At 43.4% G+C, this 144,179-nt stretch overlaps 1 protein-coding gene across 3 annotated transcripts; it reads right to left on the bottom strand.

The window, feature by feature from the left end:
- Positions 1-42,561: 42,561 nt before the first annotated feature.
- Positions 42,562-139,272, bottom strand: MASP2 (MBL associated serine protease 2). 3 transcript variants are annotated; one of them, XM_077457979.1, is made up of 11 exons: positions 139,126-139,272; positions 126,288-126,513; positions 117,712-117,889; positions 109,995-110,129; positions 76,678-76,871; positions 71,830-71,977; positions 64,987-65,105; positions 52,995-53,073; positions 50,898-51,029; positions 47,965-48,042; positions 42,562-43,358 (listed from the first exon to the last, which is right to left on the bottom strand). In XM_077457979.1, the coding sequence occupies exons 1-11, from the start codon at positions 139,128-139,130 to the stop codon at positions 42,592-42,594; spliced, it is 2,061 nt and encodes a 686-aa protein (XP_077314105.1). In that variant the 5' UTR covers positions 139,131-139,272; the 3' UTR covers positions 42,562-42,591. The 3 variants fall into 3 exon arrangements, with proteins under 3 accessions (XP_077314105.1, XP_077314106.1, XP_077314107.1); XM_077457980.1 differs by lacking the exon at positions 139,126-139,272 and adding an exon at positions 139,004-139,022; XM_077457981.1 differs by lacking the exons at positions 42,562-43,358; positions 47,965-48,042; positions 50,898-51,029; ... (2 more) ...; positions 71,830-71,977; positions 76,678-76,871 and adding an exon at positions 84,607-84,755.
- Positions 139,273-144,179: the final 4,907 nt, after the last annotated feature.

Raw genomic sequence — 144,179 nt, 5'->3', positions numbered from 1 at the left:
GCATTGAGCGCTGTGGTGTAAAGCACACCACCACTGGACTCTAGAGCGATGGAGAGACCAATCATGCTTCTCTGTCTGGCAATCTGATGGACGTGTCTGCGTTTGGTGGTTGTCAGGAGAATGGTACTTGCCTGACTGCATCGTGCCAAGTGTAAAGTTTGGTGGAGGGTGAATATAGTGTGAGGTTGTTTTTCAGGGGTTGGGCTTGGCCCCTTAGTTCCAGTTATGGAAACTCTTAAGGCATCAGCATCCCAAGACATTTTGGACAATTTCATGCTCCCAACTTTGTGAGAACAGTTGTTGGGATGGCCCCTTCCTGTTCCAACATGACTGCACACCAATGCACAAAGCAAGGTCCATAAAGACATGGATGAGCGAGTTTGGGGTGGAGGAACTTGACTGGCCTGCACAGAGTCCTGACATCAATGCAACAGAACACCTTTGGGATGAATTAGAGTGGAGACTGTGAGTCAGGCCTTCTCGTCCAACATCAGTGCCCGACCTCACAAATGCTCTTCTGGAAGAATGGTCAAACATTCTCATAGACACACTCCTAAACCTTGTGGACGGCCTTCCCAGAAGAGTTGAAGCTGTTATACCTACAAAGGGTGGGCCAACTCAATATTGAACCCTATGGACTAAGACTGGGATGCCATTAAAGTTCATATGTGTGTAGTGTGTAAAGGCAGGCGTCCCAATACTTGGTAATATAGTGTATATTTATATACCAGAGAGGGATCACTTTCACGCAGCTGGCCAACGTCAACATGCATTACAATATATGCAAACTATGATCCCCATTTTATAGGCAAGCGTTTGTTATATGTAAGGGTTAATAAGGTTACACCTTTATGTTTTTACTCTTATTATTTAGGGTCAGATCTTGCAACATTTCTTTCCAACTATAAGAAATTCTGGAATTTACCCAACCTCCTCCATATTGCTTTCCCGTGTAGAGCATGCATTCAGTCTGTATGACTAAAGAACCTTTTCTTCGATAATGAGAATTTGGTATCTTTAATGGAAACTGCATGAGCCATCACTATCTGGGGGTTTATCATCTTCCTACCTGGGTCTGCACATTGCAGGCTGAGTAATGAACTCTGAAGATATAGTTGGCATTATTATCCATATCCAGGGCATATCTGCAGCGAGAGAGGAGATGATTGGAGCGGTCCAGCGAGCTGAGGCTTACTGCAACACAAGACAAGCAGCTTTATTTAAACATAATCCAAATCAATAAAGAAGAATTCCACGCATAGATATTTTATACATAGTTACTTTGGTCCAACTAATGTAACAGAGTCACGATAAAAATCACTGGCCGCCGCCATTACTAGTAAAAAAAAAATTATTACTAAAAATGCCATAAAACCAATCAATAAACGCTTATTGCAATTTTTTTTTTACGAAAAATATGTAGAAGAATACGTATCGACCTAAACTGAGGAAACAAAATGTTTTTTTAATATATTTTTTGGGGATATTTATTATAACAAAAAGTAAAAAATATTGCATTTTTTTAGAAAATTGTTGCTCTTTTTTTGTTTATAGTGCAAAAAATAAAAACCGCAGAGGTGATCAAATACCACCAAAAGGACGCTCTATTTGTGGGAAAAAATTGTCAGTTAAAGCGACGCAGTGCCGAATCGCAAAAAGTGCTCTGGTCTTTGGCCAGCCAAATGGTCCGGGGCTGAAGTGCCATTTAAGTTTTAGTTCTATTTTAGTCATCTGAATTGTTTTTGTTTTAGTCATATTTTAGTAGACTAAAGTAATGTTAATTTAGTCAACGAAAATATTTTCGTTGACGAAATTAACTCTGCTATTGAGCAAAGTACCATCTATTTACTATCTGCCAAAAAATGAGGAAATTAATTGTGTCATAGCAAACAGAATTACATTTGAATTATAACGGGTGTCTATAGGTAGCATTAAAAGTTTATTAACATACATCCCATTATGAACTGCACATAATTTCTACTAATCTATGTGTACCTGGAAATCGCATGACTCGGGATAGCCAGAGAAGCAAGCCATTCATCATTTTCTTGGGCACCCATAGTTCCATGTAGTCCAGGAAACATTCGACATTATCTGCAGAACAGAAGAAAGAACATAAGCCCAAGGGGTACAAATTGACTTTCCAACTTAGTTATGTGTGCAGCTTTGTGTGATGTTCTGTGTCAGTGAAAAACTGTCCTATGTAGATTGAAAGCTACAAATAGAAGAATAATTTGGCAAGATAGATGTCCAGTCCTTCCCAAACCTGAAGTGGAACCTGGATGACCCGCATCACAAAGACCCCTGACCACTGGACCATCAAAGATCCAGAGATCAAGACACCTCGCATATGGTCTAGTGCAGTGATTCTCAACCAGGGTTCTGTGAAACCTAGGGTTCCTCCCTAGGGGTTCCTAGGGAGGTTGCTAGGGGTTCCTTCAGCATTGGGCCATTTCTGCCTCTCAGATAAGTTCCCACTCACACCATTGATCGTTTTAGCTATCTGTAAGGAGGTAATTCTTCCCAATGACCACAAGTGTAAGGACCATTCTTCCCACTGACCATCACATTAATGTATCATGAGTTGTAGAATTCTAATTTTTAGCAGGGGTTCCCCCGAGACCGGAGAACTATTTCAAGGGTTCCTCTGTGTTAAAAAGGTTGAGAAAGGCTGGTCTAGTTGCTTGGACTCCAGGCAGCCTGAGTTTGTCTCCCGATATGGAAAGGACATCCTTCTTTGCAAAATACTTTAGCAACAATTACAAAACAGGATCCACAAGCCCATGAAGTCAAATGATTTGGATTTAGCATTGAACAGTACCTGAGGAGGATTCTGGGATTGGGGCCAGACCACTGCTTTGGAATGGGAAGCCATCAGAGGGAACAGGACACAGGACACTTAGAAGAACACTGGAAAGAAATTAGGAGCTGTTAGAGTAATGATAAACATAGATACCAGACTAAACAAACAAGAGCAGACAGACTTTCTGTAATGGCAACAAAAAGCACAATTCCGTGGCACTAATTAGCGGGAACTTCAGTTTCTATATGCAAGGAATAAATGCAGCTTATGTGCATTATATATTTATATATTATAACCAGTGCCCTGATTCCTGTGGCAACAAGCATAACCAACCCTGTGGAAGTATGAGACATCTCCTGTGATGCCCCAAACTCAAAAAGTATTGTTCTGGGGTTATCATGACCCTCAAAAGTATAATGGCTACTTTGCTAAATATTGACCCCAAAACTTGCATTCTGGGTAGCATAGTATATACTGTATATTTATAAATTATAACCAGCTACCTGATCCCTGCTGCAGGGAATGTAACCGACCCTAGGAGAATCCGATACATCTCCTAGGTCAGGGGCAGGCAAGTGGCACGCCAAGCCTCTTTGCCGGCACTCCACTCTCTCCCCATCAGCGGAGCAGCACAGGGAAGTGTCAGTGAGACACTAATGCATTCCAATTTCAGAACTCCCAATGCTGTACCTGCACTGAGGGGGAGGCATTGTGCCCCCCGCACATTGTAAAAGATGGGAAACATTGTTTAGTTCTCTAACTTTGCTTTAGCTGCAATCATCAGCTTTTGTGATGGGGAAGAGATTGGGTGCAGTTCTGCTAGTGGGGGGGGGGGGGGGGCAGTCCCTGTTTCCAGAAAATTATTCCAGAAAATTATTCCTGAACCTTTGCATCACTTACTAATGAACCCTGGCACTCTGTGCCCCTTTAAGCCACAACCAGTATTCAATGCAATGAAAATCACACCCAGCCACATTTTCTTAGCTGCGGGGGGCCTAACTTATGATCCTGCACACAGGCCCACTGCTTTCAGAAAATGCCCCTGACCTGAGCTCATCATTTCGCATCCATTCCAAATGTTTACATGTGACATCACATACATTACATACATCACATACATCACATACAAGCATGTGGGCTAGATGTGAGAGGTGGATCAGGAGGATGAGTGTGTCAGGACAGGTAAATGTGTCTCATCAATGAGAAGAGGGTACAGCAGTGGAGGAGATGAGCAGGAGCAGGGGGGTACAGTGGTGGGAATAATGAGCAAGAGGGGTTCAGAGGTGGAACAGAAGAGTAGGAGGGTACAGCGGTGGGGCAGATGTGCAGGGAGGTACAGTGGGGGAAGAGATGAGAAGGGGGTTCAGCAGTGGGACAGAAGAGCAGGGGGGTAAAGTGATGGGCCAGATGAGCAGGGGGGTTCAGTGTTGGGCCAGATGAGCAGGGGGGTAGAGCAGTGGGGCAGATGCGAAATGAGGTATATTGGTGGGGCAGATGAGCAGGGGGTTACAGTGATGGGGCAGGAGAGCAGGGGGTTACAGAGGTGAGACAGATGTGCAGGAGGTACATTGGTGGGGCAGATGAGAAAGCGGGTTACAGTGGTGCGGCAGATGAGCAGATGGGTTCAGTGTTAGGACCGATAAGAAGGTGATTCAGTAGTGAGACAAAAGAGTATGGGGATACGGTGGTGGAGCAGATGTTCAGGGAGGTACAGTGGTTGGGCAGATGAGAAAAGGGGTACATTGATGGGGCAGATGAGCAGCGGGTTACAGCGGCGGGGCAGGGGAGCAGGGGGTACAGAGGTGGGGTAGATGTGCAGAGAGATGGTAGGTACATTGGTGGAACACATGAGCAGGGGTCACACTCAATTTCTTTGAAAACATTTTTCAGAACACTATGCTCAAAAGCACCCCTGTCCTCGGTCATGACGTCACTTCTGATCTAGAGTGGAAGTAACAATTTTTTTGTTTTTTTTAAAGCAAAAGATATACAACAAAAATGTTTTTTTGATCTTTTGCCATTAATGGTAAAGGAGAGATTTGAGACTTTTTGACCCCAGACCTCTCCATAAAGAGGACCTGTCATCCTTATTTTTATTACAAGGGATGTTTACATTCCTGATAATAGGAATAAAAGTGAGAGAAAAAAATAAAGGAACAGTGTAAAAATATAAAATAAAATAAATAGGAAAACATTTTTTAAAGTGCCACCTTCCCTCTTTGTTCGTTTGCAGAAGTGAATGCTTATGTAAATTGCGCTCACGATAATGACATTTTGGGATTTTGGGATTAATAAAGTATTCTTTTATGTAAATGGTGTTTGCACCACACATGTGAGGTACCGCCACGAACGTTAGAGAGAGAGCAATAGTTCAAATACTAGATCTCCTCTGTAACTCTAAACAGGTAACCAGTAACATTTTTAAATGCATCGCCGATGGAGATTTTTAAGTACCGTAATTTGACGCTATTCCACGAGTGTGCGCAATTTTAAAACGTGACATGTTAGGTATTTATTTATTTAGATGACTGTTTTGACTGCATAGTTTGTATAACATTATAATACAAATTTTATGATTATGCAATCTTTTTCCTGTTCATATGTATGTATATATGTATGTGTGTGTATATATATATATATATATATATATATATATATATATATATATATATATATATATATATATTAATTAATTAAATTGCTTAAAAAAAACAAAAAAAAACCTTGTGAGCCGCCATGTGTACTAAATTAACCACTTGCCTCCCGCCCTATAGCAAATGGACGGCGGCAAAGTGGTTTCATAATCCTGACCAGACGTCATATGACGTGATCAGGATTATGAGCCGCTGCGCGCCCCCGGGGGCGCGCTTTGCGGCGATCGTTGTTGCGGGGTGTCAGTCTGACACCCGGCAACTACGATCTCGGTAAAGAGTCTCCGACGGAGACTCTTTACCACGTGATTAGCCGTGTCCAATCACGGCTGATCACAGTGTAAATAGGAAAAGCCGGTGATCAGCTTTTCCTCACTCGCGTCTGTCAGACGCGAGTAGAGGAGAGCCGATCGGCTGCTCCTCTGACAGGGGGGGTCTGTGCTGATCGATTATCAGCACAGCCCCCCCGAGGATGCCCACACTGGACCACCAGGGACTCCACCAGACCACCAGGGATGCCAAGGACAAGGTATGCCACCCTAGACCACCAGGGATTCTAGTCAGTGCCACAATGGATGCCAATCAGTGCCCATAATGAATGCCAATCAGTGTCCACAATGGGCATCACTGATTGGCATGCATTATTGATTGGCACTGATTGGCATCCATTAGTGCAATATATTATAATACAATGCCGCCTATCAGTTCCCATCTGTGCCGCCTATCAGTGCCTACCCATGCCCACCTGTGCCGCCTACCCATGCCCACCTGTGCCACCTACCCATGCCCACCTGTGCCGCCTAACCCATGCCCACCTGTGCCACTTATCCATGCCCATCCATGCCAATCCGTGCCAATTTGTGCCACCTATCAGTGCCCATCTGTGTCGCCCATCAGTGCCACCCATCAGTGCCGCCTATCAGTGCCACATATCGGTGTCCATCAATGCCACCTCATCAGTGCCACTTCATTGGTGCCACCTCATTGGTGCCCATCAGTGCCGCCTTATCATTGCCCATCAGTGCCCATCAGTGAAGGAGAAAACTTACTTATTTGCAAAGTTTTGAAACTGAAACAAAAAAAAAACATTATTTTTTTCAAAATGTTCAGTATTTTTTTATTTGTTTAGCAAAAAATAAAAACCGTAGAGGTGATCAAATACCACCAAAAGAAAGCTCTATTTGTGGGAAAAAAATGATACAAATTTCATTTGGGTACAGTGTAGCATGACCGCGCAATTGTCATTCAAAGTGCGACAGCGCTGAAAGCTCAGAATTGGTCTGGGCAGGAAGGTGTTTAAGTGCCCTGTATTGAAGTGGTTAATACCATAAGCTGTAACACAATCCCATATATTTATGTGTAGTAGACAATTAAATTATATTATATTAAATACAATTCAATTATATATCTGTATGTGACTGTACCTTTCTTGTATACCAAACATTTGGGAAAAATAAAATCTGATTAAAAAAAAAAGTATAATCAGAAACATAGCACAATATAACCATGCAATAATTAAAGATCACATACCCTAATATCATCAAGAAAGGCCTCATCCTCATCCTCATCCTCCTGTGTCTTCTGCTTCTGAAACACCTATTATAAAGGAGCTGGCATCCAAAGCTCCCTGCCCCTGTTAAATACTGTAAGCTGCCCATAAACAGAAAGAGGGCGTCAATAATGCCAAATATCCTCATGGGATACAACTCAGAAGTTGGTGTCATAGGTCTCCATAGAGAATCAAAGCTAAGATATATACAAATAGCAGCTGAACCTCAGGACTACAAAAGGTCAATCATTGGACAAATAAGAAAGTTAACATAGGGCAGCTAACAGAAACTGGAGGATGAGCTCTAAGTAGACTGCTGCCAGCTCCTCGTTTTACATGTCAAAGGAGACATGCTGAATGGTGGTCCACCTGAGGCAGGCCAAGACCTTCACACAGGATCTGAACTGTCAGATTAAACAACGCAGCATGTATTCCTGTGAAGATCAACGTACATGAAATCTCTAATAGAAGTCACCATGGTTTCTGTCTGCAAGCCCTTCCTCAAACAGTTGCATCATCTGATTTACAATTAGGAATAAGCTAAGTGGACATTTTTACTTTTTCAACCATGCAATTAAAAACTTAGATGATTAAACTTTATCTATACCAGTGGTCTCCAAACGGATGCCACCTCTTTCCCAGGCCTGAACGAATCGGTCTCTTTTGCTCCCTTCCTAAAGGGGTTCTCCTCAGGGAGGACACAGTAGATACCGGATGTACCTGCCCCCTTTCTTTGTGAGCCCGTTCTCCTTTATGTTTCCTCTTTTTCTGCTCTGTAACTCTTTAGTAAGTGTCTAGGAACACCCCCTGACCATGCCCCTCTCATAAATTATTGATAATCTCTAATTATTATGATTACAACCAAACAGGGTACCATGGTATAGTGTTCGCAATTGAACACCATATTTTTCTGTGATTTATTGTATAATTATGTCATCACTTCATTTTTGCTGTTTGTATATATTCTCTTAGCTATATATTTACTCTGTCTGTCCTTGAATAAAGACGTGCGTTTGCACGTCGGGACATGCATGCTATATGTGTATATGTAATAATCTGAAAAAGATGTTATTTTATTCTTGTCTTTGGTTAAGCAAATGGCTTCTTTTAGCTAATGGTGTGCTGGGATCGGTCGCCTGTCCCTTTCCCCCCCCCCCCTTTTTTTTTTTTTTTCCTCCCTCCCCGCCTTCTACCCACACACCTTCACCCCATCCCCTTTTTGGGGGTTAGGGGAGGTATTGGACAGTAGCGACATATCCCCACATTGACCTGACCCGGGTTTATGCTTGTCCCCCACTTTTATGGTCCCTCCGCACATTGCTTCCAATGCCCTTCCGCTTTTATGTGGAGGAGGTGGTGTGTGGGGGGCTGTTTGCCTCTTTTGCGCGACTCCCCGACAAGGGTAGGAGGGACCCCTGTCTGTGCACATGCAGGGCTCTCTCCACAGATGTCTCCCTATATGACTGGTGCGGGCTGGTCCCGCCCAGCCATTGGAGACACGTATTTCCTTGTCGGTGGCGTCCCTGAACACTTCCGGACGTGCCTCACGTTCGTCTGACCCTTCGTACGGACGGACGTGACGCAATCACGTCGTGCATTTGCGTCGGAAGTGACGTCGTTTCGGGGTCGCTTTACGACCTTCCGGGACGCCGGGGCATTCACACGAGGTCGACCTGTTTAGGCGGCCAAGCAATAATAGGCGGTTCCAGCCAATGGGTGGGCGGCCATGCCTGTGATGCAATCCCTGGGCACTATATAACACAGTACACTTGGCAGCAAACATCAGCTCCTGTACACAAACAAGGACTCTCGTACCTTTGAATCCCTGGTTGGTAAGTTTGACTATTTGCTAACCTGGCTGATATGCCCCCACTTTACTTAAATAAACCTCTGAAAAACTAGCTTTTCTAACAGCTAGCTCGCTTTATCATTCTATTTATTCTTAGATGGGGGTGCCCCTATGGACTAGGAGTCATCGACCGTATCTGGCATTCTTCCCGGGATAGTTTCCCAGCTACTGTCTCTCCTTTTCCATTTTGGGAATTTTTTGTTCAGCCCAGCTATCCAGGTAACTGTTATCACTTTCAGTATAAACATGGTCCATCACATCTGAATGGTTTTTTTTTTTTTTTTTTTTTTTCCTTTTTTTCTGTCACCTTTCACCAGTTCAACATCAGCATTTCCACGCATTTTCATTCTTACCTCTATCCGTCACTAGCACCCCTATGCACTCCTCCCATTGTCACTCTGATTTCCTAACATGTTCATCCCTCTAAAAAATTTTTTCATCACACCAACACCCACACTTCTCACCTTATTATTCACTTCACCTGCACATCATTCACTCACTCATTCACTACAGTCACCCAATATCGGGTTGTCATCACACACACTGTTCCTACCACATGTCATTGCACGTTTGTTTTCTCTTGATTTCAACCACGTTTGCTGTTTCTGTTCCTTTTTTTTTAATACGTGTTTGCCTTTTGAGTTTTGTTTTTCTTTCCCCCCCTTCCCTCTTGCTCCCCCCCCCCCCCCCCCTCTCCCTTTTTTTTTTTTTTTTTTTTTTTTTTTTTTTTGGATGTGAACACAGATATCTGGGGATATTCCCCTTATATGCACACAAATCATATATAAGATATCTCCATACCCCATATGTGGGTCTATATATATATAATATAGAATATAAAAAACAAACACATAAATATATATGTCTAATTGCGACTATGTTGGGATTTTCATCACAGGCGTGACTTACCATACAGGCAGGCTGCCTACGCTTGCACCTATTCCCTACAATCTTTGTGGGGCATAGGGTTTTGTCGTGTGACCGCTCGTGAGCCGCGCCTCTGGGCCTCCGACCCTCACCCCACTGCTGGATTCTGTGGCGAGATGTATGGACCATATATCTTTTGTAACCTGTGAAGGACGTCTAAGCATGAACCTGGGTAAACTCCACCATTAAGCACTATAATTTGTATGAACCTCTCGGCAATACGATACTGGGTAATTACACTGACAAATCTAGAATATGTTTAATACTAATCCTATTCGATAGATTTATTAAGTTGTATCTTGTCTCTTTATCAACAGACTTTCTCTGAAGAAGACCCTAGTGGTTGAAACGCGTTAGAACTATAAATTTATTTTTGCTGTTACTAATTTTATACAGTATATTTATAGTTAGGTCTGCTTAGTGTATGCCCAATTGTCATTGCAATTTTTGTATGTACAAGCTTGGTTCTATTTATATCTGTTTATTTTAAATACCTGGGTGAAGCTCATGTTTTTACCACATAATAAACTAATCTTTTTTATATAGTATGCTACGCTTACTGTTTATTGCTGCCTAAAAATCCCGTTGGTGGGGGAATTCGTTTTATTGTTCTGATTCATAGGGGTGAGCAGCACCCTTTTTGCTCTTGTTAGCAGTGTGTTCCTTCCAATACGGTGGCCCTTTGCTTGCCTTTACCTGGCCCTTAGGACACTATTCCCCCCATTGAAACCAACAATGGGGCAATATTCTTGCTACTGACATAAACAATGGGGCACTATTCCTCCCATTGATGCCAACAATGGGGCACTATTCCTCAAGTTGGCACCAATGATAGGGCACTATTTCAACCATTGACACCAACAATGGGGTACTATTCCTCCCACTCACACCAATGATGAGGCACTCTTCCTCCCACTGACACCAACGATGGGACACTCTTCTTCTCACTGACATCAGCAATGGGGCACTCTTCTGCCCACAGACACCATTGATGGGGTACTTTTCCTTCCACTAACACTAGCGATGGGGCACTCTTCTTCCCACTGACACTAATGATGGAGTACTCTTATTACTGGCACCAGTGATGGCGCACTCTTCCGCCCACAGACACCAATGATAGGGTACTCTTCCTTCCATTGATACCATTGATGGGGCACTCTTCCTCTCACTAACACCAACGATGCGGCACTCTTCCTCTCACTGATAAAAGTGATGGGGCACTATTTCTTCTCCTAATACCAAAGATGCATTGTTTACTCCCACTGACGCTAGCAAAATTTCTACTCCCAATGGTCACAGTCCGGCCCCCCTAAAGTCTGGAGGACAGTAAACTGGCCCTTTATTTAGAAAGTTTGGAGATCCCTGATCTATACCCAAATTTTTGTTAGTTTTTATTGATCATAGGAAAATAAGTCAGCATAATCATATCCCAATGTGGACATTTTCAGAGATGCCATGTCAAACAAAACTGATATTTTAGGGACACAATGACATACAGGATATGACATGATTTTATTGTTGTGTGTGTGTCCTTGCTAGGGAGATTCACCCTCTCTTTCTCCTGGTGACCATTGTCATTTGGACTTAAAGTGTAAGTTCATCTTCAGCAACATTTTCCACAAATAACCTCATGCAATTCTTTCTTCTAAATCAGGGGTGTCCAACCTTTTCACCTGCCTGGGCCACATTGGGAGAAGAGGGATTGTCTTGGGCCACACCAACGATAAGGATATCTTACGAGTGGAAAAAGTCAGGCAGATCACAAGTTAACAAACACTGATGTAGATAATGTGCCTATCCGAGTAACAAAAAAAACAAAACAGTGCGATATCTGACACTGTTTTTGATAAACTAACGCATCAATTTGATAAACTAACACCTCAATATCCGTTGGGATGGATGTAGTAGCAATTCTCACTAAATTCTCAAGGTGCTCATCAGATATTTTAGTTCTAATTTTGCCCTTTGTGTGCTTCATCCTTTGAATAAATTTGCTCCCAAATATAGGTGATGCCGAAAACTGGTGACGTGAATAAGGTGTGATTGTGAAGAGTGAGAGATTTTCTTTGGGAATAAAACGTATAAAAGTCCAGTAAAGAAGCACTGTAAAATTTTTCTTGAGCCACATGTGTAAGTGCATTTTTACCAAAAAATCTATATTTTATGTTGGGCTGCATTCATAGCCGCCTTGGGGCGCAGGTTGGACACCTCTGTTCTAAATAGTACATAGCGGCTATCCACCCGTTTCAAATGCTGCACCTTCTCCCTCAATACAGTCAGCAGTAGTGGGCTCTTCACAAAGCCCCTAGCCCCTTCATCCCACTGTGTCCTGCCATTTGCAAGACAGGCTGAACCCTACAACTGAGAACCCCCAAGCAAGCTGTTCTGGGCCTTTCAAACCATGCATGGGTGTTCACTCCTTCTGAAGCTGAGCTCAGTATTGGCTGCTAGGGGCCACACAATTACAGTGTCCAAGCCATCCTACAAACAACAGAGGACAGAGGGGGATCAAGGGGCCAGCATTTTTTGTGGTGAGGCCCCCATAGCTGTACGTGTAATGAGAGGAGGAGCACTGGTGGATACTATTCAGAAGATATGCAACTGCATAGGTGGGATTTTGGGAAATGTTGCTAAGGGTGTATTTACACCTTAAAGTTAGAGAAAATCCAAAATATGAGTTGTTGCCGGAACAGTAAAAGAGGGCTCTTTGAAGTGAGAACTATCCCTACAAGACATCTGCACAATGAATATTTTCGTTTCACATGCATTGGTTCATTGTAGAATTTATTTTCATCATATTAGTTATGTTGAAATAATTCATGTTCGAAATTAGTTTTGTATCTTCTGCCAGGGGCGGACTGACCATTGGGCCACTCGGGCACTGCCCGAGGGCCCCGAGCCACTAGGGGGCCCCATCAGGGTTTCCAGCCTCAGTAAAACCAGGAACAGTATGTAAAAATCTGTGTTTTTTTTACATCTGTCTCTGAAATGTCCCTTGACGACATCCTTTTGGTCTAAAAATCCTGAGATTATAGCTGCCCCACCTCTCCAGTACCTTCTCAGCCAATAGAAACATGTCTATGTATACTATGTGTACATGTATGTGTATACTGTGTGATTATATACTGTGTGTGTATACTGTGTGGCCCCATAATCTCGGATTGCCTGGGGGCCCCATAATCTTCTATTGCCAGGTGGCCCCATGAGTTGTCAGTCCACCCCTGTCTTCTGCATTTCTTTCGTATATTCTTTGGTCCGAGTGGATTTGAAAAAGTTTGCAGTTTTTTCCGGAAGATTGCTATATATTAGATATATTATCGAATTGGAAGGTTTCAATGTTTTCGGGGCCAGTCCAACCTACCAAGAGAAATAGAATGAGCTGATTGGACAATATGGACTGGCGTCATGTGCATCCGAATTAACGAATGGGACGAAATCTGAATTAACTTGATGTCCAAATCTGTTTTTGAAAATTAAATAAATTTCCCTATGGGCCCGAACTATTATCACATCATGTGATCATCCAGAATGAAAATCAAATGTTTTGATATACTTTATATTACAACTCCAGCTCAAACTTTGTGTAGTATAGTAAGACATATTGTTGTCACTGTCCCCCTTAGGGAGCACCCCTTGATTTCCTGTTCCAGTGACTCAAAAGAAAGTTAGAGGCAATTTATCCCAAATTAAGGGAAAATCTCACGTATCCCAGTTGTAGGCCCAATGTTCCCCCTGGGAGCTTTCTCCTTTGCTCGTGTTCCAGTAACAGTTGTCAAATTTGAGTGTGTGTGATGGAGAGCTCGGTAACAGATGGTAGTCTCTTTGGAGGTTGAATTAAAAAATTGTATCAAAGATTCAAGGAGAACAGGTAGAGCCAATGCGTTTTTAATACAGGCAATTACTCTACATCAGTAGTCTCGAAACTGTGACCTGTGGCCTGAATGTGGCCTTTTGCTTGCCTTTATCCAGCCCCTGAGGCGCTATTTCTTCCACTAACACCAGTGTTGGGGCACCATTTCTCCCACAGACACCAAAACTGGGGCATCTTTCCTCCCCTGAATACCAACATTGGGGCACCATTCCAACCACTGATACCACTAATGGGGCAACATTTCTCCAACTGAATCCAATGACAGAGCATTGTTTACTCCCACCGACACCAGGATGTTTTCTTGTACCACTGGCCACAGTCTGGCCCACCTAAAGCCCAAAGGACAATTAACTGGCCTGGCCCTTTGCTTAGAAAGTTTGGAGACCCCATGCTCTACATTGAATAGAAGGTAAAATAAAATTCTAAATCGTATCTTTAAAAAAAAGAGTGGGAAAATCTATGTCCAGTAGATTGTCCATGACAGAAGAATATACATGACAAGAATATATAAGCAGCTAGACAAAGGTAAAAATAGACCTGAAAAATAAATAATGCTAAAATGCTAAAAACAGTAATTATGGCAATAATAAGATGTAAAAACTGGTGGATTCATACAAAATACATAAGGAGCAATAAAAGATAAGCCATAAATAATTGATAAATTATAAATAGAAAACTTCCCCCATTGCATGCTGATGGGTGTTTGTACAGGAGTCGAAGAATCTCCCAGGTGCAGATATAACTCTGTGGAAATCATTTGATACCCTGCATGTGCAGCGTGTTCTCCAACCGTCCCACTCTTTTGGACTCCAAATACATTTGACTTGTCTTGCAATGTCAACCCACCTATATGTTGATAATCTTGGTTTCCGTTCCTTACATCCCTTCACCAATGTCTACCTTTCAATCTATGATCTACCAGAAAACCCAGACCCTTCTCCACCATTTACTCCTCCTACTATGTATGTTGCATGCAAGTTTTTAGCCCCCAGGTCCATAGCTCTACATTTATCAACATTAAACCTAATTTTTCACATAGGTGTCTAATTAAACATTGCATTGAGGTTGTCTTGTAAATTGGAGACATCCTGTAAGGACTTTATTCCACTCCATAGCTTGGTGTCATCTGCCAAGACTGATATGGTACTTTAATCACAGAACCCATATCCTTTATAAAGATATTAAAAAGTAAGGGTCCCAACACTGAACCTTGGGGTACACCACTGATACATGTTGCAAATAATTGAAGAACTCTGGATGGCTGCACTCCATGATAAATTCAAATACCTTTTATTCGTGAAGCAGAATCACACAAAAGTGGGTCACAGCAAAGCACAATAACTAACACGTTTCACACTACCAACAGTGCTTACTCATAGCTATAGCTCTTGGAGTGCGGCCGTCCAGAGTACTTCAATTGTTTGCAACAAGTATATGCCGTGCCTGCACCTGGGTTTCTCCATTCCTGGAGGGGCTGTTTTCTTGGATTTGTGGACTAACCTGGAGCGGTGGTTCTCTCACATTTGGTACACCACTGATAACCGTAGACCATTCAGAGTATTAGCCACTACTCTCTAAAATGACTATCTTTTAGCCAGTTTTCTATCCATTTACAAATTGATCTTTCCAAGCCTGTAGACTTTACTTTACACATGAGCCGTGTGTAGGGAACTGTGTCAAATGATTTTGCAAAATCCAAGTATTCCACGTCCACAGCCACCCCTCTGTCCAAGTATACCTCGTCCACAGCCACCCCTCTCTCCAAGTATACCTTATCCACAGCCACCCCTCTGTCCACGTATACCATGTCCACAGCCACCCCTCTGTCCAAGTATACCTCGTCCACAGCCACCCCTCTGTCCAAGTATACCTCGTCCACAGCCACCCCTCTGTCCAAGTATACCTCGTCCACAGCCACCCCTCTGTCCAAGTATACCTCGTCCACAGCCACCCCTCTGTCCAAGTATACCTTATCCACAGCCACCCCTCTGTCCAAGGTTTTATTTACCTCCTCATAAAAATAAATCAGGTTTATCTGACAACTTCTGTCTTTCATGAATCCATGCTGTCTGTTGCTTAAAATCGTCCACTTGTTGAGGACACTTGGATAACATTTTACAGAGATTTCCTCCCATTCCCTGCTATGTTTACAAGACAAAAAGTTAAGGAAATTTGCAAAAAACAACAGGACAGGGGCTGTAACTTCCCTACTGTACAGGTTTAATAAGACATGTATCATAGGCCCTTGAGTTACACACAAACAATGCAGGAATAAAATACACAAGTAAATAGACCACTACTTGGTGTTTCAATGTAGGTCTATGGACTACTCTAATGCCCTGTACACACAGTCAGACTTTCCGACAGAAAATGTGCGATCGCATTGTGTTGTCGGAAATTCCGATCGTGTGTGGGCTCCATTTGACTTTTTCCGTCGGAATTTCCGACACACAAAGTTTGAGATTTCGATCTAAAATTTTCCGACAATAAAATCCGATCGTTTAAATTCTGATCGTGTGTAGACAATTCCGATGCACAAAGTGCCACGCATGCTCAGAATAAATTACGAGAAGAAAGCTATTGGCTACTGGCCTCTTTAAAGTCATGTTTTATGTACAGGGCATTATTTGATCCAACCATGGCCTTCCATACCACATACCCATACCTCCCCCATACTTCCTCTCCTTCCTCTTCTTCTTTAAGGCCCGGTTCACACTGGTGCAGTGCAGAAACCACAAGTGATTTGGACAAGAATAGCACGGAGTTCCCATTTAAATCAAATGCAAATCTGCAGCAGTGCTATTTGAGACATTCATCTTTTATGGCTCAAACTGCGCGGCATCTGCACCAAAATCGCGCAGGACCCTTTTTTTCCCCGCATCAGAATCGGATTGCATAGGTGTTCACACCCATGTGATCCAATTCTGAAACTCGCACTGCATTTTTCAAACCAATTTTAGAGTGATGTTAACTTAACATACACACCCGCAGCGTACATGAACGCGCTGCGATTTTGATGCAGTACGGGAAACACACCAGTGTGAACAGGGTCTAACTCTTCTGGCGCTCCTGCCTCTTCACTGATTTACATTTCAGACAGGACTGTGCTGTCTGACAACTTCCCATGCTGCCACTACCACCAGGACTGGTTCAAATGTTTTTTAACCGATTGACCTCCGGAAAATTTACCCACATTGTTGACCAGGCCATTTTTTGCGATTCAGCACTCACTGCATTACTTTAACTTATGATTGCGTGATCATGCAATGCTGTATCCAAATAAAATGTTGTCCTTTTTTTTTCACAAATAGAGCTTTCTTAAGGGGGTATTCGATCAGCACTGCGTTTTTTATTTTTTGCGCTATTAATAAAAAAAAAAACATAATTTTTTTACTTTCTGCTTTAAAACACATCCAATGATAAAATTTAAAAAAAGCATATTTCTTCATAAATTTAGGCCAATATGTATACATATTTTTGTTAAAAAAAATCCCAATAAGCGTATATTGGTTGGTTTGCGCAAAAGTTATAGCGTCTACAAAATATGGGATATATACTGGATTTTTTCGTTTTGTTTATACTAGTAATGGTGGCGATCAAGGACTGCGATATTGCGGTGGACAGTCAAAGACTAGCTGACACTTTCCATTACTTTATCATTACTTTCTTCCCCCCCTGTCAAAACAGAAATCACACTTGTTTACATAGACAGAGCTCCGTTCTGTGTCTCTGCTCAATGATCGGGTGGTGACGGCAGACATCTAGGGCCTGGAACCTGGAGATTGGCTTCTGCTGTGAGATATATATATATATATATATATATATATATATATATATATATATATATATATATATATATATATATATATTTATTTATTTATTTTTTTTTCAAATGATTTTATTATGAAAGTACAGGAAATTTGGTACAGAGAATACCAAAAATAGCATTTATGGATACAAAGCCAATAGCAATAATGTAGTTGGTGTCAAAACAGGATAGACAAAAAACACCCAAGTTTACATATCCAACAAACAAGAAAGTGTAATTTCAAAAATAATACAGGCCAGATATGGTACAGAGGTGTCACCAAAGGGACCTCCATGAGGCATCTCCGGGAACAAATAGGATAACCAACATTAAAATAAATATATACATTTTTTTGAACACTTCCTGAGATGTAACTTTACAAATCTTTGAATGAATAAACAAAGTTTTTAAGTTTTTAAGTGCACCAATCCTTTTGACTTTTTTGACATTCATCAGGGAAGCAGCCAAGAGGCCCATGGTAACTCTGGAGGAGCTGCAGAGATCCACAGCTCAGGTGGGAGAATCTGTCCACAGGACAACTATTATGCTGTCTACACACGAGCGGACTTTCTGGCAGACTAGGTCCGGACGGATCAGTCTGTCGGACAATCCGATCGTGTGTGGGCTAATCTGATCGTTTTTTGAAAAATAAATCAGACGGACCTAGGAATAAAATATGTTTAAAATCTATCCGACGGACTCAATTCCGATGGACTAAAATCGGGAAAACCGCTTGTCTGCGTGCTGGTCCGATGGACCAAATACGGCGCAAGGGAAGCTATTGGCTACTGGCTATTGAACTTCCCTGTTTAGTCCCGTTTATGTCATCACGTTCAAAACTAACAGACTTTCAAGCAGACTTAGTCTGTTCGTGTGTGTTCATGGTTCGTTCAGAAAGTTCATCGGAACTCCGCCGAAAGTCCGTCAGGAAGACTGTTGGACCTAGTCTGCCAGAAAGTCTGGTCGTGTGTATGCGGCATTAGTCGTGCACTTCACTCAACAAATCTGCCCTTCATGGAAGAGTGACAAGAAGAAAACCATTGTTAAAAGAAAGCCATAAGTAGTCCGGTTTGCAGTTTGTGAGAAGCCATGTGGGGGACACAGCAAACATGTGGAAGAAGGTGCTCTGGTCAGATGAGACCAACATTTTACTTTTTGGCCTAAAAGCAAAACGCTATGTGTGGCGGAAATCTAACATTGCACATCACCCTGAACACTTATAATATTTTTTTCAGCAGGGACAGGAAAGCTGGTCAGAGTTGATGGGAAGATGGATGGAGCCAAATACAGGGCAATCTTAGAGGAAAACCTGTTAGAGTCTGCAAAAGACTTGAGACTGGGGTGAAGGTTCACCTTTAGCAGGACAACGACAGTAAACATACAGCCAGAGCTACAATGGAATAGTTTAGATCAAAGAATATTCATGTGTTAGAATGGCCCAGCAACAGTCCAGACCTAAGACCCGGGCGCTATAGCATTAAAAATAAAGCCTGCAAAGCATCCTGAAACAGTGGCAGGGCGGCAGAAGAAGTTCTGCCAGCAGCTTCTTTGGAGCGCATTAGGAGCGGTGAACTCAATGGCCGGTTCTTGGTGAGATAAAAGTGGCTCAGTGGGCAGATTTGCCACAGGACCACTTTTAGAAGTGGTAGGAAGGGTTCCCCCCCTCCTGTGTTCCTGGGCTTACCTGATTCAATGTGGCCATTATCTGGGCAGGAAGACAAGTGAGGCCAAGATGGCCACACTCATATCTATGCCCTTGGAAGACCTGAGCGACGTCTGGTGTCACTTCCAGTTCCTGGGCCATAATAGACAAAACAATTTTCCCTCTTGCTTTTAACTACTTCTCATCCGGCCAATGTATATATATATGGCCGGGTGGGAGCCCTCTCCTTCTGACTAGATGTTCAGGAACATCCTTCAGAAGGAGAGGGATCGCGCGCGCGCGTGCGCGTGCGCGTGTATTGGCTCTCCTCTCCTCACACGGAAGTCGGCGCTGAGGAGAGGAGAGCAGATCTCTGCAGCTGGCTGGTGATCAGTGAGTATGAGCTGCTTTTTACTCACTGATCACCAGTCTAGTGTAAAACACACATATCCCCAAAACACGCATGTCCCCAAATAATAAAAACACATGTCCCCCACATATGTCCCACTAAAATCACATGTCCCAATGATTATCTGCACACATATGTCCGTGATCACCTGCGCACATCTGTACATGATCATTTGCGTACATATGTCCGTGATCACACAAACCAATTATTATACACTTAACTGAATTTTTGTTTTACCAAAAACATGTAGCAGAATACATTTTGCCTTAAATGTATGACAAAATTCAATTTCATTGGATTCCTTTTAAAATAGAAAGAAGAAAATATTGTTTTTTTTCCAAATTTCTGCTCTTTTTTCGCTTTTATCGCAAAAAATAAAAAACAGAGTCGTGAATAAATACCACCAAAATAAAGCTCTATTTGTGCAAACAAAATGATAAAAATTTCATTTGGGTACAGTGTAGCATGACCGTGCAATTGTCATTGAAATTGCGAGAGCGCTGAAAGCTGAAAATTGGGCTGGGAAGCCAGGGGGCGAAAGTGCCCTGTATTGATGTGGTTAAAGATAAATGAGCGATCTGTGGTCTTTTGGTCGTGACATGTTAGATATCTATTTACTTGGTGTAACATCATATTTCACATTATAAAAAAAAATTGGGGTAACTATTGTGTTTTTCTTTTAAAGAGGAAGTAAACCCTTCCAAACAACTTGGACCTATAGGTAAGCCTAGATTAAGGCTTACCTGTAGGTCCAAGCAATATCTCCTAAACCTATATGGTTTAGGAGATATTTGCCCGAAAATGGGCACCGCTGTCTACGGCGCATGCGCCGTAGACAGCGGCGCGCAGGCGCACTAAATGCGGCAAATCCAAGAATGGATTTGCCAAATTTGTCGACTCCCGTGCGCATGCGCGGGAGTGACGTCATCGCGGCTTCGCCGTATGACAGCGGCGGAGCTGCGAGGCGCGACTCCCGTGCGCATGCGCGGGAGTGACGTCATCGCGGTTGCGCCGCTGTCATTGGTCGGAGCTGCGAGACGCCACCAGCAAGATGGACGCGGCGGACTACAGGGATCAGCGGCGACTTCGCTGGCTCCTGTGTCAGGTAAGTGACACATAATGAGCTACTATGCGATGCATAGTAGTCCATTATGCTTTACCTTTGCAGGGAAAAAAAGAGGAAGTAAACCCATCAGGGTTTACTTCCTCTTTAAATTCATTCAAGTGTGTTGTTTTTTTCCAAAAAATTGCATTTAATAGACTGCTGCACAAATACTGTGTGACATAAAATATTGCAACGATAATATTTAGGGGTTCCAAGTAATTTTCTAGCAACAAATACTAATTTAAACTTGTAAACAAAATGTTCCAGAAAAGTTCTGGTCAGCAAGTGGTTAAAAAAAAAAGCGCCCTACACTGAGCTGCATTAATTAATTAATTAACTGGTGTTCTCAGAATCTTTTGCAGCTGTGCGCGATAGCCAATTAGCATCTAACTTCAGCTTGTTCAATTACGTTTTGGCAGAAACCTGGAAGCTAATTGGTTTCTTTGCAAAGCTGCACTAGATTTTACATGCTTCAGCTTTAGTAAATAACCCGCAATGTGATTTCCATTGTTGTGTACGCTAGAGTGACAGCAAACGCAGGAGAACATGCACTAACATATAGTAAATATGGGGTCAACGCATACGTAAACTGTTCAAACCACACATGTGATATTCTAGTGCAAGATCTCCTCTGTAACTCTAAACTGGTAACCTGTAAAAAATTTTAAAGAGTCGCCTATGGAGATTTTTAAGTACTGTAATTTGTCGCCATTCCACGAGCGTTCGCAATTTTAACCACTTCCCGACCGCCGCACGACGATGTACGTCGACAGAATGGCACGGGCAGGCATATGGGCGTACCTGTACGTCCCTGCCTTCCCGCGGGTCGGGGGCCAGATCGGGCCCCCGCCCGGTGCCTGCGGTATTCGTTCGCAAGCGATCCGGGATGAGGGGGCGGCCATTCATTCATGGCCACCCCCTCGCGATAGCTCCCGACGAATAGAAATCCTTCGTGACATCACTTCCTCTCCTGTAATGTAAACACAGGAGAGGAAGTGATGTAATCTCTCCTCCGTGTCGGTATTTTTCGTTCCGACACCGAGGAGAGAGGATCGGTGAGTTGCACCAACACGACACTTCACAGTAGAACATGCCAGGCACACTCACACCCCCCCGATCACCCCCCCAATTACCCCTGCCCCCCAGTCACAGTGACACCAATGTCATTTTTTATTTTTTTTTGCATTGGTGTCATTTGTGACTGTAATAACTGTTAGGGCAGTTAGGGTTAGCCCCCTTTAGTTCTAATGTACCCCCCTAACCCCCCCAATAAAGGTTTAACCCCGTGATCACCCCCCGTCGCCAGTGTCACTAAGGCTGGGTTCACATTGCAGCGGTTTATGAGAACGAATGTGATTCGCACCGCACTGCAGTGCAAATCACATCCGATCTCTGTGCGATTCGAGTTCAGCCATACAGATAGTATGGCTGAATTCGCATCGCACCCGCCGCACCCGCCGCAAATTCGCACGGGACCCTTTTTTTGGCCCGCAGCAGAATCGGATCGCATGGGTGTTCACACCATGCGATCCGAGTTTGCAGATCGCACTGCGATATGCGAACTGATCTGGGGGTGTCATTAACATTTCACTGACACTCCCAGCAGTTCGCATAGGGCAGTGTGAACTGCCGCCGGGAGGCATGCGATGCGGGAACCCGCCGCGGATTCGTGGCGTTCCCGCATCGCTCCAGTGTGAATCCAGCCTAATAAGCGCTCATTTTTCTGATCGCTGTATTAGTGTCACAGGTGACGCTAGTTAGGCAGGTAGGTATTTAGGTTCGCCGCAGCTTTTTATAGCGCCAGGGACCCCCATATACTACCGCATAAAGCCCCCTGATTGCCCCCTAGTTAACCCTTTCACCAGTGATCACCATATAACTGTTACAGGTGACGCTGGTTGGTTAGTTATTTTTTTATAGTTTCAGGGCACCCGCCATTTATTACCTAATAAAGGTTTAACCCCCTGATCACCCGGCGGGTGTCATTTGTGACTGTAATAACTGTTAGGGCAGTTAGGGTTAGCCCCCTTTAGTTCTAAGGTACCCCCCTAACCCCCCCAATAAAGGTTTAACCCCGTGATCACCCCCCGTCGCCAGTGTCACTAAGGCTGGGTTCACATTGCAGCGGTTTATGAGAACGGATGTGATTCGCACCGCACTGCAGTGCAAATCACATCCGATCTCTGTGCGATTCGAGTTCAGCCATACAGATAGTATACAGATAGTATGGCTGAATTCGTGTCGCACCCGCCGCAAACTCGCACGGGACCCTTTTTTTGGTCCGCAGCAGAATCGGATCGCATGGGTGTTCACACCATGCGATCCGAGTTTGCAGATCGCACTGCGATATGCGAACTGATCTGGGGGTGTCATTAACATTTCACTGACACTCCCAGCAGTTCGCATAGGGCAGTGTGAACTGCCGCCGGGAGGCATGTGATGCGGGAACCCGCCGCGGATTCGTGACGTTCCCGCATCGCTCCAGTGTGAACCCAGCCTAATAAGCGATCGTTTTTCTGATCGCTGTATTAGTGTCACAGGTGACGCTAGTTAGGCAGGTAGGTATTTAGGTTCGCCGCAGCTTTTTATAGCGCCAGGGACCCCCATATACTACCGCATAAAGCCCCCTGATTGCCCCCTAGTTTACCCTTTCACCAGTGATCACCATATAACTGTTACAGGTGACGCTGTACCCCTAAATTTAGGGGTGTCTACCTTCCAAAATGGGGTCATTTGGGGGGGGGTTTGTGCCATCTTGGCATTTTATGGCCTTCAAAACTGTAACGCCCTTAGAAAGCCTGAAGGCGGTGCTTGGTTTTCGGGGCCCCGTACGCGGCTAGGCTCCCAAAAAGTCCCACATATGTGGTATCCCCGTACTCAGGAGAAGCAGCAGAATTTATTTTGGGGTGTCATTTCACATATGCCCATGGCATGCGTGAGCAATATATCATTTAGTGACAACTTTGTGAAAAAAAAAGTTTGTAATTTTCCCGCAACTTGTGGCAAAATATAAAATATTCCATGGACTCAACATGCCTCTCAGCAAATAGCTTGGGGTGTCTACTTTCTAAAATGGGGTCATTTGTGGGGGTTTTGTGCCATCTTGGCATTTTATGGCCTTCAAAACTGTAATAGGTAGTGAGGAGTGAAGTCAAATATTTACGCCCTTAGAAAGCCTGAAGGCGGTGCTTGGTTTTCGGGGCCCCGTACGCGGCTAGGCTCCCAAAAAATCCCACACATGTGGTATCCCCGTACTCAGGAGAAGCAGCAGAATTTATTTTGGGGTGTCATTTCACATATGCCCATGGCATGCGTGAGCAATATATCATTTAGTGACAACTTTGTGAAAAAAAAAATAAAAAAAAGTTTGTAATTTTCCCGCAACTTGTGGCAAAATATAAAATATTCCATGGACTCAACATGCCTCTCAGCAAATAGCTTGGGGTGTCTACTTTCTAAAATGGGGTCATTTGTGGGGGTTTTGTGCCATCTTGGCATTTTATGGCCTTCAAAACTGTAATAGGTAGTGAGAAGTGAAATCAAAAATTTACGCCCTTAGAAAGCCTGAAGGCGGTGCTTGGTTTTCGGGGCCCCGTACGCGGCTAGGCTCCCAAAAAGTCCCTCATATGTGGTATCCCCGTACTCAGGAGAAGCAGCAGAATTTATTTTGGGGTGTCATTTCACATATGCCCATAGCATGTGTGAGCAATATATCATTTAGTGACAACTTTGTGTAAAAAACAAAAAAAAATTTTTTTTTTTGTCATTATTCAATCGCTTGAGGCAAAAAAATAAAATATTCAATGGGCTCAACATGCCACTTATCAATTTCCTTAGGGGGTCTACTTTCCAAAATGGGGTCATTTGGGGGGGTTTTGTACTGCCCTGCCATTTTAGCACCTCAAGAAATGAGATAGGCAGTCGTAAACTAAAAGCTGCGTAAATTCCAGAAAACGTACCTTAGTTTGTAGATGTGACAACTTTTGCGCAAACCAATAAATATACAATTATTGACTTTTTTTTTACCAAAGACATGTGGCTGAATACATTTTGGCCTAAATGTATGACTAAAATTGAGTTTATTGGATTTTTCTAATAACAAAAAGTAGAAAATATAATTTTTTTTCAAAATTTGTGGTCTTTTTACGTTTATATCGCAAAAAATAAAAATCGCAGAGGCAATCAAATACCATCAAAAGAAAGCTCTATTTGTGGGAAGAAAAGGACGCAAATTTTGTTTGGGTACAACATTGCATGACCGTGCAATTACCAGTTAAAGCAGCGCAGTGCCAAATTGTAAAAAGACCTCTGGTCATTTACCAGCAAAATGGTCCGGTCTGAAAGTGGTTAAAGCATGACATGTTAGGTATCTATTTACTTGGTGTAACATCATCCAGCACATTATACAATTGCGGTCGCACAAAGTTGTCGGGAAAAACCGATCGTTCGGAACGAGGTGACATACAAAACGTACAACAGGACTACGTAGTAGCCAGTAGCCAATAGCTTTCGGCTCCAAATTTTTTCTGAGCATGCGTGACACTTTGCGCGTCGGAATTCTCTACACACGATCGGAAAAAGTCAGATCAGATTTTGTTGTTGCAAAATTTTAGATCCAGCTCTCAAACTTTTCCCGTCTGAAAAAGTCCGATAGAGCCCACACACGATCGGATTTTCCGACAACATAATCCGATCTGAATTTCCAACTGTATGTATGGGGCATTAAAAGTTAAAGTGTATTTTTCCTTAAGACAGGCTAATCCCCTTTTCCCCCCATGGGATTGTAGGCAGGAATGCCTGGACATCAAAGAAAAAACAACTTAATAGACCAACTTCTTGTAAAATAAAATATTTTATTGGATAAAACTTGGCCGCGGCATATATTATTGGATTATAAGCATATTCTATAAATAATAAAATACCATACCTATTTTATTTCAACATAGAAATAACTCAATACCAAATATTACCGAAAATACACCTCAGCCACTAAGACTTAAGCTGAAAAACAATTTGTCTTTAATATCATTTTACAAAACTGTCCCCAAAAGTCAGGACGGGGTTGTCTCAACCCCGCCTGTCACCAACCCCCCAGCACGCGGCCCTTTAAATACACGACTGGAAAGCAAGGTTCATTATGTCCAGGCCAATATCTGATAGGTGTACCCCATCAAACCTATAAAAACCTGCAATTCCTCCTTCAAGGTCTACATGACGGTAGGAAAAACCAAATTCCGGGGCCATAGATTTAGCAATAACTCTATTAATCCTTTTTGTAACCTTCTCAAAAGGTTTTAAAACCGCAGAATCCAACCATCTTAACCACTTCCAGACCTGACCATTTTGCTGTCTTAAGACCAGACTACTTTTTGTGATTCGGCACTGCGTCGCTTTAACTGACAATTGCGCGGTCGTGCAACGTGGCTCCCAAACAAAATTGACGTCCTTTTTTTCCCACAAATAGAGCTTTCTTTTCGTGGTATTTGATCACCCCTGCGTTTTTTATTTTTTGCGCTATAAACAAAAATAGAGCGACAATTTTGGAAAAAATGCATAATTTTTTACTTTTTGTTATAATAAATATCCCCCAAAAATATATAAAAAAAACATTTTTTTCCCTCAGTTTAGGCCGATACGCATTCTTCTACATATTTTTGGTAAAAAAATCGCAATAAGCGATTATTGATTGGTTTGCGCAAAAGTTATAACGTTTACAAAATAGGGGATAGTTTTATGGCATTTTTATAAAAAAAAATGTTTACTAGTAATGGCGGCGATCAGCGATTTTTATTGTGACTGCGACATTATGGCAGACACATCGGACATTTTTGACACATTTTGGGGACTATTGTCATTTATACAGCAATCACTGCTATACAAATGCAGTGATTCCTGTGTAAATGACACTGGCAGTGAAAGGAGTTAACCAGCGGATGGCAGTGTAGGGGTTAAGTGTTCCTAGGGGTGTGTTACTAACCGTGGGGGGCTGGGCTTTGTTTTAGTGAACACTGAGCTCTGCTCCAATCACATGGAGCAGAGATCAGCATCACTTGTTGCTAGGCAGAACGGGGAGATGCTGTTTACAAAGGAATACCCTCGTTCAGCCGCCCCGTGAGATGATTGCGGGTAAGCCCATGGCGATCGACTCCGCGGGACCCGCGACCGGACTCACAGGGGTCCCGACCGGCACGTGAGCAGGGCGGCATTTAAAACTGGACGTACCTGTACACCAATATGCCTGCCCGTGCCATTCTGCCGACGTACCTCAGCGTGCGCTGGTCGGAAAGTGGTTAATCTTGGGATAATTTCCAAGAAAATTATGACTAACTGTGAGGATGACATTTTAAGAAGATGGATCGTATTTTTAATACTAAAAATAAGATCCAACGTACGAATCTGACCCACATCATTCTCTCCCAAATGTAAAATAAGAATTCGAGGAGCAGGCCAAGAAAGATGCACCTCCTCCCACCGCATACCTCTACGGCCAAACCAAAAAATGTGGAACTTTTCTGGATCCAGACCCAAATTTGAAGTATAAGAATGATCATTCGCACAATGATGTGCCCAAAATACGGTCTAATAATCCAGACCACTCCAGGCCCACCTATAATAATTAGATAACAGAATTAGGACTTACATATAATTTAAAAGAATTTGATCTCCACCTTCCTAAACCCTTAATGCAGTCAGAACCAAAACCTAATTTAGCTGCTTCCGTGGCAGCACCAATCCTGAAAGAGTGTGACGAAATACGTATTTTTTTTGTTTTGACAACTTCAATGATTTGCAACATCTGGACAAAACACTATTAAATCAGAACTTCGTGAGAGGAGACGAATCTTTGTGAATAAAAAGAACTCCAACTCTATTAGGATGAATAGCCAAATAGGATGACATCCTCGCCACTGGGCAAATCTGAGAACCAGGACAGGATAACAAATGTAACCAAATTCCTTTCCCTGCTTGATCAATCTTACTAGACCGAATAAAAACTTTTAAAGTAGTATTGTCCAGAATAATATGTTGCAATTGTAGACCAGAAAGGTTTTTTTTGCTAATCGACACAATTTCAGAAATCCGTAATGCCGCGAAGAAAGAATGCATTAAAAAAGAATTGCTTCAAACGAATTGTAACCTTTAAGAGCTTATTGAACAGAAAAATAGGATAAACAAGAAGTCAGGTTGTTAAATTTTTGAAAAAATGAAATGCCTGCTAAAGTCTTATAAACATGAGACCAGGAATAATCTTTAGACATTAATGATTCCAGAAATGCTAAAACCATTCCTTCTGAACAATCTGATACCTGAGCTTTCTGAGTAGTCTAAAATTGCAACCAACACAACCATGAGGACCAGTAGCCGGACCATGAGGCTGCAGCTAAGGATTTCTTAACATTGTCAGATATTAGACGATGTCCCATAAAAGAGACGGGCAAGGGGTTCCGATACAATCCGCTGTTGGTAAAAGGAAGAAAAAATGCTCCATCTGTAAATGAGAAAGAGCGTCAGCTGTCTCATTCAATTTACCTGGAATGTATTTAGCCCTAACCCATATGTTCAGTCAAAGGCATTTATAAACCAGGTAACGCAGAAGGGAAATCACAGGTGGAGACTTGAAAGCTAACTGCAAACAAAACACCTCTGTTGTCAGTGCTAAAAAGGATCCTTTTGTTTGCAAAATTGCTACCCCAAAACTCCAGGGCTACAATTATAGGGAATAGCTCAAGAAGCACAATACTCCTGCAGAGGCCCCTGCCTACCCAACTCGGCAGCCACGAAGAAGCGCACCAATGATCTTCCCAAATTGCTGCGAAACCAACAGAGCCCGCCCAGTCAGAAGATAAGCAGAAATCCCTGTCCAGGATGAAATCAACCTGCCAGAAAGCTCTCCCATTAAAGTGCATTAAAAAATTGAGCCAAACTAGCAAATCCTCCTTTAATTCAGCAGTCAACCAAATATGAGACCCGAAATCGCCAAATAAAGCCGTAGAGAATTCTACTTACTGGTAATATATATACGAGAGGCAAAGGCTAATAGCCCAATAAAGACTGAAATTCTTTTAATAAAATCTTCTTCCTAATAAAAGATAAAAGAAGATTTCTTATCTTTTCAATTTTTTCTAACTCGATCGAAATTCTCTTTCCACGGTGCCAATGGTGATACCCAAAAATTCAATGCAAGTGGTTGGTAGAACTGTTTTCTCAGATGCCAACGGAATACCAAATTCCTTGCAAGTATCCTTGAAAATTTGTAACAAAGAAAAACATTGGGAAGTATCAGAAGGTCCTATAATTAAAAAATCAACGAGATAATGGATCAAGAATGGGGATCCAGATCTATAGGATACAACCCATTCCAAAAAGGTGGAATATTCTTCAAAATAAAAACATGACAGGGAACAGGCAGCAGTCAAAATAACATTTTCCTTGGAATTGAAAACCCAATGAATTAAAGCAACTAGGATGGATTGGAAGAAGTCTAAAAGCAGATTTAATAATGCAGAACCACCTAATAATTTAATCTTCTGTACTGCCTGTTCAAAAGACGCGTAAGACACCGGCGATAGATCCTCATTTATTTGATCGTTTAGATCGTTTAGAGATGATCCTGCAGGAAAAGATAAGTGATGTATCAAACGATAAGTATGAGGTTCTTTTTTTAGGCACTAAACCTAAACGAGATAAACGAAAATTGCTAAAAGGAGGATAATTAAAAGGACCAGAAATTCTGCCTAGCGCAAGTTCGGCATCCAATTTTTTACTGACTAACAATGGTAAGTCAGAAACTGATTTTAAATTATCCACAATAGTGCATCCTGAACCTTAAAATTGTGGAATTAAAAAAACCCTCATCAAAACCTTTAATGAGAAGGTCCGCTGTCTGCCGATTTGGATATCGCTGAAGCCATGGGAGCATGCTTACTAAATTCACTGGAGTGATTGCCTTTAAGAAAAAGTTCTCTTTGAGGCTGTTGCTGATTTACTGCTGACATTTTTCAAAAACTTGGTTTTTAAAGAAGTGTACTGCCTAATGCTGCGTACACACGAGTGGAATGTCAGACAGAAAAAGTCAGACGGGGGCTTTCCATCATATATTTCGATCGTGTGTATGCCCCATCGGACTTTTTGCACCGAAAATTCTGACAGACCTAGAAATGGAACATGTTCTAAATATTTCCGACGGAACCAATTCCTATCGGGAAAACCGCTCGTCTGTATGCTGTTCCGACTGACAAAAAACGGTGCATGCTCTGAAGCAAGTACGAGACGGAAACTATTGGCTACTGGCTATTGAACTTCGTTTTTCTAGTCCCGCCATACGTGTTGTATGTCACCACGTTCTTGATGGTCGGACTTTGGTGTGATCGTGAATACGCAAGACAGTTTCAGCAGAATTCCATCGGAAAAACCTTCAGAGTTTATTCTGACGGGAAAACTGGTCGTGTGTACAGGGCAATAGGCGGCCATTATGAAAGACGAATAAACTCCAAACTGTCTGCAATACAGCTGAACTCCAGGAAGGATCTTTTTAAACTTGCATTTGTTCAGCTTGCTTGCATCTAATTCTTCATATCTCTCATCTGGAAGACCATCAGGGACTTATCCTGTGCTAAACACAGCTAGTACTGGCTTCTCTGTATATGGAAGACAGGGGGGAGGCTTTCTGGGCACCTCTGCCATTCAGAGAAGGTTTTGTATTTTTGTCAGTAAATATAGCGCATGCTCTATAGGTGGAGATTTTGACTCTTTCTCCCCTGCTTCTTCTTCCACTTTTCTTCTTTCTTCTGTCTTCTTTCTCCGGTGTTCTTCGCCGATGTCAAGCATGTCTTAAATAACGATGGGGGTGTGGCAATCGGATTATGCCATCCAGAGGCCACACCCCCTTGTGATATCAAGGACCCATCATGCCCCGGGCGGGGATGTCACGCGGGGGAGTGGCCTCCGGGTTAACGCAATCCGATTGCCACGCTCCCATCATTATTTAAGAAATGCAGGACATCAGCGCTGACAGATCAGCAGGACGCAGCATTGGAGGAGGGTCGTAGGCAGGAGAGGAAGAACACCATACAAAGAAGACATAAAAAAGAAGAAGAGCGGAAGAAGAAGCAGGGGGAGCAGAAGAAGACCGGAGGATGAAGATGTGGGAGAAAATGGAGGAAGATTTTTTTAATAAAAGACTTGTCAAAAACTGTCTACTGTATTTTTTAACACTACACTACTTTTTTTTTTAGTGAATGGGTAGGGGTACAATGTACCCCATACTCATTCACATGGGATCTGGGGGCCCCCTGATAAGCCCCCCCACCCGCAGACCCCAACAACCCTTGCCCGGTGGTTGTTGGGGTCTGCGGGTGGGGGGGCTTGTCCCGATCAACATGGGGGAAAGGTGCTTTGGTGTGGGGGGCGCAGAGCCCCCCTTCCCCAAAGCACCCATCCCCCCATATTGAGGGCATGTGGCCTGGTATGGTTCGGGGGGGCGCTCACCCCCTCCCTTTCCTGATCTGCCGGGCTGCATGCTGCATGCTCAGATAAGGGTCTGGTATGGATTTTGGGGGGGCTCCCACACAATTTATTTTTTAATTTGGCATGGGGTCCCCTCCGAATCCATACTAGACCCAAGGACCTGGGGGGACCCAAGCTGTTTTTTTTCTCAATTTTTTTTTTAGCCAGCAATTCTTTTTTTTTTACATTCAGCGGGAAGCCTGCTGACAGCTGTTGACTTATTGGTTGTTAAAGACGCAGCAGCCGGCTTCCCGGCCCCCTCCTTAGCAACCAGCTATATACAGTGTAAAAAGTAAAACGTAAAAAAACGGTAAAAACGCATGTCCAAAAACGCAGCAAGCACTGCAAAAAGCACTGCAGAAACGCTCAAAAGCAACATACATAGATATGAATCGAGCCTAAGGGCCCATTTACTGTTGTTGGGCCAGAGTGTGACCACTGGGAGAAGAAATGTCCTGGCACTAGTAGGGCTAAACAATGCCCTATCATTAGTATTAGGGGGAGAAATAGTGCCGCATTAGTGTCGGTGGGACAAATAGTGCCCATTCATTGATGTCGGTGGGAGAAATAGCGCCTTGTCATTGGTATCAGTGGGAGGAATAGTGCCCCATCATTGATGTCGGTGGGAGGAGTAGTGCCCCAACATTGGTGTCGGTGGAAGGAATATCACCCCATCATTGGTGTCAGTGGAAAGAATGCTCCCCCATCATTGGTGTCAGTGGAAGGAATAGTGTCCCATTATTGGTGTCGGTGGGAGGAATAATGCCCCATCATTGGTGTCCATGGAAGCAGTAGTTCCCCATCATTGGTGTCGGTCGGAGGAATAATGCCCATCATTGGTGTCCATGGGAGGAGTAGTTCCCCATCATTGGTGTCGGTGGGAGGAATCATGCCCATCATTGGTGTCCATGGTAGGAGTAGTTCCCCATCATTGGTGACGGTGGTACCCCAAGGGCAAGAAAAAGACAAGCAAAGGGCCGCAGTTTGGACTCCCTGCTCTAGCACCATGCTAATTGGTTCTGTTAGTGCAAGATTCTTATGCCGTGTACACACGAGTGGAATGTCCGACAGAAAAAGTCAGACGGAAGCTTTTCATCGTCTAATCCGATCGTGTGTATGCCCTATCTGACTTTTTTCCCCGAAAATTCTGATGGTTGTCGGGGTCTGCGAGTGGGGGGCTTATCGGAATCCGGGAGCCCCCTTTAATAAGGGTGCCCCCAGATCCCGGCCCCCTCCCTATGTGAATGAGTATGGGGTACATTGCACCCCTACCCATTCACCTGGGGAAAAAAGTGTCAATAAAAAAACACACTACAGGTATTTAAAGTAATTTATTAGTCAGCCTGGACCAACGCTAGTAAAAGAGCTGGAAGAAGATAGCGGAGGAGCCCGGCAGAAGAACTGGAGAGCAGGAGAAGAGGTCGGAGAGAGGAGAGGAGTCAGAAGAGACCCCCGAAGTCGGAAGAAGACCCCAGGAGCTGACTAATAAATTACTTTAAAAACCTGTCTAGTGTGTTTTTTATTGACACTTTTTTCCCTCAGGTGAATGGGTAGGGCTCCCGGATTCCGATAAGCCCCCCGCCCGCAAACCCTGCCAACCAACGGCCAGGGTTGTCGGGAAGAGGAAACTGCTCATCAACATGGGGACAAGGTGCTTTGGGGTGGGGGGGCCGCAGGGCACTCCCATTCCCCAAAGCACCCACTCCCCATGTTGAGGGCATGCAGCCGGGTACGGTTCAGGAAGGGGGGCGCTCGCTCGTCCCCACCCTCTTTCCTGACCGGCCGGGCTGCGTTCTCGGATAAGGGTCTGGTATGGATTTTGGGGGGACCCCCACACCGTTTTTTTCAGCATAGGGGTTCCCTTTAAAATCCATACCAGACCTAAGGGCCTGGTTTACCCCTGGAGGGGAAACCATGCTGGTTTTTAATATAAGAGAGGCGACATTATCGCTTCAATATAAATGGAGATCTGACTTGGAGGCGACTTCCATTGAAATCAATGGGTACCAGTCACCTAGAAGTCAGTTTGAAGTCGTACAGGAACCTTTTTTAAAGTCGGAGCGACTGCAGTAGTGTACATTAAGACGGCTCCATTCGCGCAACTTGGGGTGACATAGGCCGATCTGAAGTCGGATCCTGGGTTGCCCCTGTGTGAACCAGCTCTTATAAAACTATTTATAAAACAAAAACTGCAAAGCATTACAGCAGTATACAGTGCCTTGAAAAAGTATTCATACCCCTTGAAATGTTCCACATTTTGTCATATTACAACCAAAAACATTACATAATGTATTTTATGTGATAAATCAACCCAAAGTGATACATAATTGTGAAGTGGAAGGAAAATTATAAATGTTTTTTATATTTTTTTTACAGAAGAATTTCTGAAAAGTGTGGCGTGCATTTGTATTCAGACCCCTTTTCTGTGATACCCCTCCAACTAAAATCAAGTGGATTCAATTGCCTTCAGAAGTCACCTAATTAGTAAATAGAGTCCACCTGTGTGTAATTTAGTCTCCGTATATATGCAGCTGTTCTGTGAAGCCCTCTGAGGTTTGTTGGTGAACTAACCGCACCATGAAGCCCAAACAATACAACAGACAGGTCAGCAATAAAGTTGTGGAGAAGTTTAAAGCAGGGTTAGGTTCTAAAAAAAAAAATATCCCAAGCTCACGGAGCACTGTTCAATCCATCATCCGAAAATGGAAACTGCAAACCTACCAAGACATGGCTGTCCATCTAAACTGACCGGCCAGGCAAGGAGAGCATTCATCAGAGAAGCAGCCAAGAGGCCCATGGTAACTCCGGAGGAGCTGCAGAGATCCACAGTCATACACTCCACAAATCTGGCCTTTATGGAAGAGTGGCAAGAAGAAAGACATTGTTGAAAGAAACTCATAAGAAGCCATGTGGGGGGCACAGCAAACATGTGGATGAAGGTGCTCTGGTCAGATTAGACCAAAATTAACCTTTTTTGCCTAAAAGAAAAATACTCTGTGTGCCAGAAAACTAACACTTGACAGGGGTTATAATACTCTTTTACTCTATCCAAAATTAAAAAAATTAAAATAAAAAAAGTTTTGCCTATAGTTATAATTTAAAATGTATCTATACCTCTGTACCTCTTACTTTGTTCTTGGGCTATTTTTTTTCTTTAAACTTTGTTTTCTACTTTAAAGTTCCACCAAAGTTTATTTTGGAGGAGTGAAGAAGAAGAAGGTGGTGGAGGGTTGGATTACATCTTTTATTTTGTAACGCTATGATAGAAAATCTCCTTTGCTGTGTCACCTTTTGCTTAGGTAAGAGCAATGCTCCCAGTGAAGGTGAATTCTCAATGCATTTTCAAGTGGAATCCACAAGATGGCAGCATAACACAAACTGAGAAGCTGCTGGCTGAGCTGGTGGGAGATATCTAATCAAATGGAGCAGTCAGGCGATTAAAGTGGTAGTAGAAAAAACGTTTCTTTTTTTTTTTTAAACTAGACATGTGCACTGCCAAAAAAAATTGTTTTCATCTTCATTTCATTCGTTGTTTGTTTTTTGGTTTTTCGGGTCATTCGTTATGATCGTAATTCGTTATCTCGAAAAAAAATTAAATTTGGAAATCTGAAACTAAGAAAGAAAATCCGAAAATTCAAAAGAACGAAAATCCAAAATAATAACTAACTAATAATAACAATTAAATTATAAATATTGGAACTTACTTTCAAATTTGGCTGTTAGGGAACGTAACAAATTCTATTTTATTCTATTGTTTTCTGTTTTTATTGTATTCTATATATTATTTTATATATTTTATTTTATTCTGTTCTTTTATTTTATTTTCTATTTTGATTTGTTTTACGCTATTCTTTCATTTTGTATTCTGTCCATTTTTTTTTCTATTCAAATTCTTTTGATTCTTTTATTTTGTATTCTGTTCTGTTTTAATCTATTATATTTTATTATTTTATTATCTATTCTATTTTGATCTGTTTTACACTATTCTTTTATTTTATATTCTGTCCGTTTTGTTTTTTTTCTATTTACATTTTTTCTATTCTTTTATTTTGTATTCTGTTCGGTTTTATTCATTTTAGTCTTGTTTTCTATTCTGTTCTTTTCTATTCTACTCCTTTATTTTCTATTCTATTTCTTTCGGAAATTCAAATTTGTTTCAAAAACTATTTGAATTTAAATTTGATTTGAAAACTTCTTAAATTTTGTCTGAAATTTTGATTCGTTATTTCGAACTTGTTTAAATTCATTAGTATTGTCCTTACATCGAATGCATCTGGATTTCCAAATAACAAAAAAAATGTGTCCGAAATTCAATTTGGAACGAAACAAACTGCACGTCTTACCTACGGGGCACAGAGGCAAAGAAAAACAATGACAGGGGTTATAACCCTCCCTTACTCTATCCAAATTTTTTAAAAAAGTGTTACCTTTTGTAACTCTATATTGTTTTGACAAAAGTCAGACATGGTTGCCCCTAGCAACACCGTTCCTTTTCTTTCACACTGTCACCTGAACATGAATAATAAAACCATTTAATGGTGTTTATTCACAATAGAGGTAATATTAATAATTATAATATTCGTCCTTTGCACACTGTTGCTGGGATTATGAGAAGACACTCTCATAGGTCACATGAAGCAGGCCAATCACTGCCATACATGAGGCCGGGCTCGCTGTCTCGTTGCTGATTGGTGCTGCCGGTGGCCAGGTTGTATCTTTGGTACTGGGTCCCCTCTATCAGTTTCAGGTTGTCACATGTGTGAGGGTTCCGCCATGGCTGCCGAAAAGAAGACCCTGTCCCAGAATCTGCTGTAGATGAAGGTGAGAAGAGACTGGGGGGAAGGGAGAGCTGTAGGCTGCCATGTTGGAATATTGAGGACTGACCAGTCACCTGGGTGTCAGTCATGCGATCTGCAGAACTAACACTTCCAGCATTCCTTGCTGCACAGGACATGTTTGGGGACTAAAACAGTCAGGGCCGCTGTAGAGCATGTTGCGTGTTAATGTGCGTTACGTCAGGGCCGCCCATAATGCCCCAGAAGGCATCAAAAATTCTACAGGCAGCATTTTTAGCGGCCCACCGGGAAATCCCACATTTTGAGTTGAACCCTAATAAAGGGGAATTCATCCAATGGGGACATTAGTTCTGGGATTCCCTCAATTTGGAGGGACTTTCTCTCACTTCCTGTTTTGGCTGTGGACAGGAAGTGAAGGGGAAAGGCAAAAAAAACTGACCGGGACTATAACCCTTCCTTACTCTATCAAAAATGAAAAAAGTTGTCTTTAGTTACTCTTTATTGTTTTGAAAAAAGTCAGACATGGTTGCATCTAGCAACAGCGCTCCTTTTCCTTCACACCGCAGGCTCAGTTCACTAAAGAATATTGAATGAGATAATCGCATCACGCGACACATTTGTTTCCAATTATGTTATGTGATATTCCAGATGTCAGTTCAGCATTTTTTTATGTGATATTTACAGCGCTAGTATAAAATGTGCAGTAAATATTGCATAAACTGCCTCTAAAGCCAATTCCTTAAAATACGTAAATAAATAGATTTGTTGAATAGGGCAGGGCCTAGCCACGCATTATTCAAGGAATATATTAAATTAGCGTTGGTTGTTAAGGAGCCGGCATACATTGGTATCCATTTGTTCCCTCCTGTCAGAACGGCGTTCTGGCTTGTTTACATAGGCAGACTACTGTTCTGCCTCTGTGCTCAATGATCAACGGCTACCACACGGACATCCAGTCCACGGGCTCCCGCTGTGTGTGATCACAGCAGAAGCGAGCCGCCGTTTCATCAGATTGGGCGACCCTTCAGATTTTGTAGCGGAAATAACAGGTCTCACAGGTTTGCTAATCTGACAGAACACCGCTGACTTATAATTCGACATGTAAACAATCAGACAGATTTATAAATCCTGTATTTCACCTTATAAGCTCAGTTTGCTATTATTCCCTGTACACACGATTGGACTTTCCGGCAGACTTGGTCCGGCTGACCGGAATCCGTTGGACATTTCGATCGTGTGTGGGCTCCGTCTGACTTTTTCTTCCCAAAAGTCTGACAGACCTAGAAATAAAACATGTTTTAAATCTTCCCGCCAGACCCAGTTCCTTTCGGGAAGCCCATTCGTCTGTATGCTGGTCTTACGGACCAAATATGATGCAAGGGCAGCTACAGCACCTGCCCACGAGAATGTTTCCAGCCTATCGCGGGTCTAGTATGGACTTTGGGGGGACCCCCACGCTGTTTTTCCGGCGTAGGGGGTTCCCCTTAAAATCCATACCAGGCGACGGGGCTTGCAAGGTGTCAATCTCACAGATGAAAGCTGTGAGATTGACTTCCCTTTCTAGTCCTGTCGTACCGGACGTCACGTTCAAAATGAACAGACTTTAGTCCGTGTGTGGGCAAGACCGTTCATTCTGAAAGTCCGTCAGACCCAGTCTGCTGGAAAGTCCGTTCGTGTGTGCAAGTCTGCTCATTCTCAAAGTCCGTCGGACCTCCGCTGCTGGAAAGTCTGATGGAAGTCTGCTGGAAAGTCTGATGGAAAGTCTGATCGTGTGTACATGGCATTAGAAATAAGTGTGAAATGCAAAAATCGGGTGGGTGTAACAAGATGTTTGCCTGTTGCCTTCTCACTGTATCCTTACTGTGGAGGAGTGCGGGGTGTAGCAAGATGGTGGCGACGGAACGTCACTTTCGTTACAAATTCTGATGGGTTGCTGAATCTGATGAAACACCGGCACATATGCTCGCCCCCTACCCGGATCCCAAATATATATGTGACTCGACACACAGGTGCCACCCTGTAGAAGAAAAACCTGCTATAGGGTGGACCTGAAGTAGTTAAAAAGTAAAAAAAAAAAAACAGCCTGGGGTCCCCCCTCAATCAATACCAGGCCCTTTGGGTCTGGTATGGATTTTGAGAGGAACCCCACACCAACCTTTTTTTTTAAATGGTATGGGGTGCCCCCAAATTCCATACCAGACCCTTATCTGAGTACACGGCCCTGGAAAGGGGGGGAAGGAGAGACCTCCTTCTTCCCCCCAAACCATACCAGGCCACATTCCCGCAACATGGGGGGTGCTTTGTGGGAGAGGTGGGACTCCTCCAGCTCAGACCACCTTGTCAACCCTGGGGGGTGGTTGTGGGGGTCTACAGACAGGGGGCTTATCTGAATCTGGAAGCCCCCTTTACCAAGTATGGGGTACTCATTCACTATGAAAAGTGCAAAGTAAAGAAAAGCACACAGCCACATTTTTACTTTATAATAAAGTCCTTTATTCAAAACCCCTCCCCAAAAAAAAGGCCAACGAAGTATATCCAATGGCAATCAAGATGTATGCCAGCTGCTGACCCAAACGAAAAATAAACCTTACCTGCACCGACGCTTGGCTCCTGCCGAATGACAGCTCCACCACCTCCCCCCACTAAATAAACAAAGGGACGAGGCCACCCGATGACCTCACTGGGTGACCCTGCCCCTTATGACGTCATTGACCGGGACATTATTATATTATGAATAATGCTGCTGTGTGGGTAGAGCCACGTGCAATCTAAAATAAAACAGACTGCAGGAAGAAGAACTTTGCAATTCAGATAGGTGGGGGTGGGGTGGTCAAAAGTTATCACAATCCCCCCCCCCCATGTCAGTACAGCCCACCAGACATGACCCAGTCAGCTGGTGGCGGCTGTCAGAATATAGCAGGCAGAGTGGGAGACCCACCCATCCATTCTGTATAGTGTATGGCCAGCTTTACACAATGCATGTAGCAGAATGCAAATTTAAATGGGTCCTGAGGGACATTTTTTTCTTTTTTAATGACATTTCTGTATTCAGGAAATATATATCTCAGGTATTATTTTGAGCTTTTTTTTGTAAGTTAGAAACTCTGTGCCTACAGTTGGGTTAAAGCTGAACTCCAGGCACAAAAACTTTCATTTAGATATATTCCTTGATATAATATAAATCCACTTTGTGTGCATGAAATGCTTTTGCAAACCCAGATATGACTTTGTAACAGTGAAAGTGACATCATCATTGAGCTGCACATAGCCTCTGCAGAGAGCAAAGCTGTGGGAGGGACCCAGGAGGCTCCACCCACTATAGAAAACTACAGTAGGGGGCGGAGACAAGACCAGGCACCATGCCCAAGGAGAGTGTGCAGCAGTGAGTGGTCTGTAGTGCAGGAAGTCTCACAGTGGATTACTGCACAGATCTGGAAGAAATACACAATGCACACCAAGGTTCATGATAGAATACACAGGACCAATTTCTTTTTAGACAATAATTGTTTGTTCTGGAGTTCAGATTTAACTACACTATATTACCAGAATTATTACAAAAACCTGCCTTTACACACACATGAACTTTAATGGCATCCCAGTCTTAGTCCGTAGGGTTCAATATTGAGTTGGCGCACCCTTTGCAGCTATTAACAGTTTCAACTCTTCTGGGAAGGCTGTCCGTTTAGGAATGTGTCTATGGGAATGTTTGTCCATTCTTCCAGAAGCGCATTTGTGAGGTCAGACAGTGAACGAGAGCTTGGGAGGCTCAGGGGAGGCAGAGCCGTGGTCATAATCCACCTGCCGGCTCCCCGTGGTCAACCATTTGATCACGATTGATGGCTTGCTGACCCCCGATCCAGTGCCTACTATTGTGAAATTGTGATTGGCCACAGCTATCATGTAGTACAGGTGCACTGTGATTGGTCACCGTGATCACTTGGTATAGACAGGGCCAATCACAATGAATGGAAGCCATTCATTGCGTACAATAGCCATGTGATCTGCTGTGAATGTGAAAGCTTTGAAAAAGCGCATGTGCGCGAAACATGTAAGCAGGCAGTTGGCATGGCAACCCTCCTCACTACAGAGCTCTTCACGTGACACCCAGCCGCTCGGACAGATGGCACGACACGTCAGACCTGTGCATTGCGCTCCAGGTCTTCTTTCACGCCAGGCGGACACCACCTCGCGCCCAACTTTAGTTTACACCACTCAGCGCACCTCCGTCCCAGAGTCTGCATCAACATACGGAGCAGGATTGTACATCTCCCCTCCACTACACAGGCTCAGAGCGGCGGCGCCGCAGTCCATCCACTAACAGTGAGTGACTCCAGGAACATAGTTCCATTTACCTGCACTTTATTAACTTTCTCCTCTCCCCTTCCTGGAGGATTGTTCACAATTACCAAGTCCCCATATTCCAGCTGATTGGTGGCAGTGCAGCTTTTTTATCTTAAAGTCACAAACAAAAGACTGCAGGGGTGATTCGTCACAAAACATCTGTCAGTTTATATATCTTTTTATGATTGATGACTGATGATTTTTATGCTTTTAAGATCCCAGGAGGATCAGATGTCTTTGCCATTGTTTTCTTCATATTTAATAAATGTTTTTTATGTGTTTTCTTACACCATATCACAAGTCTCTTTGTTGCGCTGTTTTTTTATTTTTTATTTTTTATCGTATTCCACCAAGTCCAAAGTGGTCTAACAGCTGCACATTGATACCAACAATTGGACATCGTCTTAAATAACGAGTATCTTAATACATGGATAACCGTTTTGAACAAAGGAAATATTCGTTTGTGCGCCAATGACTCTTTTATGTTGTTTATGTTTAGCACTGGGAAACACTTTTTGAAAGATTAAATGTGCATTTTATATACAACTATATGGATCAGACCAAAATGAGGGACAAATGAGGAGGAAAGAGGGACAGAGGGACTTTGTTGCAAATCAGGAACAGTCCCTCAAAATCAGGGACAGTTGGGAGCTATGTAGTAAGCTTTGTTTTCCTAGGACAGGAAATGTGTTCTTAGCAGGATCACTAAATGGACAAGAACAGGCCTACAAAAAAGAACATTGATGCAGTCACCACATCTAAGGATTGGTATCCAGCAATACATTACACCACATGTGTCAAACACAAGGCCCGTGGGCCAAACCTGGACTTCCAGGCCATTTCATGTGGCTCTCACAGCTGTCCTACAGCTGCAGCACCCCCCTCGTCTCTGCCCCCCACCTTGTCTCAGCAGCCACAGCACCCTCTCGTCTCCGCCTCCCCTGGTCTCAGCACTCAGCAGACTCTGGCAGCTGTCTCCAGCCCTCCTTTAGTTCTCCTCCAGACCCTGCACCTTTTGCCTCCCAGCTCAGCTCCCAGCTTTTTCACAGCAGCAGCAAAAGGTAAGGGGGGTGCACTGTGATGTTAGGGAGGGCGGGAGACTCTTGGCTTCTGATGGTTGGGGCATCTGATGTAAGAGGGGGTGGGGTGCATATAATTCAATCCTATGCCAATTGAAAAGGAGGGGTCACACACCGCTGGTACCATCTCCAAGAAACTTTATTGGAGACTGCTCAGACAGAATACCTTAGCAGATATGACCGGCCCTTTGAAGGCAACTATAATGCTGATGTGGCCCATGATGAAATTGAGTCTGACACCCCCTGCATCCTTGGGACTATCATTTTTTAAAAGAAGTGACCTGTCACAACCATAAAGTATCAATGGCATGTTTCCAGCCCTGGTTATTGTATAGAAAATTAGAGAAGGAAAATGGGACTTTAAATGAAACATGTCATTGTAGATATGGAAAATAAATGTAAATAAATAAAATAAACAAATCTGTGAAAAAGCATTGAAAAATTAAAGACGTGAAGAAACAGTAATGCCCTGTACACACGGTCGGACATTCCGATGACAAAATCCATCAGATTTTTTCTGACTGATTTTGGCCCAAACTTGTCTTGCAAACACAAGGCCGCACAAAGTTGTCAGAAAATATGATCGTTCAGAACGTGGTGACGTAGAACACGTATGACGGGACTATAAACAAGCCAGTAGGAAATAGCTTTCATCTCGTAATTTATTCTGAGCATGCATGGAACTTTGTCCGTCAAAATTGTCTACACACAATCGGAATTTAAACGATCGTATTTTGTTGTCAGAAAATTTTAGATCCTACTCTCAAACTTTGTGTGTCGGAAAAAGTCAGATGGAGCCCACACACGATCGGATTTTCTGACAACACCATCCGATCGCACATTTTCCGTCCGAAAGTCCGACCGTGTGTACAGGGCATAAGTGTCAAAGAGGTAATAAATAAATGAAAGTCACTGACAAACGTACACCCAGTCTTCACATACTCCCCAGACATTTCATCAATTACATACAAATTCCATGTGTCTAATACACACATTTTTTAGCAGTCACATTTATGAATTTATTACCTTTTTAACACTTACTGTTTCTTTGCGTTTTTAATTTTTCAATGCTTTTTCACAGATTTGGGCAATACATAGATACACAATATCCATTGGACAAGTGTCAGGGGTGTCTGGGTCAGTCCATGGCTGTCGTTTTCCCTGGCCCGATTTTCCGGTCTGATGTTGCATCCACATGAATCCAAAAAAAACAAAAAACATACTATTCCTTTAAGTACTTTATTAAGAATTATCTTTATTTGTTCTGGACAGTATTGTGTATCCAGTCAAGGTAGTTGCTTACTTTTGTATACACTCCATATTCACCTTTAGCCCCACAGGCCGCCCCCCAGGACACAATCCCACCAATGAAAAAACGTTTGCTTATATTATCGAAGAAAACCAATGAACCCCCACTGTCGCCCTGGCAAGAATCCTTTCCCCCATCTTCGTGACCGGCACAGATCATGTTTTCGGTGACCTTGGCCTTGATTGGCTTTCCACTATAGGCGAGCTTACATTTCTCATGGTTGATTATGTCCACAAGGACATAGCGCAGATGTCTTGAATGTGGATGCTTTCCTGTGTCACCCCAACCAGACACTTCCCCGATGTGAAGATCATTTTCTAATTCGCTGATCCGGTACCGTTCCTCTGTGGTCGGAAGACAGATACCGAGGATGCTGTCATTAATCGGCACTTTGTCTTTGAGTTTAATCAGAGCAATGTCGTGGTTGTATGTCTCATCATTTCTGTAACTGGGGTGAATATATATGGCTTCTGGTTGAGCCTTATAGAGGTTTGTGTCATTCCTACTGATGAACCCCATTTTCATTATAAGTTCGCGTAGGTCGATGTCTTGTACGACATGGGCAGCGGTTATAATCCACTTATCATAGAGCAGGGCTCCGCCTCCTTCCATATTGTTGCCTTTTATGAATACTTGCCATGGGTACTGTCCCAGCTTGGCACTTGAACCTCCGATTATACGTTGTACGGCTTGTGTGGCCCTTTTTCCACAATCTGAGGGAAAGAACAAGAATTGCTATAAACAGATGGAGGAATCGCATACACCAGTGATTTCTAATTTGTTTAGCACAGCAAAATTATAATTTGAAATAGAAAAATAATTGCGGAATGCGTAGGTGAGTGTGAATATGCACAGTATTATCTATAAATACAGGGGAAATTGTCATTTGATAAATACCATACAGTATGGCGGAGCCCTAAGTTCAATTATAAATTATTAGAAGGTTGATCAGATATAATTACAAGTAAATTAGAGAGTCCTTAACAATTTCAGCCCCGGAAGAATTTATTCCCCGCCTGACCGGGCCATTTTTGTTTTGCAATACGGCACTGTGTTGCTTTAACTGACAATTGCACGGTTGTGCAAAGCTGTACCCAAACAAAATTTATGTCCTTTTTTTTCCACAAATAGAGCTTTCTTTTGGTGGTGTTTGATCACCTCTGCCTTTTTTTTTTTCTTGTTTTTTTGTGCTATATACAAAAAAAGACTGACAATTTTGAAAAAAAAACACAATTTTTTTTTTTTTACTGTCTCTGTCCTTGTTTGAGGAGATCTCCCGTGATTTCCTCTTAAAAGTGGTGAAATAAATCAACAGTTTCTTCCTAGGATTATTCTGAACATACAATAGGCTAGGTCAGTGATTCTCAACCACGGTTCCGTGGAACCCTGGGGTTCCTCCAGAGGTAGCTAGGGGTTCCTTCAGCATTGAGCAATTTCTGCCTCTCTGATAAGTTCCCACTCACACCTTTGATCTTTTTAGCTATCTGTAAGGAGGTAATTCTTCCCAATGACCACAAGTGTAAGGACCATTCTTACCACTCACCATCACACTATTGTATCATGAGTTGTAGATTTCTAATTTTTAGCAGGGGTTCCCTAAGACCAGGGAACTATTTCAAGGGTTCCTCTGTGTTGAAAAGGTCGAGAAAGGCTGGTCTAGGTGGTAGAATGCCATTGCTGTTACTTATATTACCGGTGTAAAGTACCTACAAAATTATATGACAGACCAGCCAAGACTTGGAGGAAGAGACTCGATGTGTTAAGCCGCGTACACACGGGCGGACTGTATGGCCAACTTAGTCCGTCGGACAGTCCGTCATACTTTCGAATGAACGGACTTGACCACACACGGATGCAAAACAGTCCGTCGAAAGTTTGCGCGATGACGTGTACAGCACGTACGACGGGACTAGAAATAGGAAGTCCAATACACAGCAATGCAACCTTTCGCCGTGTAAATCCTTTCTGAGCATGCACCATACTTAGTCCGTTGAACTAGCCTACTCACGAGCGGATTGTCCGCTGAAACCAAAGTACGACGGACAATATTACGGAAATTCCGAAATACCTAGTCCGCCAGACTGCACGCTGAAAAAGTCTGCTGAAGCCCACACACAAGCGGACTGTCCGCTGAAATGTGTTTCGACGGACTAAGTTGGCCAGACAGTCCGCCCGTGTGTACGCGGCTTTAGAAATCCTTACTAACCATTATTTTCACACTAATAATGCACAGTTGATGGTTGATGCAATGTGACTTCCCCACCCTCCCCCACCCTTTACCCTTCGGGCAACAGAGGGTTGCCCGAAGCAAATATTTTTTTAGGGGACTCCTAGATGCTTCATATGATGAATAATTGCCCGCTGGTTTGCATTGCCTTTGTTTAGTATATGCCAATGGTAACAAAAAGAAAAAAAAGGAATTCAAAGAAAACCTGTGGTCGGACTTTAAAGGCACAACAAACACATGTACTGATTTCTATCTCCGTATGTGATTTTTATCATTATTTCTTTTATGTCTCTGGTCTCTATACTATACGTAATTTTCAATAAATGTTAAACATTTTTTGTACTCCCAGTGTTTGTTGTGCCTTTAAATTCCGAACCACAGGTTTTCTTTAAATTCCTTTTTTTTCTTTTTGTTCCCAATATTTGAGGCAATGCGAGTGCTTTTTCTCTTTTTTATTCTATATGCCAGTGGTCTCTAAACTATGATCCGGTGTGGCTCTTTGCTTTCTTTTATCTGGCCACTGACACCAATGAAAAGGCATAATACCTCCAAAAGACCCCCAGAGACACCAACCATGGGGCACAATTCCTCCCAATGACACCAACAATTGGGCTGCATGACACCAATGATTGGGCACAATTCATCTCATGGACACCAACAATGGGGCAGAATTCTTCCCACTGACACCAAAGATGGGGCATTGTTTCTTTCCCACTGTTGTTAGGACCTTCTCTACTCCCATTTGCCACAAAGTCTGAAGTACAGTAAACCGGCCCTTTGTTTAGAAAGTTTGGAGACCCCTGTTATATTAAGTGAATTGCGGTTTATGTCTCCCAGATATTGTTGGTCATACGCAACATGTTCTAACAGCTGGATTAACATTAGGTGGCAATTTATTAACAGTGGTGTTTTTACCTCTCTGCGAACCACAGGTCATCACTGCAGGTACTGCACATTGCACAAGCAAACTAAAGTATAATCTTAACAGGTCAAGGAGAGAGAGGTTACTGTAGTTCTATATAGTTTTGTAGTTGTAAAAAGCAGAAGGTTTGTTATCTTAATGCATTCTATGCATTAAGATAAATGTGTAATAAAAATAATAATTGCGCCTACCCAAAAAAAGGACAAAAGAGGTAAGCAGCTACACACGAATGTGACGAAAATTCAAAAAGTCATGAAAGTAAAGAGTCAATAGAGCTAAATAATCAAACTGATGCAATATATAAATCACCGAGTAATGTGTACCCTGAAGGGAAAAAGTGAAAACAAATTCAAAAGTCCACAAATGTAACACAATGAAATAAAATGAAAGTGTCCATCAGGGAAATGATAGAATATCTCGGTGAAGATGTCACAAGGCTGTGTATACCATCACATGGAGATTACGTTGGAGCATGTAGTATGACACATGCATGCTTACCAGAATCGTTGGACCCAACTGTCAATGACAACGAGTCAATCAGGCATAGGTTGAAACAATCGGCAGGAGGACCAGACCGTCCCAGGAATCGTGGAAGATGTGGAATGAACCCCATTGTTCTCCAAAGGAAATCAGCCACGAGGTTAACCAATGGACCAATGATGATGGATCGAACGTCAAAATCCAATCGTGTGAGTGGATCAGTGGGCAACTGGTATCAGCGAAAGATCCAAGGAAAAGGATGGGCAATACCCCTTAAAAGGGTAGTAAGCACCTAGAAAAACTTTCCTCCACAGACATGCAAAGAAAAGAAAAAAATATATGCTCCGATGGTGTAGGTCACCACTCCCCATATTGCTTTTTATGAACTACGATCACTTTTATTCATGTTTGTTGGTTTTTACGAATTAAAACCTGCCAATTTTTGACCTACACCAGTGATGGCGAACCTTGGCACCCCAGATGTTTTGGAACTACATTTCCCATGATGCTCAACTACACTGCAGAGTGGATGAGCATCATGGGAAATGTAGTTCCAAAACATCTGGGGTGCCAAGGTTCGCCATCACTGACCTACACCATCGGATCATATATTTTTTCACATTACTCAGTGATTTATATATTGCATCAGTTTGATTATTTAGCACTACTCTTTACTTTCATCACTTTATGCATTAAGATAAAAAACCTTCTGTGTGTAGCAGCCCCCACAGCCCCCCTAATACTTACCTGAGCCCCATCTCTATCTAGCGATGTCCACGGGTCCCTCGGCCGTTCAGGACTGTCCTCCTGATTGGCTGAGACACACAGCAGCGGCACCATTGGCTCCATCGGCTGTCAATCAAAGTCAGTTAGCCAATCAGGAGAGAGAGAGGATGGGGTCAAACAGCAGCTTTGTGTCTGAATGGACACAGGGAGCTGTGGCTCAGCTCAGGTGCCCCCATAGCAAGCTGCTTGCTGAGGGAGCACTCAACAGGAGGGAGGGGCCAGGAGCAGTGAAGAGGAACCCGAGAAGAGGACCCAGGCTGCCCTATGCAAAACCTACTGCGCAGGAGGAGGTAAGTATGACATGTTTTTTATTTATTTTTGTTTTTAAAATAAGACTTTACAATCACTTTAAATGTAAGCTTCAGCTATTGAGCTCTGTAAATGAGCTTTTTGTCAGTTAAATGTGGACTAAACATGTTTAAAATAAAAATGTGAAATGGAGTCTAAAGCTGCAAACAGATAAACATGAACTATTTACGTACAAAATGTCACATAATAACCTGTAAAATATTTTAGTTTCTAATATAATAGATAAAAACTGATAGATAAGAACTGTTGAAGCTTACCTGGGAGGAACTATACCAAGCGGACAGTTGGCAACAAGGGGTAACTTCCTCTCACTGCTGTATTAAGCTGCCTGCAGAGGTTTGGGTAACTGTGCATGTTTGTGCCTATTAGGGAGGTAGGAGGCACTGACTACTCCAACAGAAATAATTGTAAAATTAATTCTAACTAATATAAAGTTCTAATTGATTACATCAGCTGTTCAGAGATAGGTACTGAGCACCTGCTGAAAGACAGCAAGGGGTCACTCGTGGTTCCCAAGCCTCTGGTTGGTGGCCAGTACAAATAATGCATGTATACAAGAATTACACTTTCAAGCGAGTCTCTGAACTAAACGTACCAGGTTCACATATTGGCAGTGATTTCCTCTTTGTAATTATTTCTTCCCACTCTCCTTTAGCTCCACATTGATACTGCACTAAAATTGGGATAGAAAAAATATTATTTGTTAAAACTTTATATGTGGCAACCCACAACACTTCTCCAAATTGCTACATCAGACCCACGTGTCCTCAGGCTCTATCTCTCTGAGTCAGGGATCTCCAAAACAGTGTTCATTTCGTTGACTAAAACGACTAAAACATTACTATTTTAGTCGACTAAAATACGATAAAACTAAAACAATTGAGATGACTAAAATACCACTAAAACTAAAATGGCATTTTAGTCAAAAGACTAAGCCCCTGTACACATGGTCGGACATTCTGACAACAAAATCCATCGGATTTTTTCCAACGGATTTTGTCCTAAGCTGGTGACGCATACACACGGTCGGACAAAGTTGCCAGAAAATCCGATCGTTCAGAACGTGATGACGTTCGTTCCTTAAGACAGGACTACGTTGCAGCTAGTAGCCAATAGCTTTGGTCTTGTAATTTGATCTGAGCATGCGTGGCACTTTGTCCGATCGGAATTCTCTACAAACGATCGGAAAAAGTACGATCTGATTTTTTTTTACGGAAAATTTGAGATCCTGCTCTCAAATTTTTTCCGTCTGAATTTCTGATCGAAAGAGCCCACACACGATCGGATTTTCCGACAATATAATCCGATCAGACATTTTCCGTCGGAATTTCCAACCGTGTGTACAAGGCATAAGACTAAAACTAAATTGAAATTTGACTTAAAAAATTAACACTGGTCTGTAGTGCATGTTCATACCTCAATACCTTAAATCAGTGGTCATCAACCCTGTCCTCAGGGCCCACTAACTGGCCAGGTTTTATGTATTACCTTGGGGAGATGCAGACTAGAATACTGCAATCACTGAGCAGCAAATTATATCACCTGTGATGTATTTCAGTTATCTTGCAAACCTGGCCTGTTAGTGGGTCCTGAGGACGGGGTTGATGCCTACTGACTTAAATAATAACATATGAGATTTTTCATTCCAGCAGTACATAATGAGTTTGGAAATTGTAGAGAAATGTTAACTAATGCATTACAATTTAATTACACCCATTAGATTTTAGATGAGTAAAATTAGTTTTAGTCGACTAAAATGTACTGGAGATTTAGTCGACTAAATATGACTAAAACTATCGCAGAAGACTAAAATGGGACCTAAACTAAAATGTCATTTTAGCCCTAAGACCAAGACTAAAACTAAATCGAAATTTGCTGCCAAAATTAACACTGCTCCAAACTATGGCCCTCCAGTTGTTGTGGAACTAGATGTCCCATGAGGCATTGGAAAACTCTGACATTCACAGACATGACTAGGTATGATGGGAATTGTAATTCCTGAACAACTGGAGGGCCATAGTTTGGAGATCCCACCTCTAAGAAAATGCCGCACTCCACGATGTCAACAATTCCTTCAAACTTTGCTGCATGCAAGTTTTTTTTTTTTTTCCCAAGACACACATCCCCTTTCCTCATCATTGGTGTTCGCTGGCAGTAAAACTCCTCCCAACACAATTCTCTGACATTGGTGGCCAGTGGCCCCATTAAACTAACCCCCCCCCCCCCCCCCAGGCATAATCTACAATCACAGCTTTCCTCTGCTGCAGGAGGATGTAATAAATTGATTAATTCACTAAATCCTCAATTTTTCATTCCTCCTGACGATACTACTAGAGTGTTTACATTGGTCATCACAGTGAACACATGGCACAGAGCCATTCCAGCTGGCTCTGTGCCTTTGGCCAATGTTCTCTACTGCCACTTCTGGATAGGCATAGTAAAATAACATATGTCCAGCCATTTGGTTACTGTTAACTTGCCTTAGCCCTGCCATTGTAATGGATTCCATAAAGTAAACCTCTCACAAACTTTGCCCCCCCCCCCCCCAATCAGTAAGGCATGGACCAACATGTTTATACAATAGGATGAAATTAGCACAAGGTTATGATAATCGATACCGGAAACATCAGTCTGTGTATGGGCAAGGATGAGGATGGGCAAAAAGGGTTAAGTCAACAGGTTATTCAGCAGCTGATAATCCTGGGATAGAGATGAACAGTCCAAATTTTATGGCAAGCCTTCTCTATAAAGCAGATTTCTCCAGGGGCATGTAGAAAAAGACAAAAGTCACATCGCCCTTTAGCGTCCCTTTATAAAGCACTCCTGCCCCTGCATTCCCAGCTTGAAAAATTAGCATGCCTGTCACTCACAATGGCAGAGTGCACACTCGGAAACTCTCTGCGGTTACTTCCGGGTGACGTCACGCGATCGTCGCTTCATTCCACATGCATTTCAGCCCTCCATCTTGATACATCACGCATACTTTGTCTATTAAATGTCTACAGTTTTACACTTAGAAGACTCCTCTACTTTTGTCTTTTACCAGCTGGTTTATGAAGGAAAATTAAGATCTACATGCTTCCCCTACTGCTTGTTTTTCTGGATCTCCTGATCTACAGTTGACCTTTACGTTTAATTGATGGTGACATTTTGTTTATGCATTTTCCATCAAACGTTGAGTTTGATTAGCACACATTTTTGACAGGTTTGAGTTAATAGCTTCTCTTCTGAGTTTGCTTTGATAATTTGCACCCTCACTGGCCACATGAACTAGTGAGGGGTGAATTGATTTTTGGATTTTTCAGAATATATGCAAGCAAATCTGTCCAATATGAGGAAAAACCATACACTTAATGGAGTTGGATCGCTTAGATTTATGAATTGCATGATTCTGCTATGACCAAACCAAATGGTGAATTGCTGATTCCTAATGTGATCATCATAGGATAGCATAGCTGTAGAAAGAATTAATCTCAGGGCCACAATTGTCTGCATAATTATAGCTATAATTGCCCATGTAGGTCTCACCAAGGTCATCTTTCATTATATACAAAGTTTCACAGTTGTACTGGATTATGGCATTGTATGTAGTCACATCTTTAGGGGTCACAAAGAAGTAATTCCCATTCTCTAGGACATCTGGGGGTCCACAGTCAACAACTATTAGGAACACAAAAGAACAAATTGTTAGCTGACATGAGAAATTTTAGCCACAAGGTTAACTACAGACTCAAAACACACAAACGCTGAACATTTGTAAAGAACGTGTATATAAGAGAAAACCATTGACTTTACATGTACCAATCATTAAAATCAAAAATGATTTTTATTTACCATATATACTCGAGTATAGGCCGACCTGAATATAAGCCGAGGCACCTAATTTTACCACAAAAAACTGTGAAAACGTATTGACTCGAGTATAAGCCTAGGATGGTAAATTGCAGCAGCTACTGAGTAAACAATGCCCATCTGCATCCTCACTGTGCCCATTTGCAGCAGCCTCATTGTGCCCATTTGTAGCCTCACTGTGCCCATTTGCAGCCTCATGTGCTGATAGATGTGCTGAAAACCCCCCTCCCGCTGTGTTATTCAGTCTGTTCAGTGTCCATTGTGACATAGCCCTATCCTCCTCGTCCGTGATAGAGGAACACTGATATAATGCTGGGAAACTGTATCAGTGTTACTCTATCACAGATGCCAAACAGACTGCATAACACAGCGGGAGACACCCGCTGTTTTAGTAATCAAAGGTACGGCTGCAGATGGGCATCCTCACTTAAGTATAAGCCGAGGGGGGGTTTTCAGCCTAAAAAATGGTCTGAAAAACTCGGCTTATACTCAAGTATATACGGTAAGTACATTTTTTTACAGACATCCATAAAAGCACATCAAATTTTCAAGCTACTATTATTATATGACCCAAACCAAGTCTAACTTAGCTAGTGACCTAAAGGACGGTAATGATCCCAGACAGAATTGGCATGAGTCATTGCAGCTTGTATGAGTTCGACATATTTCGCAATGACTTGCTTCCTCAGGAGCCTATTTAATTATTCCAAGACATCTATAAGTCTATTAAGGGCAAGGGCAAGGGCTATAGGTCCTCTGGTAGAGATGATTAGCGTAGGACAGTGGTTCTCAAGCTCAGTCCCCAAGTACCCCCAAGGGGCCATGTTTTGGGAACTTCTCTTAGATAAAATAGCTCTTATCATTACCATTGTATCTCTTATCAATACCATGTCATTGACACTGATTTAAAGCAGCTGTGAAAAGGAAAGAAAAACCTTGCAAACATGGACCACTTGAGGACTGAGGTTGAGAACCACTGGCGTAGGACATAGCTAACAGCTATATCAATCCCAGGTATTGAGCAGACATCTTAAAAAAAAAACTGCACAGACCATGATCAGGATAGCAGAGGGTATTTAATTATTTTAGTGGTATTGCCAGCAGAAAACAATGGTGGTACGGTGGAGGATGAAGATAGCTAAACTAAGGACCACATAACAAGTGTCACTAATAGATTAAAATGGGCCTCTCCATTAAAAAACGAGTAGTTCCATGCCAATTCTCCCTGATATCATTACATTCCTTTAGCTCACAAGCTTTTATGGATGTCTGTAAAAAATGTTGTACTTAAAACATTTTTGATTTTAATGATTGGTGCCTATACAGTCCATGGTTTTCTCAGTATACATGTTCTAGTGATTAGGATGTAGTATCCTTTAACATTATTCATGCACCCACAGTACCACCCTGTGGCGGTGTAATTTGTATTTAATACTGGAGCATTTGTATAGGACAAGCATTCCAAAAAGGGGGACCATGCTTTTTCAAGAGTTCCACATATTCTCCATCACTGTCCTGCCTTTCAATCCCACTCCTCATCTTACAAAACAACCACAAGCCAAACATTTAGCTGGTTTGTACCCAACTCTATAGAAAGGCAAATTTCAGGTAGTCACCCTAGCTAGCTGAATGAGAAAAATAAATGTGTTCCGAAGGAATATATAACTGAGAAAAAAAATGTCCTGTAATTCAAAAGCAGAACTCCAGGAACAAAAAATAACATTATATACAATTATTCAATAGATTTAAAAACAAAACGTAAATTGAACTCACTTTCACATCTTGGTATTTGCTTATCCCATTGTCCAATAATACCACACACTGCAGTGAAGGAGGGTATGTTTCTTCCGTTCTATAAAGGAGAAATCATACAATCAGTCCCTTTGAGCTATAGAGTGTTTAAAAAGTTGCAAATATTGGGGTTATTCTAAGTAAATTTGAGATAGAAGTCAAATAATTTCAAGAGACTATCCCTTATCACCAAGAATGCCCCCCCCCCCCCTTATTAGCTGTGTTAAGTGTGAGCAGGACAAGGTTCAATCCTACATTATGAATTACACAGACCTTCTCCTGGTGCCAGGTAAGTTGTACATAAAGCTTGGCTCCAATCTATTACCACTTCATGTTCACTAGTGGCTTGGAAGAGTTTGCATAGTTGCCAACAGTCCCAATTTTCCCGGGACAATCCCGAATTTGGGACGCTCGTTCCGATCGGAGACTGTCACGATTCGGGATTTTGCCCAGGGAAATCAAGAATGTTTGCTTTTGCATTTTTGGAGCAGCAGGCTTCAACAAAATGGCTGCCACCGCTAGATCGTTCCCCCTTGTGTTCAGTGGAGAGAGGAACGAGGCTCTATCCGTGCAGCTAATGAATCGGCTTCTCCTCTCACAATACTGAAGCCGGGGTTAGTTGCATGGATCAGCCCCTCCCCTCTCCACTGAACACATGGCGCCGGCCACTCATGCCAGGAATCTGCTCTTGTCTCAGTCACAATTTAACTTTAATGTACAGGCAGCAGGGGGGTTAACTATAGACAGGAGGAGGGGGAATGAATTAAATACTTGTATAGCGCACAATGTGAACTGAATCGCCTCTAGGCGCTGTGGCGAGCTTTGATCATCTGCTAAAAGAGGAAGGTCTTGAGTTTTTTCCTAAAAGCCAGGTGATTTTCTTCCAGGTGGATGTTGATTGGTAGAGCATTCCATAGCCGAGGCCCTTGGACAGCGAATCTCTGATCCCCCTTGGATTTATACCGGGCTTTGGGCACGAGGAGGAGGTTTTTGTTAGATGATTGAAGACTGCGGTTTGGTGTGTAATGATTTATTTTCTCCATTAGGTATTGCGGAGCTTCTCCATGCACGCATTTGTGGGTGAGGCAAAGGGTCTTGAACGTGATCCGATTTTTTACGGTTAGCCAATGTAAGCTCCTCAGCGAAGGAGAGATGGATTCCCAGGGTTTTTTTCCTGTTATCAGCCTTGCCGTGTTTTGGATCAGTTGTAATCGCGCAAGTTGATATTGTGGTAATCCTATGTACAGCGAATTTGCGTAGTCCAGTCGTGAATTAATGATTGTTCCAACTACCACTGCTTTGTCATTCTTTGGGATAAAAGGGATGAGTCTGCGAAGCATGCGTAGCAGATGGTGAGATCCACTGACTACAGATCCTATTTGCGCATCCATTGATATTTGTGCATCTAAAATAACCCTGAGACTCTTCGCTTTGGTCTTTGGGGAGATAGTCTGCCCAAAGACGGTTGGTTGGATACCAGGAGGTTTTGGTTACGGGCTTATGATTTGGGTGTAAGATAAGAAGCTCTGTCTTTGATTCGTTCAGCTGCAGGGAGTTAGTGGTCATCCAGTCCTCTATTGATTTGAGGCAGTTTTCAAGTTGTTGTTGGTGATCTTTTTTTCCATTGATCCGGAAATAAAGTTGCGTGTCATCAGCGTAAGAGTGGAAGCAGAGATTTGAGCATCTGATGATTTGAAGGAGTGGGCGAATGTAAATGTTGAAGAGAATGGGTGACAAAGGAGAGCCTTGAGGAACTCCGCAGGTGACTGCCCGAGTTTCGGAGAGGAATTTTCCTAGTTTTACTGTCTGTGACCGATTTCTTAGGAAGGACGCAAACCATTGGAGATCTATGTCTTGGACTCCGGCTACTTCTGTGAGGCGGACGAGTAGAGTATTGTGATCTACTGTATCAAACGCTGCACTTAGGTCTAGCAGTACGAGGAGACACGGCTCTCCGTCATCTGCTGCTTTGAGGGCGTCATCCCAAATCTTGAGGAGAGCTGTTTCTGTTCCATGACCCGGGCGGAAGCCTGATTGCAGCGGGTCCAGGAGTTTGTGAGTATCCAGGTGAAGTTGTAGCTGATGTACTACAGCTTTCTCCATGATCTTAGAAATGGTGTTGAGGCTTGTAATTGGCCTACGGTTGTTTGGATCCTGAAGGTCCAGGTTTGGTTTCTTGAGTAGAGGTTTGAAGATGCCTTGTTTGAGGATGCTGGGAACAATCCCTTCGTGGAATGATCTGTTTATGAGGTGGGTTATGGTTGGAGCCACGATGTCGGAGCATTCTTTCAGTAGTTTTGTGGGGATGATGTCAATAGGTGAGGTACTGTCACGCAGTATTTTAATGATGTTTTTTGTGGTGTCTACGGTAATTGGGGATAGTGAAAATTTCGGCGGTTGCGGTATGTTGGTGCAGACATCCCTTTTTATGTATTTGCTGGCTGAGGTTGGATGTTTTCTTCTGACAAATTGTTTCCCTGATGGTTTTGACTTTATCGATGAAAAAATCCAACAGTTTGTCACAGTAATCCTGGGATTCACCTTCTGGGGGTTCTAGGCACACCGGATTCATTGATTGATTAACCAGTTTAAACAGTTCCCGTGGTTGGTTTGCGGCCGTTGAGATTGTATATGAGAAGTGGTCCTTTTTGGCTTTGAAGATTGCTTTCCGATAATTCTCTGTGAGACCTTTGTAGTTAAAGTGGTTTTCCTCGGTGGTATTTCTTTTCCATGTTCTTTCTGCTCTTTTGCGTTCTTGCTTAGTATGGCGAGGGAGCTATTAAACCATCCAGAGTTTTTCTTCCTGATGAGAGCCCTGCGTTTTGGTGCTACCAAGTCTGCTGATTGCAGCAATGCCCTGTTCAGGGAGTTGAGTGTTTCCTCCGTAGAGTGGTTTAAGGTTATTGTAGTTATCTTGTTGGACAGAGTGGATTTGAAGTATTTGAAGTACAGTTTTTTATGCGATCTGGTCCAGTGCGTTGTTGTTACAGGATTCAGTTTTTCGTTGGTGATGTTGGTAGCTATTTTGAATTTGGTGGCGTGGTGATCTGTCCATGGCAATGTTATGTTGTCGAGTATGTTGACGTCAATGTTCTGTTTGAAAATGAGGTCCAGGGTGTGTCCTGACCCATGCGTGGGAGTCTTTATCAGTTGCTGGAGACCCAGTTCTTCTAGTTGATTGATGCAGGCAGTCGCAATGGGGTCTTTGGGCTCGTTCGCCCAAAGGTTGAAATCTCCGAGTGCCAGGAAATTTTTGAATTTTAGGGTGTGCATTGCAAAGGATTCCGTGAGGGGTGAAAGAAGATTGGACTTTGGTCCCGGTGGTCTGTAGCACAGTAGAATATGAGTGGTGTCATGGGGTGTTGGTTGAAGATGTAGCGTCAGGGTTTCCATAAAAGGCACTGGGTTCTGAGATGATGGTTTAGTGAGATCCAGGTGACCTTTAAAGATCACTGCTAAGCCTCCTCCTTTTTTCCCTATCCGGTGTTCGGTTAGGATCCTGTAGTTTTCCGGCACCAATTCAGTGAGGATGGTGTTGCAGTCAGAGGTTAACCAGCTTTCGGTGACGAAGAGGCAGTCTACATTGTTCTCGATGATGAAGTCGTGTACTTCCAGTTTGACTGCAGACCTGCCGTTAATCAAGGCGCAATCTAATTGTAGTGGTCGAGTAGATGTCTTCCTGTGGTTGGGAGCTGCTTGTCGTCCGGTTTTTAATAGTTGTTCGCTTTGAAGTATTTTTTGTATGGAAGATGACAATGTGGTGTTGATGTTCTTTAGTCTGTGCAGAATTTCAGCTGAGTATTTGAAGTAGCACATGGTTTGTGGATGCTGTTGATGGCACTATGGGCCTAAGATGATGATCCTGATCAGGGTATTGATCCTGAGGAGGGGCTAGGTATCAGACTTGCCGCCGTGCTTGAGGCTATTAGCGCGCAAGTTGATCAGGGGATGCCTATATGGATGCGGAAGGAGTTGTTGTATTCGGTTGCTGGCTGTTCCGGCTACCTTTACTTGAGGTGAAGGTCTCCGCTCAGAAAAGAAGTCTGGCTGTGATCTGGAGTAGTCGTCCTAGGATAGAGTGAAAAATGGAATGGAGACCGGAGGTAGGGGTATGCTAACCTACGGTTGTTCCTGATTGTTCCAGAGGAAGGCGAAAAAAAAACCCTGGCAGTAGCAGCCAAACGCACCAGAGGGGCAAAATTCCTTCCTGACCCCCGTAGTCGGTCGGATGGAGTCCCTGGAACAATCACTAGAGGGGGGGGGGAGTGGAGGTGCGAGCTTACCTGGCTGCGGTGGTCCCTGTTAAACACTCTGGTTCTGGTGAATCTGGCTTGCTGTCAGCCTGACGTTTCTGGAGAGCTGTCTGGTTGCCCCTTGCAGTGGAATCTTTAAAATGGAGGGGAGGATGGAGGTAGGATAGAGGTTAGAGACTCCTGTCTTAACTCCTGTTTTCAACTCTTGGTTATTAACTCTCCACTTTAGTTCAGAAATCCACTTGTGTTCACAAAATCCACATGCAAGTCACCATCATGGCGCAAGCTCCTAGAGGAGTTTGTAAAACTACCTTTATACACCTGTGAACAATTAACCCCTCCCCTAAATTAGCAGGAAGAAAGAGAAAAAAAATGCTGTTAAAAAGTGTCAGAAAAAGGCCTTTTAAAAACTGCTAGCAAATGTATCAAATAAAGGAGGGGAAAAAAATAAATAAAAACACCCCCAAAACAACACTTGCAAGCAGTAGCAGTCAATAGCACAACTCCTGGTTATTAACTCTCCACTTTAGTTCAAAAATCCACTTGTGTTCACAAAATCCACATGCAAGCCACCATCATGGAGCAAGGGGGGTAGCTATATACAGGAGGAGGGGGTTAACTATATACAGGAGGAGGGGGGTTAGCTATATACAGGAAGAGGGGGGTTAACTATATACAGGAGGAAGGGGGTTAACTATATACAGGAGGAAGGGGTTAACTATATACAGGAGGGGGAGAGTTAATTATGTACAGGAGGGGGGTTAGCTATATACAGGAGGAGGGGGGTTAACTATATACAGCAGGAGAGAGGTTAACTATATACAGGAGGAGGGGTTAACTATATACAGGAGGGGGGTTAACTATATACAGGAGGGGGGAGAGTTAACTATGTACAGGAGGGGTGTTAACTATATACAGGAGGAGGGGGTTAACTATATACAGGAGGAGAAGGGTTAACTATGTACATGGGGGGTTAACTATATACAGGAGGGGGGTTAATTATATACAGGAGGGGGGTTACCTATGTACAGGAGGGGAAACTATGTACAGGGGGAGATACTATGTACAGGGGGGAGTAACCATGCACGGGAGGTTACTATGTACAGGGGGGTAACTATGCACAAGGGGGTAACTATGTACAGGGACTAACTAGGGGGAGAGGAGTAACTATGTACAGGTGGAGGGGGTAACTATGGCTCTGCCTGGGACACTGATGTAAGGACTGAGGTAGGGAACACTGGTGTAAGGACTGACTCTGCTGGGGGTACCTGATGCAAGGACGGACTCTGCTGGGGGCACCTGATGCAAGGACGGACTCTGCTGGGGGCACCTGATGCAAAGACGGACTCTGCTGGGGGCACCTGATGCAAGGACGGACTCTGCTGGGGACACCTGATGCAAGGACGAACTCTGCTGGGGACACCTGATGCAAGGACGGACTCTGCTGGGGACACCTGATGCAAGGAAGGACTCTGCTGGGGGCACCTGCTGCAAGGACAGACACAGTGATGTGGCAGGTGACACGCTCAGGGATCCCACTGATTTGACATTATGGTGAGTTGAATGATTTCATTTTCTATTACAATGTAATAATAGAAATAATGCATTTCAATCATCCTGACACCATAACAATCATGGTTCCGGGAGGATTGAAGCGCTAACACCAGGTGTTTGGAGTATCTTTATCTGCTAATTGTTAAACTTATAGAATACACATATTTCTATTGTTGTGTAGGATCTGAGGCTGCTGTCCCTTCATTCCTCTCTCCCCCTTTCCCTCTCCATCCCTCATTCATCTCTATAACCACACCCCCTTTGAGCCATGCGCACAATTTCACGTAAACCACACCCATTTTTCGCTGCAGCAAGCTTCACGTGACGCTGTTTTCTTTTTTTGCTATACCACGCCTACAAACGCATGCCCCACCTCCTAATTATAATACGGCTCCACCTACAACCAAAAAAGTGTCCCAACACATTTTTTTGGCAATGTTGGCAACTATGAGTTTGGTACCTGTTGGCCCCAGGCACTGGTGCTTTGAAGGGGTACCCTTTTTTTGGGTTGATGGATGTATGTATTGCCATCAGCATACTTATTCATTTCTAAGGCCATGAAGATACAAGCTCAATGGTGACTTTTGTGAAGGACACTAGTGTAGCTTGTAGCAAGCCTATTAAATCCTAGGCTCCAGGATCGGTACTAAACAAGCACATAACATACCAGTACTGGGCTAGATTCAAACAGTGGCATTGTAGATGTAACAAGGTCCAGGCCTCCTTTAGTCTAATGAGAACCTCCAGAGCCAGGGACAGCTGACATCCTTCTATATAGAGTGGGTTGCAAGGCATAGTGGGTGTAATGTAAAGTAGACTCATGGTCGCCAGACACTTCTTGAATGCAAAGATATTTCTTTTTTCTTAAATAAAACAGTGGGAGAGAGGATTTATGGCCAAGACACCCTTAGAAAGTTGCAATGTCAATTAGCAGACTCTGAGACTTCTACAGGTAGACAGCCATGCAGGGAAAGGCATCCAGCATGTGTAGGAGCGCTGTCTCCTATGGCAAAAGTCTTAGAACAGTTCCTAACACAGATTGTAATGAACTACTTTACTTTTATATAGTCACTTCTTGTAGACTCTCAACCCACTGAGCTCCCAGTCTCTCTCACTAGACCTGCTGATTCATTGCCACTGAATCCCGTGAGCTCTTCTAATTTTCTTACTTTAGTATCTTCCTCAAGCGTCACCCCCACTTCCCTGCTGGGTCCCTGGCTTGGCACTCCAGATACTCCTCAAGCATCACCCCACTGGCTGGGTCTCTGGCTCGACACCTGCTGAAGTTTCCAGATTCTTCACCATCCTCGGTTGATGAGAATACAGCTTCGGTACTTGCTTCAGCTACTCACTGTGGTCCCTGGTAACAAATCCAATTGTTGTTAAAAGCTTGTAGACTTCACCTCTGTAAGGCCCTTTTCACACTGGGGCGGTTTTCAGGTGCTACAGCGCTAAAAATAGTGCCTGTGTAGCGCCTCAAAAAGCCAGCCCCTTTCACTCCGGTGTGAAAGCCCGAGGGCTTTCACACTGGAGCGGTGCGCTAGCAGGACGGTAAAAAAAGTCTTGCTAGCCGCATCTTCGGAGCGGTGAAAGGAGTGGTGTATTCAACGCTCCTAAACCGCTCCTACCCATTGAAATCAATGGGACAGTGCAGCTATAACACCGGCAAAGCACCGCTGCAGCAGCGCTTTGTGGGCGGTTTTAACCCTTTTTCGGATGCTAGCGGGGGTTAAAACGACCCCGCTAGCGGCCGCAGACCGCCGCTAAAATGAGGGTAAAGCGCCATTAAAAATAGCGCCGCTTTACCGCCGATGGCCGCACCGCCCCAGTGTGAAAGGGGCCTTACATCTCTAAATTTTAATTTTACAATCTTTTTAATTAAATAACTACTCTATTGAAACTTCCTACTCATAGGCCTACCTCTCCATAGACTATCCCCCTCTTCTGTCTATCATGAATGCTGCTGCCAAACTCATCTACCCAACCAACTGCTCAGTGTCTGCCACCCCTCCCCACGATTCCCTACACTGGCTTCCAATCGCCCAGCAAATTAAATTCAAAATACTACCTACACCATACAAAGCCATTCTCAACTCACTACCTCAGTCTCCTACTCTTGCTGCCTTCAGTTGATCCCTGAAAACTCATCTCTTCAGGGAAGCCTATCACACCACCAACTAATCTTTTATCACTTCCATTGGCTCATTCCCCACAGTTACAACCTTTTCTACCACTTACTCCACCTTATTAGATTGTAAGCTCTTATGAGATGGGCCCTCTTTACTCTCATGTATTTTATTATATTGTAACTGTACTGTCTGCCTTTTATATTGTAAAGCGCTACATAAACTGTTGGCGCTATATAAATCCTGTATTGTAATAAGTACAACTTGTGTTTGTCACTTGGGATCGCATGCAAATTACTTCTAACAGATTTCTTTTTAATAAATGAAATTTAAATTCATTAAGTAATTAAATTATGTTACCCTAAATATTCTTTTTCTACAGTGGGGGAAAAAAGTATGTGATCCCCTGCTGATTTTGTACATTTGCCCACTGGCAAAGAAATGATCAGTTTATAATGTTAATGCCAGGTTTATTTTAACATTGAGAGACAAAATAACAGCAAAAATATCCAGAAAAACGCATTTCAAAAAAGTTATACATTTATTTGCATTTTAATGAGTGAAATAAGTATTTAATCCCCTATCAATCAACACAATTTCTGGCTGCCAGAAATTGGTATCACACTACGATGCGAAGAACTGAAATCTTGCAGCGCCCGCAAGGTCCACCTACTCCAGAAAGCACATGTACAGGCCCGTTTTAAGTTTGCTAATGAACATCTGAATGATTCAGAGGAGAACTGGGTGAAAGTGTTGTGGTCAGATGAGACCAATATCGAGCTCTTTAGCATCAACTCAACTCGCCGGGTTTGGAAGACCAGTGCCCACTAATGCAGCCTCACCCATGTCCATCAATGCAGCGTGACCAGTGCCCACCAATGCAGCCACACCTGTGTCCATCATTGCAGCCTCACCAGTGCAGCCTCAAATGTGTCCATCATTGCAGCCTCACCAGTGCAGCCTCAACTGTGTCCATCATTGCAGCCTCACCAGTGCAGCCTCAACTGTGTCCATCATTGCAGCCTTACCAGTGCAGCCTCACCTGTGTCCATCATTGCAGCTTCACCCATGCAGCCTCACCTGTGTCCATCATTGGAGCCTCACCCGTGTCCATCATTGCAGCCTCACCTGCGTCCATCATTGCAGCCTCACCCGTGCAGCCTCACCTGTGCCCGTCATTGCAACCTCACCAGTGCAGCCTCACCTGCATCCATCATTGCAGCCTCACCTGCATCCATCATCGCAGCCTCACCCGTGCATCCTCACCTGTGCCCGTCATTGCAGCCTCACCAGTGCAGCCTCACCTGTGTCCATCATTGTAGCCTTACCTGTGCAGCCTCTACCAGTGCAGCAATACCTGTGTCCATCATTGCAGCCTTACATGTGCAGAGGGAGTGGCCAGATCTAAATTGCGATCCAATACCAGGGCGCATTCTGTCTGGCACCAGTGCGTGGTCAGGAGGGCGGGGCTGTGTGTGATGACATGCAGACTGCAATTCTAATCTAAGCTGTTACAGTGGGCAAACCCCACTCTGTGGTCAAGCCGGCTCTTCTCAATGAGTCTTCCGCTATGATGATCCAGCCGCCCCCTTTCTTCCTCCACGCTGTCTTCCTCTGAGAGAACGGCTCCCATTCAACACTGATCCTCCTCCCGGCTAATCAGGTCCTGAGACCCGTCACCCGATTGGCTGAAAGGACAGGTGATCCTATTGGATGCCTAGGAGGAGGAGGGAGGAGACGCACACTGGAAGCTCCCGTGATGCAGAGGAGAAGGAGGAGATGCCTGCCACGCATCGCAGTAGGAGCCCTGCCTGCCCGGAACCTAGATCCTAGATGGGTTAAGTGCAGAGCTAGACGGCCAACCACAGGACATGGGGGGGGTGATGACCCGATGGAGCCACCGACCGGGGGTGGTTGTTTTCGACCCCCCCCAAAAAAAAAGCTGCCCTTGAGCCCTTCGGGTGCTTCTGAGTGTCTCTGGGTGTTTTTGGGTACTTCTGAGCATGTCTGAATATTCCTGAAAATGTCTGAATGTTTCTGAATACCTATGAATATTTTTGCATATTTGTGAATGCCTTGGGATAACTTAGATGTTGACGCATTGAGTGTATTGATGCTGTTACTGTTTGGAATGGTGTTTTTGATTTTGGTTTTTGTTGGTTTGTGCTTGTTATGTAAAAAAATGTAAATCTGAGTAGAGAAAAAAAAATACATGTTTTCTCTGCAGCAAAATGCATTTCCCTGTACTACAAGAATTATGCCCTGTACACAAGGTCGGACTTTCCGATGGAAAATGTGCGATCGGATTTTGATGTCAGAAAATCCGATCGTATGTGGGCTCCATCGGACTTTTTCCGTCTGAATTTCCGACACACAAAGTTTGAGAGCTGGATCTAAAATTTTCTGACAGCAAAATCCGATCGTTTAAATTCCAATCGTGTGTAGACAATTCCGACGGACAAAGTGCCACGCATGCTCAGAATAAATCACGAGATGAGAGCTATTGGCTACTGCCCTCTTTATAGTCCTGTCGTACGTGGTTTGCGACACCGCGTTCTGAACGATCGCATTTTCTGACAACTTTGTGCGACCGTGTGTATGCAAGACAAGTTTGGGCCAAAATCCGTCGGAAAAAATATGATTGATTTTGTTGTCGGAATGTCCAACCGTGTGTATGGGGCATTAACCAAAATGTAATCTCTGCTTACAGGGCTAGGTGGTGATTTACTAAAGCAAGAAGTCACCGCATTGCTGCATGTCTCTATGGCTCTTGGTCACTAATGTTTTATATGATGCAATATTGAACAGGTCAGTCAGCGGTCTGCTATATTTAACTCTTTACCAGCCACTAGGGATCTCTCTATCTTACCTTAAATTCATAGGTGTGCAGCAGCCAAATCAAATTTGTTGAACATCCCTGTTTATGTAGTATACAGGGATTTGAAGAATGGCTTTATAAAACCAAACCATAAAGACAGTTATTTTCTGCACAGTATCTAGACATAGCACAGAGGAAACTTGGGACTACCAATAAAACCGACAGAGGCCCCTTTATTGATAGTCCCAAGTCTCCTCTGAGTCTCCCAAGTCTCCTCCTCCTCACAGCAAAAAGAAGACAAAAAAAAGTGTAAACATAATGGGGGCAGTGTAACAGATTTATAATAACTGGATCAAAAGTGAAGCTGTAAAATCCCTGCAATCGTACCCGCCGGCCATGCCCATCAGGTCCCCTGCTGTGCAGAGGGCAGACTTGTGCCCTCTGGTGGCTGAAACCAATTAGGACGTAACCGTACGGGATTTCACTATGGAGAACCATTTTGCCGCAGTATATCTGTGTGACACGGTCGGCAAGTGGTTAAACAGATTATATCAGGAGACCCCAGAATCAGGTTGCTTTGAGCTGATCTTATTAACATCTGCTCTGAGTCTCACAATCTAAAGCAATCATTGCTGGTTTGGGCATAGAGGGCTGCAAATATGTACCTTGATCCTCCAGTTCCAAGAGTCTATGTGTTTTTGAGGAGAAATGGACTTGAATCCAAAGCAAGACCACTCCAATGGTCCCCAAGGTACACACCTCTCAAATCGCTTGCTGATGACGTCATTACGACGAAACGTACGTCGAGGCGCATTCCAGTCACATCGTTTGGTCCGAACTTTTGGTTCCCGAGATCCAAGGGGTGGAACGCACGCCAATTCAAGCAGCAGAAGCAGCAGGGCTAGGTTCCAACTCGCCCGGTCTGATACGTTCGTTCCCTCTAGTGCCGAGGCATTGGCACTTTTAAAGTAAGAGGCCATTTGGCTATTTTTGTTTTTTATGTTATTTTAAATAAAACACACCTCTCAAAGTAGTAGTGCTCCTTTAAAAGCCATGGCCCATAGGCAAGAGGCCACCCTGCAGTCCCCTCCTAAAGCCCCCTGTCCTTTTTGGGTCTGTCACATTCAACTTTTGCTGGTTATAAACTGATCTGAGCAGTTGTCATTTTTTACTTCACTCGACATGGCAGAAACCTGGCTTACGTGACCACTAAAGGTACCCACCTCTACGATCGTGTATCCATTTTCGCAAGTAAGTGCCAAGCGATCCTTTACAACATACGTTTTCTTTACAGGCGTAAAATGTCCTCTGGGTGGCAGCACTGGATCGGGACATGGAAGCGCTAATCGCGGAGAAAGAGAAAAAGAAAAGTGATTTTTTTTTTTTTTTTTTTTTTTTACCCTTGAGTTAACCAGCTACACTGTGACAAGCAGATCTGTCCATTGCTTTAGAAGTGAATAGATGACTTATCAGCCCCATTCAAACAAACAAGAATATCTTAACACAAATGTAATTATTGGATTAGAACAAGCCCCTCTGTCTGCTCCTGACCTTGGAGCATTTCTAACAGAGAAAGGAGCCAGATATGTATCATTAATTACAGCCCAGTGGGCTGCAGAGCTGCCAGGAAGCGTGGCCTGCCAGTTAAGTGAATTACACGGACTGCACGGGGCCTGTGAAAACTCTCTTTATCCAACCCAAGAAAAATATAATATAACCAGTGTGTTAACAGCAGCCAGCAACCCTCATAAATCATGGAGCTGGGTGTAGTAGAGTGCAGCTTCTGTTTTCACTTTTCACCGCTTTGTAGTTGATTTCAATTAAATCTACAAAGTTTTGCGTCAATAAATTAAAAACAATGGTGGCTTTCTATGTGCTCACCATTTATTTTTTTAGACAAATTTTATGATAGCAAATATTACTTTTAATTCCTCATATACTGTATATATGTACAGTGCCTTGCGAAAGTATTCGGCCAACTTGAACTTTTCAACCTTTTGCCACATTTCAGGCTTCAAACATAAAGATATAACATTTTAATTTTTTGTAAAAAAACACCAACAAGTGGGTGTTTATAATATATATATATATATATATATATATATATATACATACACAATATTCAATGATTCTAGGGTCACGTGCATAAAATAAATACAAAAAAATAGCGTTGACTTTGTATCATGCACTAGAGATTGACATTGTTGTGATCTGTACTTTGCATAATTTTCCTCTGCAGTATTTTTTTCCTCCCCTTTAGATGACCTTAGCCCCTGTACACACGGTCGGAGATTTTGCCAACCAAATCCGTCGGATTTTGCCCGTCGGATTTAGTCCGACGGATTGTGTCCGAAACTGTTGCATACACACGGTCGGGCAAAGTTGGCGAAAAATCCGATCTTTCAGAACGTGATGACGTAATTTCGTTACGATGGGACTACATTCAGGCTAGTAGCCAATAGCTTTGATGTAGGAATTTGATCTGAGCATGCGTGGCACTTGGTCCGATGAAAATGCTCTACACATGATCGGATTAGGTCCGTCCGGCCCAGTTGGTCGGGAAATATTTCCAACATGTTGGAAAATTGGGTCGGACGGAGATTCAGACGGGAATCAGTCCTATGCATACCACACACAGTCGGATTATCTGACGACACGGTCCGATAAGACTCATTCCGTCAGATTCTCCGACCGCGTGTACAAGGGCTTAGACTGATGGCCAGCATCATTCAACCCACTTCCTCTAAGCCTGAGTCATCCTGGACCTGGCCCAAGCATGTGACTGGACAGTGAAAGAAGAAGAAGTCCATCCCTGCTGTACAGAACTGCAAGATGCTGATACTAATGCCCAGTAAACACGACCGGATTTTACGACAACAAATGTTGGGTGTGAGCTTCTTGGCTCGAGTATTTGTTCCATCGAACATTTGTTGTCGGACTTTCCACCAACAAATGTTGGCTAGCAGGTTCTCAAATTTTCGGCAAAAAAATGTTTTGTTGTTGGACTTTCCGATCGCGTGTACACAAGTCCATCGCACAAAAGTCCACGCAAGGCTCGGAATCAAGGACGAGCCGGAAGCACTAAAACTAACGTTTGTAATGGAGATATCACATGACTATTGAACTTCCTTTTTATCGGCTCACAGTACGTCTTGTTTTTATTGGCTCGCTGTACGTCACTACGTTCGTAATTATTGGCCAAAATTTGTGTGAACGTATGTATGGAAGACAAGTTGGAGCCAACAACATTCAAACAAAATTCCACAGTTTTGTTGTCGTAAAGTCCGATCGTGTGAACGGGGCATAATGCCGCATACACACGACCGGACTTTCCAGCAGACTAGGTCTGACGGACTTTCGGCGGAGTTCCGACTGACTTTTTCTGAACGAACAGACTTGGCCACACACCAACGGACTAAGTCTGTTCGAATATCCATTTGTTTTGAACGTGATGACGTAAGACGGGACTAAAAAAGTAAGCTCAATAGCCAGTAGCCAATAGCTTCCCTTGCGTCGTATTTGTTCCGTCGGACCAGCATACAGATGAACGGTTTTCCCGATAGAAATTGAATCCGTCAGACAGATTTGAAGCGTGTTCTATTTCTAGGTCCGTCAGATTTTTTAAGAAAAAAATTATCACATCAGCCCACACATGATAGGATTGTCCGATGGACTGATTCCGTCGGACCTAGTCTGCCGGAAAGTCCGGTCGTGTGTACGTGGCATAAGTCATAATCAGGTACTTACACTGCATGTATCTAATAAAATAAATGTATTGATGTAAAGTGGAGGAAAAGCCTAAAACTAACTATTATAAGAAACATTCCTTCCCCTTACCCTTCTTATAATGTATACCCTGTGTACTTACCTTCACCTTTCATAACATGTTACATGTTAAACCCATATTCCGGGGGTAATATATAACATGTTATGAAAGGACTGGCCTCTACTCCCTCCCCCGCTTTGACAGCTAGTGGGGGGATCTTCTTCCCTTGCTAGCTGTCACAATTAAAAAAAAAATGTGGCTGTGCAGAGCTCTGTCCACACCCGGTCGCAACACTAATGCCGCGTACACACGATCGGAATTCTCATCGTAAAAAGCTCTGATGGTTTTCCCGTCAGAATTCCGACGGAATTCCGCTCAAACTGTCTTGCCTACACACGGTCACACCAAATTCCAACCGCCAAGAACGTGGTGACATACAGTATGTACGACGGGACTAGAAAAAGGAAGTTCAATACCCAGTAGCCAATAGCTTCCATCTCGTAGTTGAATCTGAGCATGTGTGAGTTTTTGCGTGTCGGAATTGCATACACACGATTGGAATTTCCGATAGAAAGTTTTTTCATCTGGAAAATTGAGAACATGCTCTCAAATTATTGATGGCGGGAATTCGGCCAGCTAAATTCCAATGGAAAAAACACACGGTCGCATTTTCCGATGAAAAGCTCTCATCGGTCTTTTGCTGGCCGAAATTCCGAACGTGTGTACGCGGCATCATTCTCAGTGTTCTGTGAATGGAAAACTACAAGCTTGTAGTCCTCGATGATTTACTGCGGCGCTATGAGTGCTACAGGTGTGCAACTACTGATCACTGGTGCAATACTTTATAGGCTCCTGCAACAAAAAAATAATAGTTTCATAGTTAGTAAGGTTGAATAAAGACACCAGTCCAACCTGAGTGTCTACAATTGTCCCTATGCCTGTACTTTACACACTCACATTGGTCCCTACCCACAATCCAAGGTCCCCATTCATATACTAGTGCCAATTTTGGACAGACGCCAATTAACCTACCTGCATGTCTTTGGTTTGTGGGAGGAAATCGGAGTACCCGGAGGAAACCCACACAGGCACAGGGAGAACATGCAAACTCCAGGCAGGTAGTGTCATGGTTGGGATTCGAACCAGTGACCCTTCTTACTGCTAGGTGAGAGTGCCAACCACTACACCACTGTGCCGCCTACATATTTTTACCAGCAAAAAAAAAAAAAAAAAAAAAGTGTATTTATTATTTTTTATCAAAACGTGAACTTATGCTTTCATCTGGTCTGGTCACTTTATCCTGCAGTTCCATTTCCCCTTTTGTAAGGGGGCGCTTGACAATGGCTGTGAATTCCCAGAGTTGTGATGTAACCCATAGGCTCACATGGCTCAGCTGTTGTCAGCGCTCCCTCCTTTCCCCTGCAGCATCTGCTGACACGGGGGAGCTGAAGCTGTGAGATCACATGACTGGCCCGGAGTTGAATAAAAAGAGGTAAGTACATGTTTTTATTTTTTTATACAGGGTATACAGGATACGTAGGAGGCGGAGGAGGGGGCTTTTTTAAGAATAGTTATGTTAGGCTTTTTTTCCATTTCAATGATTACAATAATTTGCTTTATTTTACATATACTTAGAGTTCAATGGAATGCATGTTAGATGCACTGCAGCGGACCACCCTTGTGTAAATGGGTGCTGCAGTTATACTTATTAAAACATGGTGCAATGCATTGCTGCTTCATTTATTCTGTATTTTGCCAACATAACGCAACTCACAGATGTGAACAATCTGTGTGTTGTGGTGTGCTGTTTAAAAAAAAATGCATGCCTGTTTTTTGCGCATTTTGGTGCCATGGCAACCCATTCAAAACAAATGGACTTCTCTACAACAACACGTTAACCACTTCCTACCCCACCCATAGTCAATTGACGTCCGCAGGAGGGATCTCCCATCCTGGGCGGGCATCATATGACGCCATGGGCTTCCCGGCCATCTTGGGGGCGCATGTCCGCCGGGCACCTGCGTTTGCTGGTAATAGAGCCAGGGTGCGGATCTGTGTGTGTGTAAACACACAGATCCACGTCCTTTTAGGGGAGAGGAGACCAATCGTGTGTGTTCCCAGTACAGAGGAACACCGATCGGTCTCCTCCCCTTGTGAGTCCCCTCCCCCTACAGTTAGAATCACTCCCTAGGTAACACATTTAACCCCTTGATCACCCCCTAGTGTTAACCCCTTCCCAGCCAGTGACATTTATACAGTAATCAGTGCATTTTTATAGCAGTGATCGCTGTATAAATGTGAATGGTCCCAAAATAGTGTCAAAAGTGTCCGATGTGTCCGCCACAATGTCACAGTCATGATAAAAGATCGCCGCCATTACTAGTAAAAAATAAATAAATAAAATGCCCCTATTGTTGTAGGCGCTATAACTTTTGTGCAATATACGCTTATTCCGATTTTTTTAACCAAAAATATGTAGAAGAATACAAATCGGCCAAAAACGGAGGAAAAAACATAAAATTTTAATTGGGATCTTTACTATAGCAAAAAGTAAAAAATATTGTTTTTTCAAACTTGTCATTCTTCTTTTGTTGATAGCGCAAGAAATAAAAAACGCAGAGATGATGAAATACAACAAAAAGAAAGCTAAATTTGTGGGAGAAAAAAATGATAAAAATTTCCTTTGGGTACAGTGTTGCATAACTGCGCAATTGTCATTCAAAATGCAACAGCGCTGAAAACTGGAAATTGGCCTGGGCAGAAAGGGGGTGAAAATGCCCTGTATTGAAGTCGTTATTGCACCACAGATGTGCAATTTCGACCTTGCAATACCAGATTTCAGCAGCACAGCTGACCTTGTTTATTGAACGTCTAAAGCCTCATACACACAATCGGACTTTGTACAAACTTTCCCGTGGATTTTTGTACAAAGGGCGTCGGCCGTGAACTTGTATTGCATACACACGGCAGGACTTTTTCAGCCAACTTTCACCAAATCACGTGGTTTTTCTGCTCTTTACCGCCACCTTTGGTCAACTTCTGTATTGTTGTCTGATCTTTTGCATTGGTTCTGAGCATGTGTGTTTGTACTTTGTACAAAAGTCCTATGGTTTTCTGTACACACGATCAGACTTTGCTCATCAGACTTTTGTTGCTAGAAAGTTTGTCCATTCGCACAGCCAACAAAAGTCCGAAAACCGAAAAAGTTTGTCTGATGGAGCGTACACACGGTCGGATGTTGCCTTAAAACAGCTAATTTGCATGTTTGTTGACAAAAAGTAATATCGTGTGTATGGGCCTTTAGGCAACAACTGTCCCATGTAGACCTACAGCTACTAATTGAATTTAAAAAAGAAAGGCTCTGGGAAAATGGCAAATTTTAAGTCCCATACACACTTCAGATTTACCAAAACCATGTAGTGCAAGGGCCTGCCTGATTACATACACCAGCCTTTCTCAACCTTTTCAACACAGAGGAACCCTTGAAATCATTCTCCAGTCTCAAGGAACCCCTGATAAAAATTAGAAATCTACAACTCATGATACATTAATGTGATGGTCAGTGGGAAGAATGGTCCTTACACTTGTGGTCATTGGGAAGAATTACCTCCTTACAGATAGCTAAAAAGATCAATGGTGTCAGTGGGAACTTATCTGAGAGGCAGAAATGGCCCAATGCTGAAGGAACCCCTAGCAACCTCTGGAGGAACCCTAGGGTTCCACAGAACCCTGGTTGAGAATCACTGGCATACACACTGAAACTCCTAAAGTTTGACCTCTGGGTACAGTGTTGCATAACTGCGCAATTGTCATTCAAAATGCAACAGCGCTGAAAACTGGAAATTGGCCTGGGCAGAAAGGGGGTGAAAATGCCCTGTATTGAAGTCGTTATTGCACTACAGATGTGCAATTTCGACCATTTATTATATGGTTTTGGTAAATCTGAAGGAAAAAATCTGTAGAAAATCTGATAGTGTGTATGGCGCTTAAGAACATTCTTCGGATCTGGAGACTGTAGGTAAGCATAGGATAGGTCTGAATCAACTGGGAATGATAACTGAGGCCAAGGGGTTTAAATTGTTTCACCCAAAACATTTTCCCATTTGAATCCAGTTGAAAAATGTATGCATTTTGGATAAAAGTTGTGTGTATCTTGGGTGGAAACATTTATAAATGGACCCCAAGTCTGTGCAGTGTGGAGATTGGGGGAGGAACTAGATATTCAGTCCACATTACACTCCGTGTTAAGTGAATACTTTTTGGTATATGTTATTTTTAAACCATTAATCAGCATTCTCACCCTTTACTGTGTACTGAAGGTTCCAGCCCGTGTGATGTCCTGATCCATCTGTTGTGAACACAATATCCACTTTATTACTCCTTGTGTCGATCTCTGGTGGTAGTGTCTCTCCACACAGTACAGCGATTTCTTTCCCTTTGGCTGTAATCTGTAAAATCAATGAATTAAATGTTATGCTGTGCAGTAAACATTGTGACTATGCTAAAGTAATTATACTGGGTTTACCTTTATGCCCGCTGAACTTTACCCCCTGCTCTCCTGCAGTTGCAGATCTGACAACACCTAAGAAGGAGACGGCTGCAGCTTATCTCGGCTCTGAGCACTTGACCGAGACAAACAGCAGTGAGAGAAATGCATAGGAAGAGGATATTTGTTAGCTTCTGAGCCAAGACAAGCTGTCATTTTAAATTAGCCATCTCCCTCCTAGCTGTTGTCGGATCTGCCACGGCACGAGGATAGGGGGTACAGTTCTGACCTAATAGTGAGGGTTAGGAAACACCAAACAACATGAGACAGAGTAGTATGTGTACTTTATCCCACAGAGGACAACAAATTTAATTATATAATGATAGTTCTTCTTTAAATAAACACTTACAGTAGTTGGGGTCTAGCAGAAATCTATATAAGGAAAAAACAATTCACCTCCATGGACAATATTTTATTGAGACACAACATACATAGAACACAAAATGAAAGCACCAACTCATCACATGTAAGTATGGTTGGGGTTTAGTATTACCAAAAAAAAAAAAAAAAAATAGCCATCACTTAGACCAACTAAAGGGCACTTCTATGTGTCTGTAGACTGCCTTGGATCCCTCATATGGCATTTTGCCCCTTCCCACTAAATGTACCTTTCTATTGGCCCATTATGGTAATGAGCAGCCTTAGAGAAGGTATGACATTAAAAGAGGTAGGGGGGGGGGACCCTAAAACGCCTACTCACTGCTATCCCTTCCAAAAGGTCTACACAGAACTGCACAGTGTGTGTGAGGATGCCCTGCAGCTGTAGCTTGATGTGGTGGTTTTCACTCCTGGCTTTCAGCTTCTTATCCATGTGTGTTGGTCATCGAGATCTCGCACTGCTGCGCAGCTCTTTTTTGGGCATCATCTTTGGGCTTCTACATTCATCTTTGCCTTGAACCAGGCTCCTCAGTGCGGGGATAATCACATCCCATACTGGTTGTCAGACGGCTTGCCTGCATGCTTCCTGCTTGGGCTCACCACCACCCAGCCTGCTGTCTCCCCCTGATCTGTGCTGCTACAGTCTCTGGATTCCCCCTCAGCTACTCCACTGTGTTCAAAGACATCTATGTAAGTTTTAGCTAATGCTTAAAGCGGGAGTCTGCATTTTTTTTTTTTTAAAGCCAGCAGCTACAAATACTGCAGCTGCTGACTTTTAAAATAGTGACACTTACCTGTCCAGCGCGCCCGCGATGTCGGCACCCAAAGCCGATCTCTCGATCGTCTCTCGGGTGCTGCCGCCGCCATCTTGGGTATGGGAATCGGGAAGTGGAGCCTTTCGGCTTCATTTCCCGGGTTCCCTACTGCGCATGCGCGAGTCGCGCTGCGCAATAAGGATGGACCCGCTGCCTCTGGGAACTGTGTGTTTCCCAGCAGGCAGCGGGGGACTTTCGGAAAGGGGTGTAATCTACGCCCCTTTCCGCAGAGAGCTATCCCGGAAGTGGGTGCAGATACCTGTACTGTACAGGTACCTGCACCCCCTCCCCCCTGAAAGGTGCCAATTGTGGCGCCGGAGGGGGGAAGGGTTCCGATGACCGGAAGGTCCACTTTAGGGTGGACCTCCGCTTTAATAAATACATTTTTAGAATTCATGGTCCAGTGCCTTGGTCAATTGTTTGCAGCCTTAGAGAAGAGTTGGGGCTGGTGCCACTCACTTGAAAACTTGGTCAGCTTTACGTATTAAGGAGCTTTTTGGGGCTTTGGGTGTCCAAGGATGCCATGAAGCAGATCTAAGCTGTGCTTCTTTTTCTGCCTTCCATGCCTACCATAGTTTATCTTAATAAGAATTTTAGGACTGTTACCTTATGCTGCTGTGGTGAATATTCAGTACGCACATGCCTAATTTGTGATTGTTGTGTGCATGACTGGGCAGAAATAGTTTGATGGATGAAGTTTGGAATACCTATTGTGCAAAGATACAGTCAACATAATGTGTTGGTTGGATGTCACACCACTTCCTCAAACTCAATCTTTCTAAAACTGAGCTCACAATATTCACTCCCTTGTTATCTCTCGCCTTGACTTAAGTAATTCCCTGCTCATTGGCCTACCTCTGCGCAGATTATACCCTCTTCAGTCTATCATGACTGCTGCCGCCAGACTCATCCACCTTACCAACCGTTCAGTGTCCACCACCCTTCTCTGCCAATCCCTCTATTGGCTTCCCATTGCCCAACAAATACATTTCAAAACATGAATAATTACATTACAATGCCATTTACATCACCAATCTTGTCTCCAAATATCACCCAAACTATCCTCTCTGCTCCTCCCAGAACCTCCAGCTCTCTAGCTCCCTTGTCTCCTCCGCCTCCTCCTATGCTCATCTCCATGACTTCTCCAGAGCCCTTCCCATCCTCTGGAACTCTTTACCCCTATCTGTCCAACTGTCTCCTACTCTGTCCACTTTTAGGCGATCCCTGAAAACTCATCTCTTCAGGCAAGCCTATCATGTCTTCTGCTAATAACCAAATATTCTCTTCCCCCATTAGATTATCCCTCACAGCTTTTGTTCCACCAGCTCCTCCCTAATAGATTGTAAGTTCCCAGGAGCAGGGCCCTCCGAACCCTCTTGTATTGAATTGTATTGTTGCTGTATTGTATCCTTTATATTGTAAAGTCCTGAGCAAACTGTTGGCACAATATAAATCCTGTATAATTATAATGTGTTCCTAAAATAACTGGTTACTAATGATTGAAAATTTTGTATGGTGTACTCAACAAATGCAGAGAACCATGACCAAATATTGGAAAAGGAGGTTGCTCTTGGCCAATCAGACTGTGCTTTCAGTATTGTTGCTAAATGAAGTATAGTGGGGCTAATTATTAAAATGTACCAGCTAGTTGGGGGTTGTAGTCTTTAGCTTGCCTAGAAAAGTTAAACATGAAATCTGGTTGCTTTAAACCACAGTGCCAGATTTCGGACACTAGCAGAAATAGACCCACCCTAACAAGATGCTTATTTCATGTTTGCAGGGCAGTATTAGAGAACAGAAAGCATAATCTGGTTTCTAAGTGTAACAAGTACTCTCCCCCCTTTTAGATGCCATGGCACGTGGTCCAATATGCCTGGGTTTCATGTACTGTGGTCACATTCATTTTGCATGGGGAGGAGTGTAAAATGTTCTTGGCTTTCACTGGACAGCTTCTGTCAGGTCGAAAATGAAGATTAAACAGTGCACAAACTGGAAAATTACACAAGTCCCCTAGGGAATACCGTATCAAATAACTGAAGTGTCATAGTTATCAAATGGATTTTTGTGCGCTTATGAAAGTGAAGCCATATCAGCAGTATCTATAGATCTGGCTCAGCTCTAAAAAGCAGAAACATTTAAGCACACGTTGGCCAAGATAAATCTTTAAGAGTTTTCTGGCATTTTCATTTCATTTTAAGTTAAACACAAGAGCTGTGAAAGCAATTTTTTTCTGCCTTCGCTAGACATTTTATTTCCAGATAAAATCAAGAACAACCCAAAACAGAATCACACTGTAGTGGTTGATAAATTAGCTGTGGATATTGTACAGGAAATTTACTTTGAAAATGTTATGGTAAATTTTCTGCCAGGAAAAAGTTTGTGTTATTCCCCATACACACGGTCGGACATTCTGTCCACAAAATCCGTCGGATTTTTTCAGATGGATTTGGCCCAAATTTGTCTTGCATACACATGGCCACATAAAGTTGTCGGAATCTACAATCATTCTGAACGAGGTGACGCCAAACACGTACGTCGGGCCAGTAGCCAATAGCTTTCATCTTTGTTTATTCTGAGTGGTACTTTGTCCGTCGGAATTGTCTACACAAAATCGGAATTTATGCGATCGGATTTTGTCGTCAGAAAATTTTAGATCCTGCGTCAGAAAATCCGATGGAAAAAGTCAGATGGAGCCCACACACGGTCGGATTTTCCAACATGATCCGATCGCACATTTTCCATTGGAAAATACGACCATGTGTATGGGGCATATGGGTAAAGGACACAGATCCATAAATGAACAAATGCAGGATATTTAGGCAGCTATATGGGGTACAGACATGCACTATGAAATTGGTAGACCAGTCTTTAAAAAGATGTCTATGTTTTTGTATAACCCAGGTTGACAAATGTAAGGTTTGGTATCCTCTGTGAACTTTTCTTTGGAATAGTTTCATGTTGATCTCAGGTAAAGTCTCCACTATTCTTGGATGACTGTACACCAAATGCTTGAGTGTGTCTGTGGGACATTGTCAGGTACTGATGTTGTTCCAGAAGATCTGGATCACAATTGTCTTTCCAATTCATCCCAAAAGTGTCCAGTAGGGATGAAGCCATGGCTCTGTGGTGGCCACTAAAGTTCCTCCACACAGTAGTCTTTATAGAGTTGCCTTTGTACAAAGGGGGCACAGTCATGCTGGAACACAAAAGGGTCTTCCCCAAACTGTTGCCACAAGGTTAGAAGCCCACAATTGTCAAAAATGTCCATGTGTATATGTAGCATTAAGAGTACTATTCTTTGGAAACACATGAACACAGGGGAAGACCATGCACTTTGGCCATATAGAGGAACTCTAATAACCTTATTACAGCCTATTCGAGAGATTATCCATTGACAGCAATTCCTCACCTGGAGCCGATCATAGGGACACAAGGCATCTGGATGTGACTCAATGTCAAAGTGCACGAACCTCAGAAGAATGGAGAAACCCTCTTCTGCCTGGATGGTGTACTTGCAGTTGGTGAGTTTGGGGTAGATATCCGGAAAGCCTGGGCTTGTAATGTCTCCTGAACTTGTGGTGTACGTCTCATCCCTGCACTGAACTGAGGCAGAGAAATACATTTAAAACAGAAATGGTCATTGGCCCCATTGGGGAAAAAATACAATTTATGAGCTCCCTGGTTTAGTTCTATGCATGTGGAACAATAAAGAAAAGAACCCCCCCCCCCCCCTTTAAAATAATCACATTTTGTTGCTTTACAGGCTGAAATGAAGACAGACACTGTCTGTATTGGATTTCCACCGGACGGTTTGTTTGGTTATGAGGCCAAATAATAAAATTTTAGTCTTATCTGACCATATTACCTTTTTCCTTGTGGCCTCAGAATCTTCAACCTGCATTTAATCACTTTCTTACTGGTCACTTAAACCCCCTTCCTGCCCAGGCCGATTTTCAGCTTTCAGAGCTGTCACTCTTTGACAATTGTGCAGTCAAGCAACACTGTACCCATATGACATTTTTTATCATTTTCTTCACACAAATAGAGCTTTCTTTTGGTGGTATTTTTTTGCTAAAAAAATGAAAAAAGATCGAAAATTTTGAAAAGAAAAAAATAGTTTCATAGTTTGTTATAAAAGTTTGCAAACAGGCTATTTTTCTCCTTCATTGATCTACGCTGATGAGGCTGCATTGATGGGCACTGATGAGGCGGGACACTGGTGGGCACTGATAGGTGACACTGATGAAAACTGGCAGGTGGCACTGGTTGGTGGCACTGATGGGTACTGATGGGTGGCACTGAAATTCACTGATAGGTGGCACTGGTAAGTGACTCTGATAGGCAGCACTGATAGGTGGAACTGATGATAAGGCACCGATAGGCACTGTTTGGTGGCATTGGTGGGTATTGATAAGTGGTACTAATGGGCACTTGTGTGCACTGATAGGCGGCACTGATATGCACTAGTAGGTGGCATTGGTGGACACTGGAAGATGACACTGATGGGCACTGCTTAGTAGCAGTGGGTGTCCGTGTGTGGGACTGATGTCCCTCTGACAGAAGCCGGTAATCTGCTTTTTTTTTCTCCTCACACTGTCAGCATAAGGGAAAAAAAGCCAAATACGATCTTCTGATTATATCGCGTGATCAGCTGTCATTGGCTGACAGCTGATCACATGTTAAGGGGCCCTGGATTGGATCTCATTGCACCTCGCAGGTCGAGTGCAACCGGCGCATGCTCAGGAGGACATACATGCACGCCCTTCCGCCAATTTAGGTCCATGCTGTAGCTGTCTTTCTGGCTATAATGTGGTAGAGAAGAGGTTAAGGTGGTCAGGTGAGACCAAAATGTAATTATTTGGCCTCAACACCAAATGATATGTCTGGCAGAAATCCAATACAGCTCACCATCGAAATAACATAATTTCTCAAGTAAAGCATGAAAGTGATAATATCAGTGTTATGGGAGGTGGAAATATCCTGTTATGTTTCTCTGCAGCAGGGACTGGAGCACTTGTCAGGATAAAAGATAAATGGATAGGGCAAAATACCATCAAATTCTTGTGGAAAATCTGCTCCCCTCTGCTAGAATGTTGTCAATGGGAAGAAGGTTTCCCTTCCATCATGACAATGACCCAAAACACACAGCTACAATGACCGCACAGTGGTTAAAGGAGAAAAAGGTGAATGTCCTTGCATGGCCTAGTCAGAGCCCAGACTAAAACCCCATTGAAAATCTGTGGACTGACTTGAAGACTGCAGTCCACAAACGGTCACCATCAAATTTAACTGAACTTGAGCAGTTCTGCAAAGAAGAGTGGGCAAATATTGCAAACTCTAGATAAGCACAGTTAGTAGAGACATATCCCAACAGACTAAAGACTGTACTTAAAGCAAAATATGGTCCAACAAAATACTGACATAAGGGGGTGATCCTTTTTTCCAACTCAGTGTTTCTGTTTTTGAATTTTTTTTTCTGACATATTGGTGTTATATCTTTCACTTGGATGTTAAAAGTTGCCCTAGTAAATACAGCTGGATAAAAACATTCATTTCATAAATACTTTCAAAATCATTTATGGGTGTTAGATTTGGTAGAGTTATGCTGTGTACACACGACCGGACTTTTCAACGGACTTGGTCTGGCGGACAATCCGACGGACTTTGCAGCAGAGGTACGCCGGACTTTCAAATGGCCACACGCGATCACTCCAAAAGTCAGACGGATTCGAACATGATGACGTAGAATAAGGAAGTTCATAGCCAGTAGCCAGTAGCTGCCCTAGCGTCGGTTTTAGTCCGTTGGACTAACACACAGACGACCGGATTTTTCTACCAGACTCAAGTCCGTCGGAAAGATTTGAAGCCAGTTTTATTTCTAGGTCTGTCGGACTTTTGGGAAGAAAAAGTCTGCTGGAGCCTACACACGAAAGAATTGTCCGACGGACTCTGGTCCACCGGAAAGTCAGATCGTGTGTACGCGGCATAACAATTTTTAATGGGTTTTACTGCTAAGTCTGCCGCTAGAAAAGAAAGAAACTTTTTTCATTAGACAAGTTAAAACCTGCATTTTTTTCCTAGAAAATTATTGATAGCCTTCAACAATTATATACTGTAAACATGTCAAGGCTTAAATTTGCCCATGGAATGGTAAAAAGCTACAGTACCCAAAATTGTCCATAACCAACACCTTAATAGCCTTTACAGGTTATCAGTTTAGAGTTAGCAGTGAATGATAGACCTAGACCAGTGTTTCTCAACTCCAGTCATCAAGGTGCCCCAACAGGTCATGTTTTCAGGATTTCCCTTGAGGACTGGAGTTGAGAAACACTGACCTAGACAGTGGCGGCCACTCCATTAGGGGCGCCCCCCCCCCCCCATCCATGCATCCGGCCCCTATTCTACATGTGGGGCACCGGACGCATGGATTTCTATGGGTTTGTTTTTTTGGGAAGCACATGATTAGAGCCTGAGGCTCTAATTGGCTTCAAAAAGGATGGTCTTGTGGCATAGAGCACTGCTCCCTGAGCCCACCCAGTTGTGTGACAATAGCGAATTTAATGTTCGCCATTGTCTTCTTGCTTCTCCTCCTGGCCAATCAGAAAGCAGGTCCTGAGACCCGATTGCCCGAGAGGAGAACCAACCGTATTGTCTGGTACCAGGGGAGGATGTACGTGTAGATCCGGAGGAGGCCGTCCTCATCTGAGGTAACGATCTTGTTCTACATCACCGCGAACACCGGAACCCAACCACGTGAGTACCACCCACAGGGGTGGGGGGGTTTGTTTGCCACCCAATGGCTGGAGCACCAGCCACCACTGGACCTAGAATTAATGCTCTTAATCCCGTTTTTGCAGTGATACCTAATTGTATTCAAATTCACATGTGTGAGCAGGGCAACAAGGTTGCTTTTAAAATATATTTTTGTTCTCAAGTTGTAAATTATAATAATATTTTTATATGTTTTTAATTTTTTTCAGTTAATTTTATTGCGATATACAAGGGGGCTGGCAGCCTCTTATGTGGAAGCATTGGGCAAATGGCAGATTATCTTCATGAAGTTATCAGGGGCGTCATGTTTACAGTCCCTAAGGCTGCTTTCACACTGGGGCGGTATTCAGGCGTTACAGCGCTAAAAATAGCGCCTGTGTAGCGCCTGAAAAAAACCGGCCCCTTTCACTCCAGTGTGAAAGCCGGAGGGCTTTCACACTGGAGCGATGCGCTGGCAGGACGGTGAAAAAAGTCCTGCTAGCCGCATCTTTGCAGCGGTGAAGGAGCGGTGTATTCACCACTCCTAAACCGCTCCTACCCATTGAAATCAATGGGACACCGCGGCAATACCGCCGGCAAAGCGCCGCTGCAGCGGCGCTTTGCGGGCGGGTTTAACCCTTTTTCGGCCGCTAGCAGGGGTTAAAACCACCCCGCTAGCGCCCGCAGACCGCCGCTAAAACGACGGTAAAGCCCCGCTAAAAATAGCGGCACTTTACCGCCGACGCCGCTCCCGCCCCAGTGTGAAAGCAGCCTAAGACCCTTTTCACGCTGAAGGTTTTCAGGCATTTAAGCGCTAGCAATAGCACCTGTAAAGAGCCTGAAAACCACCTCTCATGCTGCCCGAATGTGAAAGCCCGAGTGCTTTCACGCTGGGGCGGTGCGCTTGCCAGACATTAGAAAAAGCCCTGCAAGCAGCATCTTTGGGGCGGTTTGGGAGCGCTGTGCTCCCAAAATGCCCCTGCCCATTGCAATTAATAGGCAGCGCTTCGGAAGTGCCTGGAAATCGCTTCAGAAGCACCGCAACATGGGCGGTTTTAACCCCTTCTTTGGCCACTAGTGGGCGGTTCAAAGCTCCCTGCTAGCAGCCGAAAAGCGGCACTTAAAAAAGCGCTAAAGCACTGTTAAAAAGAGTGTCGATTTAGTGCTAACGCGCCCATGGCTACAGTGTGAAAGTAGCCTTAAAGTGCCAGTTCACATTTACAGTATATGAACAAAATGGTAAAAAAAAATTGCATCTGCAAGCTTGGGTACAAGGAAATTTAAAAACACACTTTAGTAGACAAGTAGATAATGTGTAGCAAAAGTAAATGAATGCCATGATCAACGTTCCCTTGTGTCAAACTGAACATTGTAGCTGTAACTGAGGCTTGCACAATGACAGTGAACTACCTTCCAAAGCTTAATTAAGCCATTGCTATGTCCTCATTATTATAGCTCCATGGCTCCCTTGATCCTACAAGTGGACTGCGTGTTTTTTTAACATTAAATGTTCAAGCTGACTCAGCATTTTGCATTAACATGTGCCCAATGCATACAGATTAGGCTAGTTGGTTTGGGGTTTGATTATTCAGTCTATTAGTTCACCACAAATTAGTTAAAGGAAACTGGTACAGAGGGAAAAATGTAGGCTTTACTGCTGGCTAAGCTAGTCACAGCTAAATGCAACCATGGTGGTTATTGATGGATTGTTTTAAAGCTCTTGTATTACTTTTTAGAATTTCGGCCAGCAAAAGACCGATGAGAGCTTTTCATCAGAAAATGCGACCGTGTGTATGCTCCATCAGAATTTAGCGGGCCGAATTCCTGCCAGCAAAAATTTGAGAGTGTGTTCTCAATCTTCCCGATGGAAAACCTTCTATCGGAAATTCCGATCGTGTGTATGCAGATCCGACACGCAAAAACTCACGCGTGCTCAGATTCAACTACAAGATGGAAGCTATTGGCTACTGGGTATTGAACTTCCTTTTTCTAGTCCCGTCGTACGTGTTGTTCGTCACCACGTTCTTGACGGTCAGAATTTGATGTGACCATGTTGGGGCAAAACAGCTTGAGCGGAATTCCATCTGGAAAACCATCAGATCTTTTTCCGACCATAATTCCAATTGTGTGTACGTGGCATTAATGTCAGTAGTTTTTTTTTAATTAAAAATCTGTTGCTAAACTTGAGGACAACTTCAAAATGCAGCAGGTCTGGCTGCAATAATCACCTCCTCTCCAGTACTGAAACCCCCTCCCTCTGCCTGGCAGCCCATCATTTTGTGAACCAGTGCTGGTCCTCTAAAGCCTCATACACACAATCAGATTGTTGGCCAACAAAACCGTGGAATTTTGGTCGAAGGGCGTTGGCTCAAACTTGTCTTGCATACACACGGCCACACAAATTCTGTATATAGTGGCATACATAGTGTTTTTTCAGCTCTTTAGCACCACCCTTTGGGCTCCTTCTGCTAATTTCATGTTAGTAGAAGTTTGGCGAGTGTTGATTCGCACTTTTCTGTTTGCGTTTTTCATTTAGCACTTTTCAGTTCATTTCTGAGCGGCCGTTTGTCAACCAGCCATGTTGCGGAATCGGAGGAGATAACGTATTATTTATTACTGGCCTTGGAGTTATTGCTTTGACATTATTTTTTTGGTTGAATAATAATTAGATTTTTTCTATATTTTTGGATGCATAGAATGCAGTTTTTGGTTACGTTCTATTGGCAGATAGCATGTCAAATTTTTTTTTTAAACACACAATAAAAAAATTGCCCAGAATAATACTTGGCTATGTGTTTTACTTCAAATGACAGTTTGAAGTTACATTTTAAAAAATACAATGGAAAATTGACAAGGGACACCAACATAGTTGTATCTTTGATCTTATAAATGAAGGCAGTGATGGCGAACCTTGACACCCCAGATGTTTTGGAACTACATTTCCCATGATGCTCAACTACACTGTAGAGTCATCATGGCAAATGTAGTTCCTCAAACATCTGGGGTGCCAAGGTTCGCCATCACTGAACTAGGAGATAATGGTGTTGTGGTAACTTGCACAAATAAAAAAAACAAAAAAAAACATAATATTATTCTTGATATCACTAGAGAAAAAAAATCCTTTGAAAATTAGTTTTCAATAACTCCATCAGTATCACCAGCAAAGCAGCTTCATTATTATCACATTAAAGAAGAAGAGAATTGTGCGCTGCATTTGGACATTTCATAATTTGCCGCATCATGAATGTTAACTCTCCATTACGAACGCAAGTTTACAAGATGGACTGCTTCTGCTTCTGAGCATGCGTGTTTGTACTTTGGACTTTTGTCCGACGGACTTGTATACACATGTTCAGAAAGTCCAACAATACAAATTTGTTAGCAGAAAATTTGAGAACCTGCTAGCCAACATTTATTGGCAGAAAGTCCGACAACAATTGTCTGATGGAGCATACACACGGTCGGATTGTCCGCCAAAAACCTCACATTCAACATTTCAGATCGGAAATTCCTATCGTGTGTACGGGCCTTTAGAGTTTGAATGACATCCAGCATTATTTAACCCACTACCTGTGATCCCAGGGTGTCATGGACACACCCCCTGGGCACATCGTCATGCTCGTCCGGGCTCCCAGTGATCTTGGACAGAATGACAGATCACTTAAATATATGTGAGCGCTATGCTGTTTAGGAGTAAGGACTGCCTATTCCCGCAACTGGAGGAGAGATCTGTAATATAACCCCACCAGAAATGTATGTTTTATATCAGTTGTGGCCCGTTCATATGGGGCACAGGGACGTCGCCCCCCCCCCCCCCCCCATCAATGCGTCCGGCCCCTAATCTAGGGGACCAGATGCATGGATTCCAATGGGTTTTTTTTTTTTCAAATTTTCAAAAAGGAGCAGCGCCCACTTGTGTCACAATAGCGAATTAATATTCAATATTGCCTTCCTGATTCTCCTCCCGGCCAAGCAGAGCACTGGTCCTGAGACCACATCAGCAGAGAGAAGAAACAACTTTATTGGCCACCAAGGGGGAGGAGACGCAGGGGAAGCCACTGGGAAGCCTTTAAAGCGGACGAGGAGGAGACCCAGGAGTGATCCAAAGCTGCACACAATCTAGATGGGGTAATTGCAGGGCTGGTGGGCCGCTGGTGCTCCCCCCAAAGTGGAGCACCAGCCGCCACTGTTATATACATGGGCTTAAAAAAAAATTATTGTGGAGAATTTTGGGGGGGGGGATGTAAATCAAGAAATTGGGCTTTAAGCTTGCTGCATTCTTCTTTCAAACCAGTTACTCGATATCAAACCCATAAATTCAGCACCTGGCAATGGCAGCCTGCTGTTAGCAAAGGTTTCTGCTACTGCAAAAGGCCTATCAGTGATGTTACTCTTTTCTAGAGTACCTAAAGATTGAATTCTTGCATACATTGAATAAAATGGCCAATGTTTCTCAGATAATAAGATGTTCTACTAAAGGTTAAATTTTAAATTACTTATTAAGGACAGAGGCCATACCCAATGATCTTTCACAGAAAAGCAGGTTTTTCAACTACTCCCAAAACCCATTAAATACACAAAGCTGCAATCTGGTGAAACCAATATTATATTTTTATTATACATGTAAATTGAAAAAGGTGGATTGGTTGTAAGTTGTGTGCCACTGGAGGTGACAGTTCTTGACTGCAGCCTATGAAGCTTCTGCACTGAGTTCCTGCTTGAGGAGGTTTTACTCTTCTATAAGAAACAAAAATAAAATGAGGAGTTTGAATCTTCACTCTAGGATGGGTGGCATGTCACAGTATTTTCAGGATTAGTCCTCTAGAGCAGTGGTTCTCAACTCCTGTCCTCAGGGCCCACTAACAGGCCAGGTTTGCAAGATAACTGAAAAACATGACAGGTGATATCGTTTGCTGCTCAGTGATTGCAGTATTCTAGTCTGTATCTCCCCAAGGTAATAAAAATCTGGCCTGTTAGGGGGTCCTGAGGACAGGAGTTGAGAACCACTGCTCTAGGGCAAGGCAAAGAGCAACGTGCCAGTGGCAGTAACGATTAGCAACCAATCATATCCCTATGAGGGTAGAGAAATTCTAATAATTAAATTGACAGGCACTTGTTAATAGATCTGAAGTAGATTAAATAATCAGATTGTAATCTGTATGGTGTTGTATTTTAAAGCAGTGGTCTTCAGCCCTGTCTTCAGGGCCCACTAACAGGCTAGGTTTGCAAGATAACTGAAATACATCACAGGTGATATCATTGATGATTGCACTATTCTAGTCTGCATCTCCCCAAGGTAATACATAAAACCTGGCCTGTTAGCGGGCCCTGAGGACATGGTTGATGACCACTGTTCTAAAGTATTTAAAGGAGAAGTAGGGCCCTACTTTTTCTATGGATCACAGGAGTGTAGTTCATTCTGCACTGCTGTGACCCATTTTCAACCAACAAAAAGCTAAAGCCCTCTGTCGGCTGATGTCAATCAGCTGGTCCTGACCCTGGAGAGATCACAACTTTGATGTTGGGATCCACCCAGGTATCTAGACCAACATCTGGCTTGGAATAGAGCCCTCGTAATTGCCTGCTCCAGGTTGTCTTCAATTAGTCATCTATGATACCTAGAATGCACTGTTTGGGGTCTAGTGGAACACTGACCTGAAATACCTGATTAATGGTTGCAATAACTCCCTTCCAATAGAGATGCCGTTTTGGGCAAAGCCATAGTAAGTGGATAAGGTCTCCATGGTCTCTAGAGCACCTACAGAATTAATTTTCTCGGATGCCCATCCTGTACAATCTGGCAGGTGTAAAATGTACCTGCAAGACATTAAAGAGCTGGGACAGACGTGCTGTATTAAGATAGCACAATTGTATTGTGTACCTCCTCCCATTGGTCCTCCTCAAATGTACCCACATCGCTCTCCCAGCTGGTGATTACTCTGGTTGGGAGGCTGTTTTGAAATATGGACATTAGCATGGAATAAAATCTGGGATACTTCCGTCATGTAGTGGAGGACAGGGGCCGGAGATTGTATCCATAGGACTCCGCCCGCCTGCGATCTCACTGCATGTTGTAGCTGCAGATAAGGGAAATACATGGATTGAGGCAGCCCAAATTTAGCCTGTAATTCTCGAAAGGAGCACATTTTTCTGCTAGTAAAGATATTCACCAGGTGTGTGATACCATAGGATTTCCATCTTGCTGCACATGTAAGGGATTGTAGTTCCTCATGGTATTTATTGTCCCAAATTGGACTATAGCCAATGAAACCAGTGACATCCTGTAGCTGTCTAACTTTGTTCCATATCTTTTGAATTAGGACATAAGTAGGGAAGAGTTTGTTAGATTTAACGGAAGCCAATGCTTCCAGACACATGGCTACATTATATGTTCCTGTGACCTGTGTTAGAAGGGCCATGGTTGGGTCTCCTTTACCTCCCTACCTGGTAGTTTCCTTGGGGATAACACAGGCAATATGTTGGAGCTGGGCTGCTATGTAATAGAGCCAAGGGTTGGGTAGGGCTAGCCCCCCTGCCTTCTTGGGTTTTTGGAGTTGTTTCAACTTAATCCTTGGGGGCAGAGGCGTAGCTTGAAGGCTGTGGGCTCCGATGCAAAAGTTGATCTGCCCCCCCCCCCCCACACTACTTCCAACGTGCGCGCAGATACATCCACCGCACGGAAAGATTCTCAAAAGTGGCTTAAGAGTTTTGAGTTCCCAGAGTTCCTCTTTACATCAGAGGACAGGGATGACCACTGGAGAAACAGAGGACAGGGACCCCTGGCAGGTCACTTGGTAGAGCTTCTTTCCCATGCCAGCACCATACAGCCCCCACTACACAGGGCTGAAATCTCAATCATTTACACACAGTCTGTCAGTCTTCACAAGGTGTATCTGGCTTTTATGTTGCCCTTCTGACCTGTGAAATTCTCTGATTGGAATGGCAGTGTAGTTGCAGTAGGCAGATACACACTATGCAGATCCTGGCTGACTGGCTGTGTTGTAAAGGAAAGCCTGCGGAGGAGAAACAGTGTAGAGTGCTGTAATGGGAAAGGAGCTCAGCAGCCAGGCATAGCATGCAGGGTGGAGGGGGTGGTCAGGGGGCTTGGGGGGGGGCAACTTAGATCTATGAGGGCAAAGCCATGTGACACAAAATCTGGAGCCTGCAGCCCTTCAGGGGCTCCCCGAGGAGGTGTTAATGGATTTTTTTTAGCAATTTCTGAAGGTTTCTCTGTCAGTGTTGGCAGGTGTTGGGGGAAGGTCAAATCCCAGAGGTGTGTGTTTTTTCCCCAGTTGTCAGGGAAGTGGGGTAAGTAGACATCCCCGGGTGGGGGAGTACAGAGAATCCCAGCTGGTGACTAGGAGACACTGAGCGGTGTCTTACCTCACCAGTAACATCAGTCCCATCGTGGCTACAGGATGGCACTCTCCTCCTCTTGCCTCGCTGAGCTCGGTTACCATTCCATGTTGCCAGCACACAGCACAGACACTTCCCCATCCTGGGCTGCTCTAACCCTGTACTCCTCTCCATTCAGGAAATGTCTCACAGCTTCTCCCCAGCCCTTGGGCAGATTGGAGCTGGATTTTGTGGAGGATATGATAATATGGCAGGGAGGCTGCAGGGGCCCCCCGGGAGCTAGGGGCAGGGTTGCGATTGTGATCCCTGCAACCCCTTATGCTACGCCCATGCTCAGGGGTCGATAAACCGCAAACTTTGCTATCACAAGAAATTCCACATGCCTTTGACTGAAGCTTTTTGCTGTAATCAAATAACATCCTTTGCTCAGGCTTAAATTACTTATGGTGCCCCTGACTCTTACATCCTTTGAATTGTCCTGCCAGTCCATAGATCTGACAAAAGGCCACATTTCCTCATTATACTTGCCTCTGACAGACCTGAACTGCAAATTTCCCTATATGACGCTCTGGGAAACAGATATGAACATTTCCTTGAAATTAACCAAATGGCAAGAAATCACTAACAAGCTATCCAAACTCTCAATGCTGACAGAATAAACTATAATACGTTACTAAGTAGTCGCCCAGTGACCATGAGAATTGCGCAAATGCACCCGATGGCCTCATCTGTTTTAAACAGCCTCAGGTCATGTGCCACATTTGGTGGCAATGCCCAAAAGGACTCAGATTTTGGATCAGAATCTGTATCCTCATCTATTCTGTTACATATTCGAAAATCTCCTCAATTCGCTTTATTACAGAAATTACCCCCTGAGGTCCCAAAGAAATCTAAGCAGTTGATTTTGTATATTACTTTAACAGCTAGGATAATGATAGGGAAACTTCAGAAGCAGCCTGTGGTACCGCTTGAATACGTCAAATACAAGGTTAATTGGATTATATTAGGGCCCCCAGTCTGGGAAGTATGTTGTCACCCAGCTTGTTTTGCTCCCAGAAGTCAAACAAATCACAGACCTGGCTTTCCAACGTAGGTTCCTAAATGTGTGGCCACAACACCTGTAGGCAGTGTCATAGACATTAAAAAGGATGTCAGTTTTTTTTTTTTTTTCTACCAAGAAAACATATACCATCAAACAGTACATAAACTGCAACTCTAAATCGGTGGTATATGTAATTCAGTGTAGTGCCTGCAGTCTACAATACGTTGGGTGCACTGTACACCCATTGAGAGTTAGAATCTCGGAACATGTGAATGACACTACAAATATTAATGCTAAAAATATCTCAAATGTGTCAAAACATTTCCGGGAATTCCATCATGGTAATCTTGAATTTTTTTTTCCTTTTTTGGTGTTGAACAGGTTAAAAAAAAGCAAGAGGAGGTGACACTCATCGTATTTAGCTTAAACGTGAACTGTGGTGGATCCATACCCTCAATACTATAAAGCCATTTGGTTTGAATTATAGGATGGACATAAATCTTTTTTTAACATAATCGCATTCTTTAACATAGTCGCATTGTTTGATACATTTATTGCACAATTTTGAATATGCTTTATTTGTTCATGATATGTCCCTCATATGCCTGCTGTGTTTCTGTCCTTTTTTTTATAGATGCATTTTTAATTGTTTTGATTGCTCTGATTAGGATTCACCTGCCCCATTTGGAGTGCTTACTCTGTTATAAATATCAGTTTTTAAATCAAACATGTATGCTTTGATGAAGGCTTCATAGCCGAAACGCGTCAGCCTAGCCTGTACCTATGTACCCATGTAACCAAATAAAGGACTTTTATTCAAGAGCATCCGATTCACCAGTCCTTTTCTGATTCAAGTACTGCATTTTGGGGCCTGAACATCCTGGCTAGAGCACCGGTCCACAGTTCATAGGTCACCATATTGGCAGTAGAGCTGGGGTATCATTTTGCTTCTCAAATACAAGCTTTGGATTATGGTTAATGACAAGCTCACCTCTACCCTCCATAATACCACCACAAAATTTGATAAGACATGGGATCCATGGATTACATATATATCTATTGACTAGTGGATCCTGGGGTGGCCCCCTTCACCTTCTCTGCAGATACAGGCAATACGTTCTCAATCCTTCTCTTTCTTCATCCCTCTTCTTTTGTGCAATGTTCCCATTTATCCCACATAGCCTAACAAGATCCCCCCCCCCCTTTCTTTTTTTTCCTCTTTTGGCTATTTCTGCAATGGATACTTATTTTATTTCTATCTGAAACCTTGTTAGAAGGCTGATCTTCCACTATTTTCACCAGTATGATGGTTATTTTCTCTTGTGCTTTTCACTCCACCTACAATTCTTATATCAGGGAGATGCATATCTGGTGGAAAATTGGTTCTATGGTGTCATAACCCTGTTGATAAATTGAACTTGCCTATTATATGTTATCAGCTACAGTGGTGTGAAAAAGTGTTTGCCCCCTTCCTCATTTCCTGTTCCTTTGCATGTTTGTCACACTTAAGTGTTTCGGAACATCAAACCAATTTAAACAATAGTCAAGGACAACACAAGTAAACACAAAATGCAATTTGTAAATGAAGGTGTTTATTATTAAAAGGTGAAAAAAAATCCAAACCATCATGGCCCTCTGTGAAAAAGTGATTGCCCCCCCTTGTTAAAACATACTATAACTGTGGTTCTCCACACCTGAGTTCAATTTCTATAGCCACACCCAGGCCTGATTATTGCCACACCTGTTCACAATCAAGGCATCACTTAAATAGGAGCTGCTTGACACAGTAAGGTCCACCAGAAGATCCTTAAAAGCTACACATCATGCCGAGACCCAAAGAAATTCAGGAACAATTGAGAAAGAAAGTAATTGAGATCTATCAGTCTGGAAAGGGTTATAAAGCCATTTCCAAAGCTTTGGGACTCCAGCGAACCACAGTGAGAGCCATTATCCACAAATGGCGAAGACATGGAACAGTGGTGAACCTTCCCAGGAGTGGCCGGCCGCCCAAAATTACCCCAAGAGCGCAGCGACGACTCATCCAAGAGGTCACAAAAGACCCCACAACAACGTCCAAGGAACTGCAGGCCTCACTTGCCTCAGTTAAGGTCAGCGTTCATGCCTCCACCATCAGGAAAAGACTGGGCAAAAATGGCCTGCATGGCAGAGTTCCAAGGAGAAAACCACTGCTGAGCAAAAAGAACATCAAAGCTCGTCTCAATTTCTCCACAACACATCTTGATGATCCCCAAGACTTTTGGGACAACATTCTGTGGACCGATGAGACAAAAGTGGAACTCTTTGGAAGGTGTGTGTCCAAGTATATCTGGCGTAGAAGGAACACTGCATTTCATAAAAAGAACATTATACCAACAGTAAAATATGGTGGTGGTAGTGTGATGGTCTGGGGCTGTTTTGCTGCTTCAGGACCTGGAAAACTTCCCGTGATAAAAGGAACTATGAATTCTGCTGTCTACCAAGAGATCCTGAAGGAGAATGTCCGACCATCTGTTCGTGTACTCAAGCTGAAACGAACTTGGGTTCTGCAGCAGGACAATGATCCTAAACACACCAGCAAGTCCACCACCGAATGGCTGAAGAAAAACAAAATGAAGACTTTGGAGTGGCCTAGCCAAAGTCCTGACCTGAATCCTATTGAGATGTTGTGGTATGACCTTAAAAAGGCCGTTCATGCTGGAAAACCCTCTAATGTAACTGAATTAGGACAATTCTGCAAAGATGAGTGGGCCAAAATTCCTCCAGGACGCTGTAAAAGCCTCATTGCACGTTATCGCAAACACTTGGTTGCAGTTGTTGCTGCTAAGGGTGGCCCAACCAGTTATTAGGTTTAGGGGGCAATCACTTTTTCACACAGGGCCATGATGGTTTGGATTTTTTTTCACCTTTAATAATAAACACCTTCATTTACAAATTGCATTTTGTGTTTACTTGTGTTGTCCTTGACTATTGTTTAAATTGGTTTGATGTTCCGAAACACTTAAGTGTGACAAACATGCAAAGGAACAGGAAATGAGGAAGGGGGCAAACACTTTTTCACACCACTGTATATTTGTGGGTACCATTTTTTATACTGATCTTTGTACTTAAAAGCTTTTATTTCTACTTCTACTGTTGACTTCAGAACTTCTGAACATTTAATAAAAATATTGAAATATGAAGTTGACACTTCATTTACTCTATGTATGGCGGTGTGTTGTGATGAGTTATAGCGCGTCACAAATGCGCTGCACAAAAATGTAACGCCCTACAACATACTGCATTCATGTGAACTGAAGCAATAGGACTAAGACAAATTGACTTGTCTATGCAAAGGGCTGGTGTGAACGAACCCTAGTCTTTGTTGTGATTTTTGATGATTTGTAAGATTTCATTATTTCAAAGAAGAAGCAGCTAGAAAAGTCAGTGCTGGTTTTAAAGCTCTTTTACTGCTTGATTAAGATATGGAAAAACTTAAATGTCCATAGCCTGGGCACATGTGCGCTTTAAAATCAATTTGATGTACATGATCAATGTGCGTTATACAAATATTATGTCCTTTATTTATGTGAATAATTAGTAATTACAAATGTACTGTGCATGGTGGCAGCCATATTTGCTAGTTTCATATGCAGGCTCTACTTCCTACTCTACTCCTACTATGCGTTGTGCAGTGGTTGTGCTTTACTGCTCTTTCCTAACACCTCCTTTGACCACATGTTCCAAGCTTAATAAAAGACATCCCCTCCCCCAACTAAGATGTTATTTTTTTGGTCATGCTCCAGGCCACATATTGATTGCAGTTGTTAAGTAATTTGTTTGCTGCACCCCCCCCCCCCCCTTCAGCCTCCCATGGAGTTGGAAGACCCCGAATGCTAAAGGTAAATCCTTCAAAAAACTGGGTGCCTTTTTGTGCCAAGCCGGGGGCAAAATGTTGCTTAAACAGCATTGATATTGTACAGGTGTGGTACTATAAGAGCTCTGCAATGTCATCATTGCCTCTCCCTTTGTTTTGTTTTTTGTATTTTTATATGCAGCACACGAGTGCGGCTGTGAATGGTGTCACAGGGTGCAGGGAGATGGACAGCAAAGGATGGGAACCGCCAGATGCCATGCAATGGTGTAAATGATCTTGGAGGTCTGCAGAGGATAGGGTTTCTCTCCCTCTCTCTCTGCAGTCCTGCCAGGTAAAGGACTTACCTCGGATTCTGAGTCTCCTGTCTGCCTCTGGATGTGCTGTCCTGGCTCCCCTGCTGTGCTGTGTACTTCTGTGGGTTTGACAGTCTGATTGTTTTTTGTCTCAGACTCTGACTGTGCCTGCTGTCTGCAGCTCACCTGCTGCAGCTTCTGAAGTGAGTGGATGAAGGCAGATGGCTCTTAAGGAGACAGTGTACCTGTTTTTTGGTGATAGGTAATATGTTTTTCTCCATATATTTTGTGCAAATATGAGCTTGCCACACCTGTTAGTGGCACAGAAGATTGGCAAATGTAGGAGGGTGCAACGTAGGACATGGTTTTTAAAAGAGTGCTCAAGGAAGTTATGCAAATTATGGTGTTTTGCATTATTTTAGGAGCAAACACTCCAAAAAACATAAGACCCGCCAACGATCATTTTTATCCTGATCAGGACGATGACATCTAACAGGTTGTCACATTCATTAAGCATGTGGTCAATAAACTCTAAAGGAGTTGTTTCCACTCACCCTGTGAAGGGACAGGATGCAGAAAATTGGCTCATGCATTTATGCCAGCATTATAGAAAATGCCTCACCAAACTTAGGGTGCATTTTGGGCCTGCATGCAGTCTACAGTGGCAGAGAAATGAAATTGCACAGGTTGCCTCACAAGGATGTGTTTGTGCAAAATTCTAAGCCCTATTAAGGCGGCTATAGCAGAAAGTATGAAGTAAATATCCATGCTACAAGCAACACCCATAAAGACAGAGCGTAAATTGCTTGTTGATGAAGGATGGTCTTTTCCAAAAAATGATAGAGCGTAAAGTGCTCGTTGATGGGGGGATGGTCTTTTCCCATAATGATAGAGCGTAAATCGCTCATTGATGGAGCATGGTCTTTTCCCACAATGATAGAGCGTAAAGCGCTCGTTAATGGAGGATGGTCTTTTCCCATAATGATAGAGCGTAAAGTACTCGTTGATGGAGGATGGTCTTTTCCCACAATGATAGAGCGTAAAGCGCTCGTTGATGGAGGATGGTCTTTTCCCACAATGATAGAGCGTAAAGCGCTCGTTGATGGAGGATGGTCTTTTCCCATAATGATAGAGCGTAAAGTACTCGTTGATGGAGGATGGTCTTTTCCCACAATGATAGAGCGTAAAGCGCTCGCTGATGGAGGATGATCTTTTCCCATAATGATAGAGCGTAAAGCGCTCCTTGATAAAGGATAGCCCTTTCCCATAATGATAGAGTGTAAAGTGCTCGTTAATGGAGGATGGTATTTTCCCATAATGATAGAGCATAAAGTGCTCGTTAGTGAAGGATGGTCTTTTCACATAAGTATAGAGAATGCATTAAAAACACTCATGCAGAAACACATCTGGAACACAGAAATTGTGGTGATCTGGCCATCAGGCTTGCACAGAATCTATACAGTCACAGATTTTGCCTGCCAGCCAGCAATAGAATTAACTTCACTATATAAACTTTAGAAATGGCATTGCATTCAACACTGCAAACTGCAAGAATTGGCACAGTTTCTGGAAAGAGTGGAACCTGGCAACTGACTTTTGGTTGTTGCTTTTGATAGACCTAGTACAAAACGCTGGCGCACTCAGTCACTGCTATGAGAGCATTGTGGTTACGCCACTGGAGGGCAGGCGGAACATCTACACAAGCCTTCGACATTTCCTATAAGGGGAGGTTGTTGTTTGGCCAAACGCTGAACAACGCAATTAAGCGAATGACCGGAGGAAAAGTCTGGATTGTGGCCACAGACTAGTAAGAGGAAGCCGCCATTCTTCACTCAAGCACACTGAACTTCAGAGGGTGCAGGAGGCCAAATCTTATAGAACAGGCTGCAGATTTAAAATATCACAGTGGTGATGTCTCAAAGTTACTTTTGACATGAAATAAAGTCCAGAGCAAGCTGCTAAGATGGCTGGAAAGTCTTTTTTGAAGGTGCGCCCAACCAGGCTCTTCCAGTTGGGGCCAGAGGGCCTGAGTGCGGTTGATTGTAGCCTCCTTCTGGAGGGTTTGGATGACAATCATCAAAGACCAGTGGGTCCAGAAGACAGGTGGGAGTACAATGGAGAATTCTAAAGCTGAATCCATTTAATTTATGTCCAACAGATCTCAGAAAAGAAAATGTTTGCAAGATTTTTATACTGTTACAGTGCCATTATGCTAGTGAGGCCAAACATTTAAAATCATCTTTTTCCCCAGTTTTTCTAGTACCTAAGGCAAGAGCCTTCTGGTCTGTTTCAGTTTGAAGGAATCAAATATGTTCATACACACCAAGAGGTTCAAGATGGAGTCCATGCAGACAGTCACAAGGACAGTTCGGCAGGTGGACAAGTTGGTTTCAATCAACAGGCTGACTCATACTTCCATGTACCGATCAATGTCGGGCACCAGAGGCGTGTGAGATTTGCGGTGGCCAGATGTCACTTCCAGTTCAAGTGTCTGCCTTTTACAGAATTGGCACAGCCCCGGAATCTTTTTGAAGATCTTGTTGGCAGTGGTGGTACCTTGGGTCAGGTGGCACATGAGGGCATTTCAATTTGCCTTCTTTAGCATATGAGCTGGGCTGTCTATGAATCAGAAAATCTTTATGCCTATACAAATGCAACAAGAACTGGAATTTTGGACATCGAACTGTGCATCTTTCGGAAGCATGCCTCTCAGCCCAGGACATAGGATGATTCTGAAGCCAGATCCCAGTCTCTGGGGCTGGGGAGTCCACAATCTGAAGAAACAAGTGCAAGGCAATTGGAGCGTGGTGAAGCGCAGACTCCCCAAGTATCACGTATACCTTCGTAGGTATAGCTCTGTCATTGATGCAGCAGGATTCAGTTATGGTGGAGGTGTTCACTCTCCTTCAGGAGATTGCAATTTAGCGGGTGATACTTTGGTCTGGCCATTTGATCTAAGTGTCCAGTATATACTTTTTCAATATTCAGCGAAACGTTTGGTACTTTATCTGTGGTTAAAGGCGCACTCAATTGTGAAGGGTATATACAAAGTGACTTCAGCCATGAACATTTCCACAGCATCTTTTGCTTGCTTACCAGCAAGCTGAAAAATGTTTACACTTAGAGCTTTTCAAATCCTACGTGCGAATCGCTCCTGAAGAAGCGCTAAACCAGCGCTGAACATGTCGAGCTATCTTGTTAACTAAAAATACAGACCCACATACCTGACACCACTCTCTGGGACTCTGAATATTTTTCTACTACTGGAGACCAAACCAATGGCTTTGTATTGTTATCTATTGTATTATATACTTTTCTGGAGAATATCAGTGGTCAGGCAATATGGGTCAAGCAATACTATGTTTTATTCAAATAATTGCTGTACCTATGTGACTGTTTTATGTGTATGACATTTTTGATAATTAAATAATAAAATATTTCTAATACTTTTTAGATTGAATACTCATGTGCCGTATAAAGTCCACCCAATATTAGTCTTTTTTTCCTTCTTCCAAGGGAAGCAAATCCAATTATTGGTTCGGTTAGGCAGAATATTTTTTCAACAAGTGCCTCATACCAATATTGGCCCTATGGTGTGTTCCAGCAGTACTTCTTCTCAGGGAGACTTTACTGAACATGCAGCTTCTTAAACAGGTTACCAATGCAAAGACTCCATCATACAAGATAGATTCACACCGTCATGGAATTTTCTGTTTGATCTTTGTCTCTGATCAAATGAGATCTTTTATGGCAAGGTCAGTAACAGCACCCCAATCCAATGAGACTGCTCTTAATAGCCTGGCTATGGAATAGGCTACACTATAGGTGCAGGGATTCTCATCTGAGGTTGTTCAGACCTTGGTGACCAGAAGATCATCTATGAATGCTACATAGGAGAGGATATGAAAGAAGTCTGTTTTGTCTTCTCATCAAAAGCTTTCTCTCCTGTGTTTCCTGCTCTAGCCAATATCCTTGACATTTTATAGTCAGCGCTAGAGGTTGGTCTGGCATACAACTCCATTTAAGGTACAGATCTCTACTTTATCTTTTCACAGACAACAGATGGGTGCAAAAGCCAGTGACCAGATGCTTCTTTCAGATGACAATACATATGACCTTGAGGGAAATCCCTGTTCCCTCTGTGTGACTTAGGCTTGGATCTGAGTAGTAGATTGAAGTACCTCACGGTAAACCTAGTTCTCCTGACAGCAACTACTTCAGACAGATGGATGTGGAAGATTGCAACACTTTCCTGTAAGGGCCCTTTGGTGTCTTTTTTTTTTTTTTTTTTTTCTCCTTTTGCTTCTTACCAGAGATAGGGATACCACGTCTATCTCCAAAGTTAAATTTTAAAGTGGTATCCAGTTTCCAGAAAAACTGGGAAGTAGTCTCTCCGAGTTTTCACACAAGAGGCACTGAGTGCACAACAGGAAGACTTCAGTTTTCTTAACCATGGTCAAGATACTAACCCTGTACTTGGTCAAAGGAGGAAAGTGTACAATCTTTTCATTTAGCCATCAGGCCCTCAAGAGTCATCCAATCTTGGGTTACAAGGATGATTTGATTGGCATGCAGCAAGTAGGCCTTTCTGCTCTGAAACAATTGCAAGCCTATTTGACAAGAGGGGTGGCAGCCTTTTCGACAGTTAGGCCAGAATTGCCTGGAAGATATAGGTAAGGACTAGCTTGAAGGTCTGGTGCGGCCTTTATTCAACATTACAAACTAAATATGCGACCAGTAAGTTTGGAACAAGAGAGATCAATTCTTTCTGGCTTTATCAGCTTTTCTTTCATTGTCAGTGTCTCTCTTCATTTGTCCTCTCCAGCCCTATATTGGCTTTGGTATATCTGTTATGTGCTGACATGAGGTGGGCCAGGAAAATTGAGAATTTTTATCACTTACCGTAATTTTCTTTTCCTGGTTCATCCTCACATCAGCACAGGACTCCCTCCCTTGTGCCTTGTCGCAGGTTAGGTTATCGAACATCTTAGATGGGAGAGGGTCTGTCTTTTATTCAGCTTGAAACGTGTGGTCATGTGGGGCTCCAAAGGAGGTGTTAACCCATTATGGGTTGACATGAGGATGGGCCAGGAAAGGAAAATTATGGTAAGTAATAACAATTTTCAGTTTTCTCACAATGGAAGTCTGTAAGTCAGCCAACTGACTAAAACCAATGCACTCCCTGTATGGCTGATATCTTGACTTTTGCAAACAATGATCATGGGTGTAATGCCCTGCAGGCTTCAATGCAAAAGGTAATAACAGCACATTTTTTTATTTTGGTAATATGGAAGCATTTATTAAATCTTTGCAACAGGCAGACTGTGCCTTTAAACAACTCGGCAAATAAAAAAAAAACTATAAAGAATTGTTTTTTAAAGGGACACTATTTCTTTGCCCATTTAGAGGAGGCATAGAGCCCAACACTTCTAGGCATTTATACTTACTCAGCCATGCTACCTTGTTGCCCTCTTGCACTGCTAGAGCATTCACTAATAGAGCGGATATTCTGGGTTTGGGAGCGCACATATCCTTATCTGTGTGAAAGTTCCCCTTCCTGAGCAGCCATCACCAGGACCCATCACCATCATGTGGAGTATGCCATCCCTTGTCCAAACTCTGGCACCACTTCACATGGGAATTTAGACCAGCAGGCATACTGCAGTGGGGAGGAAGGGAGGGAGCATGGCTGGGTAAGTGTACAGTGCCTTGCAAAAGTATTGACCCCATTGGCTTTTTACCTATTTTGTTACATTACAGCCTTTAGTTCAATGTTTTTTTAATCTGAATTATATGTGATGGATCAGAACACAATAGTCTAAGTTGATGAAGTAAAATTTGAAAAATAGATATATAAAACTATTTTTCAGAAATAAAAAATTATAATTGGCATGTATTTACCCCCTTTGTTATGAAGCCCATAAAAGCTCTGGTGCAACCAATTACCTTCAGAAGTCACATAATTAATTAAATGACGTCCACCTGTGTGCAATCTAAGTGTCACATGATCTGTCATTACATATACACACCTTTTTGAAAGGCCCCAGAGGCTGCAACACCTAAGCAAGAGGCACCACTAACCAAACACTATGTAACTATGTAACTATGTAACTATGTAACACTGCCATGAAGACCAAGGAACTCTCCAAACAAGTAAGGGACGATGTTGTTTAGAAGTACAAGTCAGGGTTAGGTTATAAACAAATATCCAAATCTTTGATGATCCCTAGGAGCCCCATCAAATCTATCATAACTAAATGGAAAGAACATGGCACAACAGCAAACATGTCAAGAGACCAAAACTCACAGACCGGGCAAGGAGGGCATTAATCAGAGAGGCAGCACAGAGACCTAAGTTAACCCTGGAGGAGCTGCACAGTTTCACAGCAGAGACTGGAGTATCTGTACATAGGATGACAATAAGCCATACGGTCCATAGAGTTGGGCTTTATGGCAGAGTGGCCAGAAGAAAGCAATTACTTTCAGCAAAAAACAAAATGGCACGTATTGAGTTTGCAAAAAGGCATGTGGGAAACTCCCAAATGTACGTTTTGGCCATCAATGAAAACGTTATGTCTGGCGCTGGCGCAAACCCAACACATCACATCACCTAAAGAACACCATCCCCACAGTGAAATATGGTGGTGGCAGCATCATGCTGTGGGGAAGTTTTTCAGCAGTAGGGACTGGGAAACTGGTCAAAGTTGAGGGAAAGATGGATGGTGATAAATACAGGGATATTCTTGAGCAAAACTAAAAAAATATTCAAAGTTGTGGGCATGTTCTGTAAATTAAATGATGCAAATCCTCAAACAATCCATGTTAATTCCAGGTTGTGAGGCAACAAAACACGAAAAATGCCAAGGAGGTGAATACTTTTGCAAGGCACTGTATATGCCTGGTGGGGGAGGGCTATGTTCTGATGTTTTCACTATTACTTTCTTTGTGAAGTGACAGAATTCCTTTAGGACCTGAATCTCCAAAGATCAATGCTTCATACATTTCACCTCTTGCAGTCACATTTGAACTTGGTGTCTTAGCTGATATAGGTTGGGGAATTATGGTACCACCATAGGTACTGTACATGCATTTGCTGGTAGAGGTCCATTGTTACTACAATCCACAGTCATCAAGTTTTGTGGATTTATTAAGCATCCGAAAATAGTAAGGATGGAAAAAGTATAATCAGCCTAAGCGTATTCGAAAGGTATTGTTGATCCAGAGGAAGATCAAATTAAAAGCCCAGTGAGGCATCCACCAATTTATCTTCACAATGGGGATAGCAGATATCCATTTCACCCCATCAACAGCTTAATTCCCTATATCAATTACTTCACTGATGAATTCTATTAATTGTAGTTGAAAATGTCATTTCTACTAAGAAAGGTGTTCAATCCTCATTTACAGTCACTTGCACTGTTGGCCATCAATATCTCCTTTAGCAAGGAATTTCTAAGCCTGTCCACAATTGTATCAAGAACACTTTGCCCCAGATCTTTGCTGTACAGTAGGGATGAGCTTCATGTTCGAGCGAACATACGTTCGACTCGAACATCGGCTGTTCACCCGTTCGGCGAATACCGAACGTTATGGACCGTTCACGCCAAATTCGTGTGGCACTCACGCCCCACAATGCACTGCGCCATCGCAGTGCATTGCTGGCTCATGATTGGCCAAGCATGCACTGTGACCCTACATGCTTGGCCAATCACAGCGCCGGCAGCGAGGAGAGCCATGATTGGCCACAGGCAGGGTGCCTGTGGCCAATCATAGCTCAGGCTGTGTAGTACACGCCCCACACTATATAAGGCCGCCAGCACGGCGGCCTTGTGTAGTGTGTTGGCGTCTGTAGGAGTTAGTGGGTGTTCTGTGTACCTTCAACACAGTTTACACCGTTCGTTATCGGCCGATTTTGCGTTCTTGCTCTTCTGTAGTGGGTGTTGTCTGCGTGCCCTGACCGCAGTATTCACCATTATATCCACCTATATAGCTAGCTATATTGCTCTTTTTTTAACCACTTCCCGACCAGCGCACGACGATGTACGTCGACAGAATGGCACGGGCAGGCATATTGGAGTACATGTACGTCAAATATTCGTTGCCGCTGTGCCATCGGGAGCGCGCCGGCGGCGGCGCGCTCCCGCGCTGGTCGGGACCCCCGTGAGTCCGGTCGCGGGACCCGCGGACTCGATCGCCGCGGGCATCCCCGCGATCGTCTCACGGAGCGGCCGAATGGAGGAAATGCTGTATAAACAACATTTTTCCATTCTGCCTAGCAACTAGTGACGCTGATCTCTGCTCCATGTGATTGGAGCAGAGATCAGTGTACACTAAATGAAAGCCCAACCCCCCCACAGTTAGTAACACACCCCTAGGAACACTTAACCCCTACACTGCCACCCACTGGTTAACCCTTTCACTGCCAGTGTCATTTACACAGGAATCACTGCATTTATATAGCAGTGATTACTGTATAAATGACAATGGTCCCAAAAATGTGTCAAAAATGTCCGATGGGTCCCCCACAATGTCGCAGTCACAATAAAAATCGCAGATCGCCGCCATTACTAGTAAAAAAAATAATAATAAAAAATTATTAATAAAATGCTATAAAACTATCCCTATTTTGTAAACGCTATAACTTTTGCGCAAACCAATCAATAATCGCTTATTGCGATTTTTTTTACCAAAAATATGTAGAAGAATACGTATCGGCCTAAACTGAGGGAAAAAAATGTTTTTTTATATATTTTTGGGGGATATTTATTATTACAAAAAGTAAAAAATAATGCGTTTTTTTCAAAATTATCGCTCTATTTTTGTTTATAGCGCAAAAAATAAAAACCGCAGGGGTGATCAAATACCACCAAAAGAAAGCTCTATTTGTGGGAAAAAAAGGACGTTAATTTTGTTTGGGAGCCACGTCGCACGACCGCGCAATTGTCAGTTAAAGCGATGCAGTGCCGAATCGCAAAAAGTGGTCTGGTCTTTGACCAGCAAATTGGTCCGGTCTGAAAGTGGTTCATAGAAAAGAAAAATAGAGAACTGCGCTAACCTCAAATTCCCAAAGTGAATGGGATATGTGTGTGTGCTAAACCCACAGTATAAACCTTAGTATCCTAATGTCTCTAAGGCCACCTCAAAAAATATAGTGCATACTATTATATATACAAATATATAAAATTAAATACAAAAATAAGACGCAAGTGCGTGTCAATGATGTGAAACACCCAAACACAGCACAGATTGTATAGATCTCTGTGTGTATACCCCTAAAAATAAAGAATGAAAGTTTTCTTAAAACTGAAAAAGTGCATAAAATAAATTACCAAGAAAAATATTTTGAAAAACTCTATGTAATGTCCATATGATTATATGACAAATTATTGCTGTAAAGTGTCCATATGGTAAATAAACACCAGTGAAGAAAAACTTCGTATGAGTAGCTGAATTGGAAGTGCACAAATTAATAATCTTCTCCAGGAGTATAATGTGCTTTTCCCATCACCAAATGAATGAATTGGCTCCTCACCAGATCCGAGCGACCCCCCCGTTACAGAGGGTCACCACAGGCAAAAACAATCAAAGGATATCCGGGTAGCGGTTCCCCCTCAGGCGATCCCAAATCTTTCACACAATGGGGCTATGGCTGTTGCTCCACATGTCACTCCCAACTCCTCTTCACTGGGTACACTCTCTCTCTCCGATTTGCACCGCCTGTATACTGCCTGTATACTGCTGCTCTGAATATATAGGGCCTGGGGGCCCCACGTTTTTCCTTTTTTTAATATGGGTACGGGGTTCCCCTTAATATCCGTACAAGACCCAAAGGGGCTGGTAATGGGCAGGGGGGGCTACCCATGCCATTTTTCTCAATGATTTTCACTCATATTGCCGGAACCAGATATTACATTAAAAACGCAAGCAGTTTGAAATGACTTTTTTCCGTTAAATGTCATTTTGCGCAGGGACTGTTTTAAACATGGGAAACACATGGCACTTCACAGGCATACTATAGACACCCTCCAGGCACGATATTTAAAGGAATATTTCACTTTTTTTTTCACTTTAATCGTCATTAAAATCAGTGCTCCCGCCAAAACGGCCATTTTTAAAAACATTTTAGGCATTGACCCATGTCCCCTGGGGCAGGAGCCAGGTCCCCAAACCCTTTTTAGGACAGTATCTTGCATATTAGCCATTAAAATTAGCACTTTTTATTTCGAACGTTCGAGTCCCATAGACTTCAATGGGGTTCTAACATTCGTACGAATTTGCGGTCCGTTCGAAAGTTCTGGTACGAACCGAACTGGGGGGGTGTTCGGCTCATCCCTACTGTACAGGGTCTTATTTCTTACAGCAGCTATTCTCATACAGGGTTTTGTGGTACCCTAGGGTTTCACCAGAGGTTGCTAGGGGGTTCCATAAGCTGTGGATGATTGATCTCCAATGTGATAATTAGGGATGAGCTTCGTGTTCGAGTCGAACGTACGTTCGACTCGAACATTGGCTGTTCGTCCGTTCGGCGAAATCCGAACTCTTGGTCCGTTCGCGTCAAAATTCGTGTGGCGCGCACGGCCCACAATGCACTGCAATGGCGCAGTGCATTGCTGGCTCGTGATTGGCCAAGCATGCACTGTGACCCCGCATGCTTGGCCAATCGCAGCGCCAGCAGCGAGGAGAGCCATGATTGGCCACAAGCATCCTGCCTGTGGCCAATCATAGCTCAGGCTGTGTAGTGCACGCCCCACACTATATAAGGCCGCCATTGAGGCGGCCTCGTGTAGTGTGTTGGCATCTGAAGCAGTGGGTGTTCTGTGTACCTTCAACACAGTACACACCGATCGTTTTTGGCTGATTTCCTATCTTGCTGTTGTGTAGTGGTTATTGTCTGTGCCCTGACCGCAGTATACACCACTATATTCACTATTCACTTCACTATATTTATATATCTTTAATAATAGAGCTTGCAGTCAGTAGTGTTAGGAGATGCTGTCTGCGTGCTCTGTACCCAGTACATACCGCTATAATCCACCTACATAGCTGTTCTCTATTTGAGCCCAATTGCCATCTGCAGGAGTTATTGGAAGTTGTGTGTGCCTCCAGCACAGCACAGTATACATCTGTATATACCCCTTTATCTCTGCTGTTTTCTGGTTATTGTCTGCGTGCCCTGACCGCAGTATACACCGCGATATTCACCTCACCTATATAGCTAGTGATCTATCTTTCTTTAATAATAGAGCTTGCAGTCAGTAGTGTTAGGAGATAGTGCGTGCTGTCTGCGTGCTCTGTACCCAGTACATACCGCTATAATAATAGTATATAGAGCCTTCGTAACGAACGTGGGGTCCGTTCGAAAGTTCTGGTGCGAACCGAACCGGGGGGTGTTCGGCTCATCCCTAGTGATAATACCTGCATATTTTATTATTATTAGTATACAGGATCTATATAGCGCCAACAGTTTACGCAGCCCTTTACAATATAAAAGGGATAAAAAGGGAGACAATACAGTTTTAATACAATAAAATACAAGAAGATTAAGAGAGCCCTCAGAAAAGCTTACAATCTAATAGGGTGGGGCAGGTGGTACAAAAGGTTGTGACTGTGGGGAATGAGCTGATTGAGTGGTAAAAGATTAGAGGCGTGATAGGCTTTCCTGAAGAGATGAGTTTTCAGGGATCGCCTGAAGGTAGCAAGAGTAGGGGATAGCCAGACAGGTGGAGGTAGCGAGTTCCAGAGGATGGGAGAGGCTCTGGAGAAATCCTGGAGACGAGCATGAGAGGAGGAGATGAGAGAGCTTGAGAGTAGGAGGTCTTGAGGACTATTTGGGTGATATTTGGAGACAAGATTGGTAATGTAGCTTGGGGCAGAGTTGTGAATGGCTTTGTATGTTGTGGTTAGTATTTTGAATTTCATTTGCTGGGTGATTGGGAGCCAGTGTAGGGATTGGAGGAGAGGGTTGGCAGACACTGAGGGGTTGGTAAGGTGTATAAGTCTGGCAGCAGCATTCATGATAGACTGAAGAGGGGATAGCCTATGGAGAGGCAAGCCAATTAGAGGGGAGTTGCAATAGCCAAGGCAAGACATAACAAGGGAGTGAATGAGGAGCTGATGGTTTCATTTGTTAAAAAGGGGCGAATTTTAGAGATGTTATGGAGGTGAATTCTACAAACTTTTGACAACGATTGGACTTGGGGCTGAAATGACAAGTCAGAGTCTAGGATTACACCTAGTACCCTGACGTGAGGGGAGGGACTGATAGTTGCATTGTTACTTTTGATGGAAAAGTCAAGGAGGGGGGCACGGGTGGTGGGGAATATTAATAGCTCAGTTTTAGAGAGATTTAGTTTAAGGAAGTTGTGCGACATCCATGCTGATATGTCAGTTAGCAGGTTAGTAAGGCGAGAGGAGACTGAAGGAGTGAGGTGAGGAGTAGACAGATAGATTTGGGTGTCATCGGTGTATAAGTGGTATTGGAAGCCATCGATGGTTATCAAGTGACCAAGGGAGGAGGTGTAGATAGAGAAGAGAAGGGGTCCAAGAACAGAGCCTTGGGGGACCCCCACAGAAAGGGGCAATGAAGAGGAGGAGACAGTGTTGTAGGTGACACTGAAGGAGCGCTGTGATAGATAGGCAGAGAACCAGGATAGAGCAGAATCTCGGAGGCCAAGGGAATGAAGTTTATTGAGGAGAGGTCAAGTAGTAGGAGTATGGAGTACTGGCTGTTGGTTTTAGCAGTTAGTAAATCGTTAGTGAGTTTTAGTAAGGCAGTTTCCATGGAGTGCTGCGAACGAAAGCCAGACTGTAAGGGGTCAAGAAGGTTATTTTCACTGAGGTAGGAGCTAAGACGGTTGTAGACTAGAAGTTTAGAGGTGAATGGGAGCAATGAGATGGGTCTTAAGTTGTTCAAGTTGGTGGGGTCCAGTGAGGGCTTTAAGTATGGGAGTGATCTGCCCATGTTTTAGGGGAAGGGAAGGTGTCACTAGAGAGGGAGAGATTGAAGATGTTAGTGAGGGAGCATAGGATAGAAGAAGAGGGTGTGAGGGAACAGGATCCAAGGGACAATTGGTTAGGTAGGCATCTGACAAAAGTTTTGTAATCTCTTCAGTAGTAGCGAATTCAAAAGAGGAGAGTGTTGAATGTGCTGTTAGGAAAAATATGCTGGGTGGGGAAGATGTACACACAGTGGAGGTGTCCTCACGAATTGCATCAATCTTGTCTTTGAAGTGATTGGCAATCTCTTGGGCAGTGAGTGAGTTAGTGGGTAGAGGCAGTGGCGGAACTACCGCCATAGCGACCCGTGCGGTCGCTATGGGGCCCGCAGCTGAGGAGGGCCCGGTGAGCGGGCGGCGGGTGAGCCGCCGAGCTGCCTGTCCGCTCGGCGCTCATACAGTCACACTGACTGTATGAGCGGACACAGCCAGGTGACTCGGCGGCGGTGGGGGGTTGTCGGGGAAGCTGCCAGCGGGGAGGCTTAGTGGGTGGCCAATCAGCGGGTGGCGGGGCAGAGAGATGACATCATCTCTCACCACCCGGCGCCCGCCCTGCAAACTGACAGCTCCGCCCTCACTCACTGTGCAGGCAGCAGAGAGATCACATCATCTCTCTGCTGCCTGACTTAGACTGGCAAACAGAGTGACAATCCCATTCCCCATCTTAGCAGGAAAGTGACAATCCACAATTTGTGGCAGGTGACGTGGCAAGTGGACAATCTGCAATGTGTAGCAGGTGACGTGGCAAGGGGACAATCTGAAACTTGTGGCAGGTGACGTGGCAAATGAACAGTCCGCAACGGGTGGCAGGTGACGTGGCAAGTGGACAATCCGCAATGTGTTGCAGGTGACGTGGCAAATGGACAATCCAGAATGTGTGGCAGGTGACGTGGCAAGTGGACAATCCGCAATGGGTGGCAAGTGACGTGGCAAGTGGACAATCCGCAATGTGTGACAGGTCACGTGGCAAGTGGGCGATCCGCAATGTGTGGCAGGTCATGTGGCAAGTGGACAAACCTCAATGGGTGGCAGGTGACGTGGCAAATGGACAAACCGCAATGGGTGGCAGGTGACGTGGCAAGTGGACAATCCGCAATGTATGGCAGGTGACGTGGCAAGTGGACAATCCACAATGGGTGGCAGGTGACATGGCAAGTGGACAATTTGCAATGTGTGGCAAGTGACAATCTGCAACTTGTGGCAAGTGGACAATCTGAAATGAGTGGCAGGTGATGTGGCAAGTGGACAATCCACAATGGGTGGCAGGTCACGTGGCAAGTGGACAATCCGCAATGTGTGGCAGGTCACGTGGCAAGTGGACAATCCGCAATGTGTGGCAGGTGACGTGGCAAGTGGACAATCCATAATGGGTGGCAGGTGATGTGGAAAGTGGACGATTTGCAATGTGTGACAGGCGACGTGACAAGTGGACAATCCGCAATGGGTGGCAGGTGACGTGACAAGTGGACGATCCGCAATGTGTGGCAGGTGGACAATCTGCAACTTGTGACAAGTGACAATCTGCATCTGGTGGCAGGTGACGCACTCGGGGCTCCCACTGATTCTGCATTATGGTGAGTTGAACTATTTAATTTTCTATAACAATGTAATAATAGAAATAATGTGTTTCAATCATCCTGACACCATAACACAAATGGTGCCGTGATAATTGAAGCGCCAACATCAGCCATTGCCCCAATAAATTGCCCCCCATAAAAGTATTTTCTATCAGTGCCCCTCCCGAGACTAGAATCTGGATCCGCCCCTGGGTGGGGGGGGGCCCATACAACATTTTGCTATGGGGCCCTGTGATTTCTAGTTACGCCCCTGGGTAGAGGGGGTGGTGGACGAAGGAGAGAGTTAAAGGTTGAGAAGAGCCGACAGGGACTGGATACCAAGGTATTAACCACTTGCTGCCCGCCCTATAGGCAATTGACGGCGGCAAAGTGGTTTCATAATCCTGACCGGACGTCATATGATGTGATCAGGATTATGAGCCGCTGCGCGCCCCCGGGGGCGCGCATCGCGGCGATCGTTGTTGCGGGGTGTCAGTCTGACACCCAGCAACTACGATCTCGGTAAAGAGTCTCCGACGGAGACTCTTTACCATGTGATCAGCCGTGTCCAATCACGGCTGATCACAGTGTAAATGGGAAGAGCCGGTGATCGGCTTTCCCTCACTCGCGTCTGTCAGACGCGAGTAGAGGAGAGCCGATCGGCTGCTCCTCTGACAGGGGGGGGTCTGTGCTGATCGATTATCAGCACAGCCCCCCCGAGGATGCCCACACTGGACCACCAGGGATGCCCCCAGACCACCAGGGAAAAGGTAATAAAGGTCATAATCCTCCCTAGACCACCAGGGATGCCAGTCAGCACAATGGGTGCCAATCAGTGCCCATAATGGATGCCAATCAGGGCCCACAATGGGCATCACTGATTGGCATGCATTATTGTTTGGCACTGATTGGCATCCATTACTATAGTATAACACCGATGCCGCCTATGAGTGCCCACCTGTGCCGCCTATGAGTGCCCACCTGTGCCGCCTGAGTGCCCACCTGTGCCGCCTATGAGTGCCCACCTGTGCCGCCTATGAGTGCCCACCTGTGCCGCTTATGAGTGCCCACCTGTGCCACCTATCCATGCCCACCTGTGCCGCCTATCCATCTATTTGTGGGAAAAAAATGATAAAAATTTCATTTGGGTACAGTGTAGCATGACCGCGCAATTGTCATTCAAAGTGCGACAGCGCTGAAAGCTCAAAATTGGTCTGGGCAGGAAGGTGTTTAAGTGCCCTGTATTGAAGTGGTTAATAAAAGAGACAAAGTAGGCTTGTTTGGCAGCATGGAGGCAGGAATTGTATTTTAGAAGTGCGGATTTATATAGGGTGAAGTCTTGCAGGCATTTGGTTTTACGCAACAGTCATTCAAGAGCACGGCAATGTCTCTTGAGCTTTCTAGTGTTAGTTCTGGGGCAAACACTACTTGGCAAAGCCAGCTGCATGATACCAATTATCTTTTTAGCTATCTGCAAGGCAGGCATTTTTCCCACTTGCCACGAAAGTAAAGGACAATTTTCCTACTGACCCCCATAGGTTTGTTTTAGCATGGGTTCCTCAAGATCTCAAAATTATTTCTATGTTTTTGAGTAAAAAGGTTTAGAAAGGCTGCTTTACAGGATCCTGTGAATTAAAGTTTGAACCATTTTAAGTGTGTACAGACCATAAAACAATAATAACCAGGCTTTACTAACTGCTTACCTTAACGGTTCTGCAGACTGCCTGTGTATCTGTCTGCCAGTACCTCAATTATGGGCAGGCAGGTACATTCTGATCGGAAGCTCAATGAACTACCACAATGCTCAACAGCGCCATAGCAGCTCATTGAGAACTACAAGCTGACAGCCACAAAGGTTGTCGGACCTTGTAGCTATCTTATTCACAGAACATGACCACATCTTTTTTAGATTGTGTCAGCTGGTGGGGGAAGAATATCCCCCTCTAGCTGTCAAAATGGAAGATTGGGGGCCAGTGCATGTGTAACATTTTACACCCTGAATATGAATGTAACATGTTACAAAATGTGAACTTATCCTTTAGGCCGCGTACACACGCGCGGACTGTTCGCCCAACTTTGTCCGCTGAACAGTGTTTGGGCGGACAGTCCGCTCGTGTGTGGGCTTTCAGCGGACAGTTTCAGCGGACAGTTTGACGAACAAGGTTTTTCGGAAATTCCGTAAAACTGTCCGCTGAAACCTTGTTTGAGCGAACAGTCCGCCCGTGTGTAGGCTTGTTCGTCAAACTAAGTTCCGCGCATGCTCAGAAAGGATTTACACGCCGAAAGTTATAATGCAGTGTATAGGACGTCGTATTTTTCGTCCCGTCGTACGTGCCGTTCACGTCATCGCGCACGGTTTCAGCAAACTGTTCGTTCGTCGTGTGTGGCCATGTCCGTCCATGCTAATTTTGAGCGTACTGTTTGCCGAAACTGTTTGACGGACAAAGTTGGGCGAACAGTCCCCGCGTGTGTACGCGGCCTTAAGTGTGCAAAAACAAAAGAAGCCTATGCATTTCTATAATAGACACATTTTTCCATGTTTTTGTCTAAAAACATTAAAATGACAGAAAAGTGCCTAACGATCTTAACTGCATGTAGTTAGCTGCCTTTGATGTGCTGAAATGCCTAGCAGTGTTGTCCACCCTGGCTGAGTTCTCCCCTGCTGGACAACAGAACACCTCACCTTCTCCCCATCTTTTTAACATAAGGGGGAGGGGTTCTGTAGTCAAACAGGGAAAAACTGTCCAGGTTGACGTAATTTCCTTATTTTTGAACCAAAACCATCAAATTTGGCCATGGTCTGCTTCACCATAGGACTTGATGTGAGAATATTGGCAGGTATGGTACTGAAGAAGAATCTGTCATATGACTGTAGACCTACCTATGCAGGTTTTCTTGTCTGTGTGCAGATTGAAGCCAGGTCGGCAGCTGCAATAATAACCACCAATGTGATTGTGACAGTGGTGGTCACATGTGTCTTCCTCATCCTCGTTCTTCTTCACACACTCATTTATATCTGGATGGGGGAAAACAGGAAAGTTAAAAGTTTGAGTACAATTAATATACCATTATTCTAACCATGTAACTAAAAAATGTAAGGGCACCTTCTTATCCCCACAACCATGCAAGTGACTACTGTAGGAAAACTTGCCACAAATTTGTGGCAGTGTTGAATTGTAAGTCTTGTTAACTTGCTGGACATTTTCACTGGCGAGTTGTACACTTGCAGAGCACTTGAAGCAAACGTTCTAGTTGTCACTTTTCCAATTTGTAGAAAATTTGTGTGGCAAGTCTCTAGCAAGAGTAAAGTTGCAGTGGTGAGTCTACAGCAAGAGCTCTGCAAGTCTACAGCATGGAAATTTAGTCACAGTGACCCCTACGGTGGGATGACCATTGCACAACATAACTGAACCAGAACTTGCAGCAGACTTGCAGAACATTTGCAAAGAAAGTTGATCTTGAGTCTTGCAATGCAGACTTGCTGCAATTGCACAAGTCTCAAGATCAAGCCTGGCAAGTCTACCAAACTTGCAGCATAATTGCTTGCTATCCAGGATCTCTCATAACTTAAGCAGGCCATAGATTATCGCTCAATTTCCTCCATCAAACGTGTTGATGGGGGAATCCCTCTTGCAGCACTATTGTGTTCTCTCAGCAGGGAGCCTTCCCGGCCAGCAGAACACAATGATTACTCCTAGGCGCTATAGCTGCCGGCACTAATCGCATGTAAAAAAATCCAACAGGCTGGTTGTACTCCAGTTGTTCGTTGTACAACCAGCCTGCCCATAGATGGATTGAATCTCACTGGTCCCTGCTGAGTCAACCAAGATTTGATCCATCTATGGCCATGACTGCCGTGTAACAAGGAGTAACATAAACACCAGTTTAAACTGCTGAGTATGTTGTTTAATACAGTTGTGTATTACAGTTGTGGGAATTAGAAAGTCGACTTTGATTTTTTTTTGTTTACCTTGGAAAAGTGGATAGAACACTTTGTATCGGAGAGGCCCCTTAATTTAATGTTATGCAAGTGTCGGTTGGTGAGCATGCAGATTTCTCTATATACCATATACATATGTGAACTGTTGGTGGCTATTTCCTTGAAGGTTGTTGGCTCAAACTTGTTTTGCATACACACAAACGTTGGCCAACAATTCCGAACGTGGGAACGCGGTGATATGCAAGACGTACGACAAGCCGAGAAAAAGGAGGTTAATTTGCCAGTGCGGCTCCTTCTGATTGATTCCAAGCATGCGTGAACTTTTGTGCGACGGCCTTGTGTACACACGATCGGACTTTCCGACAACAATGTTTTGTTGGCGGAAAATTTGAGAACCTGCTAGCAAACATTTGTTGGCGGAAAGTCCGACAGCAAATGTTCGATGGAGTGTACACATGGTCGGAATTTCCGACAACAAGCTCACATCCAACATTTCCCATCTGAAAATCCGACCATGTGTACGCGACTGCCATGGTGCTGCACATGTGATCAGTTATGACTCCAGCCATTTGAGTTGAGAACACAAGCAAATGTGGCTGTTAGAATTCCTGGCATGTCTTAAAGATAAAGATAACCCATCGATTTAAGTTTCAAAAAACACTTACATTCCCGTCAAGTGCTGAAGATGTAACTGTCTCATTGGTTGTGCTCTCAACTAAACTGTCAAACCATCCAGTGGCTGGTGTTATAAACGATCACATGTGCAGCATCATGGCAGTTGAAGATTAAACAGAGGCCAAGATGGCTGAAAATGATAGGAGGGTTTACTTCCACTTTAAAGTGGAACTTTAGCCAGAAAATGTTAGTCCTGCTAGATCACTTCAGGCTGGCCACTTTTGCAGATATAGCTATTACAAATAAGTATCTCTCCTCTATAAAATCTAGTAATACACTGTCTCACCCTGCTCTGCACATGCTCAGTTGCTTGGAATTTTTAGGCACTGCCTAGTTTGTAGAGGCTGATCTGCTGACAGCCTTAAAGCATAATTAAACCCTCCCATCCTTTACAGTCAAGGAAACTGCTTCTGTTTGATCTGCAATTGTCATGGTACTGCACAAGTGATCACTTAGGACACCAGCCTCTTTATGGTTGGACAGTTTGATTGCCAGCAAATGTAACAGCAATCCAGGAATGTAACTTTTTTTATTAAACTGTTAAATTGATGGGTTTACTTCCGCTTTATGATTTACAGTCAGGGCTCTGGGCTTCAGCAAAATGGCAGCCTCCATCAAGAAGAAACAGAAACAATGCTGGAGGCAATTTAAAGAGAATGTAAAGGCACTTTAAAAAAAAAAAATGCAACCTGCAAGGCAAAGACATAATGAGCTAGTATGCATAGCATACTAGCTCATTATGAATAACTTTCCGTGAGAAAGCCCCCAAGTGGTCCTCCTCCTTTATCTTCAGCTGCCATGTATCACAGAGTGACTCCCGGGTCTCGCTGCTCCGACGCTGTGATTCGACTTAGCCGCGATGATGTCACTCCCGCGCATGCACACGGGAGCCGTCACGAGCGGCTTATCGCCGCGATCTGCGGCGTGCTCATTGTGCCTGCGCACCGCTATCTACGGCGCATGCCCTGTAGACAGCGATGCCTGTCTTTTTGTAAATATCTCCTAAACAGTATAGGTTTAGGAGATATTTCTTGGACCTACAGGTAAGCCTTAATCTAGGCTTACCTGTAGGTCAAAGTGGTTTGTAAGGGTTTACAACCACTTTAAAGCACACACTGATTTTGTTAGCATAATTATTAATGTGGAATGTATGTTCCTTGCTGAAGAACATTATATTTTATCAAGTTGTTATGGGTAAAGTTCCACTTTAACCGCTCAAGGACCGAGCCTCTTTTTGAGATTTGTTGTTTACAAGTTAAAAACAGTTTTTTTTTGCTAGAAAATGACTTAGAACCCCCAAACATTATCCATTTATTTCTAACACCCTAGAGAATAAAATGGCGGTTTTTGCAATACTTTCTGTCACACCGTATTTGCGCAGAGGTCTTACAAGCACACTTTTTTGGAAAAAAATTAAACATTTTATTAAAAAAATAAGACAGCATTAAAGTAAGCCCAATTTTTTTTTTATATTGTGAAAGATAATGTTATGCCGAGTAAATTGATACCCAACATATCACGCTTGAAAATTGCACCCGTTCATGGAATGGCGACAAACTGTTACCCTTAAAAATCTCCATAGGCAACATTTAAAGAAATTCTACAGGTTGCAGAGTTACAGAGGAGGTCTAGGGCTACAAATATTGCTCTCGCTCTATCAATCGCAGCGATACCTCGCATGTGTGGTTTAAACACCGTTTGCATGACCTCTTAAATATGAGATCTGCGGTCAAAAAGACCTCAGATGTCATATTTACACTAAAACCGATGGCTCCGGTAAGAGGCGGAGGGCACCGGAGCGCAGCGGGAGGGGGGACCCCTCTCCCACTGCCGATAAAAGTGATCTTGCGACGAATCTGCCGCAGAGACCACTATTATCGGAAAGAGGACCGCCGGACGAAGAGGAGCTAGCTGCTACCATAACAACAATATTCCTCTTCAAAGTTAGGACACATATCGGCATGCGGTGGACCATAAGTGCTTTTCTTTGCTTTTTAAAAGTTTTTTAAACATTAAATCAATGGGTTTAGTTCCGCTTTGTAGTCACCAGCTGACTTTTTCTTACTTTTTGTAGAGATATCACCATGTTGTAGTTCTGACCCTGAATAAATTGATACACCTGCGTTGTACTGTGCCACAGTGCAAAGTAAAGTAATACATTCCATTAGAAAAAAAAAAGTTAGGGTTTGAATGGGCTGCCTTAACACAACACATGTTAATGTGTAAGAAACAAGAGAAAATCTCTATGGAGGAATTATATAGTTGTCACTGTAAAATGTGCTTCTATTGGATGATTCCCCTCTATCACTTGGATTTCTCATTGAATTTCCGTCTCCATCACAATGGTCACCAGAACAAATACAGAAGGTGAATTTCTCAAGTATAGACATAGCAATAATAGCTTGACAGTAGTCGTAATCCCTTCACTTTGTGACCTGGAGGCACAGGAAGTCTCTACAAAGTGAGTAGCATTTGCTTCTCCAGTAGTTATCACTTCAGCAAGTGTCATCATTGGATGATCATTACCCTCACTTCTTTCTCCGGAAACAACTGCCATGCCAGATATCCGAAATGTATTTAACCTGGAGCACATGGATGGCATTTGTTAACTTCAACCACTTCACTGCTTTCCTGGAGTAATTGGTCATTCTTTGGTCTGATTAAGTGCTATTAGCAATGTCAGCATTAATGGTTTGTTCATCACCAACTAGACAGCTTTCTCCTTTACCTCTATTTATCTTTACTATTTCCACGTCTTCTTTTTCTCTTTCTGACATTCCCCTCTTACATTTTCTGTTCAGCAATCTCACAATAACCTACCCGCTGAAACACCTCTGATTATACAACTTGGTTGGCTTCAATGAATGTCTTCCTTGTTTCTTGACTCTTGTACTTATTGCATGAGTGACCATACTTCTGATTAAACTATGTTAATGCTGAATGAAAGTGGACTAATGACAACTGACTATTCTTGTATGCTATAAAACTTGAAATAAAAACAATACAAAATTGACAGTCTAATCCTTTCCAGCTCCAGCCAAAACTAAAAACAAAATTTTGCTATGCCTACTTGTTGGAAGACAACATGGCCTAATGTCATATTTCTGGAGTTTCTCTGTCAGTGTTACTGCGTTTATTGGTAGCAGTGTTTTGGGTATTATCCAGAGTTTGAATTGTATCTGGCATGGATCCTTTACATATCTGTTTCCTATTGCCAAAGATCAGCCATGCTGATACCTGCAGTTCCATGGCTTTAAAGGGTGAAGGTCTGACGTTCTTTCTGGTTAATACCAGGTCTGGAATGTTTTAAATTGTACATCAAAGCTTTATCGAGTTAAGGCCTCCATGTAGGTGGAACAAAAACTATCCTATCCATCTAGTTTTATAACGCTATGTGAGTGAGCTTCAAAAGGACCATAGCTGATGATTGATGACAAGATGATTGATAAATGTACTGCTACAGAAGATCAAAGGGCCAGCTAAGATTGAAGATTGACCTAGGACACAGAGACATGATGCATGGACAATGCTGCCCCTAGAGGCCAATACAGCCAGACGGACAGTAATATAATCTGTTGAGGAGAACTGCCCCATATATACTGATTCATCAAAAGTCTAGATGGGATGGCAATGGAGTTGGGTTTGAATGGTGTATAATTGAAGTATAAAAGACTGAAGGAGTAAGAGCGCTATCTCTTTGCCATCTGAGCCCAGCCTGATGATACAAAGCCTCGAGAAAAGCATTGTGATAAGTATCTTTGATATTCTTGTGTTATGTGTTCTGTTGGTATATGTTTGTAATATCGTTCCTTAGTATTTTATGTTAGCATTTTCCTATTTTCTTGGAGAATAAATAAGACTTTGTTTTATTAAGCAGTGTGCTTGATCTCATAGCTAACCTTGTATTATTGTGATATCAACAGTAAAATGTGATCAGAGTTTTAAAAGACTAGCTAACAGGGGATTAGACAAGTTAATAGATAGGTGCAATAGATAGAGGGAATCCATAACCACCCTTGAATAATAGTTATTTGCACCAATTACTTTACTACTCTTTGACATACACTCATCGGTCACTTTATTAGGTACACCTGTTCAATTGCTTGGTAACACAAATTGCTAATTAGATGGCAGCAACTAGATGTGGTGAAGGTGACTTGCTAAAGTTCAAACCAAGCATCAGAATGGGGAAGAAAGGAGATTTCAGTGACTTTGGATGTGGCATGGTTGTTGGTGCCAGATAGGCTGGTCTGAGTATTTCAAAAACTGCTGATCTACTGGGATTTTCATGCAAAACCATCTCTCGGGTTTATAGAAAATGCCTTGTTGATGTCAGGTCAGAGGAGCATGGGCAGACTGATTTGAGATGATAGAAAGACAACAATAACCACTCGTTACAACCAAGGTATGCAGAATACCATCTATGTTTCAAATTTCTTTTTATGAAGAAAATAGAGGGAGGTAAGAGGAGATTTAGTAAGTTTTACGATAGATAATTGTGAAGATTCTTTTATTGATGTAGATACAAATGTTTGTGTTATTGGATGATGTATAATGGGTTTTGTAAGTATTTTTTACTTTATGGAAAATAAATAAAAAGAAATTTGAAACAGAATACCATCTCTGAACACACAACACACCCAACCTTGAAGTAGATGAAATACAGCAGCAGAAGACCACACCGGGTGCCAGGAAACTGAGGCTACAATTTGCACAGGCTCACCAAAATTAGACAATAGAAGATTGCAAAAAACGTTGCCTGGTCTGATGAATCTCAGTTTCAGTTGCAACATTCAGATGGTAGGGTCAGAATTTTGCAAAAACAACATGAAAGCATGGATCCATCCTGCATTGTATCAACAGTTCAAGCTGATGGTGGTGGTGTAATGGAGTGGGGGATATTTTCTTGGCACACTTTGGGCCCTTTAGTACCAATTAAGCATCATTTAAACTCCACAGCCTGCCTGAGTATTGCTGCTGATCATGTCCACCCCTTTATGACTTCTAGCAGCATAACGCACCATGTCACAAAGCTCAATTCATCTCACCACTGGTTTCTTTAACATGACAGTGAGGTCACTGTGCTCCAATGGCCTCCACAGTCACCAGATCTCAATCTAATAGAGCACCTTTGGTATGTGGTGGAACGGGAGATTCGCATCATGTATGTGCAGTCGACAAATCTGCAGCTACTGCGTGATGCCACTATGTCACTATGGACCCAACACCTTTCCAACACCTTGTTGAATCTATTCCACGAAGAATGAAGGCAGTTCTGAAGGTGAAGGCTGTATTAGAAAGGTGTACCCAATAAAGTGGATAGTGAGTGTATAACCATACCTCCTGATTAAACTATTTATATTCATGCTCATTGAAAGTGTACTACTGACACATGACTATTCTGGTATGCTATAAAACTTGAAATTAAAACAATAAAAAATTGACAGTCTAATTCTTTCCAGCTCCAAACAAAACTAAAAACAAAGTTTTTCTATGCCTACTCTGATACAAATCACAGCAGGAACTGCAAAGACTTTCTTTTGTAAGGTGGATAATTCTTTTAAATTTAAAATTAGTGGTGTAGTGGATAGCACTTTCACCTAGCAGTAAGAAGGGTCACTGGTTCGAATCCCAACCACGACACTACCTGCCTGGAGTTTGCATGTTCTCCCTGTGCCTGCATGGGTTTCCTCCGGGTACTCCGGTTTCCTCCCACACTCCAAAGACATGCTGGTAGGTTAATTGGATCCTGTCTAAATTGTCCCTAGTATGTATGAATGTGAGTTAGGGACCTTAGATTGTAAGCTCCTTGAGGGTAGGGACTGATGTGAATGTACAATGTATATGTAAAGCGCTGCGTAAATTGATGGCGCTATATAAGTACTTGAAATAATAAATAATAAATAAAATTAAAAGCTATACTCTGACCAGTTCTAACATGAGATTGGTCTAAGCGAGTTGCAGTACTTCTGTGTTACCTCACCTTCAGCCACGTAGAAAGCCTCAAAGCCGGTGAATTCCTTCTCGTTGGAGTAGTCACTCCGAAATGTTACAGTCATCTTATTGTCCAGAGAGTAGAAAGCCGTGTCTCCGGGGGCTTTTTCCGTGTCTGTAGACTCCTTACCACATAAATGGGCCACATCCTTCCCCTGGGAAGTGAGCTGTGAGGAATATAGTAGTTAGTGTTGGTTACGTGTGACATTATTATTATTATTATTATTGTTACTACAGGTATTTATATAGCGCTTTACAATTTACACAGCGCTTTACATAATTATTGTACATCCACTTCAGTCCCTGCCCTTAAGGAGCTTACAATCGAAGGTCCCTAACTCACATTCATACATTCACATACTAGCCAATTTTAAACAGGAGCATGTGAACCTACCAGCGTGTCTTTGGAATGTGGGAGCAAACCAGAGTACCAGGAGGAAACCCACACGGACACAGGGAGGACATGCAAACTTCAGGCAGGTAGTGCCATGGTTGGGATTCGAACTGAGAACCCTAGTGCTGCCAGGCGGAAATGCTAACCACACATAAAATTATACACTTCTATTCATAAAATAAAAACATTTAGATTTTTTTTGAAGGATAGTTCCATATGATCACTGTGATGATCAACCAAAGTTACAGGAAGCCTTTCAGGAGAAAAATGAATGGGCTGTCATTGCTGACCTTCTTCTGAAGATACTAGTTATCTGTTTGTCTTTAGCTTTAAATATTTTTGAGTTGATGACCTTAAATTAGCACCATGTGATGTCAACTTGGGCATAAATTGAGGTATCATATGCAGCTTGCCAATTCGGCTTTGATTTTTATTTGTATGGGAAATCTGAAGAATTGTTCATCAGAGCATACTTTCTTGCCATCACTGAATCACCTAATTTTGTCAGAAATCACTCAAACTTTCATCCAGACCCACCATTTGAATGGAATTTCAGATATATTAAATAGGATTTTTTTGTGCTTAGCACATTATGTACTATTTTGGATCATAGGTATCTGACCACCACCTATCAGTGCTGATAGGCAGCACTGATAGGTGGCACTGATGAGCATTGATAGGTGGCACTGGTGGGCATTGATAGGCAGCACTGATAGGTGGCACTGATGAGCATTGATAGGTGGCACTGGTGGGCATTGATAGGCAGCACTGATAGGTACTGGTGGGCACTGGCAGGTAGCACTGGTGGGCACTGCATGGCAGAAGTGTCTCTCCCTGTCCAAGGCTGATGTTCCTCTGACAGAAGCCGGTAAACTGTCAGTGTGAGGGGGAAAAAAAGACAATTACGATCTTCTGTTTACACCACGTGATCAGCTGTCATTGGCTGACAGCTGATCACGTGGTAAGGAGCTGGAATCAGCCCCTTACTCCAATCTGTGATCAGCCCCTTTTCTTTATCGTACATCACGGGACACAGAGCCATAGTAGTTACTATGTGGGTTATATAGGCCACCTTTAGGTGATGGACACTGGCACACCCTAAGACAGGAAGTTTACTCCCTATATAACCCCTCCCATTACCGGGAGTACCTCAGTTTTTTCGCCAGTGTCTAAGGTGTCAGCCACGAGTAAAGATGTGCTGTGCTGAGCTCCGCTGGAGAAATCTTTGCTGGGGCAAGCCATTCAACTGGATCCATTCAAAGTGTTTTTTCCGGCCTGAATTGAATGGTACCCGGGCCTAGTGTTGGAAGAAACAAGGTTTTGCCTGTAACACTTCTCTTTTTAGGGAGTTGGACCCTGGGATCCAGTGTGTGTTTTTTTTCAGCCATATTTTCCTGGCAGGGTGCTTTACAGGCCCAGGAGTGTGGATCCTCTGATAACAAGGGGCCCGGTTCCTGAAGGTTTTTTAACGGAGCCCACTGTGAGTGGTGAAGATTGGGTCTGTTTGGTTTAGCACAGAACCCAGCAGCCAGATAAGGTAAGAGAGATTCTTATGAAATTTTTCTAATTGCTGTGGGTTTTCTCCTTTAAGTAAATGTTGTTATGCCTAAATTCGAAACCAGGGGCTGTCAAGAGCACGTACCTGTTCCATGCTTGTCAGTCTTGCTCGGTGTCCCAAGCTCCAGATAGGATGTGGGAAGGGGGGTTTTCTATTTTCAGGAATGTCCCCCCACAGCTTCTCTGCCAGTGAAGCTGAAGAGGGTCCTTCCCCACTTGATTCCTCAGAAGAGGAGTCATCAGTCTCTTTCCGTTCCCCTAGAGGGATTCATCTTCCCTTTCCCAGAGTTCCTCTGTTTGAGGGTCCTGGGTGGTAGAAGGGGACCTAATGCGTTTTCTTTCACTTTGTGAAGATGCGATTAAGGCCACTAATCTTTCCTTAAATCCACTCATGGCTGAGGAAAAAAAACCTCCTGAGTAATATATACAGGGGCTGAAATGGCAGAAGCAGTGGCAGCCCCTAACTCTGACAGCTCACCCTGACCAGCCTCCCTAGGCATTTGTATGAGATTGTTGGGAAAGATCATGGCTTCATTCGAAGCGGTTGCCTATGCTCAGTTTCATTCGAGACTGCTGCAAAACAGTATCCTGTCTGCCTGGAATAAGAAAGTCCAGGCGCTAGATTTTCCGATGCGCTTATCACCAGTAGTGCGTCAGAGCCTCAGTTGGTGGGTGATACCCGAGAATCTGTGGAAAAGGAAATCCTTCTTACCAGTTATCTGTAAAGTGGTAAAAATAGATGCCAGCTTTTCGGGTTGGGGAGCAGTTCCGGAAGAAAGGACTGTCCAAGGGAAATTGTCCAGAACTGAGAGGACAATACCCATCAACATTCTAGAGATTTCTGCAGCGTACCTAGCCCTGCATGCCTGGACATTCAGGTTACAGGGATGTCCTATCGGGATCCAATCCGACAATGCCACAGGAGTGGCTTATATCAATCACCAAGGGGGCACCAGAAGTCGTGCAGCCCAGGGAGAGGTAAACCAGATCCTAACCTGGTCAGAAAAGCATGTGCCGTGCATATCGGCAATCTTCATTCCAGGGGTAGAGAACTGGCAGGCGGACTACTTAAGTCACCAGCAGTTCCCAGGCGAATGGTCTCTTCAACCCGACATCTTCCTGGCTATAATGCCCATGATGGGGGATCCCGGACGTAGATCTGTTTGCATCCAGGTTCAACAACAAGATCAACAACTTTGTGTCAAGAACAAGGGATCCACTTGCATGCATGCTTGCATGCGGGACAGATACGTTGTTGCCCCTGTGGGATCATTTCTCACTGATTTATGCATTCCCTCCTATTCTGCTGCTAGCACAGCTTCTTCGCAGGATCAAGCAGGAAAAGAAATTGGTACTTCTGGTAGCCCCAGCGTGGCCCAGAAGATCTTGATATTCAGAAGTAGTAAAGATCGCGGTAGGGCCCCCATGGTCCCTACCACCATGTCCAGACCTGCTATCGCAGGGACCAGTGTTCCATCCTACCTTACAAGCACTAAATTTAAGGGTTTGGCTATTGAAACCCACATTTTGAAGAATCGTGCGCTTTCAGGCTCAGTGATATCTACCTTGGTTAATGCAAGGAAGCCAGCTTCCAGAGTCATTTATTATAGAGTCTGAAAGGCATATGTTTCCTGGTGTGAATTCAGGGGTTGGCATCCCAGAAGGTATGTCATAGGTAGAATCCTTGCTTTTCTGCAAATGGGGTTAGAGATGAAGCTGGTCTTGAGTGCTATCAAGGGCCAAGTCTCAGCCTTATCGGTATTGTTTCAACGTCCCCTTGCTTCGCATTCTTTGGTCCAAAGCTTTATACAAGTGTCTATTAAGCTGCGGGATAATGCGGCTTAATCCACCGGTTAGAGAACTCCTGAACCTTTGGGACTTGAATTTAGTTCTGTCGGCATTACAGAAACAGCCTTTTGAGCCGATACGAAATATTCCTTTGGTCCTTTAGACAAGGAAGCTAGTTTTTCTGGTAGCCATTTCCTCTGCAAGAAGGGTATCAGAATTGGCGGCTCTTTCTTGTAAAGAGCCATACTTAATCATTAACAAGGATAGAGTAGTATTGCTTCCTCATCCTAGCTTTTTACCAAAGGTAGTTTCAGGTTTTCATCTAAACCTGGATATTGTTCTGCCTTCATTTTTTCCAGCACACTGTTCTATGCAAGAAAAGTCGCTACATTCTCTGGATGTAGTGAGAGCATCAAAATCTATTTGGAGGCGATTGCTCTGGTTCAGAAAATTGATGTTTTGTTTATGTTGCCTGAAGGCCCTAGAAAAGGACAGGAAGTGTTGAAAGTTCTACCTTTTTCAAATCAAAGCGCACTCCACCAGGGTTGTTAGTGTTTCATGGGCAGTGCATCCATGGCTCAAACCTGCAAGGTGACAACATGGTCTTCAGTCCATACATTCACCAGATTCTATCAGGTGGATGTGAGAAGGCATGAGGATATCACCAGTGTGCTGCAGGCAGCAGTATAGGTCCTCAGGTTTTATTGAACCCTACTTTTGTTTGTGTCTCCCTCCCCTCAGATAGCATTGCTCTAGGACATCCCACATATACTATGGCCCTGTGTCCTGTGATGTACGATAAAGAAAATAGGATTTTTTTAACAGCTTACCAGTAAAATCCTTTTCTTGGAGTACAACACAGGAAATGTATATTGCTTTGCTACAAAAACTGAGGTACTTCCAATAATGGGAGGGGTTATATAGGGAGTGAACTTTCTGTCTTAGGGTGTGCCAGTGTCCATCACCTAAAGGTGGCCTATATAACCCACATAGTAACTACTATGGCTCTGTGTCCCATGATGTACTCCAAGAAAAGGATTTTACAGGTAAGCTGTCATAAAAATCCCATTACTCCGATCTGTGATCAGCCCCTTACTCTGCCTTATTGACTCGGTGATAACAGAGCTCGCTGCACGCACCCTGTAGACAGCTCGAACTCTGGAGGATATACATGGACACCCTCCCTGTCTTTCAGCTATAGCGCGGGCTGGAGTTGGTTAGAATACAATATTAATAATTAATACTCTATTCTTTGTACTGGCCTTTGGCTTTCCCCTTTACATTAGCTTTTAAAGTGAAAGAAGAAAGTCCCTCAATTTTAGCCCAAAGTCAGCTTTGATCCCAAAAATCCCTCTTCACTTGTCCAGACTTAAAATTAAAAAAGTATCCATACCTCAAGTCCAGAAGAACAAACATATTTGTTAAAAAGCACAATAAACATAATTTTTATTACAACTGGAACAAAGCTTTCATTACTCATATTTTCTACTGATGGTTTGACTACCATGGATAATATATATATGTATTCTTGTCTAGTAAATTTAACACCTAGTCTGCTCTACTAATGTGTATACCATCCTACTGCAAAGGTGATAATTACTCTTATAAACCAATTAGTTATAATGTGTCTATCATTTTTATAATGCACATCCCATTAATTTACTTTACTGAAGGAGATGTAAACATCAAAAGCAATTATATTTCCTCCTCAATTTGCCTCACCATCCAGACAGGCATTGGAAAGTAACATGGACTACAGTGACAACATTTAATGGGGGCAGACCGTGTATACCTTTTTTTTAAAGATTTATTTTATAAATAGACTAAAAGACTAAAAAAGACTAAAGTAGACCTTAAAGAGGAGTTCCAGTCTGGGCGAAAACATTTTTTAACCTCCCGCCGTCATATGACGTGACGTAACTTTGAGCGGGTATATCTAAATGATGCCTGTAGCTACAGACATCATTCAGATATTGCAGCTTTCAGCCAGCGTTTCCCTACACCATAAGAATGATCATAGCGGCTGTTTCGTCCCTCCCCTCCCGCTGCCCTCCGATGCTTCTACCGACTAACCGCCACGATCGGTAAGCCAGAAACAGGATCTGTTGGCCCCGGGTGTTGCTCATAGAGATTGCCGGTGGATCAGATGGTCGCTGGAGTCTCAATGATCATCGGAGGCCGGGCGCGATGTTATGGCATCACAGCGTCATGCCCGGCCCCTGCATTAATAAAAACGGCGCCGCTTTGCCGTTTTGGCTCAGTTTATTTTTTTTTATTTCAGGCTTCCCAGCCTAGTGGTGAGATGTGGGGTCTTATTGACCCTATATCTCACTGTAAATAGGACCTGTCATGTCATATTCCTATTACAAGGGATGTTTACATTCCTTTTAATAGGAATAAAAGTGATCAAAAAATAGTTTATTTTTTTCAAAAAAGTGTCAAAATAAAAAAAAGAAAGTATAATTAACAATAATAAAAAAATAAAAAAAATAAAAGCGCCCCTGTCCCCGTGTGCTCACATGCAGAAGTGAACGCATATGTAAATTCAGCCCACATATGAAAACGGTGTTTAAACCAAACATGTGAGGTATTGATGCAAACGTTGGAGCGAGAGCAATAATTTTGTCCCTAGACCTCCTCTGTAACTCAAAACATGTAGCCAGTAAACAAAATTTCAAACGTCGCCTAAGGGGATTTTTACATACCGAACTCTGGCGCCATTCCACGAGCGTGTGCAATTTTGAAGCGTGACATGTTAGGTATCTATTTACTCAGCGTAACTTCATCTTTCATAATATGCAAAAACATTTGGCTGCCTTTACTGTTTTTTTTTAAAGCACAAAAAAAATGCATTAGAAAAGTTGCTTCGCAAATACGGTGTGAGATAAAAAGTTGCAACAACCGCCATTGTATTCTCTGGGGTCTTTGCTAAAAAAACATATATCATTTTTGGGGGCTCTATTTAATTTTCTAGCAAAAAAATTATGATATTTACATGTAGGAGAGAAATGTCAGAATTGGCCTGGGTGGCAAGTGGTTAAAGTCCGTAGCTACAAATACTGTAGGCTCTGGATGCAGGCGCTGGCATCCTTACTAATGAAACAGAAAGTAAAGCCTTGCGTCTTCACAGTCGATTTCCTACTGTGCATGCACAAGCTGCGCAGCCCCAGAAGGCAACGGGGGAAGGAGGAGGGAAAGAAAAAAAATCCAGAAGTGACGTACCTCGCCACGGTGGCATGGGACGGAAGCCCCGAAGAAAACATACCAAAAAGGTCATAAAAAGTGAAAAAAAATCAAATAAAATCGTTTTTTGTTTTGTTTTTTAAACTGAGTTCAATTTGTGCCTGGAACTCCGCTTTAAGTAGCTACAAAATATGCCAACACAGGAACAAACTATACCTTGACCTCCAAATCAGGTAGTATACAATTTTAAAGCTGAACTCCAGGTAGATATAAAAGCCACAAATCAATGCAGCTAATTTATATAATCAATATGTTTATTTATTTATTTATTTATTAATGCAAGCAATATCAGTACCTGACTTTATTAGATTCTTTCAAACCCTGTACAGCAGAGCTTAGACTAGGATATGTAAGAGCGGCACAAGGAGTCAATCAGTTGTACTGCAATGCAAGGGACATGCTGATAAGAGAAAGAGGCACCATTTTATTCCACAGGACCTTTGCTTTTTAGTATTGTGGGTACCTTTTAAAGTCAGTTTAGATATCTACATTATTTGTTCAGAAAATATATAATAGTTTGGGGGGTTTTCTAGAAAAAAAAATTTTTTTAATAAAAACTTTAAAAGTGTCCCCATATAAAAGTGGGTAAACTATTGCTCCCATTCTAACTTCTGTAGGCTTGGCGTACACTAGACATGTGCACACTGAACTATTTTGTTTTGGAATTTAGTTTTCGCCCGAAATATAAATGTATTTAGTTATTCCCGAAATTCGTTTTTATTTATTTTGTTTTGTTAAAAAATGCATTCGAAAATCCAAAATAATTAAGGCCGAATCTGTCATTGAAGGCTCATGGTGTCTGTCGAATGTTCTAAGAAGATTAGACGGAGCAGCTAAACTGTGCGACGCCGCAATCGTATATTTCCTGTCAAATGTTCTGCCTATAAGCTATAGTAGAACTCTAATGTTGTATGTCAATAGTAATAATTATATTTATTAATTATTATTACTAGTCAACCAACATTAGAATTCTTCTATAGCCTATGGGCGGAGCATTTGGCCATGAATGTCCACTCGCCGCAACTGCTTCGTCGAATCTTCATGTCGAATCTTTTCTCTCTATGTCGAATAATCTTGGACTGATAGAGTTAGGTTAGGCACATTCGATCTTTTTTGCTATTGTCTCTATGATGTTGAATCTTTTCTCTCTATGTCGAATCTTTTCTCTCTATGTAGAATAATCTTGAACTAATAGAGCTAAGGTTAGGCACATTCGACCATAGGTTCAATGGACACAGATTGCTATTGTTATGTCGAATCTCCTATCTATATCGAACTGTTGTCGCAACGAAAATGAAAATAAAGCATTTGTTTATGTCGGGTCTTTCGGTTTTTGGATTCTGCACGTTCATTATCGTTTGTTAAAACGATAACGAAAATACTCGAAATTCGGACGAAATTGCATTTGGACGTAAACAAATGCATATGTCTAGCATACACGGTAAACTGTAGGCTTGGCATTCATTTCATGGTAAACTGTAGGTTGGGCATGGCACCTATTCTACCATCTGTAGGTTTGTCATGTACTGATAGATTAGAATCACCCTTTGAGACCAAGTTACATCAGTTCTTTGGGTTTGTACCTTGACATAGTCATATTCACACAGGTAAGACAGCTCCAGGTCAAAGTGGGTAAAGTAGATTTTGACCCGATGTCCCTCAGGGACTTGGATGTTCCAGGTCAGAGTCTGTTCATTAGGGTACGGTTTTGGTAACCCAGGAGAAGCAATCCTTCCATACAGTCCGCTCAGTTGTATGCCATATGCATGCGGGAGGATTACGATACTGATAATTAGAAGATGGCAGAGTCTGCAGAACAAAGATATTTGAGATCTTAGTTTATTCTATTCTTGAGGCATGAAAGGAAATGATAAATATGCAGATGGTACCAAACAAATCCCAGACTCAACCTAAACAGTTTTTAAAAAGTTTCATCTGGTGTAAATCCTTTGACTTTTTATTGTAATCAAAGACGGTACGTGCTTCTTTTTAACATTTATTGAAATTTTTACGATATAGAAAAAAACACCAGGTGCAGAAGTTCTGAGATCCAGCATTGGAATAAACAGAGATGTAAGAGCATGCACTTCAACCAGGTTTTGAATACAGTGGCCCTGGCCGGGGATGACCAGGAGGGAGACAATAAATGAAGATGGTCTGCTGCCCAGATTTAACAAGAAAATAGGAAAAATAGAGTAAGTATGTTTTTCTATGGCCGTTACCATAGCTTAAAAGGGCAAAGAATCTGTTTTGTCTAAGGCCAAGGAGAAAGATGAAAGAAAATTTCCTCTCCACCGTAAACTCCCCCGCCCAAGGGCCAGATGGCGAGGCAAGCAATGAGGTCCTGTTCCGAGGTTGTGAGTTGCTGTATCTTGTCTAATTACTCCCGTAGGATGAAGGTGTATAACGAGACCATAACATATATTGGAAGGTGCAGCGAGGAATTAGGTTGTAGAAGGGAAAGGAGGTATCTGGAGTTCTGCATGCTTTACCAGGCGTGAAGTCATTCATTGACGATACTTAAATCCTAGAGCTTCCATATTTAAGCATGTTTGTTTAGTGTACTATGTAATCTAGCTGCTGAGTACACATTTTATGACTCCTGAACTCGCTTGAACTGCTATTCCCACCATTCCTCTTCTGCCCATTCACAGAAGCCTTTGTATTTTGTGAATTTATTCTGAGACCTGTGATGTGTCCCAAAAGCCTGCAGGAAGAGAAGGGGAGAGGAGGATTCGCCTAGGCAGCAAGAGCATAAGTGGGAGCTGGGAACCTGTCAAAACTAGGTACCTGCCAAACCCCCCCCCCCCCCCCCCCCCGAGAAAAAAAGGACTTGCCAAATGTGGCATGTAAGGGGGCGAGGATGCTTAAAGCAAAAGTTCCACTTTTGGGTGGAGCTCCACTTTAATGCATTCTATGCATTAAGGCAAGAACACCATTGCTTGCTACCCCCCCCCCCCACCCACTTAAACATTTACCCTGTATCAGTTCAGCACTGTTCCTGGCTTTAGTTCTTCCTTCCCTTCTCTATGCCTCTCACAGGCTTAGCTGAGAGCAGCAGGGAACCATTGGCTCCTGCCGCTGTCAGTCATATAATGTGATAAGGCAACGGTGGGCAGGGCGAGTTGTGTTGCGTATGTCTGTGGATGCACGCAGCCTGGCTCGGGATCGAGCCTGCACAAGTGCCCCCATAGCAAGTGGCTTGCTATGAGGGCACACAGAAAAGAGGAGGAGCCAAGAGTACCGGCAGGGGACCCCAGACGAGGAGTACAGGGCTGCTCTGTGCAAAACCATTTCACGGAGAAGGTATGTATAACATATTTGTTGTGTTAACAAAAAAAAAAACAGCCTTTACAACCACTTTAATTACACTTTAAAGCTTAAAGGGGAACTCAGCAGCTACAAACACTGTAGCTGCTGACTTTTAATAAGCACACTTAACTGTCCAGGGTGCCCGTGATGTCGGCCGCCCGAGGCCGACTCGTCCGTCGGCTCTCGGGTCCTGGCGCCGCCATTCTATCTAAGGGAAACAGTCAGTGAAGCCTTGCGGCTTCACTGCCTGTTTCCTACTGCGCATTCGTGAGTCGCGCAGCGCTTTGTGAATGGGGCGCGCTGTGTTCTGGGACACACACAGTTCCCAGAACACACCGCACTCCACTCCCCAGAAGACAGTGCCCTTGGGGAGAAGACCGAAGACCAGTGAAGATCACCACGGAGTAAGAAGAGGCAGATTAGGACGATCTGCCTAGCAACAGGCATTTCTGGTAAGTTTTAGAAAAAAAAGTTTTTTTTTGGGAACATATTAATGTAGTTTTGTTTTTTAGGGTGGCCCTCCACTTTAATGCCTGGTAGTTATTAAAGAAACACAAATTAATTAAGTTATGCATTTATTAAAAATAATTAAATATATATTAAATACAATTAAAGTCCATCTTTGGGCATACAACACCCTTTCAGCCCCATTCAGCTTCTTTTTTTTTTTTTAAATGGACACCTTTTAGATGCTCTTCTATACACCCCCCTAAGTCTAAGTCTGCGGCGCAGCATCCAGAAGTCATACAAGTGTCCACCCACCAAGAAGGACCCTCCTCCTCTGCAGCAATTATATAGCAGGGTTTTGGTCATTTAGAACTTTTTTTTTATCTTAACACAGCGATTCGTTTGGCAAGATGGTGGGGGGGGGGGGGGGGGTGGAGTGCCCCAAGTTTAGTTTTACATTTTAAAATATGACTTGGGTTTCACATGTTTGTGATTCTGTGTACAGCAGCACTCAGACTGGCGGAAGGAGGTGGTAGTAGAGCTAATCTGGAGCCTTGCATTGTCCTGACAAGGGACATGTTGACAGGAGAGGAAACAGAAGAGAGATGACCAGATGGCCTTATCAGTTGCTGCTGTTTACTATCCAATCACAATTACACATGGGAACCATCAAAAAATGTGTTATGTTTCGTTCCGTACGAAAAAAAAATAGTATTTGTGTATGAAATTCAATTCGGATTCTTCCGAAATAGGAATTTTCGTTAGATTCGTTAAACTTTTCGTTAAATAACGAAAGTTTGTTATGATGAATTTATCATTATGAGGGGTTCCCACCATCCCTGTGCTGTGCTGACTTCCTCTGATTGGTGAACAAAACACCAGTCATGTTTCTGTTAATTTGAATCCGAAACTCCGAAAAACCAGATTTTGTATTTCGTATGAAATTCGTAAGCATAGAAATTCCCATAGGGTTCCCACCATCCCTGTGCTGAGTTCCCGGGTCTGTACACCCGCTGTTCCCATTATGAGGGATTCTCACCATCCCTGTGCTGAGTCCTCGAGTCTGTACAGCCGCGGTGCCCATTATGAGGGGTTCCCACCATCCCTGTGCTGAGTTCCCGGGTCTGTACACCCGTGGTGCCCATTATGAGGGGTTCCCACCATCCCTGTGCTGAGTTCCTGGGTCTTTACACCCGCGGTGCCCATTATGAGGGGTTCCCACCATCCCTGTGCTGAGTTCCAAGGTCTGTACACTTGCTGTATGTCCATTATGAGGGGTTCCCACCATCCCTGTTTTGAGTTCCCGGGTCTGAGTGTACACCCGCTGTGCCCATTATGAGGGGTTCCCACAAATCCCTGTGCTGTGATGACTTCCTCTGATTGGTGAAAAAAACACCAGTCATGTTTCTGTTAATTTGAATCCGAAATTTCGAAATTCGTTAACGAAATTTCGTATGAAATTCGTAAGCATAGAAATTCCCATAGGGTTCCCATCATCCCTGCGCTGACTTCCTGGGTTTTAACTTTTAGGTTCATTAACTTTTCGTAACAATTACGAATTTTCGTTATGATGAATTTATCATTATGAGGGGTTCCCACCATCCCTGCGCCGTGCTGACTTCCTGGGTTTTTAACTTTTAGGTTTGTTATGTATTAGTTAATTACGAATGTTCATTTTGAATTTGCATCTGAAATTTGTAAACAAAATTTAGTAATTCGTTCAGAATTCGTATGCATAAAAATTCATATTTCGGATTCGTACAAATGTACAACTTTTCGGAAATTCGTACGAATTTTCATTTCATATGAAACGAATCGCACATGTCTAATCACAATTGGATGCAGGCAAGAGACCTAGTTGTGTTGTATAGCTGCAGTAGAGAAAGCTCAGATCCTCATCCTGGCTGTTCTTAGTGGCAGGTCTGTACAAATCTCAGGGCTTAAAGTAGAATTCCATAATAAACCTAATTAGTCTTTAAAATGCTCTCTCTCCCTCCTTACACCTATGCTGACTGTGTAAGAAATATGTGTATACTTATCTATTTTCATCCCACTCAGGTCTGGTCACACGGTCCCATGTGTCAGCCAGCAGCTACTGCAGGAAAGAGGAGAGAGCACTCAACAATGGCTGGGAAGGGTGATGTTACACATAGGCATCTATTGCCCATCCATTGTCAATGCTCCCTCCTCTCCCCTGCAGCGGCTGCTGATTGACACAGGGGAGCCAGATCAGGTGACGAGATGGCAGCAAGCTGAAAATTGGTAAGTATGTACATGTTTCTTACACAGGTTAGCATAGTTCCCAACTGTCCCTGATTTGGATCAAGGTCCCTCTGTCCCTCTTTCCTCCTCATTTGTCCCTTATTTTGGTCTGATCTATATAGTTATATATAAAATGCTCTTTTTATCTATCAAAAAGTGTTTCCCAGTGCTAAACCTTTAATCCAATTTCTAAATTGCTGCATTTGTACATACCAAAAGCCAATATAAAGGAATAGTAGTGGTAAAAAAAGCACTTGTGGGTTTTTGTACAATTCTCCTTCAAGAGGGTGTGGCAGGGGGCGTGTCCTGTGCCTACATACTTTTGCTAATAGGTGTCCCTCATTCCCATTTTAGAAAGTTTGGGAGGTATGGGTTAGTAAAGCTGGCCATACACCATACAATTTTCTTATTCAATTTCCTTTAGATTTACCTTCAGCTGTGTAGTACAAGGGCCTGTCTGATTGAACACAAATTGAAAGTGTTTAGATTTGACCTCATATTATATGGTTTTGGTAAATCTAATGGAAATCTATAGAAGAAAATTGTATAATGTATGGCCAGCAATAGGTATTGGGGGAGCATTTATAAAACTAGATTTATCCCAGAATTATACTTTAACCACTTGCGGAGAGCCCCACATGCATATACTGCAGCAGGGCGGCCGCTCTGTGCCAGATCACAAACCTAGTACGCGAGCTGACATTTCCGAGTCTGGGGAAGTGATTGTACACAGCAGGAGCCAATCAGCTGGTCCAGCAGATGCGATGTCCGCTGGGACCCACCGATCATTCGGGAGACATGCAGATTGGCAGTCTGTAAATTATGTACCCAACCTATGTAAACTAGGCAGATTGCTGTTCTGTGAAAGGGGAGTGTACCGATCCTACATAGTTACATAGTAGGTGAGGTTGAAGAAAGACACAAGTACATCAAGTCCAACCTATATGTGTGATTATATGTCAGTATTACCTTCTATATCCCTGTATGTTGTGGTCGTTCAGGTGCTCATCTAATAGTTTCTGAAAACTATCGATTCTCTCCACTGAGACCACTGCCTGCTAAGCAGGAACACAGACCTTTACCTTCCCTAAGTCAATTCACCTCCCTCACAGTTAGTAAGCACTCCCAGGGAACCCATTTAAAGTGGTTGTAAACCCTTACAGACCACTTTTACCTATAGGTAAGCCTAGATTAAGACTTACCTGTAGGTGCAAGAAATATCTTACACGGTTTAGGAGATATTTGCAAAAGACAGGCACCAATGTCTATGGCGCATGCACCGTTGACAACGGCATGCCGGCGCACCGAGCGTGCCGTTTCTAATGGCGACCGTTCCGTTAGTGGCAGTTCCCGCGCATGCACGGGAGTGACATCATCACGGCTCTGGCCAATCGCAGCGCCGGAGCCGCGATATCCAGAAGGAAGATGGACGCTTCTGTGTCACGTGAGTGACACATAATGGGCTACTAGGCAATGCATAGTAGCCCATTATGTTTTACCTTTGCAGGAAAACTTCCTCTTTGATTGACCCTGATGTTAACCCCTTCCCTGCCAGTGTTATTAGTACAGTGACAGTGCATTTTTTAGCACTTTTCGCAGTCCCGCTATAAGTCACCGATCGCCACCATTACTAGTAAAAAAAGAAAGAATAAAAATAAAATAAAAAATATCCCATAGTTGGTAGGCTTGGCCTAAATTGATGAAGAAATTCAAATTTTTTTTTTCAATTTTTAATTATTGTATGTGTTTCTATCGCAGAAAGTTTTAAAAAATGTTTTTGTTTTTTCAAAATTGGCAGTCTTTTTTTGTTTATAGCGCAAAAGATAAAAACCGCAGTGGTGATCAAATACCGCCAAAAGAAAGCTCTATTTGTGGGGAAAAAGAAAGGACAAAACACTTTATTTGTGTACAGCGTCGTACAACCGCGCAAATGGCAGTTAAAGTAACGCAGTGCCGCGTCACAAAAAATGGCCTGGTCAGGAAGAGGGGTAAACCTTCTGGAGCTGAAGTGGTTAAAGGACAAGAAATACAATCCTTTGTTGGGTAAGGCAGCACCCATGTAGGTATTTTAGCTGTGCGTGAACTTCTAGTTTAACGTGTGCATCTGGGGAAATAACTAAATAAAACCATTAAAGCGGAGTTCCCACTGTTCATTTTTTTTTTTTTTTAGGATCCATATCTTTTGGCTTATTTATTTATTTATTTATTTATTTATGGCTTATTTAGAGCACTCGCGTTTGTGTTATTAATCTGCGCTTGATTGACGATTTTATAGAGGAATATATCTTATATTCCTGTTTCAAATCTGTTTCCATAGTGCTTGTGGGCATATGAAGCCCACAGGCACTATCTTCGGGGCTCTGGTGCAGCTGAGCGACCAGCATGCACCGCCCGTTCTCGCCCGTTCTCGCGCATGCGCCGTACACTTCTAAAGCTGCCATCACAATGAGCGTCATCGATGGAAGTGCCCGCCCCTTTTGTGATGCACTAGCGAGCACAGGCGCCAAGAGAAGTGACGTCAGGCGCCTTGGAGAGGAAGAGGCAGATTACGAGGGACCCCCTAGCAACAGACCTGAAAAGGTGGTTGGTTGGTTTATATTTAATGCAGCTTAATAATGTAAAATAAAATGACTGGACCTCCGCTAAGTACTTTAAATAATAATGGCATTGAACGGGCAGTTCACCCCCTGATACTTTGTGCATGTGCCCCCCTCCGCCTAGTCCTAGTGGTGTCAGCAGAGGAAAGTGTTGAAAGCCTCCAGGTCATCAAAAGAGCTTAGCATTACCTCTGGTTCAGATCAAGGGAACAAAACGTATTATTATGTACATTTCCTGAAACTGTGGAATTACATGGTTTTGTCAGATTAGATGCAAACCGTACTTAGCAGCATTATTTTTATCCCTCTAAAGCTGTAGTGCCCATCCCTACCTGGCCCCATCTGACCTAATTCCAAGTCCTTTTATTCAAACCCACTGATTAATGTTACCTGTATACATTGGCATAGCTCTTATCAGCATTTTAACTGAAATGAACAGACTGGCAAGGCTCTGGAGGTTTGGAGCAGATCTGAAATCGGAATGGAGCTGAACTGGGCACATTCTGCAGCTGCCTCTATCAGCGCTACTTTACACTTCAATGAACATCGGGCCAGTATGCAATTAGATTTATTGTAACATAAACAAAAGTATATTTTATGGCTCACTTCATTTTTTTTTTTTATTTGGGCATCACGCAATACTGAACCATGCGTGTGTTATGCCGCGTACACAGGATCGGACATTCCGACAACAAAATGCATGTTTTTTTTCCGACGGATGTTAGCTCAAACTTGCCTTGCATACACACGGTCACACAAATGTTGGCCAACAATTACGAACGTGCAACGTAGAACACGCACGACAAACCGAGAAAAATTAAGTTCAATAGCCAGTGTGGCTCTTCTGCTTGATTCGTGCGCGGTGCGTCGGAATTATGTACTCACGATCGGAATTTCCGACAACGGATTTTGTTGTCGGAAAATTTGAGAACCAGATCTCAAATTTTGTTTGTCGGAAATTCCAACGGAAAATGTCCGATGGAGCCTACACACAGTCAGAATTTCCAACAACAAGGTCCCATCGAACATTTGTTGTCGGAAAATCCGACTGTGTGTATGGGGCATTAGTGTGTTGCAGTGCTACTCATTTTAAATTGCATCCTAATGCACTAAAGCGGTGGTCTCAACTGCGGCCTGGGGCCCAGATGTGGCCCTTTGCTTGTTTTATCTGGTCCTTGCAGCACTATTTTCATCCACTGATGCCAACAGTGGGGCATATCTCCTCCCATTCACAGGAATGAGAGGGCAATATTCCTCCCAATGACACCAATGAGGCAGAATTCCTCCCAATGACCCCACCAATGGGGCAGAATTCCTCCCAATGACACCAACAATTGGGCAGAATTCCTACCAGTAACACCAAAGATGGGGGTCCAATGGCACCAATAATGAGGTACAATTACTCCCAATGACACCAACGATGGAGCACAATTCCTCCAGTTGACACCAAAGCAGGGGCAGATCCGGGGGGCAACGGGGCAATTGCCCCCTCTGAAAATGTGGGTGTGTGAGCGGGCGGCTCCATGGGTGACAGCGTGGGCGGCTCCACAGGTAAGAGAGCGAGCGGGCTGGGCAGCTCGGTCGGTGAGCGGTGGGTGAGAGAGTGGGTGAGCAGCTGTGCGGCTCAGTGTGTGAGTGGATTTCTGGCCAATCAGGGAGCTGGCAGGCAGAGGAGCAGAGAGATGACATCATCTCTCACGCCCGCCCTCCATCCCTGCGGTTCTGCCCTCACTGTGCAGGGAGCTGCGGGCAGCAGAAAGATTAAATCATCTCTCTGCTGACTGACTGGTAATCTTCTGCCTGACTCTGGGACATAGCAAGAGACCACCTTAGCAGGAAAGTGACAGAGCAAGTGACGATCCGCAAAGTGTGGCTGGTGACGTGGCAAGTGACAATCCACAATGTGTGGCAGATGACGTGGCAATGACAATCCGCATCTGGTGACAGGTGATGTGGCAAGTGACAATTCGCAATGTGTGGCAGGTGAAGTTGGCAGGTGACGTGGCAAGTGACAATCCACATCTGGTGACAGGTCACGTGGCAAGTGACAATCCGCATCTGGGCGCAGGCGACATGGCAAGTGACAATCTGCAACGTGTGGCAGGTGATGTGGCAAGTGGCAATCCGCATCTGGTGGCAGGCGACGTGGCAAGTGGCACACTCGATTCTGCATTATGGTGAGTTGAACTATTTCATTTTATATAACAATGTAATAATAGTAATAATGTGCTTCAATCATCCTGAAACCATAACAACCATGGTGTCGTGATGATAAAAGCGCCAACACCAGCCATTTCCCCGATAAATTGCTCCCAAAAAAAACGTATTTTCTGGCAGTGCCCCTCCTGAGACTAGACTCTGGATCCACCCTTGCACCAAAGGTTTGGTATTGTTTATGCCCGCTGACATCATGACCTCTTCTACTACCAATAGCCACAGCCTGGCCCCCCTTAAAGTGGTTGTACAGGCTTACCTGTAGGTAAAAAAAAATTCCCCTCGCAATGCACTGCTGACTGCAGCGGTGAATGCGCACAGGGGATTCTGGGCTGAAAGTCCAGCAGACGCCGGACCCTGCCGGAAAGAAATCTCCTGTGCGCATGCGCGCGAGTGATGATATTTCGGGTCCGGGCACTCACAGCACCGGAGACCGGCGATTCCCGGAAGACACGCAGAGGGAACATGTCAGCTCCCTCAGCGTGGATCGGGCGAGATGTCGCGGGCCTCGTTCTAAGGTAAGCATTTCATAATGAGCTAGTGTGCGGTGCATACTAGCTCATTATGTCTTTTCCCTTGCAGGTCAGAAAGAAAAAACCTCGGCGGGTTTACTACCGCTTTAAGTGTGAAGGATGGTAAACTGGCCCTATGTTTAGAAAGTTTGGAGACTCCTATACTAAAGGAAGACACTTTGTGTTGCAACAAACCACAGTGTACAATATGCACTACCATGCGTTGCATTCCCCCAAAAAAAGAGTCAGGTGCAGTTACCTGTGCGCTGTGGTGCAATACTGTAGCACCCTCATAGAAAGATGCTAGGATGGGTAAATTTAGCTCTTAGCTCCACTGTAATCAGTTGAACTGTATATGATTATTTTGGTCTGTTCTGTGTTTCACTTTTGTTCTGGAGTGTTCTGGAAGATAGTGGACTGGAAGAGTCAAGTTTAGCAGATAAATATTTATGCAGCCCCAGCCAATCCCTGGGGAGAGTGCCCAGATGGTGGTTCGGAGGGAACATAAATAGTATGGGGTCTGGAACAGAGGGGTTCTTGTCCTGGATGAATGCCCCTAGACTGATTACTGAGCCAGAAGAGCGACTGTGACAGTGTGCCTGACTGTTGGAGCATCTACTGGGAAAGAACCTTGGAACCTAAACAGCTGGCCCGTATGGGGTTGAGCTCTACATGGGCATCCTATTCAAAAAGAATGGGCAGCCTAATGATCAGTTATATTTTGAGACTGCCGAAGTTGCCAATGGTGCTAACACACAAGAGCACAGTAATTGGGAAAGTCCAGACAATGATAGTCAACTTGTAAGCAGACCAAATACAGCACAGAATCAAGTTACATAGTTACATACAGGGGCGGCCCATCCATTAAGGGCGCTTGGGTGGGCCCCCCCGGGTGGGCCCCCCCGTCCATTGCCAGTCCCCCATACAAGCATCTGGCCCCTTTCAGGACACTAGCGCAAGGATTCCAATGTGAAGGGACTGTTTTTTTGAAGCACCGATTAGAGCCAGAGGTTCTATTAGGCTTCAATATAGGGTGGGCTTGGGTTGCTATGGGAGCGCTCCAAGCCCACCCAGGTGTGTTACAACAGCGAATCAATATTCGCTATTGTAACACTGATTCTCCTCCCAGCCAATCAGGAAGCTGAATTTGACATAGGTTCTAACACATGGGTTATTTATTGTTAGCGGCGGAGATGTTCGGGTCCTTTCCGCTCAGAGGCTGTGAGTCAAGTGAAATCGTGTCGAGGGAAAGATGACCCCCAGTCGGCTCCATACCATTGGATGACAGAAGCGATGTCAAGCGTCACTTCCGTCCCAATGGTCTTAAAGGGGAAAAAAAAAATTGAAAATAAAATGACTCTTTTTTTTCTGCTTTTAAGTGTAAATGTGAGATCTGAGGTCTTTTTAAACCCAGATCTCACATTAAAGCGGTCCTGTCATGCTTTTTTTCTATTACAAGGGATGTTTACATTCCTTGTAATAGGAATAAAAATGACCCCGATTTTATTTTTATTTTTTAAAGAGTGCCCACATATGAAAGCGGTGTTCAAACCACACATGTGAGGTATTGCCACGATCGTTAGAGTGAAAGCAATAATTCTAGCAAAGATCTAATTTATAACTCAAAACCGATAACCTGTAGAAATTTTTAAATGTCGCCTATGGAGATTTTTATGTTGGGTATCAATTTACTCGACGTAATAATTATCTTTTTGACAATATATAAGAAAAATCCAGCTAACTTTACTGTTGTCCTATTTTTTATTCAAAAAAGTGTATTTTCCCCCAAAAATTACGCTTTTAAAACCGCTGCGCAAATACGGTGTGACATATAGTATTGCAATGACCGCCATTTTATTCTCTAGGGTATCTGAAAAAAAAGAATGTTGGGGGTGGGGCTTAAGTAATTTTCTAGCAAGGTTTAAGTCATTTACTAGCAAAAACACCAAGTTTGAAAAATAGGCTTGGTCCTTAAGTTGTTAAGCTTCTCTTCTCCAGGGAAAATACGTTTTCTCATTCTAGTCGCTCCTCATAGCTGAGGTCCTTCGCCCCCCGTATTATCTTTGTTGTCCTTTTTCTGGACTTTCTCCAGTTCCAGCACATCCTTCCTGAGGACTGGTGACCAAAACTGGACAGTATACTCTTGATGTGGCTGGACTTTTGTAAAGTGCTAGAACTGTAGTCTTATCTCTTGAGTAAATAACCTTTTTAATGCATGCTAATAGTGATACTAAGTGAAGATAAACAGGCGGATGATCAGGATAGGCAACAGACAAAGAAGGTCAGAAGATGTTTTACAGATCAGAACATGCAGGAGCAAAGTCCAATACAGTCTAAAGCCTGGTACAAACAATTAATAGTTTTTTTCATTCAACCCAGCGGGCAACAGGCTTCCCGTTGACACACGGGCCGATGTCGGCTGGTTTCTATTGAACCAGCCAATGCCACCTGATGTTCGGCCCCTGTGTATGGCCCTTAAGTCATTTTAGAGAAAGAGATCCAATTTGCTGGGTAGACAGACAGATATAAGGCAGATGGAACCTTCAGGTTGAGGCTGAATGTTTTGACCTATATTTAAATATTACTAATGAAGTCAGGTGTGGAACTGCAGTATTAACATTTCTCAATGCTAAGAAAATATCAGCAAATGGCAGAGTTCCTCCAAGTCTAAAATGTCCTACATATTCAAGGGGAGGGGAGAAGAAACTAGCTGCCTATCATCTGGGAACACAATGTTGGATCACATGGATCGTTATAGCTTTAAAGTATACACTGGATGCCGAGCCAGTGGTAAAATTTGTCAGTAGAGCCCTAGTCAGATGTTGTAAAGAATATGCACATTATAATCTAGCATGCTTGCTTTTTAATTGCAAAGGAAACACGTTGAAAGAAAAATATGAAGTCTGCCATTGCTGACTTCGACTTCTGAAACTGCCAGTTCCCTGGCTGGCTTACTGATCTGATGGCTTCAGGTCCTTGAGGCACTGATCTAGACCAGGTAAGAATGTGGTCACTCATCACAAAATGTGTATTCCTTTCAGTACAGGTTTCCTATAAGGTTGGGGAAATCAACTCACCTCATGTTGTCTGTTCTCTGTTTTTGCTCCTTTGTTTTCTGCTGCCTTTGGCTGTTTGCTTTCACTCTACCTTTGGTCAGTGTCACAATCTCAGGAGGCCAGTGACCTGCATAGGTTTGCTTTGGTTGAAATAGGGCTTATTGTTTACTTGTATGCCTGTGGCGACAAATCCGAGAAGTGTGTGCAATTTCATGAATTCCAGTTTATAAGGGTAGTTACATAGTTACTCAGGTTGGAAAACCACACATACAAAATAATAAATAATAATAAAAGTATATTTAGTTCAATCCAAAAAAAAAAACCCGAAAAGCTCCACATATAGGATCAGTTTCTCAACTCCAGTCCTCAAGGTGCCCCAGCAGGTCATGTTTTCAGGATTTCCATTATTTTGCACAGGTGATTTGATACGTTTCACTGCCTTAGTAATTACCACAGCCATTTCATCTGAGGGAAATCCTGAAAACACGACCTGTTGGGCGGCGATCAGCAATTTTTAGCAGGACTGCAACATAGTGGCAGACAAATCGGACACTTTTTTGGGACCAGTGACATTTATACAGCGATTAGAGCTAAAAATAGCCATTGATTACTGTATAAATGTCATTGGCAGGGAAGGGGTTAACACTAGGGGGCGATCAAGGGGTTAAATTTGTTACCTAGGGAGTGTTTCTAACTGTGGGGGGTGGGGGGTGGGACTGCCTGGAGGAGGAGACTGATCACTGTTCCTAATCAGTGGGAACAACAGATCTGTCTTTCCTCCCCTGACAGAACAGAGATCTGTCTATTTACATTGACAGATCTCTGTTCTGTCTCTGACAGAGCTCCACCGTTTCTCTGTGGACAGAGGAGAACCTTCCAGAAGAACAACCACCTCTGCAGCACTCCACCAATTAAGCCTGTGTGGTAGAGTGGCCAGACAGAAGCCACTCCTTAGTAAAAGGCACATGATGGCCTGCCTGGAGTTGGCCGAAAGGCACCGAAGGACTCTCAGACCATGAGAAATAAAATTCTCTGGTCTGATGAAACAAACATTGTATTCCTTGGCCTGAATGGCAAGCGCCATGTCTGGAGGAAACCACCATCTTCGGGGGTCTTCTCACCGGACTCCTCCGCTATCTTCTGCTCTTTTGCTAGATCTTTTGCTAGCGGAGGAGCTCGGCTTTCTCCTTCGTCATTGCCGCCATCCGGGGGTCTTCTTCCGACTATGGGGGTCTTGTCCCGCTCTTCAGCTCTTTAACTAGCATTGGCCGGTCTTGTCCTTGTCGCTGTCACCGCCGCTGCTTTCTTCTTCTTCTTCCTTCCGATGTTGACACAACGATCTCTCCAGCCTTAATGGCAGGGACGTGTTGTGCTGTGACTTATATAGGGATAAGGGGCGGGGTCACTGGGTGATGTCACATGGTGATCCCGCCCCTTATAATGTCAAAGTCCCGGAGGATGCTGGGATTGTGACATCATAAGTGGGTCACCATGTGACATCACACGGTGACCCCGCCCCTTATCCCTATATAAGTCGCCACACAACACGTCCCTGCCATTAAGGCTGGAGAGAGCGTTGTGTCAACATCAGAAGGAAGAAGAAGAAGAGAAGAAGAAGGTGGCGGCGACAGCGACAAGGACAAGACCAGGCCAACGCTAGTTAAAGAGCTGGAAGAAGAAAGCGGAGGCCCGTCAGGAAGAACTGAAGAGCGGGACAAGACCCATGAAGTCGGAAGAAGACCCGTGGACGGCGGCGACGACGAAGAGAAAGCCGGGCTCCTCCGCTATGGACTTTGGAGGGACCCCATGCTGTTTTTTTCGGCATAGGGGTTCCCCTTTAAATCCATACCAGGTGACGGGGCTCGCGAGGTGTCAATCTCGCTGATGGAGACGGCAACATTGACTTCCTTCGCTAGTTCCGTCTATCTGGAGCTGGGTTCAAAATTAATGAACTTTACTCTGTGTGTGGGCAAGTCCGTTCATTTCAAAAGTCCGGCGGACTCCCACCATAGTCCGGCGAAAAGTCCGGTCGTGTGTGGGCATGTGTAGGCAGGTCCGCTCGTTCGGAAAGTCCGACGGACCTCCGCTGCAAAGTCCTGCAGGTTGACCACCTGACTAAGTCCGCCGGATAGTCTGATCATGTGTATGCGGCATTAGAAGCTGCGGCAAGCCAGACTAGACTCATATACATTATAGAAGACAACAGACAGGTGGCTGGAGTTGATGACATTAGCATCTAACAGTATGTGTCCCAACAGTATGAATAAGTCACTATTTCTAATATGGCATATACAGAGTTCCCAGAGTCTGTGTGTCTTGGGGGATATGGACCTGAATCCAAAGTAACACCACCTCAAGGGTCCCCAGGCATACAGCTCACAAAGAGCACCATCCCCCCTAATGCCAGGGCCCATGATCAGAATGCAAGAGGCTTGCATTCAGTCTCCTCCAAAAGCCTCTGTCCTGGCTAGGTCTGTCACAGTAGGCATATATCAGTTTGGCAAGATGTTATTTGTTCTGAGCCACTATATAAAAATTGAACAAATTTAATAAACAGACTCACATATTTTTTCATTTTATTAGACACTACATTAAAATTATACTGTTTTGGTGCACAGAATTGCCTTTTTTTAACCACTTCTTTACGCTGAAGGTGCCATAAGAAACAACTTTTGACACACTTTGAAATACTTTCATCTCTTTTGCTTGAGGCTGATGATAGTTAATCTTGTACATTGGTAATTCCCCCCTGGAGATGCTGCTGATGGAGGCTGCAAACAACTAGGGCGCGGTCTGTAACACATTTCATTAAAAAGCCATCACAAATCTTTGTATATGCACAAAGGGCATTCAGAGGAATGTCCGGTGATTTATTTCTTATGTCAAATGTTTCTTTGTAAAGAGGGAACATCACATTTCCACATAAGAATCACTGTTGTAGTTCACATAAGTGAGTTGATTTTGTTGGTGAATGCCTTGAATAAAGCGGCAAATGTTTCCTCTGATTTTATCAGTATATACTTGGAAAGGCGCTCAACAGCATTCAAAGACCTTGATTCTTAACATATATCTTGAAAGAAACCCTAAACAAGGTCATTGAGAATTATAATATATGCCATGAGAGCATTCAATGGTCAAATGATAATATTCCTCTATCAATTTCCTAAGAAAGAAACTTCTCCAGCTCTAGTACAGGGGGTCCCCGGGGTTACAAACAAGATCGGGACTGTAGGTTTGACCTTAAATTGAATCTGTTTGTAAGTCGGAACAGGTACATTTTTTAAGTGTAGCTCCAGCCAAAAAATCTATTTTTAAGCTTTTTGGATAACATATGGAAGGGTTATCACCCCTGTAACATTTGTTTTTCTGTCTGCGCCCCTGATAAAGCATCAGTGGAGACACCTTTTTCCCATATTAACTCTTACAGGAGAGAATTTCCCTTCCTAGAGGTAGATTTCCTCTTACTTGCTGTTATCTCCCTCCGTTTGTAAGTAGGAGACGTTTGTAAGTCAGATGTTTGTAAGTAGGGGACCGCCTGTATAGTAGCACCAAATAATAGAAAGGCAACTGTCTTGTATCCACAGACTTTATATATATCCACAGCAAAAATAGTCCAGCACTAAACTCTGGAAACATACAGTATGTATGATTTATGGGTCCAATAGCAGAAAAATACAGTAAAACCTTGGTTTGAGAGCGTTTTGCAAGACAAGCTAAACTTTTAAATATGTACTCAGGGGGGAGGGCGGCGGCGACGACAAAGAGAAAGCCGGGCTCCTCCACTATGGACTTTGGGGGGACCCCATGCAGTTTTTTTTTGGCGTAGTGGTTCCCCTTTAAATCCATACCAGGCAACGGGGCTAGCGAGGTGTCAGTCTCGCTAATGGAAGCGGCAACATTGACTTCCTTCGCTAGTCCCGTCTACCTGAAGTCACGTTCAAAATGAACGGACTTTACTCCGTGTGTGGGCAAGTCCGTTCATTTCAAAGTCCGGCGGACTAGCACACAGACGGGTGGACAATTTTGAGTCAAGACTTCTTTTAAAGTTCACCGGACTTTTGGGAACAGAAAGTCAGCCGGAGCCCACAGATGGGCGGATTGGACTAATTCCGCTGGATAGTCCAATCATGTGTACGCGGCATTAGAGGCACCTCTCTTCTCTTAATTCTCTGGAGCTCCTGCTGGATTTTTGCTTCTAATCCCCTTGTGGAGGCTTCCATTTGTGGATGGACATTTTATGGTGACGCATCCTATCCCATCTCTATAATATTTTTATATGGACTATAAACTGAAGGACTTACGAATAAATGGTTGTGGAACAAATCATCTGAGTTTCCATTATTTGTTATGGGGAAATTCGCTTTGATATACAAGTGCTTTGGATTACAAACATGTTTCCGGAACGAATTATGCTCACAACCCAAGGTTTTACTGTGTGCCACAATAATACCTACAACCATCATAGTGGGTACACTTATCATTTCATTGTCATTTAAAGGGGTTGTAAACCCTCAAGGTTTTTCACCTTAATGCATTGTATGCATTAAGGTGAAAAACCTTCTGAAGTGCAGCAACCCCCAGAGCCCTAAACCCGGTCTTTCCAGCGCGGGGAACGAGCACACTAGCTTCAGCCAGCGTCTTGGGTCCTGCTTGGATAGATTGATAGCAGCACAGTCATTGGCCCCAGCTGCTGTCAATCAAATCCAACGAGCCAGGGGGCTGAGCCGAGTCCTGCTGTCTGTGTCAAAAGACGCAGCAGGAGGACAAGCGAAAGGGAACTCAGAGGAGGAGCCAGAAGTTCCGCTGAGGGACCCCAGAAAAGGAGGATCGGGGGCCACTCTGTGCAAAACCAACTGCATAGAGGAGGTAAGTATGACATGTTTGTTTTGTTTTGTGTTTTTTAAAACAAACCTTTAGTTATCCTTTAACTACACCTTCCCAAATAACGGAATGCTCCCATTGCACATGTTATCATTTTCAGTGACCTCGTTTACTGTTTACTTCAAGATTTATATTACGAATCAAAGCCTTTGAAAACCTGTGGAACGCCCTTCCAAATATATATGGATAAAATC

Source organism: Lithobates pipiens, unplaced genomic scaffold (genome assembly GCF_037356315.1).
Source record: "Lithobates pipiens isolate NorthernLeopardFrog02 unplaced genomic scaffold, aLitPip1_a1.2 Scaffold_27, whole genome shotgun sequence".
NCBI classification, from domain to species: Eukaryota; Metazoa; Chordata; class Amphibia; order Anura; family Ranidae; genus Lithobates; species Lithobates pipiens.
Note: the sequence above shows the minus strand (reverse complement) of the source record. Positions and strands in the feature narration are given on the sequence as shown.

Excerpts from the sequence above, each read along its gene's own strand:
- MASP2 (XM_077457979.1), bottom strand. Across the intron at positions 53,074-64,986 it reads ATGGATACACGATCGTAGAG|AACGGAAGAAACATACCCTC; the intron begins GTGGGTACCTTT and ends TCTCCTTTATAG. Across the intron at positions 48,043-50,897 it reads TATAATGAAAGATGACCTTG|TGCAGTATCAATGTGGAGCT; the intron begins GTGAGACCTACA and ends TCCCAATTTTAG.